Here is a 144,179-nt window from a genome sequence, read left to right as displayed (position 1 = left end):
GCTATGAAGTGTGAAAAATTCACCTGAAGCACACAGTCATGCCAAAAGAACTCTAATGTAGATATAATTATATCAGCAAAAATATCCTTCAGCTAGTGTAGTTTATTTACGTCAATAAAAATTATAGTTGCTTATAGCTATATTTAATATGCATCCTTGTGTACACAGACACTCTTTGATATATCACACATATATCAACTGCTGTGGTACAGGTAGACAGATAGCAGACTATCATTAGTGAATACAAAGACTCTGCTGGAGGAAGATTTCTGGGTATGCTTTTTGCAATGTTTGAAATGTACATTGTGCCTATGGAAAGACTGTACACTTTTCCCATTCTTTCTTAACAGGATATAGGTATAGCGTTCCCAGGGTAGATTTTTAACTTGTTGGGGGCTTTTTATACAAACTAATTTAGTTAAATTTTCCTAAATGAAGAGATGTAAGCTATTCATAGATTTCTAGTAAACTTAGAATGAAAACAAAGTATGGTTTGAGACTCAACATACAACAGTTTGAGCATTTGAGTTTATTGGTTTGCCCAAGGCTAATTAGGGCCTGATCCAAAGCCCATTTGAAGACAGTGGGAGTCTTTCCACTGGCTTTAGTAGATTTTGGATCAGACTTGGAGGGCTATAGAAAAAAAAAAAGAGAATGTTGTCACAATTCAGCCAAATAAATTAAAGCATCTGTCACTTATCATGATTTGAAACTAATTGCATGGAAAATTAGATTTATGCCCCTAGAGATCTGATGGAATCTGGATTCAAGCACTTTCTCTTGTAGTTTAAAATATTTCATTTTCACTTTGTTAGCTCATTTTCAAGAAATAATCTCAGCTCCTTCCTGTAAAAAGAATAGCTTCGTCCTATAAGAGCCAAACCCAGAACATATATTCATGGCTTTCCAGAAAAGAAATTCAGTCCAGCTTTGTTGTTGTGATAATTGCAAGCTTGTTTTTGCGTGTGAAAAGAGAGAGGGTGAGAGCAGAGTAAAGGATAAACATGGATCGGCTTTTGCTGCTTTTGCGTGCAGCGGCAAAGCGCTGGCCCTTCTGGCCGCCTGCATCTGAACCCCCTGTGCCTTCCCTGCACGGGGCTTGAGGTGCTGCAGGCAGGGACCCCTCCGGCCCTGGGACCCAGACAAGGGGAAGGACGAGATAGGACAATCTGGATAGGATCGTCCTATCCTTTGATAGGACGAGAGGAAATGGCCTCAAGTTGCGCCAGGGGAGGTTTAGTCTGGATATGAGGAAATTTTACTTCACTGAAAGGGCTATCAAGCATTGGAACAGGCTGCCCACGGAAGTGGTTGAGTCGCCATCCCTGGAGGTATTTAAAAGATGTTTGGATGAGGTGCTTAGGGACATGGTATAGTGGTGGTCTTGGTAGCGTTAGGTTTACGGTTGGACTCGATGATCTTAAAGGTCTTTTCCAACCTATACGATTCTGTGATTCTGTGATTCTGTGACCCACTGCTGCTCCCCACCGCCTGGGAGCCCCCACATCAAGCGCTGCCTACAGCCCTGCCACGCAGGGGTGCAGGGGAACGTGCCTCCTCCTTACGTCTCGGACCCCAGCGCCCCAGCTCTGCTCTTACTTACACTATTTAAATGTCTTGCTAAGTAAATAAAATACATTTTTAACCCAGCTTGGAAGTGATTTTTGAAGAAAATAAAGGGATTGCACATGGCTTTCTTAGGCAGCCTTAGGAAATGGTTTATAAAAAGCAAGAAAGTGAAAATGAGGGACTCCTTTTGATCTCGTTTTCTTGCTCAAGCAAACAAAGATCTGTTTGGTTGTTTGGGACAGATTTTCAACTTGGGCTAAGCAGATTTGCTGACTAGTCTATTCACTACCCTAAACAATTACTCCACTTAAGCAATCAACAAGACTCATCCTGCCATTTCCATGTGCTCACTATCAAAGAAGGTGAGCTTGAAAAGCCCCATATGAGATGCATGTGGGGCATCCAGGGTGTCCTTCTAACAAACCGTGTTATAACAGGCTTTTTGGTACACGGCCACATTCCAGCGTTTCCCTTATGAAAGGGAGACATGCAGCAGCACATCCTCCTGCACACTAACCCAGGAGCTGCAGCAAGCTGTTCGTCAGGGCCCTAAACAAGGGATGGGTGAAATTGTTTTGTCTGATTTCCAACCCACTTGAATGTCATGGGTTTTAAAGTTCATCAGCCTTGAATGGTTATTTGGTTTGCATTCTTCTGAGGTGAGGCTGCAAGGGTGGGGTGAAGCAGAGGGAGGTTCTGGATGAAAATGGGGCAGAGGAGACAAACAAAAACAGACAGACAATGAAAACAGGAGCAGAGAGGAGGAAGGAAAACAGTTAAAAAACCAAAGCATGGCCTATAGGTATCCTCTGTAGGGCACCTTATTGTATGGGACTGACATGTGCTTCAAAGCTCAATGCAATCGTATTTATAAGACTCAGCGCCTTAGGGCCAGTTAGGGGGTGAGAGATGGAAAGAAAAAAGGGGAAAGAGACTTTGCAGAAATGTGGAATAATGGGCTTTCCCCACCTCAACAGATTTTTTTTTTTAGTGTATGTAAACAAACTAGAGATGGGGTAAGGGAAAATTAAAACATTAAAAGCAGGGAGAGTAGTGATTAACTGAGATGGGAGTTTGGTTCTTCGGATGGGATTTAATTAGGAGGAGATTAGTTACAAGGAAAGACAAGGAAGGGAGAGCAATCACAGGAGAAACTCCAATGGCAAGGGAAAGCAGGGGAGGGAAGAAAGAGGGAAGGTAAAAATAGTGAGGGTACTGGCTGGAAGAAGCTGCAGTGAATTGCCTGCCAGTCATTACAGCGTCCCCATTTCTCCTGCAAATTCTGCTCTCATGTAAAAGTGTTGCCAGCTCGGGGGCATCGTAAGGACTCTTCCGTGGAAGCTCTTTTCCTCTAAATCCCTGTTTTCCTCAGGAGGAACAAAAGCTTGTGCTTAACTAGATGAACAAACAAGGTCAATCTGTGCTTGCAGAAAGGCATTTTCAAATTCTAGAAAAGGAAAGCTCTAACTCAGTCTCTTGAACGAGCCCCGAAAACTAGCTCCCGGTGGCTCTTGTTCCCCCTCCGCTGTGGCCTGGATTCTCCAGGGAGCATCCCTTGGAGAGCAGGGCAATGGCTTACTCCTGTTCTCGGGGGACTCCCGGAGCCCCCACCGGAAGAGGGCAGAGACGGGGAGACGGCAGAGCCATCCTTCCGTCTTCTTCCCCTTTGACTTTCCCACTAGGGAAGCCCAGCGTGGCGGGAGGCAAGGGACATAGCTGCAGACCCTGCCGGGTCACCCTCCGCCCCCTCCTGCATCCCGGGAGCCGTGGGAGGATCTCCACCTCTCCTGCTTCCCTTCCCCAAGCTGCCCCAGGGCCAGTGTAGCTCTGCACCACCCTCGTTGCCAGCCTGTATTTAGCGAGTACATTGAGTTCCTAGTTATTAAAGAAGGGCCTGGAGGTGGTGTGTGTGCTGTGGGACACGTGCATCGTGCTAGATCACTTTGCAATGGAAGGAGTGCCATTAGCAGCTGAACGGATGGTGTGAGGTAATGAAACACTGAAAGAGTCTACGCTCTTTTGGCAGGCTCCGAGCAGAGCTCTTGCATCACCGACAGCGTTTGGCTTTGCGGAGAAGGGCGGATCAGGCACCTTGCTGCTCCCTGTAGCCTCACCCGCAGCTTGCACTTTTCCTCAGCATATTACTGCCCTGACTGACATCCGCCATCAGCACCTTCCTTCGCTTCGGGCGTGGCAGGCTACGCTTTTTGTGCTATAGTTTGTGCTATAGTTACCAGCTAGTCTATAGCTTTCTGGTAGGACGCTAATGAGAAATAACAGCAAAGTGGGTGCACTAACAGAACAAATGTTAATGGGATAATATCCTACTTTCATTATCTCCACCTGCCTTCTGTATTCACCTACCTTCAGAGATAATCCCTAGCGTTTAATTCAATGAGCTGTTGTGTAGGCTTGCCAGCAGAATGCTTTCGATTGTATTTTTAAAGCAGAAAAGCAGGCTTATTGGGCAGGATTTTTCAGTCTCTTGCAGCTGCAATTAAAATGTTTGCAGAAAAAAAGAGTAACTGTGTGGTAAGTTTCTGATGACATGCTTGTGGTCTGCATTGTTTTCTGGATTCCAGAAAACCACCACTCTCACCTCACATGATAAAACCTGACAGACAAGAGGATCTACACATGATGACTTCCACAAATTCTCCAGAGCAGAGGTTTGAAAGCACTTCATTGTTTTTTATTTAGCCTTTTGAATGAAAGTTTTTAAATTACCTTCACTTACTAGAAACTTTTTGGGAGGGCAGAAAAAATGCAGAGAAACTCTCCCTTTTCTTTGTCCTGCTTGATTAATGTATATTTGCGTAATATATCTGTTGGGCTCTTGGTGCTTTCCATTTTTGACATTTCTGTGCCTTCAACAAAGGAAGAACAACTTTTTTTTTTTTAAGCACTAACATTTAGTTAGAAATCAGAGAGCCTGGCTCATGTCCTTCATTAAAAATGAAATGATTATTGTACAGCTCTATAGTTTGATAGATAAATTCATTAACTAGCAGTAAGGCAGATGGACTCAGGAGTCTCTCCTCATTATTGTTATGGCAGCCTGAAACCTGGCATTGCTGTTCCATGCTCAGCACCTACAACCGGTGTGAGACAGTCCCTGCCACAAACCCCGTGCAGCTGAAATGTGTCATTCAAAGGACGAGGAGAAAGGAAGCAATGCTCAGGCGGGACGCTGAGACATCCAAGGATGCAGTGTAAGCCTGTGTCAGCACAAAACCCAGGACAAGTCCTCTGAGTTCCCTGTCAGTGTATTTCACTAAGGTTGTGTCTTTTTTTTCCCATCAGTTAATATCACTTTAACGATTTGAGGTATGGCAGCAGATATACTCCCAAACACTTTGACACCTTAAAAGCAGACCTGAGAAATCGTGAACGTTATCTGATGATGCTTTCTGCAGCCCATGATACCTCCTGGCGTTATGTTTTGACCGAAGGCATTGCCTCAGACAGCTCAGGGCGACGAAAGTACTCGCTGCTCGGCTCCTCAAACGAGCAGACGTCGCTTACTGCTGCCCTCTCTGCCCGCTTCCTATTTCTCACAGCAATCGCCGAGGATCGCTCCTAACCTACCAGGATGTGTCTGTGGCGTCGTTCCAGGCAAGTAAACAACACTGGACAGTTTGGGAATACCAGACCGGGAAGGGTTTAGAAGCACCATCGTGGGCTGTCTCCTTCATTGTGTTAGCGACTGAACCACCCAGTGCTTGTTTCCTCCAAATAGCAGCCCTGTAATTGTTTCCTCTTGTCTAGTTCATTTTTAGAACTGTTTTAATTTTGCCTATTGTTGACCCAGCTAGTTTAGTCTATTAAGCTTTACATACACATGGAAAAAAATAACAGCACCTAACTTCCTGCCTTCCATTAGCCTCAAGAGTAACTCTCAGGGCAACGCACAGAAGGAACCAGGAAAGATATATTTTAAGCTGTGATACTACCACAGTGGCAATTTAGAAGGTTAAGCTGGGCAGGATTTAAGGTACGAAAGGGCAGCTCATCCCGTGCGTTGTTCACTCATGTCGCGCACTCTGGGCAATGAGTCTGGGCTCGCTAGCTGCAGTTTGAGATGCTGCCCAAGGACTGGCTTGTTGTGGGATTATGTTACAGATGTATTCATTTGCTCTGGTTTTATTTCACACTTCCTTTTTCCCCCAGACAAAAAATCCAGGCTCTTGGTGAAATTCCTGGGAGATGCTGCCTATTTTAAGATGTTATAATACTTAATATTTTCACCTAAGCTGTCTGATAATTTCCCTTAATACGTGTTCTTATCTCTATGTTTAGTGTAGTGTAGTGTCTCCACCCCAAGCCATTTCAACAGAACTTCACCTGATTTCCCAACAATCTTCATGTTAGTCTGTTATAAAGTTTTAACAGTGTAGTGGCTTAATGCTGCTTTCTAATAGCTGGCCTGCGCTGGAAAGAAGAGCTTATCTTTTTAATGCAGCTAATAGAGTAGCTCCTTCACGTGGAAAGACAGCAATTTCTGTTTGACTCCTATAGGCTTTGGATTGGGTCCCGGTTACTGAAGATCTGAGGTAGGTACTGAAGGTCTCTCGCTGTGGCCACCTGCATCTATGCCTGGACTCATCCATACCCAAATGCCCTCCTAGGTGGCCTCCTGGTGACCTTCAGCGCTTGATGGCATGTATTGTCCAAGACAGAACAAGAATGTACTGAAGCAGCTGGCTCACACCAATGCTTAAGTGTCTATTGCTTAAGCAGAACAGTGTTAAGGCCAAGGTGCCAGAAGGAATTTCAGCCTTGCAATAACCCAAACAACAGGCTGGAGCACCTGGCTGTGGAGAGGGACTTCACGATGCTGGGTGAGGTACCTAGGAGGCTGAATGGAGAGAGGTGAGCACCCAGAAATGAATTCCCAGCTGAGTGCTCGACTCAGCATGACAGGACTTGCGAATCAGACTATAATAAGCACTGAAAAAAGAGGAGAAAGGAATGTTTTTCTCTTGCTTGGCTTTGGCACCCTTGTGAAACTGGGCTTCAGAGCCTCAAATGCTTTTCTGTGCTCAGGGAAGCAATGTTATGCCCTGTATTTCCTTAAGCTTGGATGAAGAAGAAAATACCCGTGCTCCCCTTGTGCATGATGCCATAGTCCCCTTATCCAGGAAGCAGGAAATCTGGCTTGTATCCTCAGACTCCAGAATTCCGACATCCCAGAAGAGCCCTGTAACCACCAGATCAGTTCTCCAAACCTCCACCCTTCCTGCTGGAGGTGAGTCAGGGTGAGCTACAACAGGTCAAGCCAAAGGTCCAAAAGGAGAGTAAATAAGCAAACACCTGATGCTGTGCTCTCCTGAGGAGGACATACAGCAGGGGAGAGGGGGTATTCCCATCTGCCAAAGAGCCTTGGGTACAGGGTCCCGCAGCAGAGAGCCCCAGCAGCAGTGGTTCACTGAGAACCGTCCCTCCCCGTTCAGAGAACTGACTCCAAAGCTGAAGCATTTCGGTTGCAAACATTGTAGTGGGTTTTGTTTTCTTTTTCCAAGTAAAATCTGTTTTCAGTTAACTTTACATAAAAATCCTGGAAGAAGCTGTAAATTTTAGGGGTTTATTATACTTAGACGAGCAAGCATGTAACATATAGACAGAAAGAGCAGGAGATGATATATGATACATTTATATACTCAGCCGTTTTGTTGACAAAGCAATTTTATCATCAAGAAGAACTGTCATGGCTTGTAACCTTAATGACTTTCCCTTGTATACAGTAGGGTGACAAGAAATACACACAAGCCCCTGTCTTTGGTGTTCTATACATATTTCTCTTTTTATCTTTTCATGTCTTGTTGCTTTCCCAAAACCAGAAAGTGAACTGAAGTCTCCAGTTCTTTTCAACCACATTTTCCTGATTCCAATTTAATTTCTATTTTTGTATTTAAAAAGCAAGACAAAAAAGGGCCATGAATGTATAAAAATAATCAAGGTCAAACTGAGGTGCTCTCTGTGAGCAAAGGCATGGATGGAAAAGCGGGACCCGTGTCTCTCTTCCATCTAATGCACCTACTGCTGGAAGCGTGGTTCAGTTGCAGTGGGAAGGAGGCTTAGCACCATTAGTTGGCAATGGGAACAGAGAAAAGATTGTGTCACTGCTTTGATTAGGAAATGCAGCACGTTTCATTCATGGCTATGTCAGCTACCTAGCACTCTTTGGTTTGCTGCAGCTACAAGCTGCACAGTATTTTCAAAACACAGTTCCAGAAATATCCCCGAAGACAAAAGGACACTTCTTTCATGTGTGCCAGTGGTACTGTTGCCAAGCTCTGATTCAACAGTAATGCATGCACATTTCTGAGAACCGGAGACTTACTTATTTCTATTTCAGGGTGCTGCATTAATTTATCATAAAGTATGAATCATATGACACCAATATTTACTTGAAGTAGAAGACTAAGTCTAATAGTTCCCAAATGCATTGAGCTTTCTTCTCTTCTTTTTTCAGTGTTTATCTCACAAAATACTTCTAAATAGTACTGTGTGCTTCTTCTAGTATTTATACTTGAATGAAACATAGTACTCAAGATAGCAATGAATTCTAAGTCAACTCTGAAGATAGATTTTGCTGTTATCAAACAATATGTTAGGACCAAAAGCAGAGCGTCCCAACAATGAAATAAAAATCTGGAAGCTTTCAAGTATTTTGAAACCAAATTCATGAGGCCTCATATTAAAATAGGGACATATGGTTTCTCTGCTCACCAGGCATACTTTTACCTTCCTTGTAACTACATAGCTCTTAAGAAAACAAGGCCTCTTGAGCTCTTCGTAAAGACAATTGATAATAGGTAGAAATTTCAGCTGTTTGAAAAAGTGCAAGCATTAGCTGAACTGCAACTCTTTAAGCACTCCTGAAACTCCGGTGCTTTATCTATTATCCTGAACAATGTGAGTGATGTATCATGTAGAGCAGAGTCACAGTGTTTGCTAACATTCCCATTTGTAGAAAGCAAGAGGAAACCTAATCCTAAAAGGATCCTGACAATGCTGGTTGCCAGACTTCTTAATTTTCAAGGAAGGGAGAGCTGCTGGGTGTTAAATTGCATATGCCTGCATGCTGCTTCTTGAGAGAAAATCCGTTTATCAAGACGCTGGCTGCATGTTAGTGTGCCCTAAAAGTAAATACGTGACAGCTTCTCCCTGCTCTCTGTGCCAGCTGGTATGACTACAATACCGTTTACCCATCTGCACGTGCCTCAGGATGCTATATAGCCTATGCCATGATATCATAGCTAGTGCTGTGTCACTTGAATGCCTTTCAGTGCATTAAATGACACAACGAAATGAAGCAGAAAGACTGATGTGACATTTCTCAATAGGAAGTGTTTATCTCTGTTCCATCGGTGTTTAATTGACTTGCAAACCACTCAGGACTCTACAAACATTAAGTGAAGAGATCTTTAGCAGACAGTAACACTTTACACTAAGTGTCTTTAAGTACACTCGTTCATAGTATAAATGTTCAATAAATAACACATTTTAGATATACACACTGTGAATATTAACCATGACATCTACCTTTGGGTTCCCCTATCTATATAATTGAAGGAAATTTATGCTTAGCATGCTAAAAATATTTATGGTGTTACACAGTGAAATCTCTACTTGCCTGTATTACTTTACTTACTTTACTTCGGCTTACTTTATTCCAGTCTGTGCTTTGGAGTCTTACAGCTCGATCATCAGAGGTTTGCAAGTAGCTGTCATTAATGCATTAAGTGGCACAGTTAGTGTCTATCATATGCTGTTTGTTTTCTCGTCCTCTCCCCAAGAGGAGAGGCACGCAGTGAATTGTTTGGTTTTGGTACAGAGTTCTGGCCTTTTTTTGCCTTCCATTTGTTTTTTTAATATACACGTTACTATGTGGAATCTAAGACTATCCCACAGGCTGGGATACAGAAAACAGGCCTAAAAGGATGCCGAGCACATGTATTCCGCATGTCTCCATCTACCACAAGCCATATATTTGCCAGCATAGCACAGAAAAAAGATTTGTGAAGATTCTTGTGGGAAAGAAGGGAGCAAGAGAAATCAAGATCACTGACAATGTCCTGTTTATGTTTGCTGTTTGGCTTGCTCACAGGGTCTCAAGAAATGATTTATTTGCCCCTCTGTAAAGAAGCCCCCACTGCCTCCCAAACACCCATGGGCCTCACCAGTTTGGCTTGAGGGAAAATGTGTTCCTGATCCCAAATCTGGTCATTACTTTATGCACCCAAAACATCAGGTTGGAGCCCCAGTACATCCTGCATGATATACTTGGTCTTACTGTAGACGATGTTTATTGCTGCAGAAGGAAGCAAGAAGAAATTATTTTTAAAACAAAACAAATTGGGAGCCAAGTTTAATATCAAAGAAGAGAAAAAAAATCTTTGGTCTCTGCAGGTGGCCAGCAGAAACATGAAGCCTTACGTTAATGTGACACAACTCATCTCATGAACAACAGAAATCACATCTACTTTCAGTACTGATCAGAAGGTCCAAATATGAAACAGCCAAAGACTGATGGCTCAAACATTAATCTGTACGCTGTGTTCATTGTACAGATGAACATCAATTGTTCTTCCCACAATTCTGTTAGGAAGGCTATTTCAGAATCCACTGTTTCAATGGTTGAAAAATGTTTTCTGATTTCTGTTCTAAATCTAAGTGATTACTGTAGGGCAGGTAAGGTCCAAGAAATGGGCCCCGATGTGCCAGGCCCTTGGAAGGGAAGTAGGTGGAATTTATGATTTTCCTCAGACCCCACAGGAGTTCATTCATGAGTCTGACTATTTGTCTTCTGCAAAGATCATTATCCTTACTACACTTAGTTTCACTACAGCAGAGGAAAGCTTTTGGTGACCATGGTCTTCACCCAAGAGCATGGGGAGCCCTTGGTTTGAGCATGCAATGGTTTGCAGAAGCTGGAAAAGAAAAGGTTTTCAATAGCTTCAGATAACCTATGTGCTGTAGTGTCCTGTGCCTTTTGAAGTTTCTTCAGCATCAAAAGCCTGTGTACATCACATTGCTGTACCCCAGCAAAAGGACATAAATAAGCAAAGCCAGGTCATCATCTGCTGAGACTTGATGGAAAGTCTTCACTGGCCAGAGATGACAGAAAAGTGGCTATGTTGTCATTTAGGATGAGCAGGACTTCAACAATATTTCTAGATCGCAGTCCAAATCAACCTGTTAAAACCAAGGAAATTATTCACTATAGCTACAAAGTCATCAAATTACTTTCCACCATCCTCTCACAGAATTTCTGTCATGGCTTTATTTCAGATCAATCACTCTTTACTCATGATTTGACCTGTCCAATAAATGGGCTATTCTGGTAGTAATAGTGTAAAAGAAAGGTGGAAGAGATGCAAATATTAGGACCTCCTGCAGTGAGATATCAGTTTAATTCATTGACTTGAAATCATACCACTTCTCTCAGTGGAGACAACAATGTCTTGGTCATCATTTTTAAATGCTAAACACAGGATGTGGGGGACAGAAATGCATGCATATCCCTATAAGCACACCTATTCACTGGAATTATGGAATAATCCATAATTTTAACAAATTACCATTTGAAAAAGTAGGTTTTTCTGGATCTAGAATATTACTTTCAAGTAGATGCGCTTGTAAATGGCATATAACTCCTCCAGATTTACAAGTGGGGTGTTTATCCAATGTTATTTGACCACGGTATAGTCAGATTTCTATGCGTTTGTTAAGGGCAAAGAATACTTGTTCTCTGAGTGAAATATTGGCAATTTCAGTTCAGAGGTCCCTCAGTGGAACTTTCTTTCACAAGTCAGGAAGGACACACCACGTCTGTAAGTCTTGAGCTGAGATTTGCCTTGGGTGTTAGGAGCTTCAAAAGTAAATTAAAGAACAAGCAATGCAAATGAACTGCTGATTAATAGGTACCATGCTGTTTGAGAAGGCAACTTGTATATGTGCAGTATTTTTTACCAAGGTGCTTAATGTGTGTTCAGAGCACTCCTTAAATGCTCAGTCCTGAAGTAGGCTGCAGGTACTCAAGGTTGAAGAAGACGCTTGGATAAGATTTGTTATCTTCTGTAGAGTGGATATAAGGATAATTGTAATGTAGCTTCAGCATAGATTTTGGGGAGTTTATTGTGATTCATCTGTCTGTACAAGCTTACATATCTTTTTGGATCCATGAACAGCATTGTGGCAAATTGCACGGAAGTTTTTAGAAATAATCTGTCAGTCCTAGAAACATTTTCCAGCTATGTTACTACAAATATCTTCCTTTTAAATAGGCCCTACTGTCATCTTTATTTAAACGAATCGTAACTGAATTTTCTTCGAGACCCTGGTCAAATATTTCAGCAGGCACTGGGGAACAGTTAATGACAAAGTCTGTAAAATTCTGTGCACTGCTCATCATATTTCTATTATGTTAATAATCCTCACCTGGTTTGCTTGCTTGCTTTTTTTCAAATGTGGAATATTCTTTGGGTAGGCACATGATTTGGATGCCGCAGATTTTTCCCCGTGTTTGTGCCGTATTACAGCAAAACGATTTAGCAAAGCAAGGGAGAGAAGAGGTTGTTATTACACCCCAACGACGTCAGTGTGGTGGTGTGACAGCGCACATGGCACGCACTGCTACATGCACAGTTGAGACAAGGAACTCAGGTTTTTACCCCAACGCATGCACCTCTCTGCAGACATGTGAACAGCAAAGCCTGTCTCCCCCCCACCTGCCAGTTACCAGGCTGGTGCCCCACCTGAGTGGGTGTCAAGGAGGCCCTGCTCGCGGCAAGCACTCCCAGCAGCAAAAACCCCACTGCTGGCACATCTGTGAGAAAACCTGGGGGAAAAGGAGCCGCACGTGGCCCTGCAGCCCCAGGCAGAGCTCTTGCAGCCAGGACAGTTTCCTCATTTGGGAAGGGAATTTGAGCAGGACTTTATATGTCCTAAAAGCATGTAGCAAATTGCTTTTCTACTCTAAGTTCCAGTTCCGGGTTAGTGAAGTTTCTTAGTACATACATATTTTTTATCACCTGATATAACACATAATAGCATGTTATAGCAGCAACGCGAACTCTCATTCTATCAGCTACGCAGGTCCTTCTGAAATAATTTGCACTGCAAACATAAACGGCTACTTTTTTATTACTTAAAACACCCCTTTCAACGTTCATTGTCACCAAGACAAAATGGCTTCAAACAAAAAAATCCCTCTAAAACAAACAAACGAATGAAGGGTCACAAATCCTCAAAAATAACAATGCTGCAGGTCTATTTTGGTAATTCTCTTGGCAGAGTAATATGGAAGCTTCTCTCAAATGAACTGCTTCCAAGTTTCAAGGGAACAAGTCATAAATAGATTGTTCAGGAAATTCACAAAGTTTGGGTATGATAATGAGAAAGTAGTTGATTAAAGGCAAATTTTGAATTTACCTATCTAAGTTACAGCGGCAGTGGACTTGTCCCCAAACAGGGCACAAGTGTTTCTTTTTCTTAACCCTTTATGGTTTTTTTTTCTAAATTAAATCTCCATCCTTTTCTTAGCGGAGACTTTATCTCCGGACCCAGAGATAGCCTTTGAGCCAGGCAAGGAGAGGACACGGTACAATAAAGGACATAGAGGTCTTTGTGATGACAACAGGAAAAGCTCAAGGAAGAAAAGAGAGTGGCGCTGAAGGATGTGTGCCAGAGAGGGACGGGGAGGGAGGGGATGCCGGGGCCAGAGAGGGAAGAAGGTGAAGGAGTCCTGGAAGTCGCTGTTATTTCAAGAGATGGCACAGATAGGCAGAGAGCAGACTACAGAGCACGGCCGCTGACCTTTCGCGAGCTTCACGTTACAGCAGCCGTCGGCTGCAAGCACTGACAGAGCTGGTCTGTCTTCAGCGATACTCCGAGACACCCCATCGCTGTGACTCTTCTCTCCCTTACGGACAACACTCGCTTTCCTCAGCTTCCTATTTTAAAACCCTGTGAACCTCCCGACTGTTCAAGCAGGCTGCGTTCGCTCAGTGTAGAGCTGGCAAAAATTTGACACTGCAGGATAGCAGGAGGAAAGGACGTTTTGATTTCTTCACCAAAACACGCCAGTTTATCTTTAATCACTGTGAAAGAAATCAAAATGGAAGTCTGAAGCATTTCCAACTTTCCTTTTCTTATCAAGGGGAAAATACATATAGGAATGATTCCATCATCGGGAAATAACTTAAAAGGGACAGAAATTATTTGGGAAGACTTCCTCTTCCTTTTCAAAACCTTTTTTTCTCCTGAAGAATATAAGTCAACAGATTTTATACTCTTTTTTGTAAAAATATGGAAAAATAGGCATTTCTCAGTTATTTTTCTATTTCAAATTTTATCTGAGTAAGAAAGATTAACTTTCTTCTGGCCACCTCTCCCTATATATGTATATTAAACTGGGAAAAGACACAAAATGATGGGCATTGTAAAGGTTTTTACATTAGTCATAAAAAGAAAACGGCACATTCAAACTTGCCATGTTATTAATAGCAAAAAATTTACATTAACTGGGATGCTTTCTCCCAAAGGATCCTAAAGCATTTTAGAAAAAACCTCTAAAGGATACAGTGATGTATTATTGACAGTCAGTCATTCTTCTGTTGAAACTCAGCACCTTGTTGGCAGCAGCACTACCTGGTTATTTAACACAGGAAGTGAAATAAATTTCATTTAATTGCAGGAATAATGGATGTGGCTAGAGCAATACTTTGATAAGGCATTTGGTCACGTCACACATTTAATAGCTGTGTTATTGTGACAAATACTATGCAGTCCTCCACAGCCCAAGTGGTCAACATAATTTCATCTGAATGATGGCATCTTCAATAGTATAGCACTACCCTAAACATCAGCTGGGACACTGATTCAGTGCTGACTCAGAGGGGATATGCTAACATGCTAAATTACAAACATCGTTCTCTACAGCATGTGTTACCTGGACATTTTCTCCTCAAAGCAGGATCCTTGTTAAATGTATTAGTTTTGAGAACTGAAGAAGAGATAGTACGTAGGGTGTGAAAGCCTCCTTCTGAGAACTGGAGTTACCGTTCATTCTTAGTTTGCTATTCTGGTCTGGGTAGGCTGCAAAACAAAAACTAAATAGAAAAATGGTGCATTTCATCACATATTTTATTGTAGTCTGGATAGATCTTCAAAACAACTTTCACGGAAAACCACCCCGTTTTCCAGAAAATTTTAACAGAGTTTGCTTTCTTTAGAAGTGGGATAAATAGCAAGTTAAATCTTGCAGCTAGACTTGTTCAAACTTGTATGCGACTGATCATCCCCAGTGAATACACACACAGGCACCGCAGAAGGTATCACATCAAGAAGGTGCAGCACAGCTTCTTGTGATCTCAATAAAAAGCCCCTTGTGTTTGTTGTTTGGAAGCTTTTTGTATCTTTTGGCTGTCCCCTTGTCCCGGAACTGTTTTCTGAGGTATGTGAAGAAGTATGGCCTCTTAGTTACCTCCCCCGGCCCGTTTTGTGAGAGTAAGACAAGTTAATTGTGCCTGACGATATGGATGACCCTTTCAAGTCACGTAAAATGATACTGCTCTGCTTATCACAGGTAGATAACCATTAATATTACGTGTACTGTCTATGGGAAGAGAAAGGGTCTTGTTTGTTTTGAATGTTTTCAAAGGTAGGAAACAAAGGGTCCTGTGGGGACACCAGCACACAGCAGACAGTGCAGCCATACAAATGGAAGTTAAAAGACAGGAATCTGCAATAAAAATGGGTGAAAGACAAAAACCTGGCTGTTTCTTTACAATAAGGCTAAGTCATTTCACTGAGGTGTACAGCAATACAGAAGGAGAATAATGTCACATTTAACTCAAGCAGAGCTCGTGGCTGGAGCTCCCTCTTGGTCAGTCACTATGTTTACTGAATGAAATCCTCAGTTCTTACTCATTTTTAACCAGGCTCATGTGTAATAAAATCAGCAACTCTCAGAACCTGGGTCAGAAATATTTTGTCCAGATAAGACCCAAAGAAAAGGGGGTCTAGAGACTGAAACCTTTGCATTGTTGTAACATTAATCATTACAGCTTAGGAGCACAGATCGCAGTCCTTAAATCTAACTATAAACAACACATCTCAGTACAAGGGTCTGTCTTTGCAACCACGGGCACCACTCTGTTTATATTCACTAGAGGGGCAAGGCAGGATGAGGAAGAAACTAGTCAGCTGGGTAAGTGATGGGAGGATTTATGAGTTTAATTTCACCTTGGTGAAATACTTTATAGCCACAGAACAGAATTTTCAGCTTGATTCAGCCTTCTGAGACCAGCGGACTTTGGATCTAGCCTTTAAACTGCTTGTTTAGAAAAAAATACCAAACAACACAGCTCCCTAAAAAGCCTGAAAGTGAAATGCACCTATTTCTTTGTAACATGCAACATGTATTGCACTCTGAGGAATGACATTTTTAAGTCAGTGGAAAATGTCTCATTAGCTTGAGCTGGCTTTGGATCAAGCTCCGCAAGGTTTTGGAAAGACATTGCCAGTGTCTGAGGGCTTCAGACAGGCTCATTTTTGGAAGCGGAATATAATAGCTTCTAGTGTTATTTTAAAATTGTATAATGTGCACTATGTCATTTGTGGTAAAACAATACGATAACAAATACCAACTTTATATTTCATTTGACAGATTTTGTGCTATCTGTAGAACAAGAATGTAAAGTATAGAATTGCTGGGCAGGCAAAGAGCTGGTTGAGGAAAGGGATCTCTCAACAGAGCTCAGTGAAAACACCGTGTTTCAGAGAATAATGAAGATCCCAGATCCCCAGTGCCTCAGTCGTTCGGAATAATTAGGGGTTTACTTACTAAGGGTCAGATGATCTCGTTGACCTCTAAACTTTCTGATCTTTAGGAACCTCCTCAAAACAGGCAAAAATCAAACAAGAAGGTACTATCTGCCTTTTTAAGTGACTTTGCAGGAAATCAAAAAGATATGATTTCTCTGAAGCTAATTAAAACATTCTAAAGGTTTCTTTTTTGAAACCTTTCAAAAAGGCAACTGTTGCCTCAGTTGAGTGAAAACGTAATACATTTCTTACATCTTACAGAGAAGAAATACACTTTTAAAATTACTCTAAAGGAAAATTATCGTTGCTAGTTGTAAAATAACGCTTTTTTAGGGCAAATATTTTTACATTTTGAAATTTGGTTTTCATTGTGGAAAAGCTGTCAATTTGAAATTTCTTGGAAAAACAGAAATTTGGGGGGAAGCGATCAGTCATGGGGCTGATCTATTTGGAAAATACTGTTGAAATATCACAGTATTAGTTATTAGGTAGATTTGAAACAGTAGGAACATATAAATGTAAAATGTATGGTTAATAAAATATGCAATGTAATTAAAATTAATTAGGATGGTGAAGTGGGAACAAATGGGTGAGTCAAAAGATTCAGTACAACATTTGTCTTGCAAATACAGTCATTGAAGTGCTTTGAATCCTTTTGATTTCAACAAAAGACCTATCATTCTTTTTTACCAATAATAGAAAATCTCAACATCATGGTGTTTGAAACACTTTCATAGCATGTCTGTGAACAAAGAGACATAAAAAATGAAGTTGAAAATTAATGTTTTGTTAATGCTACAAATGCAGAAATAAAATTAAACACTTGTTAATGAATAGTATGTCTTCATTTGCTTTACATAAGGTTGCAAAAAACCTATCACAAAGGATTTACAGGGCAATAGAATTCAATATTGATACTGCAGTGTTGCATTTGAGCAATAACTTATTATAACGGCTACATGATTTTAGTTCACTTGTAGCATGAGACACTAGAGATTTTAACTTGAAAGAAAATTATACCATTGTATGCCTATATTTTTCCTGTGTTTTACAGAACAAGTGGATATTCCGACTTTCATTGGACACTGCTGATACTGCCATGAAACATCTCTTTAAAATGTTGCATGAAAGCTTCCTTCTTTTCAAAAAAATCTTACCATTATAAGAATCGCTCTAACAATGTGCTTACCTTCTTCTGCTAATAAAATAGAATATTAAACTAGCAACTTCAGAGAAATTAACAATTTCTCTGCTACTCTGAGAAAGTATGTCTCAAAAAGGAGAAGTGCCAGAAACATCATGAAATCCCCTTGACCTTGCTACTGCTCTTGATTTTATTCTTAGGCAGACAGCAGTGCTCTTCCAAATTAATTTTGCAACAGTAATAGGAATACTTGATCACTTTGGTATTCTGAAGTAAAACTCTTCTTTAAAGTGGTTTTCATGTAAGGCTTCGTTTTATCTACATGAAAATCCTCAGATATTTTGTTGAATCCTTTAGGAAAGGCTCTATTGACCTACATGGAAAATAATTTGCAAGAAAACACTGTGAGCATAAATTTTAGAGCTCTTGTAAAACATTATGCACGGAACAAGAGAGGCCATATTACGTAGAAAAATGGACTCTGTCCATAGAGTTATCAGTTAGGTTAGTGGTTAATATGTAATCTTCAATCTACAAACCCTGAAAAATGAACTCTCGGCACTCCATATCACCTCAAAAAATGTGGGGGTATAGTCACTTTCCATGATCTCATAACTTTATCACTGATTTTGTTAACTTCACACTATTAAGCTGAACAAAAATTCTCCTTCCATCTATTTTTCTGCCACACAGAAACTTTTCATGCTAAAAACCTACTTTAATAGTTCTCCTGCTACATGCAGTTTTTATTATAGCATTTTTACCTAGATAGAGCACTGAAACTATTTTATGTTTTCCTAAATTATATGATCCAAAACTGTAACAGAGAAATATATGAACATCTAGAAGATGTATTCTACTCAGCTTATTCAAGGATCTAATATACCATTTTATATAAGATCCTTACCATTTGAACAAAATTGATCAAGCAAGGTGTCACTAATTTTAAATTTTAATTTGGTATTGGTTTTTTTGTTAATAACTTTTTAAAAGGCTAAGCTGTATTACACCAGCCAAGCCTGATTTAAATGCTGACTGCATTCCCTTCTCCTCTTCTCTCCCCCACAAACCAGGGGATAGATACACGTAGTGCAGAGTTATGCAGGTACCTTTATAACTATTTTGTTTCTTGCTACTGCACACTAGAACTAGAAGTCCCACAGAAATACTATTTGTGCTAGGCAAGAATGGATTTGGCTACGCTACTTTCCTTTAGTATCATCCGTACCCAGAGGAAACTGTTACTTAAATAGAAATGAGAACACATACTACAAACTTCAGGGGGACATTGCGTTCCCTAAAAACCCTAAATAAAGACCTTTTCCCTAAATCAAGACCCTATTCCCTAAATAAAGACCCAAAAAATCCTGCCTAAGAAACTACGGAAGGGACTGAACTTTTATTGAACCTCAAAGTTTTGGCTTATCTCTTGGGCAATGGCTGGGCTGGTTCTTATTTATATCCCTATTTAAAACAAGCAGATTAATTCTTGGGTTTGGTTTCAAATTTAGTCACACATGGAATGTCTTAATTGTTTGTTAAAGGAACAGCAGGTTGTGGTCAGGGTCAAATGCCCTTGTGCTCAACAGATTTTAACTTTGCATAGTACTAACTCTTGAGACTATGATAAGCAAGCAAAGCAAACCTAGAGGAAGATCTTCATGCTGTAGGTGAGGGAAGCGCTGAGTGTGCAGGTATGCAAGGGCAGGGGAAAGGGAGGAGGGGACCTGAGTCCACAGGACTGGACATTTTTTACCATATTGGACAGCATCGTATGTACTGGTAAATGGGCTTTTGGTGCATGCACGTCGGGGAGTACAGGATTTTGCAAGATTAGTAGTAAAACACTGCAAGATGTCTCTGCTGCAGAGTTAAATTGAGTGCTGGCAGAAGGATTTAGGTATATGGGCTGGAAACCTGGTTCTGTGTTCACTGCTACTAGTAACTCATCACCTGCTTTGTAGGGGAGGCACAAGCTGGACCAAGGACCTGCTGATGGTCCTCCAGCGGTGCCATTCCAGAATTTCCTGTTTTCCTAGAACAGGGGGGCTCCTCCCTGAGTCACTGTGGAAGGATCTTCAAGTGGTTCACTCTAACAGAGCATATGGTATCATGAGATTTCTGCTCACATATGGTGAAGATGTCTTTCAGATCTACGTGAGGAAAGGCAAGGGCCTGGTGGAATGACAGAACCATGAGGTACCACAGCAGAGCTGCCCGTAGGCATGAGCCCACTGGTTGGACTAGTGCAGTTGTGAGAGCCATGGGCTGGCTGGGTGGTTTCTAAGGCAGAGCCCCAGGGAGCTGGGGGGTGAAGGCTCTCCTCCTCGTTTCCTCGCTGTCTTTCCAAACCTGATCCTGCCCGTTCAGGGACAGATTATGAAGGGGACTGAAGTGGTTAGATGGCAACGGGAAAGATGTGGATAAACCTCTTTTTATGTGACCTATGAAGCGTCAGTCTCAGATGTAGTGCTCCCTGTGATCACCAAGTCCCTCTCCCCACTGGTGAGGATATCGTCCCAAAAAGGAGAAGTTAGCAGGAGTAAATAAGAGGGGCTCAACCTCCCCCGGCTGTGCTGGGCTGGAGGGAGTGGATGGCTCAGCAGGCAAACTGCCTGTTCCAGCCTGGTTCTTGGCCCAGCATCTTACTTGCACATCAGGCAGCCTCCAGGGAAGAAAAAAGGGTTATTTTAGCTCAGTCAAACACGGTTTCAGCTCTGTGCTTTTCTGCAAGGAGAAAAGGGAGGGCTCTCCTGTGTTTGAGACCAAGGGACTGGTTCTGTTTGTTTTCCCTTGGAGAAGACTGATTGCCAACTTTTCCACTCCCTGGAACGAGGGGGGCTGGCTTCATTTATTTTCAGCACCCTCCAGGAAATGAGGCTGTTATGTTTATTACCCTGAAGCTAGAAGGCCAGTTCAGTTTCTTTAGTAGGTGTAGGGGCACGGTTACTAAATTTACTGCGCTTTTTCCAAAGGGCTGAGCCTTGGAGCAAGTCTGTTATTCCCACTAATTACCTGATGCCCCGATGTGTCTTCGGCCGAAACCTGCCAGCTTGAATCGTGACCTGCCAGCGCGAGCAAAGACCTTACGTAGGCAGCAACTTTCAGTTAGCTCTGGTAAAAGAGAAATCTTAAGAGCTGCGTAGAAATGTGTCTACTTCTACATGCCTGTGGTTGTGTCTGTATGATACCAGGCGCAGTGGTGGTATCAGTTAAGGGCAGTGAGTGCACAAGTGACTAAGAAGGCTGGTTTACAGAAACATGCCAGTCTCCTACAAGACAAAAAGAAAATCCAGGTAGCATTACACAAGAGAAAGGTACATTTCTTTCTCTGATCTCTTTAGTGCTTACAAGATTTAGATAACGTGCTTATCGTGAAGCAAATGGAGATATTTTGCAAGTTTTACTTGGTGTGGTAACGACTATTACCCTTTATACCTTTGTAAATACCCTGATGTTCGCTAGAGTAAGGGCATAAATAAAGCGAATAAACACAGCCTAACTCCAAATACCTCTTGGCTTTTCACATACATTTCTAATTAAATGATGAGGATGAATTTTTGTGAGGTTGTAATAAAATACAATTATTTAAATAAATATCTGAACAAAATAGTCATACGGCCAGAATAAATTACCATCATATTTTTAATTACTGAAGTAAGTTTTGGTAGGAGGGAATGAATAATATTAAAAGATTTAATTAGTGAATTCAGAGAGGGGTGATTTACAGCACTAACATCAACAACATAACATCTAACATAATTAGGGATCAAAAAAAGCCTACTACAACACTAACATCTAACATAATTAGAGATCAAAGAAAGTGTACCAGGCAAGCAAGACCCTTCTTGCAGAAGAAGATGTGGTCTCCCAGTCTTTAATTCTTGAATTTCTCTCCTTTAAGTTTCTTTCCCAAGTACTTTTATTTCCTCTAGAATATTTAACCATGGATAATTAAATAATTCTTGTAAGGGATCAAATAACCCGCAGCAGTAGCCTGTTGGTTCTACAGAAGCTAGACAGCAGAAATGGCTGCTGAATATTGACTTCACAGTACCACTACGTATGAGAGGAACGGGGCAAGGGGAAGCAGGACACGTCACTGTTATTTAGCACAAATGCTGATTTAAATATTTTTCCCAAGATGAGTAAAGGGCCCTTCTGACCTGGGTAATTTCAGCAGTGCTTTGGAACAGTAGGTCTATAAAGTTATAGGGCAGAGGCCTTGTTCTACTTTGGCCTTGTCCTGTGCCTTTTGATGACTCTCAGGCATGTGCAGGGTTTAGAATAGGACTCCCACCAGGAGGTAAAAATGAATTAGATGAATTGGATTAAATGAATTAGAGGAAAGTGTGTGAGGATTTTTTTGCGGAATTTTTCTTCCACCCAAATGTGTCATACTTATTTCTGCAATTTCTTTGACTTGCTCCATGTTTCCTGGCTCTGCTCAGAAACCTGTTCCAGTCAGTGAAAAGGATGCCCCCTCTGCCTAGACTGAAGGCAAAGGAAGAACATCTAATAAAAATGTTCAGAAGAGGAACTGATTTTCACTAAATTTGTCTCAATTTCTCCTTCCCCTCATTTTCTGTCAGAATTCGAAACCCTATGGATAGAAAAATTAAAAAAAAAAAAAAACAAAGCTTGCAAAAATTTCATGAAAATTACCAGGTGAAGAAAAATGTTAAACTTGTTCTAATAGCTATTGGATCGTTGAAATTTCTGTTCCTTTGAAATTCCTGCACACTCCTCCAGGAGAAGGAAATAACAGAATACATAAAAGACATAGTTTTCAGTAATATTGTTGTAACTTGAGAAACTTAAAATTAATCTCCAAAAGTGACTATTTACTCAGTAACCCATGTAGGGTTTCTGCACCAGCTCCACGCTACATTAGAATCTGTGTCTTTAAAAGTTTTGGTAGCAGGATTTAAAATCAGTTATTAAAAGCTTTTATTGTCAACAAATCACATGCTGGAACAGGAGAATAACATGCCCTTGTTTTTCTCCAGCTTTTTGTGGGCTCCAAAGGGCTTTGCCCTTGGTCGCCTTCCCTCCTCCCTCTGGAGAGGGCACCTCCTCTCCGGGGAAACTCGTCCGTAAACACAAGCCCAATTGCTCGCGCTGATGACTCAAATCCACCCGTATGCTCTCTTCTGTCCAAGCCCAAAGCTCAGCCTGCTTCTCTCTGAATGTCTCGCCATCGGCTCAAGCTCAGTATGGCTCACCATAGCTCTTAATCTGTCTTCTAAGCTCTCTCTGCTGCTGCTTTTTCCAGTCACTGTGTCTAACATCACTGACCTGTCTGCTGCTTGGGCCTTGAACTTGTCAGCACCTTCAGACTGGGGCTTTCTCTGCCTCGGCTTCCCATATCAAGGCTCTGTGTAAGTCTTGATACATAAAACTTCAAAGCTATGACCTTCCTGATACTTCCATACAGCTAAAATTACCAGTCCGGCTTTCATCCTTTCGCCACAAGATGCTTCTCCCTGGTTTTGACAGAGCGCGTTTCCCACTCTTTCCTCTGTGCCCACAGCTGTAAGCAGGCTTCCTCCCTCCTCCCATCTTCCCACCAGCTCCCCCGTCATCAAGCACAACATAATTCTACTCTCTGCAGATTGTAGCCCTCCTGCCATCTCTGATAACCCACGACGCCAGCTGTCATCGCACATTTGTAAACCTTTCACACCAGTAACATCCTCTTCCTGCACTGCCCTTCCAGCCTGGGAGGAGCTCTCTGTAAAAATATACAGCACTCTGCCATTATGCATCTTCAAAACTTCCCTGGGACTTTTCCTTTTTCACACTGTCTGCAAAAACCAGGTTGCTGGCACGTTGCAAGCCTGGTACACACAATGACCAGTAACGTCGTACTGTTTTCCTCCATGTCCCTGAATGTAGCTAGCTGTTGTTTTGTGTTTTCTACTTTGATCCTAAACCTTAGATCATAAATGCATTGAGCATCTTTACCACTTGGGCATGTGTGGAATAGGGCACAGCGAAGCCCTGGCCCATGTCTGAATTGCACAGATGCTGCAATACTAGAAATACAGAGATTTCACATTCAGCTATACAAATGTTGGGAATGTGCTATTCGGTTACAGGACTAGGTTTCACTCATACTCCTTTAGAGAAGAGGCTAAAGTTACCCCTGAATGTTAAAAAAAAAAAAAAAAGGATTCTTTACAAATATAATTATTCAGTGTCTAACAAAATTCGGTGCCTTTCTGGCACCGAAAGGCAGTTCTGGAATTGAATTTTTTTCTTTCTTCTTATTTTTGTCTCTATTATGGAATTGTAGTAGCAATATTTTAAATTCATTGTTATACAGGGTGGCTAGAGCACTACTGTGTGTGATAACCTAGCACATTGTCCAACATAGTTTGCATTTCAGGTTCGGTGGGCACTGAATTGCATACAGTTTTCTTTCTTTCTTTTTCCCATGTATCGAGGGGTTCTTCTCAAAGACTTGCATGTGCAAGTCTCGCTTAGAATCACATTTCTGGTGCTCTAACTCGGAAGTTTATTTTTTCTGCAGGGATCTATAATTTCTATAGTGTTATAACCCAAACCAAATGTTTTCTGAGGCACAATAGAAAGCTCTATTTCTAAGCCATTTGAACACATATATTCAAAATGTATTAAACATGGGTAGATGATGACTGCAGAAGAAGATAGTTCTAGATGTGGAGTCTTTTAAAAGGAGCTAAAACTGTTTTCCTTTCCAAGAAAAGTATATCAGTTTCCTTACATTTAGTGTATTTCAAATTCTGTCAACAAGTCATAAGCTGTTAACAGGAAGCTGCCTTCTGTTTTGCTCGCTGCCAAGATTAGGGGTGACATTCCAACCCTCTTGAAATCAGTGACAAAACTTCCTTTGACTTCAATAGGCAGAAGATTTCATCCAAAGCAAGAAAATTATCCTTACATTTTCAGAACCAAAAACAACAAAAAGCCTCCTTCCAATTCATACTTATCTCTATTTTCAGATACTGGCCTGTAAGAATTATTTATACTGTCATCCTTTTCAGTATAAAGGTTATCTTAGTTGGTTTTGATGCCTGAAGACAGGAGTTAGCTTATAAAGTATTTTTGCAACATACAACAAAAAAAGAGTAGTTCAGAAAGGCAAAAGCAAACACATAAAAATAAGCACTTCTCTTTCCATTTTATTAATGTGGATTTGCTATCTTTCCACATAAAAGAATGAATATCATTTCACTAGACAGAAAATGATGCGTATAGAGATAGTTCTTTTTGCAGAGTGATGTTTGGTGGGAGGAGATGGAGGAAGGGTTGATTCAAAGATCAGTGAAATAGGTGGGGAGAAGAGTAGATAGAAAAGCTTCTATTGACTGTGTTGGGCTTTATGTCACACCCTTCTCCCCTGTTAAATGCTGTATAGCAATGAAAGTTCAAAGCCTTCTAATTTTGCTGCAAGAGCCTTCTTCAGAAGAACAGCGAAATACATGAGCCATGGAGTCCCAGCTGAATTGTACAAGATTAGGATACAATTCCAGAAATGCTGAAGTATGTATAATCTATGTGTCAGGAATACACAGCAATCTGGTGCATAAGTAGCCAGTAGCTAACCTTGCAAACTCTGGAGGTCTCCCTGATAACTTATTAAAAGACCCAAACACACCGAATTCAGTGAAAGCTGAGTATTGACTATCTACCCAGGGACACAAGGGCCCAGATTTTCCTACGTGATCTCTGGTGTTTGGCAAATCCTTCTTTTAATGGCCAATTGTTATCAGTTAAAAATTGAAGAATAAAAACAAAGCGCCAGTTAAAAAAAAATTGGTCATCCATCTCTTTTAGGATTAGAATTTTGTTCATTCTTCACTTCACAAGGAAGGTCACTGCAGAAGGACAAGATGAGCCTAAAACACCTTAACTTTCATCGGTCTGAAAAAATTCCTTCAAAGAAAAGTTATTTTTAATTGGGTGTAGTTACACTATGATCTGCGTGTTGATACTCGTACGTCAGTTTAGATATGTTTATCATACCATAATAATGGTTTAGATTGCCTACCTGATGAAATACTTTGAAATACCACTTTATAATTGCCATTCCATACTAACTCCCCATGTGGACATCCCTACATCGCTTAATTGACTTCACAGCAGCAGGAGTGCAAGCATACCAATGCACAATGCCAGGTCAAGCTAGAGTATGATCCCGCAGCATGCCACTGACTTCAATGCACCCATCCTGTCCCACAGTGCACAGAGCAGTTTACCACAATGAAATATTGCTTTGCTTGATTGTACTTTCAAATATTGACCAGACCTACATCATGTAGAAGTTTCTGTAACTGAGATAATAAAACCATATTTTATGTTACATAAGCTACTTCATAATTCAGCTCAAAAACCAAGCAACCCTTCAATTATCCATAAACAATACACAATTTTCATAATTAACATGTACAGTAGATGAACATAATTTAGGAATCAAAGATTAACTGCAAATCAACAGGACTTAGGCTCTTGAGTCAGTGCTTCCAAAATAGAAATCCAGCAGGGCAGACACTTTCAGTCACATTCTTCTGAAATTCGAATTATTTGTACACTTCGGCACATGCTCATGACAGTGAAAGACTGAGGTTCTGCTGACACCTGTTGATAAATGTCTGAACAGCAGAACTGGTGTCTTATAATCAGGTAAATGAAATTTAAAAATACATAAGATAACAGGAGTAAAAGTACAGACCTGCCTGCTTTCTATATCAGAAAAGTTTGCAGTCATTGCTAAGTCATAATGCTGGAGTGAGGTTGGGGAAAGGACTAAAAGGAAAGGTAAAACCAAAATTTTTGTCAAAAATCTTTTGTCAGATTGTCCCTGACAAAGACGATGAGGTCACTTCCTACTGAGTCAATACACTACTTGCAGTGAGTCATTGTGGAGATGCTGACTAAGCTGAAAGAGATTTGCTAATGACTGGATGATCAGCAGAAGTATAATTAATATCAGCAGAGACCAGTAGTTGTTTTTCAAATTATCAGATTCATGCTAACATGGGAGTGCAATAAGATTATAAAGATTACTGAGAGATTTTAAAGCTTTTTTTTTTAAATATAGGAAGAGAATTTTTTGCTCACTCAGCAGCTTATCCTCAAAACTCAGCAAATATCATATCTGAACTCTGCTGGGGTTGGTTAGGCCCAAGAAAAGGGAAAATTTTAATAGAATTTTACTTGCTGCTGCAACACTAAACAATTAAGATAGGCTTTGAATTTTCAGTTACGGTACAGTCCTAACACTAATCACTTTTAACTTTGTGTTAAGCAAACATACTGAAAAAGGGAGAAGATTCCTACACCTTCCGTAATAAGTATTTCTGTTAACAGACTGCACACTGCACTCCTTTTCATTTGTACAGGGGGTGCGTGGGCCCTGCTAAGAAAAACATGCCTTGGGCAGGGTTTTCGACACTACGTAACCTGTATTAACTGCTTTTCTGATAAGGAAAGTTCAGACAGTGCAGATGTGCGGCTTTTGCTGTTGTTTACATGTGAGCCTTCCCTGCCCCTCCCCCCCCCCCAAGAAACAAGGAAGAAATTTACAGTAAAGAGAAAATTCACTTTCTGTCCCTGGTGCTCACCTTTGAAAGAAAATTACTGCTTGTAAAATACAGGCCCAAAGATCTTATCTCGGACAACCATGTACTTGGGTTTCTTTGTATATTCCCGCCTTCTCTGTATCCAGGATGAATTGGAAGGTATTGTAATGGATAATTACTGTGATTACTGGATGCTTGCCAGCCCATTCAGGAATTACCCTGCCCTGGATTGAAAGGGTTGCTGAAGGCTGAAGAATACGGGCGCTGCGCGGTGGTGTGCAGCCAGGCTGCCCTCTCCCGGCAGGTCAGGCTTCCTCATGTGCGTAAAGCACATCGGCCCGAAACTTCCAGTACACCTCTGCTTGGCCGCTTTTGCAGCATAAACCTCACCTAGGGAGACGTTGTGGAAATGCCCAGGATATTTGGATGTACGGCTGCTCAGTCAGAGCTACGTGCAAGTCTGACCGTGCTGCTAAACACCCAGAAATTCTGGACAAATGTAAAATAACATTCATCCCGGACAACACCTTCAGGCTGAAAAAGAAGAGGTTTGCTTAGGCAACTGCAGCTTTGAATCAGATGCAAGGCCTTTGCTGCGTACGAAGTGAATTTGCAGCTGAGACTGCTCAAAACTCTCAGATATACTGTGCCCATACAGCATGTTTGTGTAGCACACAGGCGAGCCGAATGCCTTACAAAAATATTGAGCTAACAATTCTCCGTAAGATACCAGTTCACGTATGTATGTACTTCTGTCCGGGAAGCTCTAGACAGAAACGTGGCAGCCTTTGCCTGCCAGTATTTACCTGAGCAAGTTGCTCAGACAATTAGCAAGCTTTTATCAGCATTGGGCATGTCAAGGCATTGCCATTAACCACCTTGCTGGTTGCATGTTCTTGAGTGCTGTAACAAAAGTGTAGTTGGCAGCTGTGCTCCAGCTTTGCAAAGGGAGATGAATAGAGAAACAAGGTAAGAAGGAAGAATGACCAAAAGAGAAGGGACGAGACACAAGGAGCCACGTAGGCTTTGTTTAGGCTGTAAATGAAGCTGATGAATGCAGTTATGTCACTTAGTAACAGTGATCGTTATGGGGTTGGCTTATTTCCTCATACGCACACAACCCTCAACCTCCTCACAGGATGCTCAAGTAGAGACGGTAACTTTTCATTAAGAGTAAGCAAGCAAGGCACATTTCTGAGCTGGTAACTGTAAACATTTGATGCCATTTCTGAAATGTTTTAGATCATTGTCATTCCAGGCGGTTATTTTATTTGCAACTGTGAACACCCTTTGGGCTGATCGAACCTTTAAACACCATCATGTGCAAACCTCCTTGTCTCTCGCTGGTGCCACGCACCGCACGTACACACGAGTTTACCCTGGATGAGCTGCGGTGGAGTCCTCCCCAGGCTGACAGGATGACTTGGTGAGGGCTGCTGCTGGTAACGCTGAAACAAGAACTGTTTGGAAGAAAAGCAGTTCAGCCATACTGCTAGCCAAAGGACAACCCCTCCCTTGCATGTTTCCAGTGTTTTCATGACACGAGGGTCCGCTGGGCCTCTACCTGGAAGGAAAAATGTTTGTAAGTTTTCTGGGCCAGGAAACCCTATTGCAAAATAAACGCCTGGCTGATGAGGCCGAGGTCACCCACCCAAAACACCTTTAGTGGGTGCACATTCATCCGTACCAGCTGCGCAGGCCAGAGCCTGTGCCGCTGCAGGACTGGAGCCCCTCGCACCAGGGGTGAGTGGCACGAGCACCAGCGAGCCAGGCCAGCGCGCTGGGGTGGCCATCCTCAGCGGGACTCAGCGGCCAGCTTGGCCTTCGCTTTTAGGGTGGAGGGGAGTCTCCGGCAGCTCGCGGAGAAGCGTGTTTGACGGAAACACACTCAAGGTTTGGGTGGGCCCGGCCTCGAGCTGCCCCAAGCCCCCACCCACACAACAGCCGCTGTTTTCTGGGCAGCGCAGAGGGGAGCTCTCTGGGTTGGGCCTGAGCCTCTCCCCACACCCTGGGTCAAGGTGGGGGAGCTGAGAGGAAAAAAACCCAACACAATCAAAACCCACTAATTATGGGGTTTTTAAAGCCTTCACTATAAGGAAGAGGAAACCTGTTGGCCGGGTGGTGAGGGGGAAACACGCCGCCGCCGGAGCACGCTGCGCCAGGAGGGGCGCGCAGAGCGCAAGGGCGGCACCGATTCCCGCCGCTGCCGCCTCACCCGCCCGGCCCCGGCGCCGCCTGCGCGGCTCGCCGCGGCCAGCCGCTGCCTGTGCGGCGGCTCCCTGCAGGGGGCGCTGTGCGACCCGGCCCGCCGGCGGCGGCGCTCTCTTGGCTGGGGCGGGGGGCGGGCCGTATGGCGGCGCTGCTCCGCCTGGGTCGCGCTGCACGCCTGCTGTCGGCTGCCGCCGCCGCTACGGCCCGGGCCCGAGCCCCAGCCCCAGCCCCGCGGCCGCCTCCGCGCCTCGCTTCATCTTCCTCCTTCTCCTCCTCCTCGTCGTCTTCTTCTTCGCCGCCGCCGCCCGCCATGCAGGCCTTCCAGTACCCCGAGGTGTACCGCGACGAGACCGCCGTGAGTACGGCCCTCGCTGGGGCAGCCCGCCGGCGTGTGGCGGCTGCCGGGCCCGGCCGCGAGGGCAGCCTCTCTCGCCAGGCCCCTCGGTGCTGCGGGGCCCGCGGGTCGCCTCGAGGGGGTTAGCGGCTTCTCAGCTTCAAGGGCTTTGTTCGGCTTCGGCCGTTAAAAGTCCAACGTGCTCTGTTTGAAGGGTCTCGGGTTTTAACGTCTGTGGGCCGTGGCGGCTGCTGAGGGCTTGTTACAAGCAGAATTTGTGGCCGTTGTGCCGGTGCCTGCGGGCACATCCCGCGTGTGCGGGGCCAACGCCGCCGCCAAGGGCGCGCTGCTGCCCGGCTGAGACGGGGGGTGGCCGGGGGGAGCCGCTCTCAGGGCCGTGCCGAGTCGGGAGTGCAAATCCCGGAGCTTGTAGTACCGCTGCGTGTTTCTGGGAAATCCAGGCCTCCACCTGGGCTGGAGCAGCATGCAGAGGAACAAGTGGTCTATTTTTATATGATGGCACATCTGCAAGATAGTCTGTCTGCTTGTGTTCCAGCCGTAACTTGATACGCAAGGATCGCTGTGTAAGTCTGGCTAAAATGGGTTCAGTTTTCTTCTCCTTCTGCAAAGGACTGTGCTTTAGGCACCAGCCCAGGAATTATTTACAAAACTAGCATCGCTTTTAAACCAACATGTTTGCCGACATGAGCCAACACTGGAAAAACTTAAATATTTACTTTCATAGTTGAGTGAAAGGCTGAACTGTGCAACTTCTAACAGCAGGTATCTAGTCTTATTTTGTATACAGGAGGGAGGAAGTAAACAGATAAATTCAGCCACGTGGGTTGGTCTTTTGTGTTGGTTTTTTTTTTTTAATTTATATATGTACTGTACTCACGTGTTTGTGAGCAGCAATAGTAGGGAGGGCTAAACCAGAGACAGTTAGTTGCATAAGCAGACCTACACTTGGGAGCAAGATGTTGCATTTCTCTTCCTTTGCTTCTTAGCACTCCACGCTTTTGTCAAATTCCAAATACCCTTTATTTTGATGATTATCGTTCCTTGATGAATAGAGTTTGCTTGTGTGCATGTCTTTTTTAAAGTATTGTCTTTTATAAATTCAGGTGTTGGATTACCATGGGTGTAAAATAAGCGACCCATACTGCTGGCTTGAAGATCCCGATAGTGAACAGACAAAGGTAATCTTTCTTTGTATGGGTACGGCTGGTTTGATATAGTTCTCTTTTATAGGCTAGGTGCATGGGTACTCTGTTTTTGAAGGACCTGCCAATACTTTTTGAAAACTTAGATAGTGAATGTAGATTGTAGTTCATGTGGTATCTTATGGTGCTAACAGCAATGCCATTGTTTTGTACCTTTGTGTTAATGGAGGAAGGCTGGAACACTTGGTATAACCTAGATCACAGAATTTGGAAAACTAAGGCCCTGTTTATCTTGCACCCATTTTTCTTAGACAATTTGAATGCTCAAGGTCGTGTTGTCAAGCTGAAGCGAAACACTCTGATTTTAGAGCGCTTTATCCACTGTCCTAAGTACATCAAAAATTGCCATAATAAAATAGTTAAGAAAGGGTAGAAAGAAAACTCCTTGGGCTTACTTTCTTCATACAGTGACAAAGTGTATGAATACTTTTTTTTTTGACCCCTTTTTTTAAAAAAAAAAAAAAAATTTCTTCCTGAAGTTATGCTTGTTAGTGGCTTTTATTACAGATTGCAGATGTTGCGGTGTTTTCAGTGTGCAGTCTGGTATAGCTAGACCATGCTGCTGGAACTGGTCTTTTGCTGAGAAAGAATCCTGAAAAATAATAAAGTATGACTGTGAGCCAGTTCCTCTTATATTCATGGCATAGGGAGTTGCAGAGGTGATGGCCAGAAAGTGGTAGGTGGCAGTGTGGAGGGGGTTTCCTCTGTAATGCCTTATAACTGTAGTTCCAGATCTAAAACACTGGCGTCTATCTAGGATACATGATTGTGTCAGAAAGATGATGGAGGGCAGAATCTCCATTTAAAAATATCCTGCAGGGTGTCTTTCCATTAGTGAGATTCCTTCTAGGTTCTCTCATGTATGTGCTTACATAATACGTCTTGATGAGCTAGAAGATGGTCGAATAGAACTTACGGTAACTGTCAAGAGCAAGATAAAATGTGTACAGTTGGGTTCCCATTCCCTGCTTACAAATCTATCAGCATATATAAAGACTCATGTGGATTAAAAAGGTTCTTTTGGGATCAGGTTTTAGTGGAAAAACTCTGCCATGGACGTTAACATTGAAAATTAGGTATTTGGTAAGTTGAGAGTGTTTTGATTTTTTGATTCTGGCATCCTTAAGAAACGGTACACATAGGATAGTGTTGTGCCAAATTCCTAGGAATATATGTGTGGGGAGGTATAGTTATGTCTTTCTTTTATAGAGGCCTTACAAATACCTGTAAAGTGGTTTTCAGGATCCTATGGAAGAGTTGGGATTGAGAAAATGCCAAGATCTGACTTTTTGTGTCCCTGTGTTCAATAGTGTCACCACATACTGTGAACAGGTTGGGTGAGAACAGTTGGAGGAGGGTGAATCTCATTCTCCAGAGGTGGTTGTTTGTATAGGAGGCAAAACAAGGAATGTGGGATTATAACATCCTCATAAAAATGCAGCAGCCCAGACACAAGATGTCGAATTGGTGGAATGAAAATATTGTTAAATCTTACTTGCCTACACTCTAAAAAACACATGCTTTGGCAGAATTTTGCAATGCAGCAGTAGTATGATGCAAAAAGTGGAGAGAGTTCCTGTGTGTATAACTATGTGAGTATGTAATCTTTTTCCGAAGTTCCAGGAGTTACTGAACAAAGGGAATTAAAGTATTTTGCTGTTCTACCTCTTTCATAGAAGAGGTCAGAAAAAAATAATCCTGAAATGCTAAACTTGTTTCATCTGCTTTATCACTCACTTCTTTGTGCTCAGCAGCAGAGCACATGCTGATGCTACTCTTTCTTGCTAGCTTTTCTTAATAGTTTTATCTCCAATTTCTTGAGATCGTTTCCAGGACTTCTGCAGAATAGCCATTCTGCACCTACCAGATCAAAGAATAACCAGACACTGGTATAGAGGCAATTGAATGACTGTGCAGGCTTCAGAGAGAATTTGGAGCACGATTTGTAGACTTTTCAAGCCTTTAAGTCACTGACCTTGAGACCTGTATCCTTCCCATTCTTCCTCCAAGTTGCTCGCTCTCTTTATGCACTCCTTAATATCCCAAACCTCCATTTGTTTTGGGGAAAAGTAAAAATATCCTGTGTATACCTCCAACAATAGGCTACCTTTAATTTTCTACATATTAAGTACAGAACTAGTAGAAAAATTCCTTGGGCATCCATGCTCATCTGTAGTGAAAGAGCCCCTATTCGGTTCCTGTTTACAACAGGCTTGCTTGATTTGAGTACGTGTAACAGTGAAAAGTTTGGTTTATGCCAAGAGTGAAGACTGAACATCATTCATTTATTAAGTTAAGAATCTTTTCTTACACGCAAACAGTCAAAATTATTTGGTGTGTGCTGTTGAATAGATACACAAATATTTTGGAGTTCTACTTTTCTAGACTTAGCAGAAATAGTCATGTCAAGCATTGGTGTGGTCATAGAAAATAAATAGGTAGGCCTCACTTTGTTTCTGTGTTTATGTGAGTCAGTGAAACATCAAGTTTACTATTTCTTGAAGCATAGAGAAAGAAGCACAGGCAAGTGAGATTGGTTTTAACTCTGGAATTTTCATGGTAATTTCACCTGATGTCCACTGTAGGGTTAACAGGACTGGGACTGAAAGAAATTATCCACAACAGCTATGAGTATAAAGAATCATACTCATTTTTCCTGTCGCTAGTCCAAATAATCATGGTATCTGCTAGTTAGCAGCTAAAAACAGTGAAGATAGAAGGGTGGGATTTTTTGTAATTGGTTTAATTGGGTATTTTTGCAGTGAGAGTAGAGTGCAGATGTACCTGATCCACTGTAGTTTGCAGTTTTCCATTAAGTCAGGTGGTTCTGTGGTTTCTCTCTGCCCTCCCTCCTCCTTCTTCCATTGACCTGAATGTTTCTGTCTCTCCCTTGCATGGGTATAACCATAACAAGGTGGTGTTCTGGAGGGGAAGCCTTTGGTGGATTAGTTTTCAGTTGGCACACATGCTTAATCTAGGTCACCCCAAGACCACATGATAGTTGGATCTAAGATGGTTCAAGAATGGGATCTTTCCTTTTCTAGCAGCCCACAGCCTACTTTTAATTAGGTGAAAGTCAAGTAGGTCTAGAAGCTTTTCAGCTAGGTCTCCAAAATGATCTTATTCCATATGCAGTGTATATATCTGCTATAAAAAGGAGGTTATTGAAATCTGTGGGTGGCTAAGCAGGACTGTTTTCTGTCAGATGCACAGTCTTAGAGCTGATTAAGCCAATCATCAAGCTACATCCTCAATCTCTTCTGGAAAAGATGTTGTTCAAGAAGTATGTGCTTCCATGTTCATGATCTATGCTTTACTATATCACCTTTTTCCCTGTGTGTGCTTGGTTGGAGTAGTTGCGTGCACCTATAAGCAAACAAAACTCCCTTCTCCAGATAAGTAAATAAAAACTGAGCCCCTGGTCAGATGAGGAAGTTCCTACCTCACTTTGGAGAGAGGACGTGCGGAAGCTGGATTCATGCTCTGCTACTGTTTGGCCGTTGACCTTTAAAGACAGACTGAGCATCCCCGGCATACCTGAAATGTTGTGCTACGATGGTAAAATAGTTCTGGTGATGAGATAGGCCACAACTGCAAAACCACACTTTTACTGTTGTCTTGGGTTTGGCTTGGTTGGACTTTTCAACTTCTTGGTTTGTTTTTACACTTTGTGGGAAATAAGCTCTTTTTTTAGACTACAGCAAAGTCTTTTGCTACCGTAAGTATGTCAGTCATACAGTACCTTAACTCACTCACGGTGTAGGCAGTAATGCATAGCTTGTTTCAGGCATGAGGGATGGGCAAGGGATGAAAGAGCAGGGATCATGCAGCATACACAGTTGAGTTGTGGTATTATGAACAGGTGTCTGTTTGGATTAAGACTAGAACTGAAACTCTCAAAACTACAATTAAATGGATTTGTAGTTATAATTAACCAGTGTTTCATTCACGTTTTGATAAGTTTCCCTTTGCACTTTGAATTTTTCTTTGCTAAATACTAAAGTAAATGCTAAGAGGCAAGCCACAAGAAATCTGCTTAGTTTTATTTTGTAATACTTAAAAAAAGGTATCTGCCCTCTTGTAGGAGTTGCACTGGACTGCCTTTTACTGAGAAGATATATATGAAGATTTTGGGGGTAACTATTAAACAAACTGTAAATACTTTACAGATTAATAACAAAGACTGGTAATGTTAAAACAATTTCTATCCTAAGACTTCTTAGGAAGTATACTGTGAGTGGAAATCATTATCTTGTTGAGAGAGTAGCTTAGTGGCATGTAGAAAGCTGATAGGTTGTAACAAAGCACGGTGAAAAATTGTATGGCATGTGTTTTTTAGATGAAATTTAGTTATACTTTTTTAAAAAGTAACAGTTGGCCTGCTCAAGTAATGGCCAAACACTTCAGCCTGGAGTAGAACATCTCTACTCTTAGTACAACACTTTAGAAACTCTTTTGCTTTTCAAATTACCCTATTTTCTGAGACATCCATAAGCATATACTTTCTTGGACCCTTATTCTGTCCTTTCTTCTGCTAGCAATTTCTGTCCTGGTTCAAGGCTTATGATAGATTTTCAGATGCGGATTTCTACAGATAAAATAGGAATCTTTCTCTATAGGCTCATGAAGATGGACAGAGAGTTACTGTTAGCACTGTAGCCTGGGTGGCATCTGTTTAGCCCAGCATGGTGGATGGAGTTGTTTACTGTGAGAGTTTCTGCTGACAACATCTGTTCCTGTACTTTACCTAGAGCAATATTTCAATTATGTTTCTTGAACGTGAGTGCAACCTTGTGCTCAAAAGCGTAAGAATAGAGAGTTTCCAAACTGGACTGGATTCTCCTTGGTGGAACTCTTTCAAAAACCTGTAACTCCTACCTCCTCTTTTACATAGCAATGGCATTCCCTTTTACAAATAGTCTTGGAAGTCTTCGGTGCGTACTAAGTGGAAACAGGAAAAAATATGTTAAGTCCTTGTAAAAGCAAAATTCCTAGTGATTCGGTTGTGAGTGCAATAGTATGTACGCATGCTCTTGTGCAACGAATGCTTGTAAAGAAAAGTGTGTCTCTTCTTTGAATACCAGTAATGAAAGCAGACGGGGTAAGATATGATTGTGCAGTTAAAATGAGTACCACACAGTTCCAGTATAGCCTTGCAGCAATGTTACCATTTTGATTGCGTTATTGATAGATGAAACAAAGATGTGTGCCAGTTTTCTGTCCACTAAATGCAACTGAAAAGTGCTTTTGCCCATCCTGTACAATGGATGGTTTTCTACATGTTTTTATAAGACATCTTTTCTTTGAAAATGTCACAGCACTTGGAGTAGTTAGTTTATTTGTGTAGCATGTGCTGTCTAGATTTTTGTGTATGCAGTCTTTGAAATACATGTGTTTCCACTTAGAGAAAACAAATTCAGGTACACATAATTCTTGGGTAGATTTGATCAGATGGTGCGGCGGGGGATGGGAACTGTTACAGTGGTACTACATGGAGGCTACCACTGGGATGTGCTGTGCTGCCATGCTGGGTGTTAAAGCTGTCTATGCCAGTAAGATCCTCAAAGGGAGAACAGAAGCAAAAATTGGCTTTCCCTTAGTGATGTATTCACCTCTTTCCTTCCTTTTTCTCAGGGGATCATTTCCTGACTCGATTCTCGCTGATGCATAGAGTCTAATTTTGAGTAAAGGTCCAGAAGTCAGCATTGTTAGCCTTCTGTATCTGTTCCTTTTCAATGCTGTAGTGCTTGCTTTCTTGTGTCATTCTTGAGTGGTGACTTGCGTGTAAGCAGCCCACGTGTTTTTAAACTAGTACGTTTCAGCATTTAGCCAAGTGCTCTTAGGGCATTACTAATTCTGCACTCAGATGTTTAAAGCTTATCAGTTTCTGTATGCTTTGTTAGACATGAACAAATACGTCTGAAGTGGAGACTGACCATAATTAATGCACTTTCTCCTTTACCTTTTGGCCTGACAAGTCTCTGAAAACACAGCTTGTCATGTAATGCAGCTCTTGGCTGTGTACTGCTATGGCAGTGAGGCAAATGGGAGGGAGAATGTCTCTGCTTGCCCTATGTGCTTACTTTTCACCATGTGAAATGTCTGTAAAATGCTACTGAAAGAGTTTCATGTTCTATTCTTTCCTTTTTTTCACCTGAATAATTAATAAATGAGTAAACATTGAGAGCAATTGGTAAATGTATGCCAGGTACTCTGTACAGCAGCTGGCTTTTCTGAAGAACTGTGAAACACGAGTTGTGGAATGTGGATTGTAGCCCTGTGGGCTATGCCTGTAGCTCCTGTGGGCTATGCCCTGCAGTGAAGTGTAGCTCATATGTTATCACACATTGATCTGCTTGCTGTGTGACAGGTTCAGGACAGGTAGAAACAATAGCTTCTTTCAAAGGAACTGGGGAAGAGACCTGTGTAAGCAAGAGACGAGTGGACATCTGGAGGCTCAGGCTGGAGGCAAGAGGCTGAGGTCCAAGTGTCATACTGCAGCCATCATTGTGACATCTGGCTGTCAATTACAGACATTCACAGTGTCCTGTCCTTCCTACTCCATGTTAGAGACAGAAAAGCCTGCATGTCTGCTTCTTAGCAGCTGTGGTTCACCTTAAGACACTTAGGTATTAATTTTGTGTTAATGTACTGTGCTTATAAGTAGGGGTGGTGAAACACCAACAGCGCACCAGTTTTTCTATGCATGCCGCGGGAGTGGCAGCCTCTAACAAACAGCTTGAGTGGTAATGGTTTTGGCCATTGTCGTTAAGTGGTTGTGACTGGGAGGTGGAGTTTTTTGAAGAAACCACACTGCTCAAAGTTCTCTTCTCAGAGATTAGGTATTCTTGTATTCTTGCCTTTTGTAACTAAGAACTGATCTTTGGACAGTACTGTAGTCTTTCCAAGAAATAGTGGCTGGGACTAATACTGTGTGTTATGTGAATAGGGTGAACAGATGGTGCATGTGACATTTTGTATCATCTTCCAGCCCTTCACAGCTCCTGAAATGATAGTTCTGTCTGTGGGCAAAAGGGTCTCTGCTCTTTATCCATTTCCTAATTTATTTATCTCAGAGTACTGGAGTATCATCTATTTGTGGTGAAGTAAGGGAAGATGGTGTTTCCTAGGTATATACTGTAAGTTAGCTTTTCCGTGCCATTTAGGCAAATATAAGGAGGGTTTTTAAAAGCACAAGGTTTGGGTGTGTTTTTTTAAAATGGGAATGGCAGGCATCTGGCTTGTCTTTGGCTGAACCACTGGTTACCCCAGTGCATGCCCTGGAGAGACATTGTTCAAGATATAAGATCAGTCTTACTACAGTATTGTGGCATAATGCAAATAAGTATGTGAGACTCTTCAGGTGTGACTCTACACAACCTATATGGGGGGAAAGATGTCTGTGATGCGTTGCTTCAGAAAATAGTGTTTTCCGTAGGAAATACGCATTTCTGCTTGAGTTAATGTATTTTGGGGGGGGAATTGTTTTCTTTCAGGCATTTGTGGAGGCTCAGAACAAGCTTACAGTACCCTTTCTCGAGCAGTGTCCTGTCAGAGGACTGTTCAAAGAACGAATGACTGAACTCTACGATTATCCTAAGTACAGTTGCCACTTCAAGAAAGGAAAAAGGTATGTGAGGAATGTCTTTGTAGGTGGTGATGAATGTGAAGCAAGTCAAAAGCAACTACTAGTTAGGAAAACAAATTATAAAATATATTTGTATTTATTCCTTTATAATTGGGAAGTAGGAAAAGTAAGCCAATGTTAATACATATGGTTGCATGATGCAGAGCACAAGGGGCTTGACTGTCTCCAATTCTCAGTCATATTATCTTCTTGTGCTTTTGTCATCTTTTCTTTTTATAGGAAGAACTGTGAGTTTCTGAAAACTCAGACAACTTTGTAGACTAACTGTTGTAAAAGTAAATCTTTGAGGAGTTCCTTTCAGGGTTGGTCACTGTCAGTATAGTTAAAGGCCTGAAAACATCCTGCAAACAGCACAAGTCTGTAATGCACATGTTCTAAATATTTACTAAAATACTGCTCTTATGTTGGACATACTTTGAGAGCTGGAAGGATTTTTGTTTAGTCATAGCCAGTGAAAAGCAATGGGAATTCCCTTGTGAAGAATGGCTCCTGTATCTGCAGGGGATAGGGGAAGAATCATTTGGAGGACTTAAGGCAACTGATGCAAAAAGATCTGTCTTCTAAGAAACAAAGAAATCCTCCTATATTCCAATACCTAGTCTACTTATATCCCTGTTTTAATTCTGTGGCTATGTAAAGAGATGGTGCTTCTGTGGCTTACCTAAGGTCTGGAGACTGCAGCTGCTACTTAGTTTTACGCGACCCGTTTCAGAAACACTAGCAATTTCCTAGAGAAAGGGAGTAAAAGGATGAAACTGCTGATTAACTTAGTAACATCTAAAGATTGTTTTAGCAGTTGAAACAGAGGTAGTGCAAACAACCAGCCATTCTTAATCATGGGAAACAAATAGTCTTTTTCAGTATTTTCAATTTGTTTGATCCTTGTTGAGTGAGCACCCAGATATGCCAGGTATGTTTTCACTGTCATCCACAGGAAAGAGCAGAAGATGTCTCATTGCCTTAAGATTTCTGCCAGGTATTGAGGGAGATCTGCTACTCTTTAGTTATCTGTCCTATGCTGTGAGGAGAGTGTGGATACTTGTTACTAAGGGAGGGAAAGTCTGTACTGTGTGGGGTTTTTTAAAGTATATTGTGGGGAGTTAACCCAAGCTAATGGTGATTTAAGTTGTCACTGATGTGGCACAGCATGTCAATGTATAGAGGTGTGAGGTTTAAACCCAGAAGCAGTGGAGCTGTTTAGGGCAGTGTTGCATTCGGGGAAGTAAGCCTTGTTGAGCAAGTCAGGCAAAGCTTATTAGTTTGTATGTGATGCTTATGCAGATGTAGCTATGCTGAATGTGATTCTGGAGCAGGCCTGGTCAGTGACTGCTCTGGATTCTGTGACGGATTCTCCCTGTGCAGTGCAAACATGCCTGGATGTGGTTATCTTCAATGCTGATAAGGCTTGATGTTGCCGAAGGGCTCATGGCAGTGATGAATATAGTCTTCACTAGAGATAAAAAGTCTTAATTTGATGCAGCTGACTGTCCTCCAGGAAGAACATTTATGCCAAGAGCTTCATGTGCTTTAATTTATGACACTTTGATTTTAATAGATGTCTCTTTAGTTTTTCTGAGTGTTACTCTCTTTCTTGGCACGTGCTGAACTTAAATCACAGTGGTTTAAAAATCATACCAAAAAACATTTATTATGGCATTTGAGGGGATCAAGTTAAGTAACACTTAGTAAGGGGTGGGGGGAGGAACTATTCTATTTGAAGAGCTATCTAAACTTCCCATGATGCTTAGAAATTCTTAAATTTAATTACTCAAGTTTTCTGTCAAAGAATAGCTGCTAAAGGACAGTGTCTGAAGAGCTATTCTGTAGAATCTGCAGCAAGGAAGAGTGCCCAGGGAGGTGCTGTGCCTGTCACATTGTTTGACCTTTGCTTCCCAGCTTATTACCCAGCCTTGCAGAGGTGAAATTGGCTAGAAAATGCATGGTTAAATTATGGAAAATTATGTATCTCTTTCTTCTGTTCCTTTGAATCTTTCGATTTTTGTCACTCACTGAACCGTTATTGTTAGTATTTGAATGTATTACTTGTTCAGACTGTTAGCTAGGCCTTTGTGAGTATAGTTCCCCCTTCTGGGTTTACCAGGTTCCCATGCTTGTATCCAAGTACTGGATAGTCTTAGGGAATGTGTGAATTTATGTTTAGGTTTGAACATTACCCCATAAATTCCCCTGGTACCCCAGGTGAAGCTGCTATTTGATTTCTTAAGTCACAAGTTTGTGTAGTAAAACTCAGAAGTCCTATGAAGGAAGAAAAGTGTAGTACCTATGAATTGCATAGAATGCCATTACTAATTTCTTTGCGCTCTGTAATGTCTTCTGATGTGAAGAGTATCCCTCACTAAAGAGAATTCTGTAATTCTCTATTCCTACAACTTTTTCAAAACACACAGAGTTTTACGGACATTGGGAAATACAGATGAAAAAATTTCAGTTCTGTTTCATTTGAACATCTGTCTGCTACCTGACACAGACTGAAAGCAGCTATATGAATGACAAAGCTTAGAACATAGGGGATGGGAACTTGTGCCAATACTAGTAACAGAGAAGACGCTAAGGCTGACAGAGCTGTTTAACATAGACAGTTATGTAGAGTTTGTAGTATACTTAGCTTTGTTTGAAACGCACTGTGGCAAATTCAGCTTTATTTTTAAAAGATGTTTTGGATGCATCCTACAGTCTCCTCTATACAATCTGTATCACATTGGGATGAGATTCCTCTCATTTTGAGAGGCCTAGAAATTGGTGTCTGGGCTTCTCTGTACTAAGGGGGAGAGAAAGGCACCTACAAAGGATGGTTAAATCCCTGATGGCCACAGGGGAAGCTGTGATTCCTGCTCTACTGTGAAGCTTGTGTTTCCCTTGTATATTTATCTGTCTTTTATTCAATTCCTGACAATCTCATACATTTTTATTCCTTGCCTAACTGAAAATCTGAGTTCTTCCTACTTATTTTTCCCTCTTGTGTTCTTTTAGGTATTTTCACTTCTACAATACAGGACTGCAGAACCAGCGAGTTTTATATGTACAAGACTCCTTGGATGCTGATGCCAAAGTTTTTCTTGATCCAAATAAGCTTTCTGATGATGGCACTGTGGCTTTACAAGGTTAGTGAGACAGCAGTTCCTGCTGAATAAGTCTGCATCTTCAGCAGAAGTTGGAAATGGTTTCCAGCTCTTCACCTATACAAGTATGGCTAGAGCAGCTTGTTTTAATCAAAGTAGACACAATAGCCATACGTGGATTTGTATAGTGTTTCAGAAGAACACCTCTAAATCTACATTGTATTCACAATTAACTTGGTTCAGTTTCTCAACGTCTTTTTTCACAACTCTGTAACAGGTTTCCACTGAAATATGAACAGATCGTGAGGCTGTCCATGGCAAGGAAGAAATGTTTATGTATTTATATTGACTAATTCTCTTAATTATATTTTGTATCTTTAACACAAGCCAGCAAGTTGAAGTAAGAGACTGTGAAGGAACGAAGCATTAACTTTTATGAGAATCACAAAATTACTTGTGTTCACTAGGGCTTTAACTTGTGTTAGCTGTCTGTTTCCCCACTCCCTGTTGGCTTATTGTAGAAGCAAGACTCTTGGACCTAGAAGTCCTTTAAGTCTGTTCAAGACCAGTTGATAAAAACAGAGGACAGGATTAGTGGCCGCTTCTTTAAGCGTGACCTAGTTGAAAAGAATCAATATGGCTTTTTTTAGTGAGAAGTCCTGCCTTAAACTGTGGACATAAGGAATTGGGTTCATATAATCTTTCTGTATTTCTAAAAAGCTTATGACAAAGTCTCTTTCCAAATGCACTTAGAGAAACAACAGCCATAGAACAAGAGGGGAGACTCCTGGTGTTGATAAGTAATTGATGTAAAGGCAGGGACAGGAATAACTGATTGGTTGTCAGTGGAAATCACCAGTAGAGTTCTGTGAGGGATTATGCTAGGACTTGCACTGTTCAGTATGTTCATATATATTAGAAAAAGGAGTGAGCGGTGAGATGGCAGAGTTTGGCGCTGATACAGAGTTATCCCAGGTAAAGGCTGAAGAATGACTGTGAAGAGCTGCAGGAAGACCTTAGCGATAGTGAGTAGGCAATAAATTAACAGGTAAAAGTCTCTGTGCAGATAAATTAAGTGATGCACAGGGGTCAAACAATCCTAACCTCATTTGTAGATGGATGAATTTGTGAATGGATGGAATGGACTCTGAGCTGACCATGACCACTTGGGAAAAATTCTTGGGCTGTCATAGATAGTTCCATGAAAATGTCAGCCTGGTTCTTGGTAGCAGCCAAACCAGCACATCAAATGTCAGAAATTATTAAGAAGGAAATAGAGAACAAAACAGAAAACACCATTACATTAGCAGTCTAGGGGTTTATACAGTAGCATTGAATATTAAATATAGTTCCTGTCCCCTCAGCTCAAAGCGGGCTCTGAAATACGGTTCAGAGGAGGGCAGTAGGAACAATAAAGGGTATGGAGCAAAGGTCAGAAACAATTGAGTGTGCCCAGATCAATCGGCTTGGAAAAGGGACAATTTAGCAGGGATATAATAGAGGTTTATGGAATCATTTGTGGCATGCAGTAGCATGGAGAGAGTGAATAGGGATTGGTTAGTCAACATTTTTTCTGTTACAAGAATAAGGGGATATCAAATGAAGGCAGTGGGAGTCGAGTCCAAAGCAAACAAAAGAAGGTGATGGCTCATACCAGAAGAAGTAGATTTGTAGAACCCCTTACCAATGGATGTTGGTGGTGCAAAAAAACTTACTGTGGGTTTAAAGGGAAGCTGTACAAGGTCAAGGAGGAGGGAAGCATTGAGGATTATTAACCAACTACTTCATGGAAAAGAAGTCTTCCTAAGCTAAAAATGGTCAGAGGTTGTAAGAATATTTGAGGGAAATATTACATGTGCTTGCGCTGTCGTTACTCTTGTAGGCATCTCCTGTGACTACTCCTGAGGACAGCTAAGTGGAATCTTGTTCTGAATCAGAATGGCCACTCTTATGTTCTTATGGGGGAGAATATGTTAGGATGGCACAGTGGTGTGTCTCAAACCTATGATTTCTATGAAATGCAACTTTTTTGTGTGGTTTTTTTCAGTAGTTACTTTCAGGTCTGTACAGGCCTAGGATAATTCAATCTCTTCACTTGAGTTGAATTGCAAGAGTGAATTTGATCCTTATCAACTATGATGGAAGCTATTCTGAATTTTTTTCAGAATGTTTTCCTCACAGTTTGGATAGGGCAACCTATATATCAGAGGTCTTAGATGAGAATAGTAGTGATTAATCCATTTGTGTGCTAGCGGCAAATTTTTCCAGTTCCTTCAGTTTTCATGGCTTTGCAGGGTCTAGTTTTCATTGACTCCTATATTGAAGTGGTATTTGCTTTATTTCAGGATGCATTGCTTGCATCTCAATTTCTGTTGACTTCTTTGGTACTGTTTCTCGCTTAAAATCTCACTTTAAGTTCTCTACCTGTGTGCGTCTTCAGTCTCCACCTCTTCCCCCCAAACTCAGGGAAGCAGAATAATTATTACTCAAATCGTAATTCAGATGTTGGGCATAAGTGATGTTACTGAACATAGTTACTGAGTATGCATGCCTAATCTCAGATCTGTGAACTACTTGAGAAGTCCACAGAGACTGGAAAAGTGCTGCGAATCCCAAATGATAGCAGATGTAGTTGCTTGCACGGTCTTTTAGAAAATAAACCCTCTTCTTTCAGTGTTTGGTGAAGACAGTTCTTTTAACTACTTTCCCAATTTCACCTCTCTCTTGCTGGGATTTGGCTAGTGTGTAGTAAATAATAAAAAGCTGTGTGGCAAAATAACAAACACTTTTTTGATTCCTTGTGCTGGTTCATTCTTCATCTTGTTTGGTTCCAATTTCCTAGGTTATGCATTCAGTGAAGACGGTGAATACTTTGCGTATGGCCTCAGTTCTAGTGGCTCTGATTGGGTTACTATCAAGTTTATGAAAGTAGAAGGTCCTGAGGATCTTCCAGATACACTGGAGAGAGTTAAATTCAGTTGCATGGCATGGACCCATGATGGAAAAGGCATGTTCTATAACTGCTACCCAAATCAAGATGGGAAAAGTGATGGTAAGTATGGCTGTACGAATTGCATGCTATATGGAAGCAAAATGACCTTTTCAGTAAACTGGTGCAACAAATAATTAGCTCTACTAGTTTATACTGAAATAACTAGCTATACTAGTTTATACAATTAGATATCAGATTATGTCTTGTATGACCAAAGCCTACACTCAGTTAGTGTGAGTATCCTCTTGTCTGCCTGTCCCTGTCTTTCCCTTAAAAGTCTACTGCTCCTTTTCTTTTTCTCTGCAATGATTTACTTAGCTTTCATACAGGGTGTTACTGGCTGGAATTTGATGTCTGGTGACAGCTTACTTAGATCTCTTCCCCTTATGCGTTTGTGTGGGCATAGGTGAACTGGCTTGGGAGGTTGACCTGATGAATAGCAATCTGGGGCATAAGGTTTTTGTTATTCAACCAGATTAATTCATCTGTGGTTCACAGCACAGCAACATAAAATGTTTATGCTAGCAAAACTCAAGGAGCAGCACACAAAGTGGAATAAATTGCTGAGGAGCGTCAATAGGGAAGGAATTTAGCAGCTCTTATAATAAGGCAATGCTACTGAAAAGTTTCTTCTGGAGCTGTGCTCTTTGTTAAACCTTGGAGAGAGCCTGAATTTTGCCTCTGTGTTTGCTTTTGCAGCCTATCATTTTGCCAAACTCACAAGTTAGATACCCACCTTGTATTTTTTACTTTTAAACATGTTTGTAGTTCAGAAGCTGGTGTGTTGGAAAACGTTGCAAGAACAAAATTAAAAAAATAAAAATCAAGTAGCACCTCATGCAGTGCTTTAAAATACTTATTTTTTTATTTTCAGCAAATGGAAGTATGAAGGTTTCTAGGAATGTTAAATATCAATAAATCTCCCCTTAGTTGCACAGGGTGAAATGGGAGCAAAAACATCATTAGAGGGTGGCAGGGATTGTTATTTTTCTTTGCTTGCTTAGTACTTCTAGAAAGCAAAGCTTGAAATGATAAATCTTCACATTTGAAGAATGTATTATGAGCAATAAAAGGAAAGAGTAACTGTTTGAACGGGTTTGCAGTGTGGTTTGAAAATTTTTTTTGTTTTGGAGGGGGGGTGTTTGTTTGGAGGGGAATGGTTGTAGACTGGAACCATTCGTAGTTCTCTCTGCTGAATTACTCTTCGCTTTTATATGCAAAGGGATACGTAAGTTTCTAAGGGTTTTATTTGGTTGTTGATGGATTTCTTTGAGAACTAATTGATTTAAATATCTGCAATTCACTAGGCACTGAGACCTCCACTAATCTGCACCAAAAGCTGCATTATCATGTATTAGGAACTAACCAGTCAGAAGATATCCTATGTGCTGAATTTCCCGATGAACCAAAATGGATGGGTGGAGCTGAGGTATGATAAACACCATGAAACTTGTCATCATTATGTTCAATTTTTCAGATTCTAACAACTGGTAGTAGGTATAAAGTGGAAAACATTTTGTTAAAAGAGTGCTTTTTATTAGTGTTGCAGAGTTGACCATTGAACTAAGAATCAATGATTAAGAATTGTTGAAAATAAGACTGTCTAGTTTGCTTTAAATCAGTCCTCAAGCCTGTAATGACACAATCACATTGAGGACATTCTGCCTGATGTACATTCCAGGACAGAGAAGCATCGTTTGATGGACAATGTGTCACTGTTTTTGTTTCTTCTTAGTCAGTGTTGAGCCCCAGCCTTCACTTCCTGTGCAAAAAGCTTATTTCAATAATCAGCATGTCTGGATATTCCCTGCCATGTATTTATTTTGTTTATATCTATTTTCGTGATGTCTTTCCTGGAAATGAAATATGCCTATTCTACTTACTTGAAGAATGGAGACATACAGGTTAAAATCTGTTAAAAGTCTCCAACCCTGCACACAGTATTAAGTTTCCCTACAACAAGTTTTATCAGCACAAATGTGGTGTGGACTGTGTTACTGGACATGGAACAAGTGACTGCTAGAATTGATTTCTTAAGCTTGTTTTGTTGAACTACCACTATATTGTGCAAAGTCCCAGTGAACCAAAATGATGGGTAACTATGCTCTGTTCTTCCTTACATGAATGATTCAAAAGACGCTAAGTTTTGTAATTAATGTGTGTTTTATTTTTTATATTAGATTTAACAGTGCTTTATTGAGTGCACTAAGCGCTGTTGGAATGTAGTGGTGGTTATTCTGTGTATCAGGGAACTGACATTTTTCCAGTGGATAAAAACCTGTTGTAATTCTTTGTACTCTCCTAGCTACTATGTTTTATCAGTACATTTTGTTTCTATACAGGGTCTCTCTTGATCTGACACTTTTGATAAATATGAAATGTTGTTACCCTGATTTGGGGTATTCGGTTCCTAGAACTACTTTTCCCTGAGAATACCTCTTTTTAAAAATGCGATCATCAGTCTGTGCTCACTTTTCAACACATCAACCCATGAAAATGTTGGGGGTTTCTTTTCTGTGGGCTGCCAGAAAAGAAAGGTTCTTTCAAAGAATTTGAACAGTGGGATTAAAAATGGGACAGTGAGTGAGAATGTGAAAGGCTCCCCAGCAAAGTGGCCACACTGAGTTTTCTCTGTACAAATCAGACTTATCTGTAGGTTCTGTGAATAAACAGAACCTTTTTTTACATAATCTCATCTATTCATGAAACATACCTTTAACAACTGACCTGAATATAGGTGTAAATTTGCAAATAGGGCTTTGGAATTTTTTTACTGTTCAAAAAGTAGTCAGTTCTGTTGAGTTTAACTGGCAATAAAATGGAATTTGGAAATCATTATCCTTATTTTTCCCTAGTTCCGTAAATAAATGGGCTTTCTGTTGGTGACAGATGTCTTGTAGTGATGTATCCACTGATTCACGAGTGATGCATATTATTATTATTGCTTTGCAGTGTCGTGAGCTAAACTACCCATGTTGTTGTGAAGGCAAATTAATTTTCTGTGGGGGAGGGCTGTTGCAGTCTGATTCATTAGACTATACAGCTTTTTAGGGTAGTGAAAGTTTGCAGTCTCAGATGGTATTAAATCCCATGGAAACGATATTTTCTGTATTGGGTATAGAGGTACATTTGTCTTATAGGTAGCAAAGTCGTCTTTGAGGTAGTAGCACACTAACAGAGCTTTTTCTTATCTAAGTTGAAGAAGCAGGGCTGGAGCATTTCAAGATCAGAAATACAGAACTGAATATGAGGAGGACCATGGAAGAGAATTCATAGTACAGTGCTTGTAGTGAGTAGCAAAGCGTTTGCCTGGCCAGGGTGCAGAGAAGCAGCCATCCTGCATCCCCTGGCTCTTCTATTGTGAAAGAAAAGCTTGAGGCAGCCTTAAATGCAAGAGTAGTATCTTTTTTTTCTGATACCAAATGTCTCAGGTAATTTTTGTGATTAATGAGACTATATAGCCTTTATATTAAATGATCAAAAGGTCTTTGGGGTGGGAAGAAGGAACTGGTAGTAATAACTCTTGCTGCAGAATAGGAAAATAATAGAATGTAGTGCAGCTACCGGTTTGGAAGCCACTGGAATTGAAACAGCCCCATAAGTACTGGTAAAGTGGGGAGGGCGGTGAATAGAGAAACACCTCACTACTGTGGGTTCTTGTTTAATAATTCTGTGTTGCTGCTTATGACTATTTTCTTGCCCTCTAGGAGGCATAAACTTCCACAGATGTTGGTATTTAAGAAGAAATGCTATTTTAAGGAGGAGTGGTAAAGCAGAGATCCACCTTGGTAAATAATCATAAGCTTATCTAAGTGAAAGTACTTTAAAACAGCTGATATTCTGGGGTTGTGCTGTGAGCTCCAGCTGTAAAATGTGGCTCTGTCATCCTGATACTAATGAGAAATGGTCTTTAATGGTCAGGAAGAAACATTTCTGCAATTAAAAAAACCCAAAACAATGCAATTGCAAAATGTGTTTTCATCCTTGTGCAATAGGTCAAAAATCTTCTTTTCAGGCCATTCAAACAAGTTTTCTGGTCAATTTTTTTGAAGTATGTGTTTGAGAAAGTGGAAGACCACAAAGTAATGGTGGGAAAATTAAAATATCTTTAATAAAAATCAAATTATGTGGCTTATTGGAACTGTCCTGAATATTCTTTCTTGGTACTAATACACTGCTCCAGATTTTAAAATACAGCTTTGCACAGCTCAGCATTTTATGAAAGTCTGCTTTCATGCCTTCCTCTCAGATTAATAAACAAATTTTTTTATTTTACAGGGCCTTGCTGGGCCAACTAGGTAGAGACATTTGGGTTCTCTTATGTTTTACACAAGCTCCAGTAAAGACAGTTGGACTATGATGTGGGTGGTCTAGTCTCAACTACCAAATCTTTCTTGTATAAGTGTCAGCAGAACTTGAACTTCCATACTCAGGTTTAGAGCAGAATTTGCAGGTCTTGCAACCGTTGGGTCCAGGGAGAGAAATACCTTACTTGCAAGTGAAAGGCACCTGGCAAGGAGATCCTTCAGAGACTGCAAAAGTAAAAATGTTGCCATGATACTGAAAAAAAAAAAAAAGAGTAATCTCAGGTGCACTGTAGGGAGTCAGTGTGGTGTGTCTTTTCAATGGAGAAAAACTCGGTCACTGATCAGGACAAAAGAGGGTTGTGTAAAATTTTGTCAGCTTAATATATTTACAAGACAATGTGCAAGAAAATAGCTTCACTTTTTTTTTCCTCATTACACATTCCGCACCAGCCCCAAGTATGCTTGATTTAAACAAAATCTGTGGTGCTGAAAATGGTGTTGGCATAGAAATATAGATGCATTTCCAACTCCTCACTTGAATGGATTGCTTGTGAGGAAAAAAAATCTGTTGTTAGTCAGATATATAAGTTTTGAAAAAATCATTGAGTAGAATCATAGAATGGTTTGGGTTGGAAGGGACCTTTGAAGGTCATCTAGTCCAACACCCCTGCAATGAGCAGGGACATCTTCAACCAGATCAGGTTGCTCAGAGCCCCATCCAGCCTGACCTTGAATGTTTCCAGGGATGGGGCATCTACCACCTCTCTGGGCAACCTGTTCCAGTGTTTCACCACCCTCACTGTAAATAACTTCTTCCTTATATCTAGTCTAAATCTACCCTCTTTTAGTTTAAAACCATTACACCTTGTCCTATCGCAAGAGGCCTTGCTAAAAAGTTTGTCCCTGTCTTTCTTACAGGCCCCCTTTAAGTATTGAAAGGCTGCAGTAAGGTCTCCCTGAAGCCTTCTCTTCTGCAGGCTGAATAACCCCAACTCTCTCAGCCTTTCCTCACAGGAGAGGTGTTCCATCCCTCTGATCATTTTTGTGGCCCTCCTCTGGACCCGCTCCAACAGGTCCATGTCTTTCCTGTCCTGAAGGCTCCAGAGCTGGATGCAGTACTCCAGGTGGGGTCTCACCAGGGCAGAGTAGAGGGGCAGAATCACCTCCCTTGACCTGCTGGCTACGCTTCTTCTCATGCAGCCCAGGATATGGTTGGCCCTCTGGGCTGCGAGCACACATTATTGGCTCATGTCCAGCTTTTCATCCACCAGTACCCCCAAGTCCTTCCCCACAGGGCTGCTCTCAATCCCTTTATCCCCCAGTCTGTATTGATACAGGGGGTTGCCCAGACCCAGGTGCAGGACCCTGCACTTGGCCTTGTTGGACCTCATGAGGTTCACACGGGCCCGCTTCTCGAGCTTGTCCAGGTCCCTCTGGATGGCATCCCTTTCCTCAGGGGTGTCAACCACACCACTCAGCTTGGTGCCATCTGCAAACTTGCTGAGGGTGCACTCGATCCCACTGTCTATGTCATTGATGAAGATACTAAACAGTAGTGGTCCCACTACAGACCCCTGAGGGACACCACTTGTCACTGATCTCCATCTAGACATTGAACCGTTGACCACTACCCTCTGGATGGGACCATCCAACCAATTCCTCATCCACTGAACAGTCCACCCATCCAATCCATCTCTCTCCAATTTAGAGAGAAGGATGTTGTGGGGGACTGTGTGAAAGGCCTTACAGAAGTCTAGATAGACGACATCTGTAGCTCTTCCCTTGTCCACTGATGAAGTCACTCCCTCACAGAAGGTCATTTAGGTTGGTCAGGCAGGACTTGCCCTTAGTGAAGCCATGCTGGTTGTCTTGAATCGCCTCCCTGTCTTCCATGATCCTTAGCATAGTTTCTAGGAGGATCTGTTCCATGATCTTCCCAGGCACAGGGGTGAGGCCGACAGGTTGGTAGTTCCCAGGGTCCTCCTTTCTACCCTTTTTAAAAATAGGTGCCACGTTTCCTTTTTTCCAGTCACTAGGGACTTCACCTGACTGCCATGACTTTACCAATATCATGGAGAGTGGCTTGGCAACTACAGCAGCCAGTTCTTTCAGGACTCTGGGATGCATCTTGTCAGGTCCCATAGACTTATGTATGTTCAGGTTCCTCAGGTGGTCACAAACCTGATCTTCTCTTACAGTGGGAGGGACTTTGCTCCACCAGTCCACATCTTGTGGTCCATCCACTTGAGAGGGGTGGGAAGAGAGGTTGCCAGTGAAGACTGAAGCAAAGAAGTTGTTGAGTACCTCAGCCTTCTCCTCGTCTGTTGTTACTAGTTTGCCAGCCTTGCTCATCGGGGGGGGTACCCTTTCTTTGACCTTCCTTTTCTGGCTGACGTACCCGTAGAAGCTGCCCTTATTATTCTTTGCATCCCTTGCCAAGTTCAGCTCCATCTGCGCCTTGGTCTTCCTGGCCCCCATCCGTACACAACCGGGCAGTGTCCCTATACTCTTCCCAGGATGCCTATCCCTGCTTCTACTGCCTGTGCATTTCCTTCTTGCCCTTTAGTTTGACCAGCAGGTCTCGACTCAGCCATGCAGGTCTCTTGTCTTCCTTAAAAAAAAAAAAAAAAAAAAAGCTATCAAATCTTTTCATTAGTCTAGAAAAAGAATATGTATTTCTGGTACAGATTCTAGGATGGTGGGGGAGTTGAGAAGAGCAGGGATGGAGTTTATTTGGATAACATCCCAGTAGAGGGCAGTCTGGTATGAAGATTTTTAAAAACTTGGCAATGTCATAGCTCGTCTCAGAAAAGAGGAGCTTCCCATGCTTCCATGCTATTTAAGTGGCATGTTCTTGCTTCCTGTCCAGACGCATAGAGCATATCTCTCTTTCACAGCCAGACTGTTATTCTCAAAGTTAAACAATAAGTTATATAAGAGCCTTTCACAGTTGGTAGTGTTAAAAGTCCCTACAGTACTGGCAGGAAATAAAACAGGAGAGAATGGAGGGGGTGGGGGGAACCCTCTCATCCCAATTCTGCCAGCAGTAAAACAAGTACAATTTTTCATGTTGTTGTCGTCTAACAAATGCAGTGCACAGTCCCTGAATTGACAATAATTTTTTTTTTTTTTAATGTTTAGAGCTGTCAGTTAACATCAGTGCTTCTCAACCAGGGAGGTGATCTTGCGAATGAAATTCAGAGCACAGAGCAGTAAGCTGTGCCAGATGTGTGCTGGCTATGGTGTGTTTTCACTGCAGGAACGTGGAAGTGCAGCATCCACAGAGGAAGAGTGAGCACCATGAAGGGGAAGGGCTCAAAACATTGTCAGTTTGCTCAAGTGAGACTCACTGCTGGACTAAACAGGGACGTGGGAATTTTTCTAAAGCCTTATACTACCTTTGTCAAGGCTGAATCTGGAATAGAAGCCTACTATGAATATCTTTTTTTCAGCCCTGCCAATATGTCTGGAGAATTTTGCCATTAAGAAACAGGCAGACGATCTTTCTGGCTGCACATGGGGCTATGGTAGATGGTAATCTGTTACATAACCGAGTTCCTGATGCTTTGGTGCTTTCATTGCACTCAGAAGCAAGCTGAAAGACACAGGAAAAATCATGTGTGATGTTTGTCTGCCACCTCAGAAGGCTACTGATTTTACTTTGTGCTAGATTTAAGAAAGAGAATGCATGTAAATATGCACGTACATATTGCTGTGTTGTTCTTCTGAACAAGGCTGTCTCATGTCCTGTTATAATTGAAACAGGCATAAGCACAAAGAATGAAAATCAAAGAATAAAAACCTGCCTGGAATAAGAAAATTTAATTAATGCCCAAAGCTATTTTTCTAACCTGAGGAATGGATGGAGAGAGCACATCAGCATGTTGTTTACATGTAATCAGTCTGTGTCCTGCATAGGGTATGTAGGTCAGGCCTGCTCCTCACAATGTAGTAAGTGGTTTCTGTTGGACCTGATCCTGAAATTATGCATTCCTGTGATCAACCATCATTAGGTCTTCGAAATCTAGTTGATTAAACGAGTATGATGCAAATGGAAAACAAAACAAAGCATTTGTAGTGTTAGAGTACCAGCTTCAGAGGCCTTGGATTGTGCAGACAGTCCCAAGAGGTTGCTTAGTGAAGGGGAGTTCTTGCCCCAGTCCTCATCTTCTCATAAGACTGCTAAAACCTAAAATGTGATACAAGCTATATGCAAGCATCACTGAGTTTCTAGCACCACTGCAAAGATAATGTCAGAACATAGCGGTATGTTCCTTTCATTACAACCTGCCGCCTCCCCCACCAAAAAAAAAAAACCCCAAAAAAACAACCTTCAAGATTGTTTGTTCTAGGAAAGGAAACACCTTTGCTTTTTCTAATAGTTAATAAAAGCGGAATTTGAAAGGCTGGGACACTACAGTGTGGGTTCTTGACTTTGTCAACGTGCAAGCAGAACTTTGTGGCACAGGAGCACGTGCACATCTATGACATTAGAACATTTGAGGCTGTTCAGACAGCCTAATTGCTCTCACCTTTTACTGACCAAGTATTTTGGCAGTTTCTATAGGAATTTTTACTTTTTTCTCTGTAGAAGGCTTGTGTTTTGTGGTTTTTGTGTTCAGTATTTTACTTTACTCATCTGATACGAAGCTTTAAAATATTGATGTATAATGCAAGGCAGGTAATTTCTGCATCAATCTGAAATGTCTCTTCCATGTAGATTCTTGTTGGTCAAATCATGTTCAAGTTCAGTGGTGTTATGCAAAAATCTTTGTGCGGCATGTACCTAAAGTTTAGGAAGTAACCGCTGTCATCAGTCTGTTTTATTGTCATGGCTGGGTACATTCCTAAATGAATATTTAAAAAAAAATAAATTCTATTCAGTCACTCTGGGTAGTTTTAAACTGTTGTATACATAGCATATAGTGAAAATTGTAGGATCTTTAAAATGCAGCTTATTGATCCTGTGAGTTTTTAATTCCTAGTTAATTAATGCCATGCATCACATGGTTGCATCTTTGTTGCCTTCCATCTTGCCTTCTCTGGGTGGTTTGATCTTCCCCTGACTGGGTACATGGAGTCCAGTTATTAATTTGACCATTTGGCTCTATTTGAAAGCTTTGATTCTGTCTGTGATTTTGTGAGCTTTCATTTTTTTGTATTTGATTCATTTGCTCTGTTTCATTGGAAATGCATTAGATAGCAATGACAATTGCCTTGTTCCATATGCAAAGGACACTAGTGTATGAAGAGCAGTAGTTTGTAAAATAATTGCAGATGCAGATCAGCTTGTAAGTTATAATAGTGTTAATGTCTGCAGTTAAAGGAGAATTTGGTTTATCTTTTCCTCAACACAAGCATATTATCTAATAACTGAATTTTACTTATTTAATTTTTTAATATCTTGTTATGCAGAAAAAATTGTACAGTGATTAAGTTTTTTCCAATTTGATAATAAAAAGGGCAAAGGTCATAAAACTTTTAATTGGTTAGCTTAAAAAGGAATGCTGTGTGTATATAGTTGCCTTATAATAATACTCTGCACTCAAAGGGCCCTTGTTTTTGAACTAAAAATAGAGAGCTCTTCCTTATCCTGAATCTTGCAGTGGTGACTACCCAGGTAGTATTCAAGGATCTAGCATTAATATTCACTGGGGTTGCTGTCATGCACTTTTACTTGGAAGCAAAGCACTTTAATGTCTCTCCTATTGACATTTTAGTTGAGGAGTAATACGTGAAGCCAGGAAGTCTGAAAACTCGACAGTCTTCTGTTCATTCTTTTTTTGTTTAATTATGTATGAATTTTTGGTCTGAAATGTGCTGCTAGTAGGCAAAATATTTAACTTCACTTTTGCTGTGGATCCTCATAGGTGGTTACTGCTATTATAAATGCAGAACTTGCAACCCTTTGGGGTTCCTTATATGGCTTGTATGATGAATTAACTGTATTTTGTAATGAAAGAAAAAATTAAGTAGTTGGAAAGCTCCTTTTAGTAATTAGGCTTTAAATAGTTTTTCTTCTTTTGATATCCATTGATTTATTGAAGTTACAGGTAAACCATTTCATCTCTTAATGTTTTTCTAAGCAGTGATTACTTTTCATCAAAATGGAGAGAACAGGTAACATTGAAACAAAATTGCAAGTAAAAACAAAAAATACCCCACTGTAAACCAAAACTTCTCTATAAAGATTTTACTTCGAAGGGTTTGATCCTTGAAAAACTAAATAGAATAGTACTTGTGAGCACAGCTATTGTAATGATACTTCTGATGTTTGTATGGTGTAAAGATGGTCACAGCAAATATTTCAGAAATAACAGATCTAATAAATTCAAAATTGCCAGGCAACTGAATGGCAGCAATTAAACTACAAACTATATACCAACATCAGCTCTTTGAAATAATCCTTCCTTTACTAGTGCTGAGTTGGGGATTAGTGCTGTGTTACGCCAATAAAATAATTGTTATGCTGAAGGTTTTTAAAAGCTCCAGTCGAAAGGCTACAGGATTTCTTCTGTCGTATTTTGACAGGACCTAAATGTCATTTTAAGATGTTCAATTGCTTTATAACCTCCTTACCTTTTACCAGTGGGTGTTGTTTGAAATGATAGAAAGTCTTTTAATGAGAGAAATGTGCACTGACTAGCATTCCAAGTATCTCAGAAATTCTTGAGATGTGTTTCCTTTTCAGCGTGGATGTGGGAAACCAGTTCTGACATTACAACTGTCTCCCTTATGCTGAACCATGAATGCATTCTAAGATTTGAGTGAAGTGCTGGTATGAAATTTCAGTTGATAAGTTTGTGGGCCAAGAGCAAGCATTGTAGTTCAGCTCATGAAGATGATGTAGCAGTGTAAGAATAACCCAAATGATAGCTGGGAAATCCTATTGTCTTTGGCCATTCTGAAACTCGGACTCTTGTCTGTTTACAATATAGAAGAGTCAGTGGCATTCAGGCAGTGATTACATAGTCGCCAGTACTGCCATCTGAGCTGCCTTAAGCAATCTCTGCCCCTGTTATTCATGTTTCCAGCTGCTTGGTGCAATGTGTTAGCTCAGCCATTTGTGCAACTGCACAGTGAACTGACTGAGATACTAATCTAGCAGAGGGACTTTTTCTTTTATTCTTTTTCTTTTTTGTTGTGTTTTTTTCTTTTTTTTCCCTCCAGGATTCTTCTTTGTTTTGTTCTCTTTTTTCCTGGATTCTTCTTTTTTTTCTTTTCCTTATTTTTACTTTTTGTTGGATTTTTTTTTTTAACATACTATTTTTTCAGTTGGATCAGCTCCCCAGTCTGGTTTACCACACAAATGGTAAATGCTTGTATTGGCGTGACTAGGGGAATGAACTTGCATGGATCAAGCAATCATAGCAGTAGGAAGAGCTAGAGGTGGAGACCGCATAAGTTGGTATTGCTGCCAATATTTGCTCATCAAACTGTAACTTTGCAATATGGATGTCTAAATCTGCAGTATAATACTAAACATTTTAGCATGCTGCAGTGAACAGTGTCTTGTCCTGTTTCTGTCAAACTCCTTTGGGTATAGAACTCACTGATGTAAGAACAGCTTTAGTGATAGAGACAGACCTAATTGGCATCCCACCAGCAATGTGCTTTGGGAATTCCTGCTTCAAATTAAACATAAACTGCTATCAACTCTTCAGTAGTCCAGCTGGGAATGTGGAAGGAAAAACTCATTAGATGTACTCAGATGTGCTGTCATCAGAGGTTCCGAATTGCCCTTGCAACAACATTATCAGAAATTTGCAAATAAGTTTTCTTTCTTGGGTAAAGTGAGCAGTCTTCTGTTAACCATTAACTCACAGCATCAAATAACAAATTTGTGTGGGTTCTGACTGTGACTGAATTAATTTTGTGTGTCATACTCTTGAGTTTAACTGAAATTTATATTTGTGTATACCACTTGCAATTATTTAACATGTTTTATGAGTTGGTGAGGAAAAGAAGGAAACTTGGTGCTTTTACAAGTATGAACAGTTGTTTAAGCAGCATATTGCAGTCACTAGTTTAACTAAAACTGATACCTGCACTTAATGTTTGTCTAAAAACACTGAAGATGCTTCTTTCAAAAAAGGTCACCTAATCTTGGTTTCCATTTCTGGATATACTCCCGCCTTGGAAAGAGCAGGCAGAATGTCTCAATTTTGCACGCTGCCCTGTTGAAGCTATCTTAGCTGTTTCATATAATGGGGGATTTTTTTGGTGTAGTGGGAGCCCTAGGTGTTCTTTTCTATTTGCCTTGTGAGCTTTCAGCTGTATGGACTTTTTTTAGTGGTATAATTAGTTGTTGACAAAATGCTTGTAAAAAATACAACTTGGAAACACTCATTTGGGGATTTTTTGTTTTTTCAGGAGTGTTTGGTCATTGAGGGGTTTTTTTTGTTAGCTTTCATATACTGAGATTTGGCTCTGTATTCCACTTAGTTCCCTTCTTGTGTCTTCAAAACTGTGGATCTGTTTGAATAGCAGTATAGTTAAGGACTAATTCTTCTGAAATTTATTTTGCATAACTACTTCTACAGATATTTTGCACAATTTATGTTATGAATATTAACCAAAGTAAATCTAAGAAGTAATTATAATATATGAATAAGAATTTTTTGAACATGTGTTTAGGGCCAAATGGAAAGTTTGCAGAACTCAGATTCATATTTTGTGACTAGAGATTTAAATTTCCATGAGAAATTGTCATATAAGAATGTGGACAGGAAGCAGCCTTCTGTATCAGCTGTTAATAAAACATCTGAATCTGATAATTTTGGAATATGCTCAAAACAGCTCAGTCAGGAGAGGGAAACTTTAAGTTGATGACTTCCTGTTACTTCCTGCCTTTCCTTGATGGACTTGCACTTTCAAAAGCTTTGCCAGGAAACAGGGCCTGTTTGCAAAGCCTGAGCAGAAAGAAGGATTCATTGATGACTTCATGTACCAGTAGACACCATTTTGGAAATTTTATCCTGTGTGTACATGCATGTGCAAAGGCAAACCAAGAAGCTTCATTGGAAAATTTGTAGTGTGGTTGTAGCTTATAATGTTCATTTAATAGCAGTATTAGATTTTTGTGTGTGTAAACCTAATGTAAATGGCAAAAATGAAAAGTGTCATTTAGTTTGCCACAGTAAGCAGAAGTACCCTTAAAATTACCAGCTTGGATGGTTTCTAAAGAAATTTCATACTACTTTGTGACAGAAAACACACCTTATTAATTCCATCACTTGAGAACTTGAGGGAAAACCTGCTGTGAAGACTGTCATTCAGACTGACTTAAGCTGCCAGCCTTTTTTCACCTCTGAGATGGACTTTTAGCAGATAGCTTTGGAAGCTCACTGGAGTAAGGCAGCCAGAAATCCAAAGCTAAATTACCACTTGGGTCATTTTCTCTGTTGTATGTCATACTGTGAATAACAGTATTAAATAGGTGAGCATTCAGCTTTTTCTTTTAAAAAATAGATTGACAGAGCAGCTATGCAGAGCAAGCATGTTTGCCGTATGCCAAGTGCCAACTTGATGGTTTTCAGTGTCCTGCTGTTTTGAGCAACTAAATTTTGGTTTTCCCATTCAAACAAAAGGTATTGTTCTGATTAAACTCTACCGCTCTGTACATAGTACTGTGATGGCCTGTGTAGAGGTGTGCATGCATCAGCAAAATGATCCTACAGGGTTTAATTCACCAAGAGTGTGATCTGGAGTTGTTTGATAAACCTGGGTTTTGGCATATCTAGGGTATTCACAGACTCAAACACTGACCACGTTGGGATTGCTGGAGAGAGGAAGCATGGTGAGGAGACCTCCTCGTGTAGAGGAGGAAGCAGTCAGTTTATGTAGACCTGTAAGATGCACTGAGGGCCCATTTTCAGAAGTTAGTGACAAACTCTTTTCTATAGGTTCAGTTTAGCTGACAGGTTACACAGTAAAAAAAGGAGTGCTTACACAGGGATCAAAATAAAGACTTGACTGAGATAAATGCCTCTTTCACTTAAGTATTAGCAGTTTCAGCAACACAGTTTTTCCTTTGATTGATGAGCAAGTGCAGTCCTGGTACATCTCTGCATCTCTTAAAATACCTGAATTAATATGTCTATCCCAAATTGCTGATTTTCAATGAGATACATGTCGCTAGTCCTTCTCATGTCACTGCTGGGCTACATTTATTTCCATAGGATTTGGGGAAGGGGAGGTAAATTTCCTTTTGCATGGAATTGATACCTTGATAAAGGAGTTTGGAAGTTCAAGTTCAGAAGTTTTGACTTCATCTTCACAAGAAACTCTTAAGGTTTTTTTGGACGAAAGCCACTGGTTGCTCTGTTGTGTCTTTACAAAGATGGCTAAGTTAGCAAATACTCTTGCACAATTTAACATTGGATTTGAATGCTGACATTGTAATCATTGACTAGAGAGAAACTGGGCACTGCATCACCAGAGGTGGCTGCCTTGTAGTTTTCTACTGAGCTACCTAAAGCTATGTTTTAATCGATGTAGGAGAGTTCTTTTTGAGTACTGTATTTCAGTAGGACCCTGGCAATCCAGTTGATCACAGGACTAAACAGTGCTTTATATTCAACATAAGGGATTCAATTAAACTTCTCCATGTTGAAGGCATTGACTGTGAGGTACTTTTAATGTGGTGTGGGGTTTTGGTTTTTTGGTTTTCTTTTGTTTTTTTTTTTCTTCTTGACAGCAGGTTGTAGTTTTAGACCGTTTATACTGAGTCCATTCTTAGTTACTGAAATGTCAGGTTAGTGCTGTACATTAGTTGTTCTGTTGGGCTTGTGTGGCAAAGTTTTGGTACCTGGGAGGCTGCAGGGGTGGCTTCTGTGAGAAGAGGCCAGGGCTGCCCCCATGTGAGACAGAGCCAATGCCAGCTGGCTCCAAGATGGACCCGCCGCTGCCCAAAGCTGAGTCCATCAGCGATGCTGGTAGTGCCTCTGTGATAACATACTTAAGAAAGGGCAAAAAATGCTGCACAACAGCTGTGAGAGAAGAGTGAGAATATGTGAGAGAAACAACCCTGCAGACACCATGATCAGTGAAGAAGGAGGGGGAGGAGGTGCTCCAGACACCGGAGCAGAGATTCCCCTGCAGCCCATGGAGAAGACCATGCTGAAGCACGTTGTTGTCCTGCAGCCCACGGAGGTCCACGGTGGAGCAGATATCCACCCTGACTCATTTAGACACCTTTTTAGCTGGAATACTTTTAATAATCATAAACTTTCTTTTTTTAATTCATGGTAGGAATAAACAGATAATGCTGTTCGGTTTTGATCTCCTGAAATGTCAGCACATTATACTTATGTTATTTGTTGATGTAAGCTATGAGTGCGGGTTCTTGGTGAGTTCTCATATTCCATACATGTCTGTTCACTCTGCTAACTGTAGCATCAATTTATTTTTTGCTAGGGGTTTAGGGACTAACTTTTCAAGTTGGATTTTTTTTTTTTCCCAGGGGATGAATTGTCTTTGATATTTCTGTAACTTCTTACAGGTATCGGATGATGGTCGATATGTTTTGCTGTCTATCCGAGAAGGGTGTGATCCAGTGAACAGACTGTGGTACTGTGATCTACAGACAGAGTCTCAGGGTATATCAGGTATGTGTTTTCTTGCTTTGTAAGTTTTGCTTCATTTTAGACAATGTAAGACTTGAAATACTTATGTTCAAATATATATATTTAAATATGTGCATTACTTAGCCTCTTCTCTTCTTTTATAATGCAGAGATTATGAGAAAATATGCACTGCTTCTGCTAACATTCCCTTTTCTGTTATGTATCAGTAGATGGAAAACTCCATTCTTAGTTCTGTAGTTTGTTTAAAAGGTCACAAGGAAAAACTAAGATAATATAAGGAGCCTTACCAGTGTGTGTTCCATTTCTTTCTACACTTCTAGTACTTTTCAATGTTTAATTTTTTTTTTACATTTTAAAAATTCATGTGTCTCCCTTTAAGCTCTGATCCTCCCTGTTTTTTTAAAAATGTACCTGGTTTATAGGTAACATTTTTTTTCTCCATATAGTACTAAGAAATGAACAAAAATCCTCTGATATTTTAGTAATATAACTTTGCTTTGTAGCATCATTATGATTACAGTAGAAGTATCTACTCATATTTCAAATACATGTTCATGAACTGCTCCTTCCTTGCCTTCTTGTTGGATTAGCCTTTGGCTTTTGTGTATTTGGCTTTTTAGCCTCAGTGGTATGGGCTTGAAAGTATGGTACTTTACTCCATATGGCTATTGTTGATGGTTGGCATAGTTAGTTGTTTTACTGATTAGTGGTTTTGTATTTCCAGAGTATTGGATTATTGAAATCTGTTCCTCAATATGTGCTTTGCGTAGAACACAACTTAGCTCTTTTTGATTCTTTGCAGCTTCTGTCTTCAAAAACTTCGGAAACAGAATAAATACTGCAGTAGCTCCTTGTTAGGTATTGGATCTCAAGAAACTTGTTCTCTTGCCCATAAACAGAATATTCAAGGCTTATGAGTGTGATTAGAACTGATAGGAGCTCTGCAATATGGGGCGTATAGCTTTGTTTCTCCTTACCTTTATTATACTACATGGTTGTGTGGTCTTCCCTTAGTTCAGCAACAAGTCTTAGTACAATATTTTGAATTTTGGTGAGTTAAGTGTTAGTGATGATAGTTAACAGTTTTATACGCCTTTCTGGGGGATTATTAATTTTGTTCTGTGGGCATGTCACTCTCTCCTTTTATGAAGGATATTTCTTAATTACTTCTAAACTTGTCTTGGACAACTGAGTAGTTGTGTAATGTCCTCTTGAATGTAGAAAATGGCAGGCCTAAGCAAAATTATTACAGATGCTTTCCATACAACATTATTACAAACATAAAACTGTTTAGTACAGTGAAGCATTTTCATAAATGATAAATTGCATTCAAGTTGACACTTTTCAGCTAGAGATAGAATACATAAAAAGCAGAGCTCTCCTCCCATATTCACGCTCCCATTTATAGATACACTGGACAATCTTGAAGAGAATACTAGCATGGAGCCTTGAAAGACCATAGATGAGATAATGAAGCTTCTATTTTGTATTACCTGGTGTAAGGTAAACCTACAGCTTAACCTTTTCCGAGCTTGGAAATGCTTCTTCAAAAAAGTTTTTTTCTCTGGCCCAGTCTTTGACTTCCCTTCCTATTTGTTGATGGATGGGAGTTGTTCCATCTCTTCAAATTCTCCCTTTTTGCATATGAAAGGAAAGATCTATCTATAACCATTTGCTTGCACAAATTCTCTATTTATAAACTTAGGAACTCTCCATATCTGTCTCACTAAGTTGCCAAATGCATTTTCAGTACAAAGACTCTTATCTTCACCTGTCTTTCTGCCTCTATGGAAGTAAGCACAGACCTAACAGTAAACATCTGGGATGTTTCCTAGAGTTGATCTTCCGTTCAAATGTAAACACCCTGAACCAATGGTCCTTCAGCCTTTGATGGCCAGAGGCAATAAAGTTGAGCAAGCAGTGATATATGTAAGCTTAATTCTTGGCTCTATCAATCTAGACCACAAGAGGTGTAAGTTCAGTTCAGTTTGTAATTTTCTGGGACACCAAGTGTAGAAGAGTTTGCTTATGAAGTTAGGAGAAATGAATGCCAAACTTCATTATTTAAGCTGTTTTAGACAAGTAAATAAGCAGCTCTAGAATAATGGAGTTTAATGGCAAGTCTGTTTCTTGACTTAAGACTTGCAATTAACTGCCAATTTGTACAGACTGCTCAATAATATCTCAAGGTATGTTCAGATGGGTTAAGATTAAGCAATGCTTAGAGAATTCTTAACAAAACCATGAGATACAAAAATACTGTCTCTCATTATGCTGTCTACAGAATGCAGTGTTCAGAACAAGGGTCTATGTAAGTAGCAAATTTGTTATGAAGTGTTATGAGAATCAAGTGTCTTAGAAAAGTATCTGTACTTTTAAAACATATGACATTATCCTTCTATCTTTTAGAACAGACTTTATTTATGAGTAGACCTCATACTTTTGGTGACATCTGAGATACTTCTTGCCATTTTCCTCCTTCAGAACTATTAAATGTTTAATCTGAGCCTTTTTACGTGACCTGTTTACCATGATTTGTTTGTTCAAAAATCCATTCTAGTGTTCAGAATACCTCATCTTAGTTCTGAAAAAAATACAAAGGAAAGAAAAGTTGGATAGCTAGTGTTTTTCCAGTGTCCTACATGGTACTTCATATAGATAAATAATTAGATTTTCAGATGCATTTTTTTCTTCTCTACTTGCTCTTTTAGTCCAGGTTGTCCAAGAATACACTAGTTCTTTAGAAAATTTTATTTTTATGCTTTAGATCTTTCAAGTCTCAACCTTCTTTAGACTTATTCAGAGGCCATCAAACACAAAAGGCAATGAGACCTTTTTGAAAGGTAACAGGCAGTAATATTTTACATGGCATCCATTACATATGCCATGTATTTCTCTGTGAGGAAGTAAAAGCAACTTCTAAGCAAAAGGTAATGGATGAGATTCTAATTTTTATGAAGTTTATGGCAAAACCCTAATTATAGAATGACACTTTAACAGATTGTTTTTAAAGCTGCTCTGTAGCATATATTGTTTATAAAATGTTGCAATCATGTAATTGTGAATTTCTCTTTTTTTAAAATACTTTGTGTCCCAAGGTAAACATACCACTGCATAGTTTGAAATGTTACATGTAAAACCGTGAGTTAAGGAATTTTCTGTTAGTTAAAATTGCACAAAAATGCAAAGAACTGATGCTCATCTGTGACTTGCTACCTGAAAACCCTATTTCAAAATGTCATGTTAACTAACTTAGGGGCACCTTTCTTGATTTTGGTTGCTAGTAGTGCATTCTTTTCCTTTGACAGGTGGTAATCAGATTTCTTAGTTGCTTAAACAGTTTTCTTTAAAAAGAACATGTTCTCATAGTCAAAGACGACCACTGAAGAGTAAATTTCTTTTCCTTCTGATGTAGTGAGGCCCTTGTGGAGTTAACTGTAGTTCTGTTACTATTTCTTAGAGGTGATGGTTGCAGTGATAAAAGCTGCTTATTTGGCCCACTTGCTAACAAATGGCTATGAAGAAGTCATACAAGTTCAGTCTTGCAACCTCAGTACTGACTGCCAAAATGACAGGTGGTTCTCTGTAGGAAAACTGCAGGGACGTCTGTGAAATGCAGTTCATTATAGTTATAGATCAATAGTTTATTCCCAAGATAGAGAAACTTACCTTTTTACTGGGAGATAAATATTCGTATTTCATGATTTAAGAAAAGTAACGTGAGATAATGTGATTTTTTTTAAAAATTAGCACTGTTATTTGTTTACGCCTGTGTATATTTTTGGTGGTTCAGAAGCAAAGAAAATGAGTTCTGAAAACTAAAAATAAATGCTGTTATTAACACTTTCTGCTTCTGAAAAAGCAGAAATAACTTCTTGGGGGATGGGAGGTGGGAAAGTGTCTCTCATGTTAGGAACTAAAATGGCCAAAAACTAGAAGAAGAGGAGAAATCTCCTCTATCTGTAGGTTAGATGTAATTTGTAGAGGAAGGGGTGAAAAAGGCAGGGTGTTTTGAATGACTGAGTGTGTCTTACCTAAACAGTCTTCTTTTCTTTTATAACCCATGCAAAGTTTGCATTAGAAGATTCTGCATGTCTCTTTCAGTGGGAAGGATATCAGGACAAGATAATAAAATATAACCAAAAAGGTGCGTCAGACCTAATAACCAAAAAGTTGCAACAGACCTAGATCCAGTGTGTCCTGATCTACTATATTGAAAAACTGGTGGTTTATTTCTTACCTAAGACGCATCAGATTTTTTTGTTATTAATCTTTTTGCAGTGCTGATAGTAATTTCTATGTTAGTTTCCTTCAGACTAATATTATTGAAACCACAAAGGGACAACTTCTTGCCTGTTTGTTTATTATGGTGTGAGGTATGTTTCACAGCTTTTAAGTTGACTTATTTAGTGTCACACTTTAGCATTTAACTGTTACTGTACTGGTGATGGTCTAGACAGAGTTAATATGGCAGTGATAGTTTTGTTTGTTTGTTAGTTTTTTAACTTTGGTTGTCTTAGGCCTCAGTCCTCAAGATTAAAACTTGCTTTAGAGGTACTGAATAAATACTCCAGAGAGTTCACAATTCAGGATCTGCTGAAGCCTTAAATGAGTCAATAGGAATGTGACAAATTGAAAAATGTAATTTCTTGAAAGCAGTCCAGCCTTACCCAAAAAGAAGCACTAAGTTGCTCTATTCAGTGAAGACTGTACGAAGAAATTTCTCTTAGCAGCAACGTCTGTCATCAACACCATTCCCTGAATGAAATGAGAATTTTTTTTCCTTCTCCTAAGCCTGAATGATTATTAATTCTGTAAGGCAGATGAGTATCTTAAATTGATTTTATCCACATTGAGTTTGATTAGTTAAGAGAAGTCTTCATTGCATTACTGTGTACAGTGGTAGAATTTATTAACATTTGTTATTTCATACTTTATCTAATAGTCTGGTTCATTAAAACAGTGAAAAAACAATAATTGTAGTCTCTTCCAAAATCAGACACAAATTATCTGCTTTTTCAGTATTTAATGTGTTTTGAAAGTTCATAATTATAATTTGATCTTGTCTAATCCCAAAGTGTCTTCATTCTTATTTTATAGAAAATGAAAATGGAAGCTGGAAAACACCACATGTTAAGGAACAGCGAGAGAACAGAAGAAATTATATTTGGCCTCTTCAAAGTATAGCATGGTACATTTTCATAGTGTGCCTCTTAATCAGTAATGATCTCCCAAACTGACAAAAATCCGATTTCCAGGGCAGTTGAGTTCCAATTATCCTAATAAGACTTCTAAATGCAATTAATAAAGAGATTATCTGGATAAAGTCTTACAAACAAGCAGCATTATTAATTACTGCTATCCTCACAGGTTAAAACATAAACTGAAGGCAGCTCCCATCTTACATCAGTGTAGAATCTATACCTTTTATATTGTATTTCCTGGAAAGGAGAAAATGAGTCTGAGATAATTTGACACTCCTCTGCAAAGGTTCCAGTTAACATACCCTCTACTACCTTTTGCTGTTGCTGAAACAGAGACCTAGCACAGAATTTGCAACCAATGTGGCCATAGTTTGTATTTGCGTTCTTCTCGGTACCATCCTCCTGCTAGAAGTCTCGAGCCCTTCAGATCTTCTGGCTGATGGAAGCATGTGTTCAGGCTTCCCACTGCTTCATTGTAGGGACGGGGTACGCTACCTGTATAACTCAGGGGCTACGTCTATACAGTAGCAGGTTAGGCACAGCCTGTACTCTGACACTGAAGCCAAGAGGTACATGCCAGCTCACCTCCATGTGTCAAAGCTCTCTTCCTCCAAGACATCATAACTATGTCCAAGTTGCCTGTTGGAAATTATTTTGGCATATACTGTCCCCCAGACTGTGACCACATACTGTCTGCTAATAGGTACAGACTAAAAATGCGACTGGGGATGTGCTAGCGGTTAAATAGTCCAGAAGTCATGGAGCAGTGCTTCAGGCTTGTGCCCCACCTCTCTTTAATATACTTATGTATGTATATAACCAGGTTGATTTCACACAGCAGCCTGTTTTGTGTCAATTATTCTGCAGCTGGGGATGTGAATTACCTGGCATCGAGTATAGACTTCTTGTCTTGACGTCTTTGCCATCTCCTCAGCTCTTGAACAGTTCAGCTGGAATGTTGGGTGATGGACAGAAGTGAGGAAAGGAAGCGAAGCAATACAGCTGCAGTTTGCCTGAATGAAAGTTATGTTCCTTTAAGGACCAGTGGTTACAAAACAGAATGGTAGAAATATTAGTATGATGGTAATGACTGTAATAATTTCAATCAAAAAGTTGTCTTCAGGAAACAAAGAGGTAAACTTTAAAAGATGGTCTCCATCTCTCCTTCTTTCTCTATATGCATGTCTTATATCTTTGACCAAGCACTAATTTGTGAGGTACAGAATTGTTTAGGTTGGAAGGGACCTCTTGAGATCATCTAGTGCACCTCCTTTGCTCAATCAGGGTCAGCCAGAACAGGTTGCCCAGGACCATATCTGATTGGGTTTTGAATATCTCTACAGTTATTCTTCACAAGCTCTCTGAGCAACCTGGTGCCAGTGTTTGACGACCCCACATTAAAAAGTGTTTTCTTGTCTTCAGATTGAATTTCCTATTTTTTTGGGCCCATTACCTCTTGTCCTGTCAGTGTGCACTTCTGAGAAGAGTCTGGCTCCCTCTTCTTTATTCCCTCCCATCAGGTATTTACACACATGGATAAGATCCCCCTGAGTCTTCTCTTGTCCAGACTGAAAAGTTGAAGCTCCCCCCTCTCATATATGCTCTAGTCCCTTAATCATCTTTGTGGCCCTGTGCTGGGCTTGCTCCAGGAAGTCCATATCTCTATTGTACTGGGGAGACTGGAACTGGATACTGCACTCAAGATGTGGCCTCATCAGTGCTGAGTAGAGAGAAGGAATCACCTCCCTTGACCTGCTGGTAACATTCTTCTTAGTACAGCACAGGATGCTGTTGGCCTTCTTTGATACAAGGGCACATTGGTGGCTCATGGTCAGCCTGTTGTCCAGCAGGACTCCAAGATCGTTTTCTGCAGAGCTGCTTTCCAGCTACTCAGCTCCCAGTGTGTACTTGTGCCTGGGGTTATTCTTCCCTAGATGCAGGACTTTGTTTTTCCTCTTGTTGATCTGCATGAGATTCCTTTCAGCCCAATTCACCAGCCTGTCCTGGTCACTCTGAATGGTACCACAACAATCTGGCTTATCAGCTCCTCCCCCCAGTTTTCTATCATCTGTAAACTTGCTGAAGGCGCACACTTTCCCAGCATCCAGGTCATTAATGAAGGTCTTAAGAGTATTGGCCCCAGTATCAACCCCTGGGGTACACCACTAGTGACTTATCTCCAGCCAAACTTCAGCCAAGGCTGCCAGGAACTTCCACATGCACAACCAGTTCTTCTTTGTTTGTAAGTATGAGGTCAAGCAGAACACCTTTCTTTCCTTTGGCTTCTTGATCACCTTGGGAAGTTATCATCAAGGCACTCTAGAATTCTCCTAGATTGCTTGAGCCCTGCTGCATTGTCCTTCCAGCAGATGTCACAGTGGTTAAAATTTCCACCATAAGGAGCAGGGCCTGTGAACATAAGGCTTCGTCCGGTTGTCTGAATAAGGCATCATCTACTTATTCTTCCTGATCAGGTCTATAGCATATACCCACTACAGTAGTACCCATGTTGATCTTGACTGCTAATCTTGACCCCTAAGCTCTTGACTGGCTCCTGACCTGTCCTAAGGCAGAGCTCCACAAATTCCAGCTGCTCTTTCACATAAAGGGCAACTCACCTCCTTGCCTTCCCAGCCTGTCCTTTCTAAAAAGCCTTCATCCATTGCAACACTCCAGTCCTGTGAGCAATCCCACCATGTCTCTGTGATTCCAATGAGGTCATAGCCCAGAAACTGCACACAGACTTCTAACTCTTCCTTCCCCATGTTGTGTGCATCAGTGTAGAGGCGGTTCAGGCAGCCACCCAAGCATGTTGATTCCCCAGTACAGGTTTGAGAGCTTTCTCCATGAGGCTGTTCTGCAGGCACTTCCTTCCTTACATTCCTACACTTGGAGAGATTCCACTTCAGCTCTGTTCTGTCAATTGCTGTGTCCCTTCTGTTCCTACCTATTACTGAGGCCCTTGGCTTGCCTACCCCATCCACAACTTCCTTACTCGTTTGTGGAAGAGTCTCTTTCTTCTCTGTCATTTCTAGTTTAAAGCTCTGCTTACTAGGTTGGTCAGCCTGCAAGGATACTTTTGACCTGCTTAGTCAGGTGGATAACAGTACAGCAGTAGCAAAGGATGAGATAAACTAGAGTAGCTGCTGACTCAGTTTCTCTAATGGATCTGTATGGGTGGATGTCTTCTGTTCCTTATTTGCAGCCTGTTTTCTATGGAAATAAGAGATGCTTAATCCCACTTTGGGTTTTGAACCATTGGCTCCCAAATTCAAACAACTGTGATGGAGAGGTAGGAGTCCCAGTGGTGCAACCCTGGGAGAGGAATGCATGGGAAGTCAAGTGGCCAGGGAGAGGTGAGAACCTGTTAAGTAAGGGCTGTGGCATAAGTTTGATCTTGTTATATCTTGAAGATTCACTCAAATGAGCAATATTATGGATGCCTGAGCTGTGGAGAAGGCTTCAGAAGAAATTTTTGCCTTATTAGACTTAAGACACTTTCAGTCAAGGTTCTCTCCCCTGTGGATGATCCAAGGCATGAAAGTCAATGGAAATTTGTCCTTCAGTTGTGACATTCATAACAGCTCTCTTCTCTGAATTCTCTGATAAATAATAAGATGACACCCTGCTTATGCTGAATCTTAATGTAAATTGAGTTAAAATGTCAGCCAACTTTATACACATCTGTACATCACACTCCATTAGTTCCAGTACTCAGAGACTTAAGTGTCTCTTCATTGCATACAAGATTCTGATTATGCTTTGTAGTCTTTTAAGAGGACTCTTAAGAGGCACCCTTCCTGTGCATTTGTTTACTCAGATTTTTACCATGTTCAGCAGGGCTTTGTCATCACGAGGGATTGTGGTGACCTGAGATGGCAGTTTCAGAACTAATCCATGGATTAGAAGGAGCAGTAATAAACACAGCTAGGTTTCTAGAGAGCTCCTTAAACAACCTGTTTTCTATTCTGACTTTTCCCAGAGGTGACAACTGTAAGTCATAGATCAATTCAGTGTGTGTTAGACAAGTGTGTTCTCAGAGTTGAAATAAAGTCTAACTGCTATAACTGGGAAAATGCACTGGTATATCATAATAAAGAAGTATTAGCTGAGGTGGTGGTGTATGATTTAAAGGACGTATAGGGTGGACAAATAGGGTAGTTCTGTTTGGTTTTAAATTTGTATGCCCATTTAGTTGAACGGGCTATTAACTGAGATGTAGGTTGGGTATGTAATAACAAGGCTAAGTTCCTCTTAAGTCACATGTTCATTAAGCTCATCCGGCAGCTAGTTGCATCATTGACTGCTGTGAGATCCAAAGTGTGGATGAGATGGTTAATGAATTTTCTTACGTTATGCTGTACTGCAGGAATTTGGTCACTGCCAAATTCTGTGTTGGAGGTAAAGAGAGAATCACTTCCAGACCCTAGATGTGTTAGAGGAGATGATGGACTGAATTTACCTGTTTAGACCATTAGTTGAGACTCCTGCATTCCTGTGCTCCCCCTGTAGCTATTATGCAGAAAGAGTCTGTGTGAAATGAGAGTCCTCAGGATGATTCAGTCCATGTGGAATACAAGTAGCCCTCTGGACGGGTCTGGACCTCTGCTGATTGCAGAGGGTTCCCATGGCTGTTAGCTCACATGCTCCTAAAATTAAAGGGAGGGAAAGAAAAGGGAAAGACCACAAAACTGAAAGCCACTTTCAAAAATTAAAACAGGAACATTCCTCCCATGGCATTTGAAAAAAGTACAAAGCTGAGGTGAGAAAGAAAATGATCTGATGAAGACACAGGTGTTCGTGAAAGATCTCCAAAAAGAGAACCAGTTGCAAGACTATTTAAGTGAGTATTAGTTATTTCAGAAATTGTACTGACTGGCAAAGAGGGAATGAGGGAAATTGAAAAATGAGAGAAAATGTTAGGATATTACAAGTAGCTTAGGATCTAGCAGATAGCACATCTGATATAGATGCTTCTTGTATGTTTTAAGGACAGAGTGCTTTGACAGTGAAACTCCAGTTTAGTGACCTTAAAGAAGAAGTGAAATAACATTAGATTAGAAAGAAGAGGGGCTTTGATTATTTCAGTCAAAATGCCTTGATATCCTGGAGATGCTCACTGAGGAAAGACATGTACGAATAGTCTGAATTTGCAACTGAAAGCTGACAAGTTGTCCATTGTTTTTTGTTTGGTTTTTTTTTTTTAAACACCATTTTACAGTGATATTCACTAAACTGGTTACTGGATTGTTGAAGATGTTTGACCAGAGAAAGCTTCTGTCAAATATGGCAGAGACAGGACTACGATTTTGTAATGAGGAAAGAACAAATAACAGAGCTGGTAATTAAGGGAAAGGACTTAATATATGGAATGCACCTCAAAATTGAAGGGGCACAACTGGTTTTCTGGTGTTATAAAAGGTCTTGTAGTAATTCTGTACTTGGGTTGTGTGTCCCCCCCTCATCCCCCCCCGGTTTTTTTCTGCTTCTTTTGTAATAAACCCCTGCCACCCCTGTTCCCTGTGGCACTTCCAGTCTTTGGACCTGTCTTTTAAAATCCGACAGAGGCAAAATTCTCTGGTTATAGGAGTCTCCTTTATCCTGTTAAATTTCTTTGAGATGCATCAGAACTTAAATACTGTTTGAGCAGTGGGACAAAATAATAAGTGCATGTGCATGTACTTAAGGACTAAAGTTACACTACCACTGTAGAAGTTCACATGCTCAGTGTACTGAGTATGTCACTATACAGCAGCATCCTGGAGGTAGCAGCAAGGATGAATAGGCAGATCTGACTTCTCTTGTCTTGATGGAGCAAAACAAAAGGTAGGGCTTCCCTTAACTACAGAGGGATCAGGGTAATAAACTGTTCCTATCCCAGACATTTTATAGACGTTACATGTTGCTAGCTCTTCTCATACTGAATAGTAATGTTCTGGTTTCTAGGTTGAGGCCCTTGTATTAGGTGAAAGACATTTGTGTTTCTATGAAATGATTCATAGTTTGGATCCCTTTGATCATGTGCTGTACTGGTTATTTAGAAATAGTAATTGCTTTTATAATTTTTCTCATTTTAAGGAGGCCTTAAGAAAAAAAATTTGGAAAATTCCATGCAACCTGGCAATATTACACTGGATATACTTGGAGGTTGGGAGGTGGCAGATTTCATATGAGCGTATACAACTTGGAAGCCTTCTGTCATGTATAGAGATTATGATGTAGTTTTTCTTTATATTCACTGATGGGGGTTTGTTTGTTTTAGCTGAACTAGTCTAATTCAGCACACAGATGGGCATATAGGAGGGGGTTATACTCTTGTGGAATATTTCAAGTCTGGTATCAACTTATTTCCCATAGTTCTGAATTTATTTATATTGTAAAGTCATAGTTTAGAAAGTTACATTGCAGCTTCTCATTGCAATAGAGTAAACATGCTGTACTTAGGGAGGGTTGTTAGAGTTAAGGTTGGCTAGCTCATTTGTGGGATTTGTTTCTAACTTAGTGTATATTAGAAATGTCGTACAATTTTTTTGAAATTTTTTTTTACCTATATGTTAAGAGACCTGCTGGTTCAAAGTAAAGTTTTATTTTGTTGGGCTGAAAGACCAAAAAAAAAAATAATTTTCCCTCAAACAACACAGTATCCGGTTGAATTATTTTGCTTAAATTTGCAGGACAGAGTGGAGAAGCAGAGCAGGGGTGGGGAGGGGGGATTCATCTTAGGAAAAGAAGGAAGAAACAGGAATGCAAAATGAAACAGTATGTTTCGTGTGTGGAAATGAAAAACACTTATCTGCCTGACAGAACTCAGAAGATGACTGTGAATTCAGGGATGAGTCAACTACTGTGGGAATTACTGAGCAACATAATATAGACCATAACAGGCTTACAGGAGTTCAGATATGTCCTCCCTCAGCAGATGGAAGGAATGCGTAGTCTTCCCTTTTTACTTTTATTTACATGTAGCATGTTTTTATAGCAATAAAAAGATTTTCTTTTTAATTTCAAATTAAATTAATTAGTTTCTGACTGTTTTGAAAATATTAATGCAACAGGATAAGCATATCCAATTGGAAAAACAAAGCTGTAAAACCTTTCTTGCCTCCTTAAATTGTGAACTTTTTCCATATTTATGCTCAATTACATGCCTATCCTATATCTAGACAATACAAATATATAAGTAAATCTGCAGCTTTTCCATCTTAGAGGCTGAAAGGGAAGATCCAGATTGTCCCACAAGAATCAGCAAGAACTGGAACAAAATGAAATTAAAAGTTCAGCCCTTTTTGCTAACAATCTATAAGTAGTAGGAACAATACCTTACTTTCCAAAGCAGAATAATAATACTATAGCTGTTCCTCTGTCTCTCATCCCAGATGGCATTGGGTTTTTTTGCAGCTCCTTTAATCTTTTCTTTACCCCACTGGTCTTGTTTTCTGACTAAGAGTCTGGCAGGCAGTGATGGTAAAACAAAATGCCTTGTTGTTTCGAGGTGCCTGACTTAGGTTTTAGCTCACGTTTAGTTATCTTTGTTGTTTTAAATAATTTCCATTTTTTCACAGAATGTAATGCAAGAATGCATTTCATTTGCAAGAATGGAAGTCATCTTCAGTCACCTTGCTAGTGAAGAAGGATTACTGTATTGGGCCTTACAAATAAGGAACATAATGTATATTTCCATGTTTTGTCCCATATTGGATATATCTGTAACATGATCTGGACATTACAACACTGAAATATTTCAACATTTATCTTTCAGATTCTCTGCTACCCCATGGAACCTGCAGTCCATTCTATAAAATTCCTTTCTATAAAATTCAGAGACAGGGACCACAGAAAAGGATGCATGATAACCTGCCAACTGAGCTACTGAAATTAGGAAATAGGCAGTGTTGAGGTGAGAGGGACAAGGTCGAAACTACATGGGATGTAGGCACTCCATGTTCAATAGGTAGCTACCTCTCTGAGGTATCACAAAATATGCAAGGAGGTGGTGGTGTTCCCATAATGGCATAGCGTGGAGAACACGTACTATGTCTTTGCTTTGACTGTGGATGCTCTCTTGGGGTGAGACTCTGTATTCACTCCGTACTTTGCCTTCACCTGAGCTTCTTATCTTAGTTATTATATATATTTTAATCAAGTCCGAATCAAAAAAGTGACATTTTAAGTACTTGGGGAGAACATGTTCCTTGTGGAAATCATCTGCTGGAACCTCTGTCACTTCTGTGCATTTCAATACAGTATTCTAGGTGTCAACCAATCCAAAGTAAATTGCTTTGATGTAGAAGGAACCTCTGGCTTAACTTTCTCACAAGTTATCTTTTTATGAAATGTGGTTTGCCCAATATTTGCCACTTCATTATTGCTTTAGTAATCTTGAGTTAATGCATTTCATTAACTTCCTGCACAGCATGAGTTGTGGCTTCTCTTTGCATGTACTCCCTTTAAATTATAAGTGAGGAGATGACGATATCATTAAAGACTCTATGCAAGCATGACATTTTATTAGTTCTGCTGTACTGAGGGCAGTTGTAACGTGTGCATTCATTGATTCTTAATATGTTTCAGTGGCTGTGGACAAGTGGAAGTTAACTTGCCCTGTGTTGGGCAGGAAATGATCTTGACTCTGAGTGGAGATCACATTTAATAAATGGAAGCAGACTATTTCTAAATGTTTAAGAAATTTAAAGGATTTGACTTGCTTATTTCTACACTTGAAACTTTAACTGTGTCAGCTCTTCCCCCTTTACTATATGTGGTTACTCCTATTTTGTCAACAGCCATAGGTTAATTGAATTTGCAGTGCAATCTTCTGTAAAAATCCTTGTCAGTTTGTTTTCCCCGGAAGATAATCTACACAGCAGTGTTTCAGTTTCTTTCCACGAACATTACAGGGAGCATCTGAGCATCTTTTCTGCTTCCCAGGTTGGCTAAAATGTTCTTCATGCTTCCCTCCCCCCCTTCACAATCTTTCTACTGTATACAGACTGAGTCATTTTCCTCTTCAAATATTCAGGTTGTTTGCTAAGTTTTTAAGTGGGCCATTGTGAGCTATTTGTGCCAAGAATGCTCCTTTTTAGAATAGAAAATTGCTGTGATAAGTAACTTATGACAAATAAATAGCTATTTTTTTGAGAATTTTAAATTAATCTGAAAAGATAAGAGGTTTGGGGGATATTGTTACCCCTACTACCACATGCATCTTGTGAATCCCACCAGGTTAACCCAGTTTGCAGCTTAGTTTTTACCACAAAGCTCTTCGTGTTAGAAATGACCAGATTTACCAATTGGAATTTTATGTTTACAACTAACTTAACCAAATACACTTTAAAAAAAGCTTTTATTATCTCATATCGAAGTGTTTTGCAAATACTCCATTCCTCATGACTAGATACCTGTGGTCATAATTCGCAATATTATGGCAAGACAATACTGGGAGAAGACACCACTGGGAGAAGATAGCTGGGCTGTTCTTTAAGCTTTTGGGGGAAACTCCCTTGCTATACTCTGCTTCAAGTAGCTGTGGATATGGGGGCTTTTCCCTTCATGCTTGCTTCTGGTTGCTTATGGGGTGGAGTTGAGAGAGATTAGGGAAAATTAAAATGATGGGATTCTTGTCAGGATTTCACCACTCTTTGTCAGCCACTGAACCAACTAATACAGTTCAATTTTGCTTTATGAAATTTCAGTGGCAGAGGCATAACGGCTGTACATTGTAACGGCTGTACATCAGGAAGGACAGCACTGTGGGTTCATGTCCAGAAGGTTTCAATTCAGGACTCCAGATTTCCCTACTTGTCCCGCCAAACTGCAAGTAGGATTTTTCAAGCCTTGACTCTTATAACAAACATTTAAAAGTGATCTAATGCTAAGTATTTCTTTACAAAACAAACACATTTTCCCAGTAGCTGAGCATTATAAGGCATAATGTTTTAGTAGCTATTTTATCAAACTTGTCTTCCAGAATACAGACAGCACTCAAGTGTGCTTGTATGTTGAACCAGTCAAACAAGAAAACGTATCTCATTAATCACTTTAACTGTTGTTCTTGGTATACCTGAAATGCCTCATATTAGCCAAACAGCTGGATACACAGTAATCAAGCAGTTGTGTATTAGCAAACCTTGTTGTATACCTTACAAAAAAACCCCAACCAACCAAACAAAAAACCCAAAACCAAACAAAAAAACAGTAGTGCTTTTTCTGTAGCATGTCTCTTACTGTTTCTGTGCCTGGTAATAATTTTGTTTTTCCCTTATCTTGAGAAATGAGATTGTTTCTTTTTGATTAGATTGTCAGCCTTGACTATTTATTCTTTTGAATCTGTGGTTTGGTGCAGGGAAGAGGGGGTTTAGCACAAGTCTGTTGGTGTGCAACAAGAAATAAATGAAAGCTCTTTAATCAGCCTTGGCTATAAACTTAAACCAACATGACATGGCCGATTGGTCTTGTTGAAGTTGTTCGTAATATTGACCTTTTTATTTTGTATTATGGTAGCAGCTAGGAAGCCTAATAAAAAAAATCAGGATCCTCTTGTTGTGAGCACTGTAGAGCTAATTTATGAGTCACTCAGAGCTCTGGGCAGAGCCCCACTTTCCTCTTCCTGTGGGAGCTGAAGCATGAGAACAGAGGGGAAAAAGGAGGGGGATATAAGGCAGCATGGGGAGCAGAAGGGCTAGCTCTTGCTATAACCTCTGGGCACATAGAAACTGTGAAAGGCTGCTGTGACTTCTGGAATGCAAAAAGTTGAGAGGGTTGGCTAGTTTGAAAGCAGAACCTGGGTTGTTGGGTTGGAAAGGATTGCACTGGCTAGAATCTAAACACAGGTTTGTAGAAGTTGGAGGTACAAGGAGTTTGGGGAGAGAGGACAGTGGTAGGGGCTCTTATGCTTCGGTACTGGGCTGCTTGGAGGTTGGTAGTTTGTGTCTGGTGGGAACAGTGGGAGGTGGTGGGAGGACATGTATATGGGAAGAGGAGCTAGTGTAAAATATTTGAGAACCACTGGCTTGGAAAGATGCAATAAAAATTGAGCAAAAACTGAAGTTCATAGCTTGCTGGTTGCTTAGTCATTGTCAGCTGCAACTGCTTTGTACTAGACTGGCAGAGACAGGTTGCAAGAAGGAATTTAAGAGCAGGGTTATCAACCATAAGAATTTTTATTTTGTTCCTTTGTTTAGAAGGTGGTTCTTTTTTTCCCCACGCTGAAGAAAGCATGTATGTGGCTTGAGGGCAGGTGGAAAAACAAAGGTGATATTTGTCCACTTCCTGTGGAAAATAGGATTATCAGGCCTTTTGTATTTTAGTTTAGTCTTGCAATTTATAAGGCTCTCTTTAAAAAAAAAAAAATAAAAAGCAATGAACAGTGCTATATACAGTAACATCAAAGGGATGAGTCAGTATGTGCTGGGTAGCCTGAAAAAGTGGATCAAAACCTTTGTAGTGAAAATGAACAAGAGAAAAAGGATAATGAGGAGACAGTAGACATCAGCTAGAAAGTGGAATGTGGTGGGAGGGATAGTACTCCTCTTTTTTTGAAAGACTTTTCTGTAATTGAAGTAACTTTTAAAAAAAAACTTTCAAAAATCAATATTGAAACAAGGCCATTATATCCTAGTTCCCTAACAAATAGGGAGAAAAAAATCAGTTGAATCTTGGAAAATATGTGGAAGCCTCAACAATAGAGTGTTTATTTTAAGAAAACAGTTTCATATCCCTTAAATGGCAATTCCAAAGAGTTTTGCTTTCAACGTCATTTTTTTTAATTGGAGGCAAATCATTAGCAGTAAAATTAAATAGCTTGCTATTAATTTGAGCAAGGAGATCTTTGTGCTGCTGCTGTCTGACTGGACATTACATTTATAAGTAGTATCCACAATGAAGTTATTTTTTAGATTATGTATTTGTGCTTTTCTTTGTGTATATTAGCAAAAGTGTGGCATGAGAGAGAGATCACCTTTGGTTCCTGTTTTTCTGTTGCTGTGTTCTGGTGCATGAGGACATAAGCTATAACTCTCTCAAAACAAATCATATATATTCTCTTCTCCTGTCTTTTGAGTGATCATCCAAATGGAAGTAAAATAGAAGCCTTGAAACTGATGGCAAAATCTCTGCTCATAAAAGTGCTTGATTTCTTTCTTCTGGGCTAATCTTTGATCTATCTTGACATGTCTGAACTTTTTAACTCAAAGGAAGAAATATTGCCTCCTTCCATTTATTTATTTTTTTTTAAATTGCGAAGACATTAACTTTCCATGATCATTCAGTAGCCATCATCTGTCATCTGCAGGATGAGTGGTACTGAGAGCCCTCTCAGTACAAGCACAACAAAGTTGCAGTCCTTTCAGGGACATCTTAATATCTCCTCTCCAGTATTCTCTCCCTCAGACATTCACAGGTGAAGTCAGCTCCCAAGAGACTAAGACATCTTACTTTCAAAGAGAGTCCAAATTGTTTGAAAATCTCTCTTGCCTTTGGAGACCAGAGTGAGACACTTAATTAAATATTTGTGGCTATGAAGAAGAAAGAGGCAAAAAACCCCTGAGTTCTTTCGCGTAGCTGCCTGGCTCAGAGCAAGAGCTTGAGAGCAAGCTGAGTATTGCATGACTCAAAAATAAATTAGATTCTGATGTGGAAGTAGATGTCTGAGTGAAGGGCTGTGCTATGCCATTCATTTCCCAGGACATGTTATGAACATGTCACTGGGGCCCTGAAAGAGTCCCTTCCAATTTGAAGCACACTGTGTATCATGAGATTATCTGTCTTCTATTGAACGTAAAAACTATTGTGGATTAGTACTGTGACAAACTCCAGAGTAAATGCCCAGTTTTCAAAATCTCCTCTCGTAGAGGATGCTTGAAATTTGGAAGCCTTTGAGTGTATGAATTTTCAGGGTCTGAGGAGTCTCTTAAATAAAAGTCTGATGGATCTGACTTGCTTTAGTGAGCCAGTATTCAGCAATTAAAATGTGCTTCTGTGTGAAAACTCAGATACTTTTTATGTGGTGACTGCACTCCCAACCAGCAATCTTGTGCAGTTAAGCTGATGACTGGTATGAGTAGCAGTGGTGAAAATTAAAAGATTAACCTTCATCTGCCTGTCAACATAATTGTTACTTTTGCGGTTATAAACTTCTGTCAGTCAGCGTATTCAACCACTACCACCTTTGTTTGTTTGTTTTTGTTAGTATTCTGGGACACCAGAAAAGGATGATGACTATATAAATTGTTGTCATCCTAAACATCTTGTGGTTCCTGTCCTCATAGGTCTCTTCTCTGGTGACAAATGATGTGAAATTTTATAGTAGGGATAAAACTTTTCATTTTATTTTAAAAAAAGAAATTCAGCTTTCTTTGGTATCCACAGTAACAAGTACAGAAATTGAAGTTAAAAAAAAAAAAAAGAAAAAGTTTTTTGACATTGGAAACACCAGGAACAGCTTTGTGTTTTTCCTTAAAAATACTTTTTTTGTGTCCAGCTGTGTGGTATGTTACTGAATTAGTTAATGGTTAGACTAAGTAATTCTTCACTAGATACCAAATACAGAGAATAAAACGTAGGGAGCAATAGCTAGCTATTTACACACAAGCATCATCTGTCAGCTTCTTATGTTTTGCAGTTGGTTGGCTGTAGGGGTTTTTTTATTTGTTTTGTTTGCTTCTTTTTTAAGAAAGCTGCCGGTGGAGCAAAATCAGAGGTCTCGGAAGGAGCAATATGTCTGTAGAACGGGGTAGCTGACTCATAATTACAGAGTATTTCTGAAGAAAAGTCTTCAGCAGTTGGAAGGTGCAAATCAAGTGAATATGCACAGTTGATGCAGCTGCTGACAGGGGAAGTAGGAAGCAAGAGATTAACATCAGTGTGGTGGCTTGAGGTTTGCAGGTGAAGTAAAACTATTTCAGTTAAAGGTACTCTAGCTGGTAGAAATCTCCTAAGCACTGAGGTTCTTGGGTACGTTTGTGCTTTCAGGATAGAGCTGCTAAGACAGACTGGAGGGATGGGCACAATGCATCAATGTATAGCCGTGCTCTGCTCTGCTCTGCTCTCATTTCACATAGGAAGGTGCTGTACACCACTATTTGAAAGCTGTGTACTGTAGCTATCCTAAAGCAAACTCAAATTGTTCCAACGCACTCTGAAAGATGGCAGCAGCCTAATACTGGATTCTCTGTTATATCTAAATATCCAGCAGTCATCAGTGTGAGATACAGGATGCTCTCTGATATGATGAGAAATATAGGGAGAATACATTCAATAAGTACTTGTAGGGAATTACAGCCATGTGACATGCAGTAGTTGAACGTTGCCTGTTACAGTGTATAGGGTAAATCCAAGAAAGGAAAAGAGAAGATATGAATGGGAGAATACTAAAAGGAGATATGACTACTAGACAAAGTTTAAGTTGCACCGTGAGATTTGGGTTGGCTTTTTTCCCCTGTGATGAAAGACTTTATGTATCCTGTGATTAAGGTTTGTGGAGATGAAAAGAGGTTGCCAGGTAGCACTAGCAAGTGAAACAAATTTTCAGTTAGTGATTGACAGTCCAAGGGCAAAAGATATTTCTCTGCTATAGCAAAGGTGTTCAAAACTTGACATGTATATATGTGTCTGTACACATATGTATAGGTATAAATATATGTACACCCATGTATTATAAAATTTAAGCCATTTTAAATGTGCTACAGGCTATGTAGATAAATTAGTATTGGAAAATGGAATCTATAAAGGATGCAGATGATTCTTTACAAAAATAAAATTTGAGGAGTAAGAGCCTTTTCTTCAGTGGGAAACATATAAAAACCAGAAATTGAGGGAACAAGTGATTTTAATCCATTTTCCTGAGACTGAAAAAGAAAAAATAATCCACTAAGAGTCCTAAATTGTAGAGTTTAACTATTGATTTCCTTCTAGAAATAAAAATGGAAAAAAAATCCAGAGTTCAAAGAGTAGATACAGAGACTTTGTAAAATTTACCTTAAAAATACAATAAGGTAAGAAGGAAATAGTATGATGACTTAACTAAAAATAAGATTTTTATCTTCACAGGATTTAAGACCTAACACAGAGACACACTCTGTTTATAAAATTTTCAGTAAAATGTGTACTTTAACTCTTGAATGAATGGAGAAAACATAGAAAATGAAAGTAAGTAAGTTGAAAATGCTTAATAATGCATGTACTTTTGTGAGTTCTGCTTTTATAAGGCTTTTTGGCAGTGTCCAGTTTTTTGGAATTGAAAGTGTTAAGGCTGTGAAGTTACTGTCCTCTTACGTCTTACTAGGATGTGCTGTTGTATAGATGCCTATATTGATGAATCTGTCAGTAGCAAAGTATTGAACTAAACCAGCATGTTTCTCTCTCTTCTGTCTCCCATGCTGGTAGTACTGAATGCATTGATCATTCAAGTTTAGGCGGTGGTTGTGTTATAATTCTAGTGTAAAACATACATAAAAGCCATATGCTCTAAGGGTACAGTTTTGCATGTAGATACTCAAGGTGGATGTTACTATATATGTATATATGGAATCGCAAAACCAAAATTACACCATTTTTAAGGCTTTTCTGTGAGCAGATTAGATTTAAAGGCATTTTTGGTTTGATTTGTATTTTCACTATTTTCAATTTATTGAAATAATTGAGCAAATTATCATCTTTAAGATGAAAGGCAAACAGAATTCCAAATAATTGATGAACAGCTATCAAAATTAATTAAATTTAGAAAGTCATACCTGCAACTAAGTTGGATGCTCAGTTGTTAAGGCTGAAGATAACTGGCTGGGTTGGTTAGGTTGTTTTTTTCACATCTTTTTAACATTCTGGTTATGATTGAGACAAACACGTTATGTGCTTATCTTCCAGTGCCTCCCTGAAAAATCAATTCAGAATAAAATCTAAAGAGTTGAAAAATTCTCATCTTTCCTTGAGTAGAAGTTTACCTGCTTAATGCATGTACCGTAATGAAATTCGGCATGGCTCTTTCATGTAGAAAGCCTGTCCCATTGTTATAAGCCAAACCTCTTGGTTCACTTGCTGATCATTCTCCCCCATTTCCAGAAAAACTGTCTGTCTTACAAAAAATATAATTAACAAGTTAGAATGGAATAGAAATTTATGGAGGTTAACACTTATATCTTCACCTGATAATTTTGACTGCTAGAGTACATGAAAAAAAAACAAATGAGAGTGTTTACCTTGTCCGTAAAACTTTTTTCCACAACATCAGATAAAAAAACTACCATTAACTGATCACTAAGCCCTGTCTCTCCAGCCAGCACAGTCGAGAGGTTATTTGCCACAAATGGATTGTTTGGCCTTTCCATGAAACATGAAATATGGAAAGAAGTATTGAGAACACTTTGTGAACTGATGAACAGTGACTCTGAGCCACTCTATCCTTTCTGTCTGAAAGAGGGTTGATAACAGGCTTTCTGTGATCATTCTTGCTGTTATAATCAGTTTGTTCAAATTAGTTTTTCCTTCTGTAGTTGTCATCTACATGAAGCAGCTACAAACCTGCTTCATCACACAGAGAGCCCTCAGCAGACCAATGAATATTTTGCTATGTTCTGAGGCCAGTACAAGATTGAAGGCTTAATCTGTGATGCTTACTGATATAATTTCCCTTTTCTGTGGATCCAAAAATTTTGTTTAAAAATTCTGTCTGTACAATCTATGTTGCTTTTGTCCTAAACATTGCAGAAGAAGGGCCAGCTCTGTAGGATTATGATTTTCTGTTGTGTGGCATGGCTTTATTGTCCATCGAATAAAAGTTTTAAATCCTCTACCTGCAGTTCCTATTGTAATGCAATTATTTGGTGATGGATAACTGGCTGGTATAAAGTATATAGGCAAAAGCATCTATAGCTCTTCATCAATGTGTTTTAGTGGAAGCACTGGCAGAGAAAAGGATTAGGTTATAGCAGTGGTATACAGTAAACTGTCAAGATCTTCAACCTCATGATTTTCCCGTGTATAATAAATCTGTCTCATTGTATGCTTATGTGGATTAAACTGAAGTCTGCAGTGGCTCTGGTGTTAAGGATAAAGGAGCCTGGACTACAAATGCCACTTCACAATGGCTGTCCTCAAAGACAGATGTTCTCAGAGGGCTGCTGGTTAAACCTGCAAATCTCTATCAAGATCCAGTTCTTCACCTCCCCTCTCCCCTCCTTTCTTTTAAAGAGGAATGAACTGAGTGCCCATCCTTTGCCTTGTTTTTGGAGGGCTTTTTAAAGTCATAACTTATAGATGTACTGTTCTTTTTGTTACTGAGAGGCTGTTTGTTCTGTGTTTGAGACTGAAGCAAGAATCCTTCACCTGCTTCTAGATCATGGTGACCAACCTCCCATTCATGGGCCTTGGTGCCCTTTTTGCTGGAGTGCTTCAGAGGTGAGGAGGAACTGGTTTGCATGAATTGTTTGGGGGTCAACAGACCATTCCTTGTTTCTGAGACTCTGTAGTCCCTCTCCTGTTTCGATAACTGGATAGATACATGCATGCCACATGACACTGTGCACACATTCACTTTTGGTCAGGTATGTAACAAGCAAGTGAGTATCCATCCAGTCGTATGATGGGATGTGTACATAGACCTCAGGCCATTAGGTAAGAATGGATGTGCTGATCACAATGAGTTTTCAGTCATGGGATGGAGAACTGGCTGTGGTCTACAACTTGTTTAGGACCAGCATCCTTGCTCTGACGGAAGGTCTGGGCATCACAGCTCCCAATCATTCATTGTTTTATACACTTTATCATGCTCTTGTGTATTCATCTTTTCTCTAATGTAAGGCATAAGGTATTTTCATAGGTCATTTTATATGAAAACTATGTTTTAGGCCTTTTATCATTACTTCTGATCAATTTTGAACCTCTGTTTCCTGCATCTTGTCTAGCTCTTGGGAAGACTGTCAGTCATCCACCCCTGCAGAGCCCCTTCCAGATGCCTGTTGTCTTAGTGAAACCACGTAGTTCATTTCTGTATTTCCTTAGCTATATGCACTTAAGTAAGGTATCTGCTTTTTTGAGTATGGCTGTATATTTGTCGATACCTTCACTGACTTTCTCAGGTCCCTTGGGAACTGGTGCATGTGACTTAGTGTTGCAACAAGTTACTTTGGGAGGCTTTGTGTTGTCCCATCTAGATTGTGTGTAGATATCTTTATTATTCTTCCAGAAATTATAATGTGGGTCCTCCATGATCAAGCACACTTTCCCATATCTGCACTGCATGCTAAACCACTTTTTTGCTTACCTCTGATCACTGGAACATCCTCTTTTGATGCTTAGATAACAGCTCTTAGCCTGGCTCGTTCAGCTTCTGTAGGAGTATGCTCTGTTCCACATGTACAGAGAATGTGCTGTAAGGAAGTGAGCACTGCTTGAGGCCCTCAGTGCATAGTTCACCATGCGTTTGAACGTTTAACCAGTTACTGCAGAATCATCCATCCTAAATTCAGGCCAGGTGAAAGCTGCACATAGATATCTTTCCTAGTACTCAGTAGTCATGCATGTAAACAAAAGAAAGACACGAAGAAAAAGAAGAGTTATGCTTAATTTACTTGCCCAGAGTTTGAATTGGAAATGCATGTCTGTCTCTCTGTCTAGACAGACTTGTGGATATATTCCTGACACTTACAGAAAGACAGAATCTTTGACGAGGTATGCTTTAAACTTCAAATTGTGTTCATACAAGCAAACTCTCCTCCTGGTGTAATGTGCTGTCTTTAATAAAAATCTGCCTTGTCCATTCCCTTGGGCCTTTTGGGTGCTGAAGGGAGCAGTTTTATGAGACAAGCAGAGCCAGACTAAGCAGTTGCTGCCCGGGAAAGGAGAGATGTTCCATCTATCTTCTCATGTTCCTGGATTACCTAACACCATCCCCTCCTGTTGAGTCAGTCAGCATCTTTACCCATCTGACCCTGTGGTTAGGTGATTGCACTTGCTAATCTGTCACGGGGGGGGGGGGGGGGGGGGGGGGGACACACAACACACGACCTGTAAAATAGAGAGAGATTAGTTTTCTTCTAGGTTAGCTAATTTAATCAGCTTTACTATTTATTCACTCAGGCAAATGCCAAACTAAGCGTGAAGGTGGAGACATGCTGATGAACGAGGAGGGAGAAATGGGAGTGTGCAGTTTTGCTGCAGTCAGGCTTATCTTGTGGCTCATCGGTAATGAAAAATGTTGTTGCTCCTCTTCAGCCTCTCTCTCTGCCACTGCCTTGTGCACGCTGGTTGCCTTGTACATAGTGGCACTTCTCTGAGCAGTGAGCTGGTTCAGGCAGCGAAAGAGAACACTTTATGTTGTGGCACAATTTTTTTTAGTCATTTGACTCATTGAACCAGCTCGCTACTGGGGGAGATGAGCAAAACAGAAGCAGCAGGCTAGGAGTAATGTGATGAAGGACAAACACCTCTATGGCAATGATTAGGTGTTAGCTCAACCTGGCAGCAAGGCTGGAGTGCTGGGCAGAGGGGCAGTGCCATGCTAGTAAGCTGCATGAGCCGCATGAGCCTGTCCCTCCCTTGTGCTGCCACTGGCGTGACCTGGGGATAAATGGTTCACCCTTCCCACACCCCAGTCGGTTTTCAGCCATATTAGTGCCCAGTGAACTGGCCGTGCTGGTCACAAGGTTGTTATTCCTAGCCCAAAGGGGAGAGCTAAGCAGGGTGATCTAAGGCAATGCTAGAACATCCTTTTCAGTCACGGGCCACAACTGAATCAGCTGCAACCAGCCATAAAGATGCATCCTCATACGTCTGATGTCTCTCTCATTGCAAAGGGTTTATTTGTCTCACTGGAAAACTACAGCACATACTCTGTGCGGTAGTGATGTACCTGATGTACAGGTACAGCTGCTTGTAATTGCCTCCTTACTGCCTCTTAACTTAAACTAGATATTGGCATATTTAACCATTTCAGTGAGACAACGGTTTAGAGGTAATTCATGTGCAGTATTTGTCTCCTAAGGACTATATAACATCCACTTTAACAAGATGAATGCTCTTGATTTTGTAATAACAACTTAGTGTATCCCTGTAGAATATCAACCCTCTCTCTGTTTTGCTAGCTGTTCATTCGGGAGTGGATGAATGAGTTGCAAGGCAGCAATGTAAATCCCTAGTGTCACATTATTGTCCTTTTTATTCACGGAATCCAACTTGTGTTGCAGTCATGGAGACTACAGTTATTGTGCACATTTACCATTAAAAAAGTGGTTTTTTTCAACAGTCTGGGGAGTCCTTTTTATGAAGTATTGTTCTTCTTTAGTAGGATGGTTCCATTCTGTCAGATGCTAAATACAAATGTTTCAATATTGTTATGGTGTTATACTGCAGTTAAGTATTTAATAAAACGCTTGTGCATGTGACTTGAGATCTTAAAGCAGTTTCACTGATATATATCAGAGGTCACTGTAGGCTGGATTTTCTTTATTTTACTGGGCATCAAAGCAGGTTTTCTCCATAGAATGCTGAGCAACTGGAGGGACTTGGCAGGATTTTTCAACATGAAATCTCTTGAGACAAAACTTTGGACCTCAGCAAGAATCAAGATTTAACATGCAATTGGTTCACTCAGAGACAGGATACTAAGTTGACTGGATTGTCTGGAAAATTTGTATTATAGCGGTATGAAAAGTAGAATTTAATTGGCTAATCTATCACTTTGCATGAAGAGACAGGGAAGCTTTCCTTAAACCAAAACGGCAATTAAGAGATGAGCTTTATGAATGTACTAGGCCTGGCTATACTCTCTTATTACATTTAATGGGTTTAAAATGACCTTAGCCATCTCACTGCTTCCTCAATTATTCTCTTCTTTTTTTAAACTTACAGTAATTACAGCTCAGCTATGATCTACTTCCATTATTCTGCTCAGTTTTTAATATTATAAAATAAGCTGATGAGCTGTTTTATTGACACAAACATTATGTTATAGAGTTTCATGAACAGATTTATGCAGTTTATTTGTTTATACTTAAAAGCAAAGACCCAACCTTTAGTTTTAGGAAAGAGGCAGAGAATGTGCCAAATGTTATTTTAAGATATAAAAGCTTTAATTTCACGTATCAATAAGGATTGTGATTTTTCAGCATAGCTAATGCATGATGCTTATAGTAGTAAGTTTGGTTGATAGGTTTTTAGATATAGGTTGATAAGGTTGTAGATATAACAAGCGTATTACATGTCTGATCTATCCTTGCTGCTTTTTCTTCCTACTAGCCTCTAAACCTATTGCAAAACAGTAAAATGTGAATAAAAAGTAGTGGAGTCTTTCAGTTCCGACTCTGGGTTGAGTCAATGCTGTGGTACAGTATGAGTAAACTGAGGCAATTCATGTTTGAGAGAAGAGCACTTCTATTAGTGAGTGTGATATTCTAGAAGGTTGATAGGGAAAATGCAATTTCATTCTTCACAAACCCAGAAGTTAACATTTTAGCTAACTATCTGTAGTTGTCCTTTGGTGGTGACAAGCTTCTGCAGAACAACACTTCAGGAATGTTGTTTCTGAATTGAAAGGGGAATTCCCGATAGGGAAGTTTATTGTACTCATTCAAATAACATAATTTCTATTCTGTGGGAAGTTCCGGGCTTTGAAGGAGGTTGGAAAACTTTCCACTTTAAGAAAAAGTAACTTTTTTTGCAGAAAGAAAAAAAAAAAGGAAGAATAATTTATTTTATAATTAAATAGTAATTTTTAAAAAGCTATTAAAAATAAAATTGAGCTTGAAAGCTTAGTGCAGAGTCTTTTGACTCAGCTGCGACTCCCCATTCCAAGAAGTCTGTGGAAGCGGGAGCTGGTGAGCTCCACTGGCAAGAACCTGACATGCTTGGTGGCATTGGCTTCATGGCAGTCAGTGTGGTAGAAGCACCTCTGTAGCAAATATCTGAGCTTTCCAGCAGCCCCTTAGGAAAGCTGGTGAAACACTAGCCATAGTTCTGTCAGTATTCTGCATGTATTTTGCTAGAAATTCCTCAAACTCAGTATGTTAACGTGTTCATGAAATGGCATTTTTCCGCTGCAGCCTATTAATCTGGAGAATTCTTTGTAAGTTCTTAATACTTAGTACATATTCAGCCCTTTCCATAGCTGTACCTCTTCTGGTCACTGCCATTATTCAAGGAGCCTACAGCAATTGTCAGGAAGACCTTGCCTTCAGATTTTAAAAGGTTTTGTTTCAGGAGCTGAAGAATTTACATTATATGTTTGATCTTGCAGGAATTCTTCAATGGGTGAAGCTGATAGATAACTTTGAGGCCGAGTATGAGTATGTCACCAATGAAGGAACAGTGTTCACTTTCAAGACAAACCACCATTCTCCAAATTACCGATTAATCAACATTGACTTCAGTGACCCAGAGGAATCCAAATGGAAAGTTCTCGTCCCTGAACATGAAAGAGATGTTCTAGGTAAGAGTTCATGTCAAGTAAAATACTTTCTATTCTGCTTTTTTCAAATTAATTTGGTAATTAGTCTATTGAATGATCTTGTACAGACCTTACTTTTTTCCTGTGTTTAAACTTTGTTTAGGATTTGCAATTAAAAGACTTGCTGAGACTCAAGAGATCCAGGATCCATTTCTCTCTCCCTCTCTCTCTAACATCCTGCATGGCTTTAGTGAAGTTGCTTCATCTGGCCTTGTTTTAGTTCTGTGTTTGTAGGAAATGAGGGGAAAGTATTTTCCTGCTTCATGTCAGCATAGTCAACGTTTACTAGACAGTCAGGGATTACAGCAAGAGGGACTTTGTAAGCAGAAAGAAGGGCAAGAGCAAGTCTGGCAGTAGTGCAGCACACTATGAACAGAGTTGGTCAGAGTTTGAGACAGGATTTTCTGTTGTTCCTGGGATAAGAGGAGTAGACAACAGTTAAAGGCCTCAGGAAAATTGAAGGGTATGGAATTCTCCAAGTATGAAAGCAAGTTCAAAACATAAATCTTTGGGTTTGATATAATTAAAATAAAGGTGTATTTTTTTTAATCCCATAATTTTGTGAAAATTCCACTAAAACTTAGAATTAGTTTCAGATAATACAGAAAAACCTCTGAGCTGTTTTTGACAGATGCATTGTGTACATTTATGTAGTCTGTTCTCCATACAGTGCAAAATACAATTGTGATTTATCTGACTAGCATAACTATAGGTATTCAAAAATACTCTAAATTTTTTTTTTATTAATCTGTCTTTATACAAATTCATTCACGTTTGCTACTTTTCCGGTGAAGAGCTGCTTTGTAGAAGGAGTAGAATTCTCTGTGTGTGTGTGTGATTGATTTGTGTATATTCAGTAACTTCTGTCTTTCCACACTAAAACAAACCTATTTGACTACTCTTTCAAATTCCTCTTAAGATCTTGCTTTTCAAGACACCTAAAAAAAACCAAAAAAAACCTTAATTTCTGTCTGCATTTCACAATGTGTCCTGCATGATTTCTGCCACAGCCTAGACAAGGCGTCCCCCCAGTGTGATATAGAAGGTGACTAAACATGCCCAGAATTGTAGTGACATTGCAAATGACTGGAGGTCTAGAGCATTGCAAGAATTTTGGTAAACGCAAAAGCAGCAAAATAGAACTTGGTGAGACACACTTTTTTTCTTAAGATTGTGAACTCTGAATCAGGAACCACCTGCATCTTAAATGAAGTACCTTTACCTTGTCCCTGCTCATTGCAGGGGGGGTTGGACTAGATGACCTTTAAAGGTTGCTTCCAACCCAAACCATTCTATGATTCAAGTCGTAAGCAGAGAATAAAAAATAGGTGTAAGTGAGAAATTGCTTCCAAGTCTGATTTCTGATTGTTTGTGAATTTGCTGACAGTCTGTGAAGCCATGCTTAAGTTACAAGAAACAGCAATTTATGAAGTGGGACCAAGTTGAAGAATTGACTTAGAGATGGCAGGTGTCCAAACAGAATGGGGCAGAAACATGTGATTGACATGAAATGTAGTTACAATGTGTGGATTTACCTGAGATGTGGTCTAGGCAGCCAAAGGAGCTTTGACCAGTGGCTGTATAAGCACTGACTATATATTCCTTCCCAGTAAGATAAAGACCACATCTGCTCTTCACTGCGCTGCAGTATTTAGCTCAACTCTGTTTTGTTTTCATTCTAAAGGCAAAGTTGTGCTGAGTTCATGTTTGTGCACATGCAAAAAAAATTTTAGTGCATGCAACACCCCTGTAATGGATTATACATGACAGCCTTGACTATGCAAACATAACAAGAACCGCATTTAGAAAACAAAGTGCGGATAAATGGGTTTGCTGAGGGCGCTGGCCTTCAGACTGTAAACGCAACAGGCATTCAGCTCTTAAACACTCAAAGGCAAACATAATCTGTCATATAAAACCATCAGAGTGACTTTCAGGAGTCTATTGTGTGTTATTAAGCTTCTACTGTATTTGAATGTGAAGCCAGAGTAGGCAATCATGTGTCCACTTCTCTCTAACTTTTTGGAGTGGTACATAAAAGAATTGGATTAAATTAACAAATGAAAGTGTCTTCATAAGAAGATGAGTTAGAAGTAGATCTTAGCACTACAGTAAAGTAAGTTTGAATTGTTCAGTTGCTTCTTTGTGGCAGACTCTTGCAAATTAGTGTTGTATCCTCAGCACCAAGATAAGGGAGTTTTATCATGTTCAGGAGGTTGTAGCCCTGAATAAATAAAAAAACTCACTCATTCACTTGATGAAGTCAGCAAGCAAGCCAGTCTCTGTGTCATGTTGTTTTAATCATTCCAAGATTTGGTTTAGAAAGACATAATTATAGCAGAAGGCAGTTAATAATTCATTGTCTTGAAAACCTTGCAGTCAGGTGAATTTGATTTTGAGTGATCCAGAGATGACAATATAATGAAACGCCTTCTGCAAAAGCTAGGACAGCAGTGATTCAAAGGGTAAATGAGTATTGCTGCTTGTCCAATTTTACATATGTGTGGGAGTGACTCTTTACCGAGATATAATTAGCTGTATTAGAATTTCATTATAAACATTATAGTTAGTGACACTCTAGATCACAACTGTTTTTTACTGGAATATATAGATACTCAGCTCAAAACTCTCCTACTCTGGTGTGATCTGCCTGGTAGCCATAGCCTTCTTCATTTCTATGTGTTAACTTAGATTCAGTTTTATAAAAGCTGCACCATGCAGATACAGAAATAGATTTATTGATGAATAATAAATTCAGGATTAAGAATTATGATGCTCTTCCAGTGTCCATCAATGGTAAAAAGAGAAATTCCACAAAGTATCATAATGCATTCTTAGGGAAGATGCTATAGCTAATACAATCTAACCAAGAAAACACACACATGCCTACAAGGCGGTGTGAATGTCACTTGGTTTCTCCAACATATTCTTCATGATAGACTTTTTTATTGGCTTTGACTTTTTTGTTTTCAGAACTGTTTATAAATGAGCTAATTTGGGAAATACAGGGAAAAAAACGAGGCATATTCCTGCAATGAGGTTGTACACACACCTCATTTTACAACTCTCAGCAGGGATTTCACACAGAGTTGAGATAAATTTAGATCTCTACTCTGTGAGCTGAGGGGAAGAAATAAATGACAGCTATTTTAAAATAAAATTCAAGGGGGGCCTCAAACATATTGGGGTGTGATGAGACTCATTTCCCCTCCCTTTGGAGTTTGTTTATAAAGTGTTACTTTTAATTTTCAGGGAGTCTAAAATAGAACCATAGGAGAGATTCGCATCTGACATTGAACGAGTGGTTTAAGTGACCACATAGCTGCAAGTGGGCGTGCTGAATTAGTTAAAAGGCAGCTATGAAACCGTAAACGCAGACTGATCATTACAGACACTTTGACAATAGTTCTAAGGCATGGGATAAATCTGCTGCCTTTAGAAGGTTAAGTAATTAATTCTGAGAACTGTGACACCTTCCCCCCCCCCCCCCCAAAAAAAAAAAAAAAAAAAAAAAGTGCCCAGTACCGGTGGAACAGGGCAACTTGAGAGTAACAGTTATATCCAGGCCTGTACTTGTGACAGTGAAAAGAAAAACAGAATAAAACAGAATAGATCTCCTGAGTAAGGAGAGCTGAGAAATAAGACGTATTCCTGAATGTGTCATAGATGAGGTGAGTGATCTTGAACAATTCCTTGGATCTCAGTTGGCCATTTAACAAGCAGGGGCAAAGCTAGCAATTCTCCTGTACCTTGTACACATCTGGACACCTAAACTCAGAGCATGTAAAATGCTTCCCTTCCCTCAGCTAGAATGTGCACTCCAAGTGAAAAACAGTATTTTTCTTCGTACCTTTAACCTGCTAGCTACTTCATAAACGCGTAAACCCACAATCTTAAAAGCTTCCAGGAAGCAGAGGCATGCAGGATGTGTTCTGCAAAGCACGAGCAAAGCCAAGGAGGCTGACTGCTAATGCAACAAACTCGACAGTATATGCAGTTCTCAGTGCCGAGGATGGGAGTAACAGAGAGTCAGCTTGTAGCTTGCAGTCAAAAAATAGCTCTTGTTAATAATTCAGCATTGCTTTAGCTTGCTATGTATATAAGTGTTGGTTCTTAGTGTCTTTTTTTCTTCTGCTCTTTCAAGTCTGCTTTAATGTTTTGCTCTGTTTTGATTTTTGCATTTCTTTGTAGCTTACATTACTGTAAGTTTTGGAGGCAGTTAGCAATGCACCAAAACCAGTCATAATACAGGTATTAACACAAAAGCTGTGTTCCTAAATCTCATGGAATGTTTTAAAAACATTTTGCATTGTCTTCCCATCTGTTATCTTCACTTTACTGAGAGCATCTAATTTGTAAACCAAAGGGGTGATGGAGAGTTAATATTGCTGCTTCCTAGGCAAGTTCTTCAATAGCTGGAATCCCCACATAAGCCAGCAGCCTTACCCCTGGGCAATTGAATATTTTTAATAAAAGAGTAATATTTCTTCTTAATATGTGAGTTGAAGTAATAATGTACCTTGACTTTTAATGAAAACATCCATTCAACTGCAATGCTTCATCAAATGATTAGTGAGGAATCAAGGGTTATCACAATTTAATTTTAAAATAAAGGTTGCTTAAGTAGTATTTTTGCTGAAGCAAAACTACATATTATACATATTTGAATTTGATCTGAGAGTGTCTATAATCCATTTTGTGAAACTTTGTCAGGACATTTCACGAGTAAAACTGGACATTTTAGTTACAGATGTTACTGAGAATACCAATGGAGTTCGTGGTATCTCATACTTACTGCAGAGCAGTTAATTCTGCAGGCAAAAATGGTGTGTCACTGTAGGGGTGCTATTTTTTAAATTCATATTTTGTGTTAATAAACCAGTTATATATGTCATTGCACAAATCTGCCAATATTCACAATAAATGTTTTAATGTTTGTTGTAATGTTTTAATGTTTAATGTTGTAATAAATGTTTTAAATGACTGCATATTCTCCTTGTTCATACAGACAAGAATGATTCTATATTTCAAAATATGTAATTGCATATAACAATTAAACTTACAAAGTTTATTCTGTTCTCTAGCCTCACTTAAGAAATTTAAGTCACTCCAGAGCTAAAATTACACATCAATTACTAATTTATAAACAGTGTTATGTTGTGCTGTATCTTATTATTTCAGGTCATGGCTTCATGGTTGAAATTTCAATTAGTGTTGTACTCTGGGGCTTTGGTTCGAAAATTCCCAGATTTAGGCTAGAAGCTCATGAAGGAGTTAGAAAGTCGGGGGGGGGGGGGGGAATCAGTGGTGGTCTTTGGGAAGAGGGGAGTAGTAAAGCTTTATTTTGGTGTTTATGTAGCGTAAATTCATATGGCTAGAAAGTCAGACTAGCGTTAAATTTCACTGGTCCTTCAGGAACAAGCTAAAAGGAAAGTAGACTCTATCAAGCTATTAGGATTTGAAGGTCTTTGAGCTCTAGGGGGTCGTGACAGACCTGAACTGTATATGAAAGCAGGGGCTGTTAAAGAAGCTAAGTGTTACAGAATAATGAGTTTTGACCTTCAATTCAGAAAGAGCTTGTTACCCTTAATGGAAGGGGCACATGATACAACTTTGAACTTTTGTTCTGGAACCTGAATGTGCACAGATGCATTTATAAGACTGTCTTCAGTACAAGTCTGCAAATTCAAATTATTTGGTTTTATAGGGCTTTGGGGAAACTGGAAAGAACTGTTAAAATGTGAACAACGTAAAATAGCGTAAAACTGAAATTCGGTCAATTTTGCCTTGCTTCTGTTTTGTTTTCTATGTTTTTTCCTCTGATGTTGGTATTTTAAACTCTCCATCTCAGTGCTGCTTTGACATTACAACATGCCCCAGTCAGTCCTACCTGACTTCTCTTGCTCCTTTGAGTCCATCTTTTTCAGTTTTTGCTTTCAGCTAATAAGAGAAGGCATTGTCCAATGCTGGTACCTTGCCCATGATTTAGGTTTCCAGTCTGACTTGTCAGGGGAGAAGTTGCACATACATACTTCAAAGAGGTCAAGAATCACCACCTCACCTAGTCGTACAAACAAAAAAAAAAATCCCTCATTCCCTCCTTCCAGATATCTTTTATTGACTTTTAACCTTGTTTGTATTTTGTCTAGTCTGTATTTGATTTGTGAATTAATGAGAAATTGAAATACTTTTGTTGCAAAGTAGGGTAGCCTGTTTCTTAAATGACAGAAATACGAAGAGAGATTAGAAGGTTTCAGTCTTTTTCCTGTCTGCATGAGTAAATAAATAGATTTGTCACTAAAGATCTAAAGCTAATGGCACAGGAGACAGGAGAGAATATGTTACGTGATATATTCTGGGTGAACTGGAGCTCTGAAGAGTTTCTACACTTCACAGGATATATAGATGGGGACTGAAATGAGATGGTCAGTAGAACTGCAGGGATTTTTGTAGAAATTGCCAGCCCAGCCCATTCTTTTTTTAAATCACTTTGGATGTTCCAAAGTCCAATTAAAAAGAAATAGCATTCCATTTAAAAGTTCACATATTTCTGGTGTTTTTTTCTTTAATTCTTCCGAGGAGCAAACTTAGAATGTGAAAGGTTGTGTGGAGCAGAAGCTCTCATTCCTGCCCAGCTGCACAGCCGAGGTGGGCAGCTCTGCAGGGGCCCAGGACTGTCAGGAGAGGCATGAAGGAAATGAACCTTAGCAGAGCACTTTGTTCCAAGATCCTTTTGCCAGACTGAGTTCACTGTACTGTATGTATCCTGTTCCTACTACCTTAGAGTCTCAAGGATGCTGTTTAAGAACACTAGCTTCTTGAATAAACGTGGTTTTTCTGAAATGGTGTGTTGAGGAGATCACCTCAGAATAGCCCTTTTCTTACACCCGGTAGAGCTTGCTTATGAGAATAGCCTCCTGAATACTTAGGCAATAAAACCAAGATGAACAGTAACCTCTAGATTCTATACTTTAATGTGCAATACAGGATCACATGTCTTTGTTCTTACTAGTTTAGCTTGAGTCTAAATCATGATTGTTTTGATTTTCATGCATTTCCATAAGTATTGCTGGCAAAGATCAATGTTTTGCTTGGGTTTTGCATTGAAATATGTGATATTTAAGAGCAGTATTGATCTATAAGCACAATGCATAAGCATCTTGGTTAAGCAATTCTTTATTCCTGTGTCTGCATAAATTAACTTCAAGTGGAACGGTTAGTGTGTTTCCAAAGAATGTCAGCCTTTACTTTTGGGTTCATTTTTTTGTTTCAGAAGGCAGGTAGCTTCTAAAGATTTAAGAGTTAAATTCAATGCATGTCAGAAATTTTGGTGCATGTATTTAGGTATGCTAAAGAATTTTAGAATCAGATTATGTCTGATTGTTCTTTTGTACAATTTTTTTACTGCATTTTCTGTGGCTTTGTTTTTCTTTTCCACGCTCTGCAGAATGGGTTGCTTGTGTGAGGTCCAACTTCCTGGTTTTGTGCTATCTGCACGATGTGAAGAATATCCTGCAACTTCATGATCTAGCTACTGGTGCACATCTCAAGACTTTCCCCCTAGAGGTTGGCAGTATTGTGGGATATAGTGGCCAAAAGAAGGACACCGAAATATTCTATCAGTTTACTTCCTTTTTATCTCCAGGTAAGATTGTGTTTTCCCTTAGTTATTGTTCCTTTTCCTGGGAACAATATCGTTCTCGTTTTCTGTTGTTTGGTAGTTATTAGGTATGTCTAGGATGCAGCTAAAACTGCTTCCCCCCATGTAGTAAGTAGTGGTTGTGCACTTCTAAGCGTACCAGTCCTTGATCCATGAAGCCTCAATAATATGCCTACTAATATTTGGGACACCTGCATTGAGAAATTACTCAAGACTGTCTTGTACTAGAGATGAAATTGTAGCATTCTCACAGCTCTTGCTTCGTACAGCAAGATATAAGTTCACAAATTCTGCTGAAGACAATTGTTAATGTATTTCATGTGATTTTCATCACAATTTTGAAGAACAGTAATAAAAGTCACAAAAATTCTTTCTTTGACAGCTTTGATTCGTTTATGCATAGCCTCATTAGACCGTCCTTACTATGTGTCCTTATAACACTTGGTGTTGTTGGATTGCTGTAGGAGTCCTCTTTGTACAATCCTGCAAAGCCAGAGCTGTCCAAAGCGTTATGTAATATGTGTGTGGCACACCAATAAGTATTCCGGGATTTTGAATAGGAAGGGAGTTTCTACACAACTGTCAAGCTAGTATATGACAAGAAAATGTATTTACTGTTCTCTTCTTTTTCTTTCTTTCTTTCTTTCTTTCTTTGTCTTTCTTTCTTTCTTTGTCTTTCTTTCTTTCTTTGTCTTTCTTTCTTTCTTTGTCTTTCTTTCTTTCTTTGTCTTTCTTTCTTTCTTTCTGGTCCAAACAATCAATAGCTAATACAGGACAGGATTCAAATATGGAGAGGGGAGACAGGCTCAAGAATCTTCATCTTCTTCCAGGGTTGTGAGTGATCATGAATCATAAGATGATCAAAAATGTTCTTACAGCGTCTGACATATTTTTGCTCTGTTTCAGTTAGAGCACAGCCACATTGCAAAATGGCTGTATAATAGTTTTGATAGGTTTGCTGGTTTTGCTAGAAAGGAATATGTCAAATTATTAAAATTATGTTTCAAGCTTAGCACATAAGAAGTATGATGAATTTCCTATTATTATCTTATTGTTTACATAACCAGAAATAAGATATATTATGTTTCCAGTTTCTTTTTTAAACAAACTTTTAAACAATATTCAGATCATTGCATCTGGGGAGGAGCTTGAGGACACTCTTGCTTTTACCTCTAACTTAATCCCAGCGACACGGTTCAGATAGTTCACTTGTGCACATCCCACCTTATGGGCCAGAAGTTGCCAGTCTTATAAGCCTGCACCCTTCATCTCAGCTGAGCCAGTAGAGTCTCTGCAGCTGCTAAACGTGTGGAGGGGAAGAGCTTTGAGATCTGTTTTAGCCCCTGGCTTGCCAGCCAGCCATCAATGGCTGCTCTCACTGCCTGCTCGTTGCTTAGGCAGATTTTTTTTCTTCTTTTCATCCATGTGCTTAGCATCTACAGAGAATTCACCATAGTGTAGCTCTGTTAACTGGGATAGAGCGACCTAGAATCTAGAAGAAAGAGGAGGGGAAGAAATGGACGTAGAATGTATGGGAGTAAGGAAAGGGTGAGGAAAGCAGACCAGAGAGGTAATTTTTAGGTAGGTTTGTGGATATTTTTAAATCTGCATGCAACCTCCATTCACTCTATTAGTAAAATAACGAGACAAAAGGTATAGGGATGGTCCTTGGTTAACCTAGATCTTCCTACTTTAGTATTAGAAATCAGTACAATTTGCATTTAAGAAGTTGCATTATATTTTTTTCTAATGAGAAACAAATTAATATAGTGGCGTTCAATACCTACAACAAAAGTGATAGTAAACATATATATGAAATAATGAATAAAGCACTTCTAAAAACATAGATGCCAACACCATAAAAATCATTTTTGCTATTCCCTGAAAAATATGGTTATCCCTGCTGCCCACTCCAATCAGACACTTAAGTGAGCACTCTAGTGTTTCGCATTTATTTAGCACCCAGCAAAAGAGTGCAGGCCCCAACATTACTATGTTTTTGGATATTAACTGCCGTGCTACTAAAAATATAATAGAACAAGAGTTGCAGTACCAGGGGTTCAATTGTATGTTACTGTAGTAGTAGGTTGATTGACTCCTGAAATGCAGTCTATGACTGTGCTTATGCTTCATCATGTGGTTTCCTAATATGCAGCTATTCTGCCTGCTCTGGGTGTAATGTTTGCCAATACATTATCCAGCTTGGGCAGCTGTATATATATCAAATGACTGCCCTGCCTGTGGCTGCCTGGTGTGCTTTCCTTTGTGCTTTTGCATCACTTTCTGGATCCTAATCTTTAAGGGAAATGCTGCTTTAATGCTTGTTTGTACCTGTCACCCTGCATTAGGCTTGCTAGTCACTTTGTGACAAATGAAGAAAAAAAATTCCCAGCAGATTAGAGTAGTCCCACTTTTATTCCCCTGTTAATTCACCGTTGTGGGAAGAGGCTTTATCAGTTATTAGAAATGTTGGTTTTCATATGTGTTCCTTTGCCAATCTGTATCTTTGACTTTCCACAGTCTATAAAAGTGATTTAATGAGGTAATTCCCTTGTATCAGATATGTTTCCTCATTATTTCATGTTTCAATATAATTTTTTATAGCTATAACCTCTGTAATAATTACATCTGGTTTCCTGAAAGTATCTAAAATATACACAATACAGCAGCATTTCAATCAAGTCCTGTCCACCTTGGTTAGCTTTATTACATTGAGGATCCCTGTGGGAAGGCTTGTTGCCTTAACTTTTAGTGTTCTTTCCCTGATATACGTTTAAAATTCTACAGAGACCAGCTTGTTGTAAAGCAGAAAAACAAAGAATAATTAACACTGAGGTTAGTTTTATGTGTCATATGTATCTGTAGTATATCCATGAATATTAGTATTTTATAGTACGTTAACCAGTGTGCAGACACGACAATAGTCACACTGTATGGCACATGCTTTAAATGTTATTAGGGTTGAATGACAGGAAATGTGATTTATAGTATAATGCAAAATTCTTCTTGGCCAATTACACATCTGTGTAGTGTCTAGATTGCTACAGTCTCTGTGATTCTGCCTCTGCTGCAACCTAGAAGTTTTATACTGCTTATAGACATAAATTCTCTCATGTGCACAATCCTCTGGAAATCATAGGTGCAACTCAAGCAACTGAAGTTGCCTTCAACCCTGCAGGATCAGGATATAAAATAAATTATACAAGACCAAATTCTGTTCAGTTACATAGGTAACCTGTGCTAGTCTGCCACAATTTCAAGTGGATGCTCAGCTCTTTCTGTTATCTGGGGGTCTGTTTGAATTGTACTTTCAAAATATTTTATCATAAAGAGAAAAATGTTGATCTGAGTGAAATTCTTGATATATTTATTCTCAATCTGGTGGTTCTAGAGGAGATGTTTTAAAATTGACTTTATATTTCTTTCTTCCAACTTTATCATTCTTGATAAGTGCTATGTAACTTTATGAAAATAAATATTTTTTTCCATTTTGTTTAATCCGCTTTGGATACCTGGCTTTGTATGGGCAGTGAGTATTCTTTCTGTACAGAAAGCCTTTGCACTCTTCCTAGATGAAGTGCATATATGTATATGTTAAATTATATATTAACTGAAATAATGTGTCTGGAGCTACTGTTTTTCACCCTGCTGAGTTACATTTGCCATTCATTACTCCATCACAGTGCCTAGACCGGCATCCTTTTAATGATGGACATACCGTAAGCTGACAAACTTGCACTCTGTTTTAGGTATTATATATCACTGTGATCTGACCAAAGAGGAACTGGAGCCAAGAGTTTTCCGGGAGGTGACTGTGAAAGGATTTGATCCTTCGGTTTACCAGACAATTCAGGTAATAAACATGAATTCTGCTGTCATGCTGTAATCACTTACGCAAGAGTTTAACAAAATTGCACTTGGCTAAAGGTGAGAGCGCTTTGATTAGCTCCTGGGTTGCAAGTCTGTGTGCGCTCTGAAGGAATTCCACCAAGTCTTGTTAAAGAGATTGGAAGATGCCACTGCAATCCTCAGTCATCTTACGTTATGATGCAATATGTTCTCTGATTTTTTTCCATGTTATGGTATTCTTTGATACTTGTTTTAACATCAAGTTGCTACTTTTCCATGTTTATGTATTTCTTCCACCAGGGCAACTTGGCATGGCTCCAGTAAGCAAGTGTGTGATAAGGCAAGGTTTACAAGGCAGTGAAGAAATAGAGGAAACTTGGAATAGCTAGTCATCTTCCCGGCACTTCCACAGCATGCTGGGGCCCACCGTGGGAAGTGCCAACGATAGATAAAAAATCCTGTCCCCACCACTCTTGTATAGAAATAGTGATTATTTTTGCCACAAGTTTATACTGTGGATCTCTATTAAGACCTCAAGAATAAATTGGGAGGAAAGAAGGAAATGCATTGATTCATTTGTAGCTGACATCAATTGTGAAATCTACCATAGAACTATGAAAGGTCTTAACTGTGATTATTTGGAAGGAAAGCAGGAAAATACCTAGTGATGTGAACAGAAAAATCATGTTCATTCAGGCTGTGTAAGAGTTTCCCATTCTGTCCACCTTTCCAAGAAGTGCCATAGTATATTGTGTTCATTAATGCATCAGTGCAGTTACACCTGGAGCAACTCACTTTGATTTTTCACAGGAGCAGGATTAGACGCTTTGCTTGCAGTGCTGGAACAATTAGAACAAGGAGCAAAAGATAAAAGCAATTTAAAATACATACATATATGTAATTAACATTTCTAATGTAAAACCCCACGAAGCAATTATTGTACACGGCTAACAGTTTTTAGTATTAGATGTTTAAACGGTTTGGGACAGGGACCCTTCCATTCTATCTGTACACTACCTCGTACCATAGGATCTGCATCCATGGTATATTGCTTCAGTACTTAATAAATAGTAGGTTAGCGCTGCATTAATACTCTGTTTTAACTGTTTCCCAAGGTTCTAATGATTCATTGGGACTCCATGAATAAAGAATTAATAGACAAACGTATTTGTCCTATTTTGGTTTCATGAAAAACAGGTGGTGTCAAATATGCCTGCTGCCCTCTTGGGAGGGCAAGATTGCATGGATGGTTTATAAAGTCATCAAAGGCTCAAATTTCCTAAGAGCCTTTTTGCCTTGATAAAACAAAGGCCCCTGCATTTACAAGTTTGCACAAGTGGAGTTAAAATTACAGACATGGATGATCTACAGACTGGTTCTGTGAGACATGAACATGGAGAGAAATGCATGAGGTCTTTCCTAGCAAGGTCTAATGCTGTTCAGTAAATTCCTCAGGAATCTAGAGAATAAAATCTTTGCTAATAAAGTATTTGGAGTCAACAAAGATTGGCAGATAACAGAGTAAGAAGGACAGCAGGTTACTGACTTACAACGATGTAAACTGCTTGTTAAATGGTCCCATTATGAAAATCTGCATTTCAGTATAGCCAAGTGAGGGTAAGACATCTGGGAACCAGGGAGGGATTTATCCCACTTCAAAATCTGAAATCAGGTAGGTTGTGTCAGCTGGTCTCCCAGAGCTCCCTTTGCAATCCTTGGAAGGCCATAAGCTGCATGTACAGTAACAAGCAGTGTGGCATAATAATCGCAGGAGTGAAATGGCTTGTGCTGAGGATCCACTGTCCGTTTTGAGAGTTTTACTTTGGACTAGCTGTCATCCTGTCCTGTGAATTGAATTTCCATTATCAGTTGAAGTACTTTTGGTGCACTCCTGGACTGTATCTGCTACTTGAGTTTCATCCAGAAGGGATCCAGTCTGCATACACTGAAACCTCTCTGCTGTGGGAGGTGAGAGTGCTGAGGAGACTTGCTTTAGAACCACACTTTTGTTTTGAACTGAAACACTATTCTATGTGCACCAAAGGTTCAGACAGGTACCTCAGATTAGTAGCATGGAGACTCCTTTGGAGGTGCCTATTCCTCAGACATAAGTGAAGGCATATAGAATTAGCTAAGTTTAAAACTGTTGTGGTTTAGCCCCAGTCGGCAATTAAGTACCATGCAGCCGCTCGCTCACCCTCCAGGGACAAAGGCTTATAAAGTTAAGAGAAATTACTCCTATGGAAAACAGTGTAAGCTACAGGTGATCTGGAACAGGTTCAGGAAAATACAAGGTTCTTCGCAGACAACTGCTTTGACCTCATAACAAGTATTGTGATTAAAAAGATTGTGCAAAATACACATTTTAAGTAGTAAGTGATCTTTCCACTAAACACAGCTTTGGTAAGCCCCTGATAAAATACTATGCCCTGGTCAGGACTTTAAGGAAGATATAGAAATTCTAGAGAGAGTTCATAGAAATTTGTTGAAATCATAGAATCATTTAGGTTGGAAAAGACCTTCAAGATCATCAAGTCCAACCATAAACCTAACACTGTCAAGTCCACCACTAAACCATGTCCCTAAGTGCCACATCTACACGACTTTTAAATACCTCCAGGGATGGTGATTCAACCAAAATAATTAGGGGTCTAGAAAAACAGTCATTATATTGTGATGCTTAGCATATTTAATACCTGCAATTTACAGAGGAAATGTTGGAGGGTAGATTAATTGTTTTATATGTAGGATTTTGCATCTGTAGAGTAAGAGTGGAATAGAGGATTTTTCTTTCTATAGACAAAGGTATAACAAGATCCAGTGCCTAAAGTGGAACTTAAATAAGCTTAGCCTGGAAAAAGGTGAAACGACCTAGGAGATAAAGTTAAGCAACAGTGTGACAGCATGGCTTGGAGTCTTTGAAAGGAGATTAGATATTTTTCTTAATCTCTTACTTTTAGTTTTGTCTCTGGCACATACATAGGGCAGATTCTCTAAAAGCATAAAGACAGTAGTGTGTGTGCATGAGATGGTTGTAAACAGCCCCATCTGTTTGTCTCTGCATCTCCAGACAGAAATGAGAGTGTTGTAGAGGACAGTTTGCTGGAAATGTTCTCACAGAGAATGTGTTTTTACTGCTTCACTCAAAGTCATTAAGGGACTTCCACAGCATAACTTCAGGGCATAGTGAGCTGAAAAAGAGAAGGAAAACAGCATTCTCTTTAAGGAAAGAACTCGGTACAATTATAATACTGCCATCAAACTCAGAAGGATAATAATGGAACACAAATACCCATGTAATTAAAAAGGGTTTAGAAGGGGTTGCCATGAATTAGAAATAATGTATTTTTCTAGTAAATCAAATTTTATGAAATAAATGTCTGGAAAAACAAAAATCTCATTTTACATTTAAATCAATTACATGCTAAATTAAGTTAAAGTAGAACAGTAATACAAATAATTTCAAGGAGGAAGCATGCTGTTGCTATGCCCTTGGAAGCCTTCACTTTGTAAATCACTGGTAGAGCTTCACCACTAGGCTGTAGTGGGGTGGAAGTCAATATCACTGTTCCTGGTTTTCTCCTTACTCACTCCTGCTCAGTACCAGCTCTAGGGAAATGTGACCTGTGTAGTTACACTGGGATCAGTGCTTATATAGAGCACTTCTGGCTCATCGCTCATCCAGCTTTGCCTTTTATGAACTAATTATCTCAGTGTGGCAACATCTTGGAAATTAGTTTCCCATATCATTCAGATGCATGGAGAAATCTCAGCTGAGCTGTGAAAGAGGCTGTTTGTCAGGGCCAGGGCTGGGACTGCCTGGTCACCTTTTGTAGTAACTCAGCCTGCCCAGTGCTACACACTTCTGCCAGACTCCAGTCCTTGTTTTCACTTGTGGGGTCCCACTTGGACCCTTGATGATGCTTCTGCTTGGAGGAGGGAAAGGGAGATGGCAGCTTATCAAAGCAGTTTATAAATGGCTGTCAACCTAGATGAAAGCCTTACATAGCCATTGCAAAACTCAGGCAACATTGCAGGGAATTGTGAAAGAAACTCAAAATTAAGAATGCAAGGAATACACTGAGAATAGGCAAAGATTGCTGATTACAGGAGAATGAACAACACTGTGGAATTTATTTCATAGTTTTATTTTCCATCAGAATGACTAAGTAGTAAAGAAAAATGTTGCTGGCTCTGTCCCAACCCATGTCCTTAATGAAAGGCAGGTCTCCTGCCAAGATTCTTCCTTTATTCTCATATACCTGAAGAAATAACCTGCTAAGACTAGCAATCTTCCTAGCTTTGTCTGTGTAGCATATATGAAACTTTAATGAGTTGTTGTTCTTTAGCAGTCATTAAACATAACTGAGTTAAGAAGACTTGAACTGAAGTGTAAGGTGTCATGTGTATATGAAACCTGAATTAATGGCAATTGGAAAATGCCCCAGTGCCTGTTTTTTGCTCTTTTGGAACCACTTTACAGTATTTCATAGATGCTGTGCAGTGCAAGTGTGGACCAGTGATAAAGTTTACGACACTAAGTAAATTTATGGTAGAGCAGCTGCTTTGTAGTACCTGAGGTTAAGTTCTTACCCTTTGGCAGCCCAAAGTAAGAGCAAATTAGCAACTTATCTTGCACTGAAGGGAGAGCTGTTTCAACGTACCTGACATTTATACCAGGGTAAGAGCATGCCTGTAGGTCGCTGGCTCTATGTGACACCCTGCAAGTACGTAGTCTAACTTACTGTGCAGTAGCTTGTGCATATGCCCTTACCTTGAAAAAGTCTGTGTGACCTTCACGAAAAAGTCAGACTGATTAAAATACTTGCCAGACATCGAAAACTTATCCTGGCTACTTTTGTTAAATGATATATTAATTTGCGTTAATAACTCTTCCTCTGCCAAATGCTTCTTGAAATTTGTCTTTGCTTCCTTGCACGCTTCCATCCATCACAATGACAGACTTTTTCAGGAAATAGCCCGGGGTGGGTTTTGCAGGAGGAAAAAACACTTCTGCAGGAACTTACAAACAGCACTTGCCGTAAGCTGTTTACTGCATAACTAACTCAACTGCTGCTTTAAATAAAAAGCCTTTATTTTATCTTTACAAAGTTGCCAACTAAGTTCTTATATGCCTCTCCATATTAACACGTCACAGTGACACTTAGTCATGGATAAACGTTCTTCTGGCCTGGCTCACAACTCACCTACTTTTAGGCTGATATGCAGGATTATAAGTGTTGAAATTGCAACCATAAAAATGTTGTTTGGCTCCTTTTGCCATTCTTTGAATACCTTCCAGTACTGTCCTTAAAATAGTTTGAGATGAACCAAAATAGATGTTGCTATTGACAGATGCACTTTGGATTAGCTCTTGCAGAAGAAAGGTGAAATTCATAACACAAGTTAGTTTTACAACTTAGTTTGCTTTAAAAGCAGCTGCTGTTTAGGTATTGTTGCAGAGATGAAAGAAGGACAAGTCTTAAAAAGGATATTTCTTTTCTTGGGGCTGGGATGAATTTCCTCCTCTTTCTTTTGCAGAAATTATTTTTATAAGTGAAGTAATTTTCACGTGAAGTTTATTGTTTTATTGTTCAGTCTTTCACCCCCATCTTCAAGCCCTTACAGCACTGATTTCAAGTTATGAGTCATTGATAGGCAAAATTTGTCTACAGTCATTCTAATTCCTAGCGGAACTTGACACCGTACAGTTTGGCACAGCAGTTAATCTCTGTTTCAGGAAAATACAACGTTGAGAGAAGATGAGTCAGGCTTGAGGTTGATTGGCAGAGTTGTGGGAGAAACTTGTGCACAGCACCTGCCCACACTCTTTCTGGATCTTGCCATTGCTGGTGGTATCATTCTGTGAGCATTAGATTCCCTCGTTGAAATAAAAAAGTAGCAGGAAGGAAAGCAGCATCCAGTGAAAGCTGTAGTAAGCTCAACCTACTTAGCAATGCAAGAGCTGATATTATCACTGTTTTTTCACTGTGGATATAGAGATGGTCTTACTGTTGTTTCTTTCCCTTATCTAAGTATATATGGATAGATTGCTGGAGTTTGGAGAGAAATTCAGTAGCTCTGAATTTATCTCTGTTGAGAAAAAGCACTCTCATACTAGAGAAGAGAGGCATGTACTTTTTACATTGATTCTGAGCAGAGACAAAGAATTCTCCCCTTTTCTTCAGGGGAGTAAGTTGTTTTGGCAACCTTTTCTTCCCCCTCCTGAGAATCCAGCACAGCCAAAAGGGGATTGATTTTTGAGGAGCTGGACTTTCTTGCTTCTGACAGTATTTGGGGTTTGAATCCTGCCTCGATCTTGCGGGATGGGAGAGTAGAATTAATACTTGGGGGAAACAAGTTGCTTATTGTTTTCTGTTTCAATTTTATTCCTTTTATTTCCTTCTGGTTCCATATTGAAGTGAGGAAGAAATTGAAGAAATATGAGGGCTGGGGGATGTGAAGAAATGCACCAGTTTTAGTGCTTGCCACAGCGTGGCAGACACCTGCCCTCTTGCAGGGGGGAAATGAGCTTTGAGCTGCTTCCATCAGTTCCCAGAAGACGACTGAAGTCTTTAGCTCTCATCTCTGCCGGTGTTTTGGCAATGGCTGTAGTTTTGGCACCAAGATGACAGTCTCACTCTGGAGGACATCAACAAAATCACAGTGACAACTGTGTCAGTATTGGCTGTTTGCCGATTTGAATTTAGCATCTTACACCCTTGGCATGTGGTTGTTACAAACACCACCTTAATCTGCCATTAACTCTTCTAATTGTAGGTCAGTGAAGAAACACTAACTGAAAATGTAGTCCTCTAGTTTTAAGGCCCTGTGTTTCTTGAAAGCCAAGAGATTGTATGTTAAATGTGTTACATATTTGCAGCCAAGTACACTCCATTTTAAGGGGGGAAATTGTTGGTGTGAAGGACTTTGTCTAGAAGAGTACCAAGTGAAGGATTTCCCATAATGACCTTACATGCTCTGGAACTTTGAAAGCCTTATGCCTGAGCAGAGGAGTAGCAGTTGGCTCTACACTCATTGTATTTAAGCAGCCCCATCCAATGCACTTCAGATAATTCACACCAGTAATTCTGGCAGACCATGATATTCCCTAAGTGTCTGGAGTGGGAACCAGATCTCCATATTCCAAGTAAGAGGATGAAGTGATAGGATTTTGCATTGCTTTCTTCCCTGATCCAGTTCAAATCCTGCTTTAAGGTCTAAACATCTGGGGTTGCTTTATCCCCTTCTTACATACCACAGAGGATTGCTGCACAGTTTAGGATGTGGGGAGCTTTTGTTCAGCAGAATGCAGAACAATGGAAATGTGGTTTGGGATGGAGGAGCGCAGAGCTGCTCTTAGGAAGAATTAGCACAATACCAGACCACATAGTGTGGGGGATAATACTAAAATACCAGTTCATTTGGATTGTCATATAGGCTTTGTGATTCACTAGTTCCAAGCTTTTAATATTAGATTGTTTATTTTTCTGCTAAGTGTGCAGGGAATTGAAGAGCTGCTTAAAATGTTAGAGTCTGTAGAACCTTCATACTCAAAATATTGTAAAAACATTCGTTTTAAGCCTACGAGAGAAGTGATTGCTTAGTAGTTTAACTAAAACTCATTGTGAAATATTCTTTTTATGTCTTACTCAGTAGAACTTTTGTTGGAATTTGCAGTGGTTTGTTTTCCACTTTTCTAGTGAGTGGAGCTGTTAGTTGGCATACTTGATCCCAAGCTGCATTCGGTGCTCCGTTTCTTTCTCAAAATTCCTTAAAATTAAAGGTGAAAACACAAGGTGAAAACATGGTGTGTTTCACAAGGTGAAATAACATGGATTAGAACAGAGCTGTAACCATTGAACATAGTGTAGAGAATCCCTTTTTATACACAGGAGTTTTAAACAAGAGCTTAAGTAATTGTAATGGAGCTTAAAGGATTGTTTTACAGCCTCCCATCTCTTAAATGATTGTATTGTTAATTGTCAATAAAAAATAGTTTTGATTTTTGCAATAACTGATGAAATACATTTTGCGATCAGGAAAAAGATTTTAAAAGTCCATTAACTTGGACACATTAAATGAACATGTGTGTTTAAGCCTTCAGGAATCTCAGTAGTAGCTGATATAGAGATTAAAATGAGAATGTTGTTGCAGTGAAAATGCTCGTTTCTTGTCCTCTTTCTAAACAAATCACTGAAGATTTCTTCCCTTCTCTTTTTTTCTCTAGCTTTCATATTCACTCCTGTGACTGATCTCACCTCCAGTAATTAACCATGAACATATTACTATTTTAATTAACTCCCTTACTCACAAGATAAGTAAGAATTCTATTTAATGATTCTCAGTGGGAATCTTCTTTCAACTTTTCTTCTCCCTTTTGTATAAGCATATCAGTATTATTTCTCAAAGGTAGTGAGTATTATTAGCTTCATTCTACAGGAGCAGAAACATTCAGAATGAAATTTGTCCGTGGTTGCACATTGATGAGGTGTTGCACTGGGGATATGTTTTGATGGTTTCCTGTTCTAATGGCAGTGGTTTGCTACTCCTCTTTTTGCTGATCCGCAGAGTTGAGTCTTCAGATGTGGTTTGAAAACTTAATCAAGCCAGTTATTAGTCTTACACACGTAACAGTTCATAGAACTTCAACGTCAATAAAAAGCCCCCACTCCCGATATCTCTAATAGTATTAAATGCTGACAAAACACTGTCTTTTGATCAGCGTAGTGTTTGTGTGTATTGTATAGTGCAGACTGAACAACCAATTCCATCAGTGGTAGAGGATCAAACACACTGGATGCTTCCACAGAAAAACTGCTCCAAAGCTTCTTTGTGGCTGTTCAATTCTTGCTCAGACTAAGCAGTCATAAAAATGGAAAATTTCAGCACACTATGGACTGCATGTATAGTCCTGTACTGAAAGAAAGAAGTGGTAGCTACCACTTTTCTTTTCTCTGTCCCTTTTTTGAGGCTAAATGTCAAATATTGGCATGCCAGCATTGCTCAGAATGAGAGCGCTCCTCTGCAAGTGTGGGAATTTTTCTAACCATGTGCCCACCCATTACTTTGCCTCATAGAGCCTACCCAGAAGGGTGTTCAATTGTGATGATAATGCTGCATTGAGGACAGATCGCTCTGGGACCGCAGTCATTGGTTTTATTCACACAGCTGGCAAAAGATCATTAGATGATTGCAGTTGTCAGTCATCACTGGTGTGGGCCAGCATTCGAGCCATTGATCTAGCAGAGAAACATGTTGAATTCCTTTACCAGGCCACTGAGACAAACAGACTCTTCTGGTTGTCTTTTTCAGTATTGTGCTAGCAGTGTCATGTAAGTCTCTTGAGTAGTCACTAGGTTTCCAAAGAAGGGGACTTACATTTAGTAAGAGTTGCATACACAGGTATATATCTGTGTCTGTCATGGGATGTTTTTTAAATTTGAGCAGATTTGCAAGAACAATAGTAATTACAGTTGTTTACTTGTTAGTGAAGCCTACGCTACTTGAGAATAAAATATTGTGCACTCTGTTTATAGGTTTACACATCTGTAATATATATATGGGCAAGCTTTAAAAGATTTTGGGTTTAATTTTAACACTTACATTTTTAATATTTAAAAATTTAAACCATTTTCTGAAATTTAACTAGTACAAATTCTCAATGCAAGTGGTGGATTTTTGAATGTATCTCTATTCTCACTAGTTGTTCCTGTAAATGTTGTTATATATGTAAGCTCCCTGGATGGCCTTCACATCTCTCAAACAATCATGGTTTTGTGAAAGGTAGAAGGCAGGGAGAAGGGAGGCACTTGTTCTTTTTCAGTCCCTTTGTCTTCTCCACTTCTACTTTTGAAGCCTCTCTTCTTGAAATCATGTAAAACATGGATAAAAGCAATCTCAGAAGATCATCTAATCCATTGCAGTCTAAGAGGTAGGGTACTGGCTTTTCCTGCAAGAAGAGAGGAACCAGCCGTTACTGCCCAGCAGGTGATGTTGCAGTTGTGAACAGAAAAACCCATGGCAGAGCTGCTGTAATAACCAAGGGACAGAAAAACCAGGAAAGGAAAGAAACTACAGTGCTGAATGTGGTTGAAGGTGGTGGCGACATGGGCATGTACCCATGTCCCAAAGCTGGCCATTGTGGCTACCAAATCTAGAGCATGCTGATCTGTCTTGGGTTCTGTGGCAAGTCACTTCTGCCTGTACCATTCCCGCTGGCTTTTGTCTGCCTTGTGCTTAAAAGCCTTCAGTCTCCCTAGGCAATCTGTCCCAATGTCTCACTGTATTTACTCTTCAAAAGCTTTTGCAGGGAGCAGGGGTTCCCCCACAAGGTCTCACCTAAATTCCCTTGCCGTGATTGAAATGCATTGCTTTGTGTCCCTCACAGACATGGAAGACGGGTAGTTCTCTTTCTAGTTACAGAAAAAAAAAAACAACCCACAAACCAAAACAAACCACAAAAACTGCACTTTGTTCAGTTTTTCTAGCGGATTGTATTTTCTGTGCCTCCTGTTACTCTTCTTTCTTTCCCCAGAATCTCTTTAGATGGCCAGCATATAATGTGCCATGTTTTAAACTGAACACAGCACTCTAGCTGAGGCTTTGCAAATGTTGAATACAGCAGAAAGCATTACTTCATTTGTCTTGCGGGTAAGACTTTGGCTTATATGTCCCAGGATAGGGTTTGCCTTTTCCCTAACGATTCATTGTTTGTTCAAATTCAGTTTGGTGTGTACTGTAACTCCACGATACTTTTCTGAATCTTTTTTTTTTTTTTTTGTCAGTTGTTCCCTATCCTGTAGGTGACTGTACCTGTCAGAGTATAGTATGTTGCATTTCTGGCCTTATTGGATTGCATTTTACTTTTTCAGGTAGTTTTGCCTTCTGTTTGTTACTCCTTCCAAAAAGCACTCCCTTGTCCCCTCTTTTCTGCAGCGTCTCAGTGTTTCCTGTTAGCAATTAAGCTTCCCTGCAGCTCCTATTCCATTTAAATACTTTACAGTGGATGCATCTCTCATTCTGAATGGTGTCCCTGTAGGCTACCAGGGAACTGGGGTGTTTTCAGAATAGAAACAGCTCTGGCAGAGCTGGGAGGTTTGTGTTTCAGAGCTGCAGGCCTCCAAGCACACACAAGTTGGTAACTAGTTTTTGCAGTCATTTGTTAGGCTTGGCATACAACTGATACCGAGAGGTTTAAGGTAGTCCAGCAGCCTGCAGAGAACAAAATAGAAGGTTGTTGCTCCTTTATTTACTTGCATTATCGCAGCACTTTGGAGTCTTAGTTACAGACCGCATTCACCAGTGTGCTGAATAGCACACAAATGCAGGCCATCGCAGGGCCCTTACCGACCACAGCTTGAAAGCAGGACAGAGAAATAAATTATACGTTTGGAAGATTAATAATGATAACTATGTATTAACTACATACGGGAGACAAAAACAAATTATAATTGGTAATATTTAAAACTAATGAAAAATGCAGATAAACTTCTAATATATATCACAGCAGCCCAATAAAATTCTACTTGCTCTCTTCACCCAGGGCCAAAACTGCTTGGTGGATTAGATTGGGGTTTTTTTTTGTTGTTGTTAATTAACATTCATCACCGCGGTGGAAAACAGATTAATAGAGTTGAGAGTGGAAAACAGCCATTTCAAACATTGGTGAGATCTTACATAGACTTGATTCAGACTTAGTGTGACTAAATTGCTCATAACCTGGGAGCCTCTGCAAAGTAGATGAGGCCGTGTGGCCACTGCTTGGAGAGGACTCTAATTTAAAGGAAAAAAGGGAAGCAAATGATAACATATCTTGTAAAATAAAGCTACGACTCTTGCTTTCACTGTTGAACATGATTACCTTAGAAAAGGATGCATATTAACCAAGATTGTCATATAATAGTTATGTGCAGTTCAGTTTGTACTGAGCAAATAATTTTTACTAAATAGAAATTAGGAGGTTTTAGAGAACCTCTCAGAGGTTTATCTTTTATCAGTGTTCGGTGGCACAGTCAAACCTCTTAATAATATGCTGGTGTTGCTGGATGCTTTCAAACGGCATAGTCTCCATTTATACCGAACGCAGAAAAAAATTGCCCTAATAACATGTAAGGCAGAGCTAAAAAAGCTTCTTAGTCAATAGCTATCTAGACAGGTTTAGTGTCGTTTTTGGGGTTTTTTTTTTCTGAAATTGTCATTCACTCGTGAAGAGATAGGACAAATTAAACACAAAGTGCTTCAATAAGTATCCAGGGATGCAGTTGTCAACTTGTGTACATGGAACACTCATATGAGTGGGATTGTTCAGGAGACTTCTCTCTTGTCCCTCAGCACAAGATCAGAAGTAGTAAAAATTTAAAAATTATGAAATCTTGGGGCATTCTAAAATAATGTTTTTTCCAAGGAAAAGCAAGGGAGGTAGCAGTTCAATTTCCACCCAGAAACAGTTCACTCACTAATTATGTGAGGTTTTTTCTGTGGGCTTTTGTCTGTCTATGATCCAGTACAAATTCATCAGTGTGCAATTTTATTAAGGGTAATCTAGTTTGCATCTTCATTTAGTGGTGGATTTGATTTTATCAACACTGCCCAGAGGTACTGATAGAATATCATCTTTCCTTAGATTAATTATTTCTGCTCTGTCCTTGAGACATCTCCCAGGAAATTTATGGGACAAGGGAAGCCTCCTAGAAATATCATTATTAATCATAATAACTACTTTTTCAACTCTGTAGATGAATGATATCAAGAAATAGATGATTTCCTTAGTTCTGGCTTTGCTGTACTCACAGACAGGGAAAAATTGATACATAAATTCTCCCTGACAGCTCCCTGAACTGCTTGCTTTTCAGCCACTTTGTCAATTATTTTTGAAAGTAATAGTGCACAGTGATCACTGCTAACAGCTGAAAACAGACAAGATGCAGAAAAGCTTCAAAGCATAATGGTAGAATGCCTTAAAATAAAGGAATCTTTTACCAATAGGAACATCCCTGACTTTTTCCTTTTATTTACTGGTGTTTTTTGAACTGGTAGCACTCACTGAAGTTGACTTGACATCATTATACATTTGATCTGTTGATTTTTTTAGTAGTTGTTTATTAGTAGTTGAATTCCTTATGACTGATACAAGTTCAGTGAATTTTGCTGTCTTGTTCACATTTTACCCAAGAAAGAAAAGATTGATGCAAGCTGTCCTTCGTCTATGGCTTTAAAAAAAAAAAAAAGGTGTTCCTCTTTTTTGTTCCTTTGTCTCCTCCTTGTTCCGACAGTATTATAGGGATGCGTCAGTACACTTCTGGGTGCTCCTGTTATGCAGTACCTTGAAGTCTTGGTTATGACATCTGTCTGGAAATCATGCCATCAAGTGAAATTTTTGCTGGATTGCTTTATACTAGTTTTGGTTTATTTTTTTCCCTAAGTATTGCTACAACAGTGTCACAAGAACTCATTGTCATAATTCTTTTCTACTTCTTGATACTCACTAGGTGATTTTTCATCATTGTACAATGAGTACTGCAAATCTGAAAACAACAGATGAGCCTGAAGTACTGTCTCCACAGCAAGGAGGTGGTCACCAAGACACAACTGTTGAAATCAATAGCATCTGATCCTTAGAATTACTTTCTTCTAAGCCTAGCATCCCAGATATTTTCTAGGACTTTAGTTTATCCTTGACCATTCCCGAGATTTTTTTTTTTTTTTTCTGCTGCTGCCATTTTGGTTTTTTTAATCGTGTAGGGGCACAAATGGGTAACTTTGAATTTAAGCTTAAATCTCAGAAATTAAATTATGTGTAGCTATAATTTGACTGAGAAACCACGCATGGAAGTGCTTTACAATGCTTCTAAGTGACCTGTTTATTTCAGTAAGTTCTTCAGAATAAATATTCACAGGATAAGTGATCTGGGACTCATTTTGAAGCATGCATTGTCCAGTGTAGATTATCTCGGTTTCTTTTCAAACCAGAAAGTAGGAATGAAGAGTATCAACTATTTTTTCAATATTGTACTAGCCACATGCAGAATTTTTCTAGGTGTTTAGTGATTTATAGCACCTCTGGTTTTGGGTAGCCAACTTGACATCTATAAACAGGATATGATTCTCTAAGGAAGAGAGAGCAGAGTGCTCTGAAATTGTCCAGCTATTGAAAGTCATAAATAAAGCTTCTTGGCAATATGAGTGGAATATGTGGGTCCTGTTGGGGCTTTGATACAACTGGGAGCTTGACATCACCAGTGTCAGGATTGAATTTGTTCTGTGCAAGAATTTTTGGATACTGGTTTACAGGTGAAATTTGAGCACCCTGAACAGTGTAGATGCCCTTGTGTTAGGGAGAAAAAACAACAGGGGTTGTGTCATCTTTCTGAAGCTTGTAAAAGCTCAACACCAGGAGTGTGTTGAGATAACCCAGCAAGTTTTGAGCAAGATGGAGTCAGAAACAGAAAAGCTGAATTAGCCAGTTACTGTTTGAATGAATATATCTCTTTCTCAGCATGTTGAATTCGATGTGTGCACCTACCACAGAGTAAAAGCATAAATAAGAATAGTTATTGTGGAGTAGCTCGGATAAGGTAAATTCTCGCCCTTGCTTACCCCATGGTAAGTTTCCTCTACATTTTTATTCTTACAGTGTTTATCATTACAACTTGAACTGATTTCCAGCATAGTAAAGATGAGTAGTGTTTGCTTTCTAATGCCTACGCACTATTACAGTGAGTTGTCTCCTGTCAGAGCAGTTTTCTCAATGAAGTAAAGCTTGATTTAATGAAAGAAATCGCACTAGCCAGCAGCTGTTACTTATGTTTTTATTTATAACAGTGTGCTACTTCCATTGAGACAGCCTTTTGCTTATCTCATGCTATACTACTTCAGAGTAATCTTATTTCTTGAATGTGTAGGCACAGAGGTAATTCAAGAAAGAGACTGTAACTTTGTCCCTGGGACTTTCTTCTGTTTAACATGACTACGATGTATATTTAATTCAAAAGGTAAATTTTACCTATCTGATATCTATCTGTCTCTACACTGTACACTAAGTTTTCTTTAAGGCAAATTGATGAAAGAAAAGGAATAACTGTACATGGCAGATGCTAATTACTCTGCTGCAGGAAGCTCTGAGGTCACACTGAAAGGGGCAGAGGATAAACGTTCAGAGAAGAGACAAGAAGTCTTTCAGGTTGCAGAAGTGGAGTAGAGGGGTCTCACTGGATCCCATTTACCACTAAGGCTTTATGTAAAGGGAATGCTGCCTTTTAATTAATCTAGAAAAGTGTGATTTAAGAGCAATTTCTGCCATGCCAGTCCTGCAGGATTTCTGAACTTTCAGCCATATTTTTCTCTGCGTTCACCTCCGTCCTCCCACCACCCTGTGAGATACCTCCCTGTAGTCATTTGCAGCTAGGCAGCTGAACTTGGTAAGGAGGCATTTCTTCTAAAAGACCATGTCCTGGCACTTTGCCTCTGTCAGCATAAGGCTGCTTTTTGTCCCAGTGGGTGGGTGGTAAAACAATTTCTTCTAAAAGGTTCCTTGATTGTTTTCATAGTGCTTTTGCAAATGTCTGTAGTGGGTGTTCTTCTTTCTGGGTTTTACCTGCATGAATTTTTACTGTACTGAGTTACTTTGGCCCCTGTCCAGTTCCGCATTAAGCAAGCTTTGCAACCCGCACAGAATTGCTTTGAAGCTAATTTAAGAGGCTTAAAGAAGATTGATGAGGATTCCCCTCTGAAGAAAGGAAACCTCAGATCCTGTGGATTTGCTGTGTAGTGGTAATAGTTCTCTATTACTTCTCCTGACTTCTCGTTCATCCTGTATGTAGGAATACAAAAACTGGTGGTTAGTAAGAGCTGCTTACTAACAGCTTACAAACAGGTGGCCATTGGCTGGCTGCCAGAGCTGTCCGTGGGGCCACTGGTGGTCTTATACTTGGGTCCATGCCGCTGCTGCAATAAATAAGGCATTTTGCTTGTGATGTGTTATATAGTCTTTAGCCCCAGACTAGTGTCAGGTTTTTGTAAGGTCAGAGGCAGTGAGGGATTGAATGTGCTGTGGGGAGGTGGTGTGCACAGCAGCGCATGATTCTGTTTGAATCGATGAGATTTCTGCCCTGGCACCTCAAGGAGAGGATTTCTCCCTGCCTGCCAGTGCTGAGGTGTTCAGACTTGCTGGTGTGAAGGCAGGGTCTTTGTGACTTGCCTTGCTGAAGCACTGAGTAGCAGCTATTAGGACTTGTCAGTGGGAGGTGTTGCTGTGTAGTATTGTTCAGCCTCAGGTGCCATTATCTCTGTACCTAAATACAGGTTTGAACACCCTGATGTCACCGTCTGTGTAAGAAAACTTTCTCCAGGGACTACTCCCGTACTCTTCCAGTCATCTTTCAAAGATAGTTGTGTGGCATTTTTAAACTGGTGAGCCTTTTACAAAACATTTGTGATGTTTGGGAAAACATGAGCGACGTTAAGTAATTTACTGTGAATTCTTTATGCTTTTCTTCCCCAAATCTCAAAACACAAATGTTGGTGTAAGCGTGATGAGAAATCTTCACTTCACACTCAATGAAGGAAATACTTTATGTGAAACTGCATGCTTGAAACACAGTTCCGGGAAATAAAAACTGAAGTAGTCGTTCCCTTTGATCGACTGCTCAACAGAGCCATGCGTGCTTCACTCATACCTGTGTCTGGTGGGACTCAGCGGGATACTGTGCTTCTCTAGCACTGCCTGTAACTTTGTGGTGGCCGCTCGTGGAATCACAGCAGCCATGTGTGAGGGCAGCCCAAGACTGCTACATCCTGTATGTGTTTCAAATGAAAATGAATTATCTCAGTAAAACTAATATAGAAGACATTGGAACAAAACTCATTTTAAAGGCATTGTCTTGGTGTTCTTAAACCTAAATCATTGAACACGCATTTTTAATATGGAGTATTCTAGCATGACTTACATGCCTTTTTAGTTGATCTTTGTAAAATTCTTCGGCATTTCGCACAATGGATGTCAGTCTCATGACAAGTGTAACTCTTACCTGGTTTTGATCAAGCACACAAAGACATGGAAAGAATTGATATCTCTGGTATGTAGTACCTAATCTTGAAAGAGGTTGAGAGAGATATTTTTAGAATCACTAGTGGCTTTCTAAGAGTAATTACCCTTCTGTGACTTAGGAGGTGTTTTCAAGTCCCAGAAGTCAAAGTTTCTTTTCATATGTAAAATTCATGTATTATCTGCAGGAAATAATTCTTTCTGAAAAGCCAAACTAAATACTTTTTAATTGGATTTTAATTCTCTTTGCCATTAATGAGCAAGTCAGAAAAATTATAAAAGGTTTCTAGACATTCAGATATTGTTCACAGCTTAAAAATACACGCATTAGATCTCTTTGGATAAGATTATTTTTTCTTTTGTGTTTTACAGCAGTATTTCAAAACCTGTGTTGAATCTTACCTTTATAAGGTTAATTTTAAATCTGTACAAGTTTAGGGTTGTTTTTTGCTTAGACTGATTTTTGGTTTTGTAAAAGTAAGATTATTTCAGGTGTACATGCACTTTTTTCCCTGAACAATTGTAATTACATACATTTTTTAATGTCTCCATATGTAAACAGAAAACATTTCTGACAGGGAGAAAAGGTGAAATGGAATACTCACAAATTGCTGAGTTTTTTAATTTTTAAAAATGGAAGTTTCTATTCAATTTCAGTAGTTTTAAGTATTTTTGATAATGTGGCACAATGTGAGTATTCAGGCAGATTAGTTTTATTTCTTTATTTGTTTTGATGATTGTATCACTTCCTTTAATATTGAAAGATACTGATTTCGTATTTACTCACAAGAGAAGTACATAGTGGGTGATTGCCAAAATTATTTTTAGTTCTGTGTGTAAGTCTCAATGTCTGGTTATATTATCTGTATGGACAAATGAAAGAAAAACTTTGTCTTCAACCTCTCTCTTTCAAATCCTCTTAGCTTTTCAAAAGCTAAAATACTTAGTTTTGCCTCCTGGTGACTTGAGGTAGTGAGGATGCTTCTTGTCACTGCAGAGGCAGAAGTGGATAAACTTAGTCTCTTTCTGAATTTAGGTGTGTATCTACAATGCTGGCAGATTGTTCCCCTCTTCCCCAAGTGAAGATTCACCTAACATAAATACTGTACATTTGAAGCAAATAATAATTAGGAGGACAAAGACCTCCCCAGGAGTGAATATACAGAACTTTTTTATCCTACTTAACTCCTAAGTAAATTTACAAATCCTATCACACAGCCATTAACTGTATTTAATTGTAAAACTTACTCTGTAAACTGTCTTGGAAGTAAACTTCCATTGTCTTTTTTAGGTGAAAATGGAGTGTAAATTGCTTTCAAATGCTAAGTTAAAAAAAAAAAAAAACCAAACAAAACAAACAAAAAACCCCAACAAAAACCCAAAACCAACCCAACACTGCATAAATATATATACGTATGCACTAAAGAAGAATGACTAAGACTGTATAGTTTATACAGCTTAATCTTCACGTAGTTTATAGTAATGAGTAATTGTGTGAACAGTGTTGCGTTCTCCTTGGGTCATAATAAGAAGAATAGGGGCTAGAAATTTATACCTCGGGTTCCGGCATCTGAATTGAAAGGGATTCTTTCTGGCACTGAGACCCCTCTGCCGTGTGACAGATAGGGACATCAGTGTGAGCTGAAGTTAGCTACAGCTATTTCAGGGCTGCTGTACTGCTCCAGCGGTATGGTCCTAGAATAGTACGAAGGGTTGCATGCAGCAGGAGTACCCTGTTAACCACACAGCATTGCTGGTGCATTCCTAGAGGCTGAAAATATTTATTTTTAGCATGTCCCTCTTTGAATGATGAGTTTCATCATTCATGACAATATGGCTGAAGCATTGTCCCCAGTCCTTTTCCCTCCAGAATCACTTTGCTAATTTGTCCTCTTCTTATGTGTGCTAATGGTTGTAGTGACATGAGAGTCTTTATTTGAAAATGTATGAGCAATGAGTAATATAATGTGGCCGGTACAAGCTGATCACTCCTAGCTGGGATAAAGCAGAAAACAGTAGTACCCTTTTATGAGCATTTACTCACATAAAAGCTGACAGCTTCTAAAATTAGGCATGAAATACCATCATGGGAAATTCTTCTTTTTAGGGCTTGCCCTTTCCAGTTTACCTTAATCTTTGAGATAAAAGCATGTCCCTTTATTGGTTAAGTGAATAAACCATTTGACTTGCTTCAGAGATAACACCTAATTTAAAGGTGAGATTGAATCAGTTGTTGAAAATAGTCTGTTTGGAGAAGCTTAAATAGCTTCACGTATCTCTGTGTTTCACTGAATTGATTTCCACCACCCCCTCCTGTTTGTTCATCTTGGAGGGAGAGGTAATCATTATTTTAGCAAAGATAGGAGTGAAAACTTAAATTGCAAATGTCACCTTGACATGCATCTTTTTTTGTTGAGTTTTCATTTAATGGTATGTTATTTAATCTTAACTGATGATGATAAAAGCCCTACTGAAGACAGTTTTCAGAGAAGTGTTTAAAAAAAAAAAATCCCCTTGTTTAGAAAGAAGCAGGAAAATTAGTGGCATCCTTTAGTCATCAGGAAAGGACTGGCCAACAGCAGTAAGTGATGGGAAACATAGGAGGGCCAGGTGCTCACCTTGTGTGAATTGCCAGCAGCCACTGGAGTTGATGGATAGCATTTTAGAGAGGAGTCTCTCTGTAACTCCTCATCACCAGCCTCAGCAGTTCTTCTGTCCATCAGATATTTCTTTATAGTATTTAGCTAAATACTAAAGATGAAAATCCTTTGTATTCTGCTGCAGTGAGTTCTGATGAGCACTTTGTCAGTAAAGATACAGTTGTGGCAGTAGTTGGAAACAGTGATTTCATCTGTGTAAAAATGCCTTCAGGCTTTTGTTCTCAGTTTTTCCATCTGCTGGGAACTGTGAAATACTGAATTTTATCTGGAATATGTCTACAGGTTTTGGTGAACCCTTCAGAAACAGATGCGTTTCATTTGAAATTTCTTACATTTCCATAGCAATGATTAAACTAAAATTAAATGTGATTATTTTGTTTTCAATATGCCATGTGGATTTACATGTTTCACATTACAGGCAATGCTCAGAATAAATGTGTTGCACAGGTTCATATTACTGTTGGGGTTCATGTGTTGTAAAAATAGATCCTGTTGATCGTGTGCTTTATAAAGCATGGTAGGTCTATTTCCTTTAAAAGCACAGAGGTTGCAAACATGCAACAAAATAAGAATGTCATTCTTCATTTACTACTTCTTTCTTCTAATTAGACTAGAAGCTGCAAATAACGATGCTAAAACCAAAGCAATGAAAAGAACCACCAGAACTTCATGACAAGCAGTATAGAATCATAGAATCATTAAGGTTGGAAAAGACCTCTAAGATCATCTAGTGCAACCATGAATACAGTAAACTGCATTCACACCCACGTGTTTTGCTTGACTGGCAAAATAAGACATGCTGGATCCTAGCTTAGACCATGCAGGCAGATACATGCATCAAAACAAGAAGATACAGGAACTGTGTTAAGTAATTGCAGTCTATGTTTGTGTACATGGAATTTAGCTTTTAAGTTCACACAGTGCTGTAGCAGTAATGGAAAAACATATGAAAGCACGTGCTGTGTGGATACTTGGTGTTTTGGGAGCCGATTTCCTGAAAGTCAGGGGGTAGTTCAGTTGTCTTGTTGGATGGCTTGAGGGTTTTACAGCGTTAGGGCTCCTGGTTCCAGCTGCTAGGTAATGCCTGAAAATGCACCGAGCGCTACGAAAGTTTCTGTCATGGCTTATGTTACCACCCTGATGAGGTGCAGTGGTTGTCGAGACAACCTGGAAAGACTGGCCAATGCTTAGTCCACTTCTGCTGGATACAGACTTGCTTTGGTGAATTCATGCTGCATGTGCAAGTGTTGAGTAGTCAGCTTTTTGCTGTTTTCACAAGGCTTAGTAAGAAACAGTGTCTTCAGCTATTCAAAGTTTACTCTTTTGACTTGAATCTGGTGTGTGGAGTGACTCCATTAAGAAATGTTGTTAATGCTAATGTATTAATACTAAAGCCAAAATACTGTGACTTTTTAAATCTCTTTGGCCTTCCGCTTCTGATTAAATTTATGTTTTTAAGCAGAGACTGCTGCATCAACTGATACAAAGGAATTCTCTGTGATTTCAGCAGTACGAGAGAGGTACCAGATTTTCAGAGAGGTTTACATATTTATTTGGTAGTAACATAGCTCGCTGTTACCCAAAACAATGTAATGTTTAGTGGGGTCTCACTAAATCACCACCCTACCATGAGTTTGTTTCTTCTCTGTCCATTGTTCTCTAGTGTCTGAAATTTTGAATTTTTAAAAAGGAGACATTTTTAGAAATTAGTTTTAGCTTGGAAATCTAGTTTTAATTCTGTTCATTCTCCTTGCCAGCTCAGTCTTTGCTGCTTTCATGTATGATGGACCATGCATTTCTTGTGTTTTCACGACGCCAGTCTTCCCTTGCAGAGAATTGTGTTGTTTTTGTAGCATTCTCTTAAACCCTCTGGTATGTAGAATTGATGGATAAGATGAGTAAAAATGACTGTCATACCTTTTGTATTGTCTCATTTTGATACGTTTTCCAGAGCTGTTAAGCAACCAAGTGGGTGATGGTCATTACTGAACCTGGCCTGAGCAATTGGTGCAGATTGCTCGGAAAGTTTTACCCATTGGACACCGTGGAAGTGATCGCCTCCAATTCTTGTTAACAGCAGTTGTGGAGAGTTACGACAGTAACAGCATTTCAGATTTCTTTTTCTCTTGTGTTAGGTTTTCTACCCTAGCAAAGATGGTACTAAGATCCCGATGTTTATTATTCACAAGAAAGGAATTAAATTGGATGGTTCTCATCCTGCCTTCTTGTATGGATATGGAGGCTTCAACATATCAATTACACCAAGCTACAGGTAAGCGGGATAATTTATACCTTCTTCTGAAGTATCTGGTATTAACAACTGTCACAAACTGGGGGCAGGGTGGACTATGGATCTGACAGAGTAATGCATTTCAGGTCCCTGAGACGCAAGATGGGAGCCATAAAGACTGCACATCAGCGTGCAGGCATCATTTGTCTGCTTTGTTAGTTCTGAATTCAAGGGTTTTGCCCAGGGTCGCAGAAGAAATCTATGTCAGAGCAGAGAAGTGCTGTGCTCTTCCGAGGTTTACAGCAGGCGCCCTGCCCTTTGGATTACACCTTAACCTCTTCCTGCTTTGTCACTGAGCTCAACAGAAAAGCATATGGACATAATACATTAAGCAAGTATGAGAGCCCTTTGCTGAACTAATAACATAGGAAGTTTTCTTTTTTCCAAGTTATACAATTACCTATGTCTAAATATTATGAAAAATTGAGTGTTTGTTTAAATTAATGTAAATAATTAAAATTTAGCTGTACTTTTGTATTATACTTTTGAGGAGATTACATCAGAAGCAAAATCCTACTGTGTTCTCATATAATCAGGAAAGAGGAAAGATGATTCTGTCTTGAGATGCACAAGATATGGGCTCTGCATATGCAAAGCAATGCATTGTAAATGAAAAATGCTGTGTGCAAAACAGGATTTGTAGCCCTCAAAAGCCATAAGCTTTATTGAATAGATGATCTCTTTAAGGAAAAGGCTTATTTCCTCAGCAAGGGAATTTGAATAGACTTACCAAGAGGCAGTTATTCTCTGTAATATGTAAGAAATGCTCCTAGTTGAGGCAGGGGAAAACAGAAATGTAAAGGACTGAATGGAGAGCAGTTTTTCAAGTAGTAAAAGAGCAGCTCACCAACACAAAAATAATGTATTATGAAACCATCCTATTAAGTTTAGGTGCTACCAGTTTTGCTTTAGAGTCAGCACACTTCAAGAAATCTTTTGTAGTGCTCGCTTTTCCAGGTCACTGTGATTGTATTTCTAAATAGCATTTACAGTTTCTTGTCCTTTCTAGCAAATACCTTGTCTAACAACAGACCTCCCATCTTGTGTTCTATGATTATTTGAATGTTTTTTATCTGCCTTGTAAAGCTACATTTTTAATTTCCTGTGGTTTTTGAGAGACACAATTATATAACCAGAACAGTTTTTAAATTCCTTTTTAGATTAGGCTCAAGCACTGATTTATTACAGTTTATTGTAGATGCTGAAAACTGTGATAAAACTTATAATGTTTTCTTTTTTAAAGTAAATATTATGTATCTATTGATTTAAGAAAACATTTCATGTACTGCAGAGCTGACACGAGCTGGCTGCTGGCAAAAGGAGAAGGTATCTCACGGTGCCTCCTTCCACCGCCCATTCATTGGCCCTGGTGCTTGCTGGAACCTTTGCTAAGCTGATTTACCTCGCAAGAATGGCAGAAAACTATCCCAGCAAAAAGGGGTGGGTGGTTTTCTGCCATTTTGGCAAGTTAAAAATTGACTCTTGTAGGAGTCCAGCAGCAGGAGGGTGCGGCCGACAGTCAGAAGAGAGGAAGATGGGAGGTGGGAGCAGTGACCTATGTCTTCCTGAACCCTATGAAACCTTTATTATACAGCTCATAAAATCAGAATATGAATCTATAACAGTCCCATAGAAGTAAATGCACAGACAACTATCAGTCACCTCCAGATCAAAACACATTATCCCACTGACAATGTAAATAAAACATGATTGGCCACACCTCTCTCCTCATTCTCTCCCTATGTAATATCAGCATGTCCCTTCTCAGCCTTTTTCTTTCTAAAAGAAAAATAAGAAAAGCCAAAGCCTTCAAATGCATCTTCATGGTTAATAACCTGAGAATTGAGTACTCGGTGAGGAAGTGTATTCCAAAAGTAGGCTGGTAAGATAAGGGCAAGGAAATTGTAATAGGGAATTTACGCCAGAAAGGCAGGTTGTCCAGTTCCCCCTTTACCTGGCAGATTCAGGTAATGTTTGACTACGTCCTTGTTACTATGTACTGCAATATTCCACGAGTAGTTCCCAGGTCCAAGTGCTGCTCCAGCCACAGCCCAACACCACGATTCGGTCCTTTTTTTGTAGATGACCACAGGCACGAGTGCTGCTAGAAGGCAGCCACAGGTTGGTCAAGGCTAAGGCTTGCCACATAGTTTACCTGATCCTGAGCCGAGGCATGGCTATGGAAATGCAACCGGGTAGTAGCCTGCTTACCTTTAAAACAAACAAAGAAAGAAAGAAGTTCCTGGGTAAATATTCCTGATTTTTTATTTTAACTTAAGGCTCTTATAACTTTTCATAAAGCACTCCACCTTTTCCTTTCCAGTGGTTAGTTTCTGTCCTGTATTTCTTCAAGCCAGTACAATGTTTTCTCACTGGTATTTCTCACCTGTTAACACGAGCCAACTCTCTGGCTTGGGGACCTTATTTGTGCTCATCAGAAACTGATGTTGCTTTTCATTTATTCTCCAACACAAAAAAATGAAAATGAAATCTTTTGCACCGAAAGCAATAGAAACAAACCAACAGGTTAGAGGATCCAGAATTAACTATGAGAATGATAGGCCAAAGTCATTAAGTCAGTTACAGTAGTGGTTTATTTTTGAATGCAAGCATGCATCTTTTATATGGTCCTCTGGACTGAAGAGCTGCATTTGGTAGCACTTTGAGTATGGTGCCCGCCAGAGCACTGTCATGAATTATACAGCCTGCATAGCGAGTGCAAGTTAAGGCTGATGGAACTGACACCGGTGGGTTGGCAGGTGTCAACCTGCCACCTGGGGAAACGCCGCCACAAACCCACCACTAATGCCTCAGGTTCGGCTAATTACCCTGCAGGAACCAACGTGTTTCCCTTCACTGTTCTGTATGTGCCTGTGCGGGTACAGGAGAAGTAATTTTTGCTTCATCCTGGAATACAGCTGATTGTGAAGCAGACTCTGAAATTGCATTTTGCTGCTACAGGGCCAGGTTGTGCCAAGCCTTTCAGCAAAGAGCTGGTGCGGGGAGAGACTGTAAGCCCACAGAAAGGTCAGGCAACATAGCAGCCACGGGTGCAGAGTGCAAGATTACTCTTTTTGGGTACTTTGTTACCACTGCCTCCTGCTCCACAAAAGCCAAGCAAGCAACCAAGTCCAGCGACTCGGGATTTTTTCCCCATCACCAGTGCACTAGCCTGCATTTCTCTGGCAGCTGTAATACCTGACAGCAGATCAGTGATTCTGGGAAAGCATTCTTGCTCCTTCAAGCACAGCTACTCATGTTCTATACTGTAAAAAACAATATCTGTTTTCTGATTTTTTTGTGTTATGCTCCTTGAGAGTGATAGGGTCTGGAAGGAGTTCTCCAGGGAAGGAATTATTTTCTGCTCCCTCCACTGGCTTCTTCCTGACCCTGTTGCCCTTTCCTTTACTCTTTTTCTTTACCCTGCTCCCAGGAGAGAAGGAAAAACAGGGATAATGAGCAAAAGACTATAGACACTGTTGGGAAGAGCAGGGAGCCAGACTTTCCTCTGCAGAATGAGATATTTTGTAGGCATCCAGGGCGACTGGCCAGTTTGCTGTGACTCAGACACCAAGTTGACTTGAAATCAAATCTGGAAGCAAGAACCCGCCTGGAAGAACACAGGAGGCAGTAGCAGGGTTGTGTATGAAACTTGAATTTTGAGCCGTCTGATCACTTGGAATTTTCACTGTTTTTAAAAGTTAATGAGTCCTGATTATATACTTATAAAATCTGGTTCCTTGAACTTAAAAGTCACTTTGAGAAAGCTTGTTACAAGCTCTAGGCACATCTACCTCAAAGTATCGGTCAAGTTAGGGTCCTGACTCACTTTACTATTGACCATACCGGAGTGGGTATTAATTAATTGTCATTGGCAGTGACATTGCTAGATGTATATGTTGGGGTATATGAGGTAATGTTTTCTGCAGTGTCTAAATCCCAGTACTATTGCTGAGAGTGAGCACAGATATGCTAAACCATACTTATAATTTGGGCAACATGATTGTTACCAAACTCTGGACTTTATCCCATTGAGGGTCTGTGTGACGGAAAATTTGTTTGCCTGTGGAAATGGGGACTAGCTTCCTATAATAAGAGTACTGCATATCCTGTGACATCCTAAGTCACTTAGACCCCTCCAAAAATTATCATCAAGGTACCATCTCTGTTAGAGGAGTCCATGGACAGGATAGGATGCATTCAATACTTTGGTTTTGCATTGCTCACAGATTCTTTGCTGGTTAAATACGCTGATCCCTCAGACGGGCACAGTTTCTTTCAGCAGATGGAAGAGGACGGACTGTGTTCTGGAATTTTTTATTTTTTAAATATTCTCAGGCAGTATATTTGGGTAGCAAGCTCTTACCTTACCTGCAATTCCTATACTTGCTGCCTTTGATTACTAGGAGATCAAGGAAGTTTGGACCAAAAAGTTTCTATTGATTTTGATTGGGACAGAGGCAGGGAAAAGAAGTGCAGAATATTCTGGGAGGTTTTGTGGCTCTAACATACCAAAAATTAAGAAGCCACAATCTCATGATGCAACCTACTGTCAGGCTACTCTACATTAGCTGTGTAGCAACCTGTCAAAATTAGGCATCCTGGAGTGTGACAGAATAATGCTCTCTGACCTTTGCACACTGTGCTTATAGAATATCAATGTTGTATCTGATCAGCATGTCACAGCAATCTAAGGAAAATACCATTGACAGCGATGGACTTCAGAATTGATTTTACAGAAGCAGAGATAATTCATGCCTCCTGAGCCATCTGATTGCCACAGATAACCAGCCTAGGTGGAAAGTTTTTCCTTTGATGGGTTATGAAAATACAGAAATCTCTTTATCGGACATCCTCCTGCTTTTCTTTTGGTTTCCTTAATCCTTGGTACATACTCTCAAGAAAAAGTGCCAGTACCTGGATAACTGCTTTGGGAAGTACGAAGAATTTACCTGTTTTGATACTACATCCACATGAGACGCACTGTAGGACTACTGTCTTTCAAGACATTTCTGATAAGCAGTAGGGGGACTTAAAAGGTAAAAAGGCCCAATCCTTGCTCTTGTGGTTGAATAGGATTAGTTTCTGCAGGCAGTGGTTTCTTGCGTGAGCAAAGATTTCAAGTAAATAAGGAATTTAAACCTACTAGAGGGAAAAAAAAAGGACTCGCTGGGATTAAATTTTAATATTTTACTGGTCTCCTTGGCATATGTGTGGTTTGCCATCTGGAGCTTCTGCTATGTTAAGCTACTGCCTCAACAGATCAGAGATCTATTTCTCTTCTTAGTTGTTAAATATATTTTAAATTACTGCAGTCCCTTTTAAAAAGATAGCAATAGCTTTGATACTTTTGCAATTTGACATTTAAAAAAAAAATTATGCTACTTTAGCTTTCAGCAGTGTTCTAGAGATACTAGGGAAGGCAGAACTTGTAATTTTATTTTTTACTTTTTGTTTTGTATTTAGCAATGCAAGTGGAAAATAAATAAGGGGATTGGCCAGAACTTGACTGCAGAGCCTGGCACAAAACAGTGGTAGAAGCAGAGTTTTTCTTTGCAAAGAAAAGTTTTATAAAGGTCCAAAACAAGTACATTAAGCAGAAGTTGAAAATACCTGCTCATAAACAAAGATTAGTATCTGTTTAATATCTTTATCAATGATCTGAACGAGGGGATCGAGTGCACCCTCAGTAAGTTTGCAGATGACACCAAGTAGTGCGGGAGCGTTGATCTGCTTGAGGGTAAGAACGCTCTGCAGAGGGACCTGGACAGGCTGGATCGATGGGCTGAGGCCAATTGTATGGGGTTCAACAAGGCCAAGTGCCAGGTCCTGCACTTGGGTCACAGCAGCCCCATGCAACGCTACAGGCTTGGGGCAGAGTGGCTGGAAAGCTGCCCAGCAGAAAGGGACCTGGGGGTGTTGGTTGACAGCTGGCTGAATATGAGCCAGCAGTGTGCCCAGGTGGTCAAGAAAGCTAATGGCATCCTGGCTTGTATCAGAAACAGTGTGGCCAGCAGGATTAGGGAAGCGATTGTGCCCCTGTAGTCAGCACTGGTGAGGCCGCACCTCGAATACTGTGTTCAGTTTTGGGCCCCTCACTACAAGAGAGACATGGAGGTGCTGGAGCGTGTCCAGAGAAGGGCAACGAAGCTGGTGAAGGGTCTGGAGAACAAGTCTGATGAGGAGCGGCTGAGGGAACTGGGGTTGTTTAGCCTGGAGAAAAGGACGCTGAGGGGAGACCTTATCACTCTCTACAGCTTCCTGACAGGAGGTTGTAGAGAGGTGGGGGTCGGTCTCTTCTCCCAAGTAACAAGTGATAGGACAAGAGGAAATGGCCTCAAGTTGCACCAGGGGAGGTTTAGACTGGATATTAGGAAAAATTTCTTCACTGAAAGGGTTGTCAAGCATTGGAACAGGCTGCCCAGGGAAGTGGTTGAGTCACCATCCCTGGAGGTATTTAAAAGCTGTGTAGATGTGGTGCTTAGGGACATGGTTTAGTGGTGGACTTGGCAGTGCTAGGTTAACGGTTGGACTCGATAATCTTAAAGGTCTTTTCTAACCTAAACAATTCTATGATTCTATGAAAGATCAAGTGCTGGTCTTAAGTCTTAATTCTTTGCTTTCTTCATTTGCACTAAGCCTTCCTTTCCTCTCTGAAAAAGCAGAGGACCCATGGAAGAGGAACAGTTCAGAAAGCTATGGGGGTCCAGTGGTACTGCATAGCTCTAGTCCCCACACTGAAGGCTTTGAAGGCGATTTAAAAAAATGGTGATATGTCCTGGAGTGTCTTGTCTTAAGCAGAACCACTGGCCACTCTCCTCCAAAGTGCAGAACTAAAGGAGGAAGACTGGACCAGCGCCAGTTCCTTCCTCTCCCAAGGCTGCAGAGGGTTTAATTTCCATGGATAACCATTGAAAAATGCCTGGCTACTCAGGTTTACCATCAAGAGGAACTTCATTCACAATTTCATCATTGATTTTGGGAGAGATCTTCCCCTCAAAGTATTTTTGTAAAAGTGGTAGGGATATAAAAATTGGAAGTTAAAAATAATCCTCTATCTGTTTGCTTTTTCAGTGTGTCAAGACTTATTTTTGTGCAACACCTAGGGGGTGTTCTAGCAGTGGCGAACATCAGGGGCGGTGGTGAATATGGAGAGAACTGGCACAAAGGTAAATAAGTCCAAGTAGAGGAACAAAACTGCAGGCTTAGCAATGAAAATGACAACATTTGCTCTTCACTCCCTCTTCCATACTTATATCTTCTTTTGCCTTTTACTTATTCTGTAGAAAGTAAATTTTTTCCTTACTCATATGTTAGATCTGTATGTTGTCCAGTGTTATCTGATGGTTTTTGTTAGATGGTTTTTGTTCTAATTTTTGCAACCTACTTAAAAATAGTTTTGCACAAACACAATATTTTCCAAGAAAATTACGCGGTTTTTTTTTAAGCAAGATCAAGTTCCCTAGACTTAAGGATTTGAAAAAGCAGCTATTTATTCTGAAATTATTTTCCAAAAAATGTCCGTCTATACTGCAGGAGACCTAGCTTGCTTTCACACACCTTTTTCATTATTTGCAGGTGCACATGGCCCCACAATTCTAGAACTCCAAGACAACAGCACTGACTCTTGAGACTGTTTTGATATCACACACAAAAAATAAACCATTTGCAGAACCTTACAGAAGGTGTGAACTTTCGAGTTCAGAATGTATCTCTTCCAGATTGTTTTTGCACAGTTTATGAATAGACCCGTTTTTTATATTTAGTGAATGTGACTGAAGTTCATATGAAAACAATCCGCTCCACAACTGCAGTGACATGTCATCCCCTCCACACTCTCTTAGGGGGTCCAACTTCTTGTAGGCAGGCATTTGACCTTTTGGGGTTTTTTAAGCTGACACTTATGCTGCAGGTAAACAAAGTCACTCACTACAAAACTCTGTCAATCTCTTTTCCCCTTTTCTTAATACCTTTGATGTATTTCTCTCCATGTTTTTCCCATCCAATCCTTGTCTTAATCCTTTGATTGTCTTTGTTCACTTGCCTTACTGTTGACAATTTTCTGCATCTCTTCACCAGAGGAAAAAGCTGGAAAAAGTCCTACTCATCTCTGTAACGTACCCATCATTATTTAATGGTGACGCCTTATTCATATCCCAGCAATCTGATGCATAAATAGCTGGAGGTGTTGTCAGCAAGGCAAATGCACTGAGACAGTGGTGTTTATGATGCAGCAATTTGCCATGGGAGTAATTCATAATAACTTTTTATCAAACAAAACAGTATTCCCAGATCATTACATCTTGGTTTTACTATTTCATCTGAAGTAACTTTTTGTCTGGGTCATTTCCTCACAATTGAGTTAAATATGTAAGTTTCATAAATAGAAGCTATATATGCTTGCAGATACAGGATATTATTGCTAAAGATGATGTATCCTTCATTAATTTTAATTTGCCGATTGGTTTGTAATAGGTTTTAATAAAATTTATCTTAATATGATAATGCTTCTTTGGTCCACCTATTTCCTGTTTAATTTTGACCCAAGTCTTTTATTGCAGTTGTATAATAAGATATGTATCTGTTCTTTGTTAATTCCAGAACCAATTACAGAAATCTGTTTACTTAGGTTTAATTGTATAAATAGGATTCTGACTTTACACCAGACCAGAACTTTGAGCAAAGAGTAAGATTTATTTCTCCTTTATTGCCACACATTTGAAGACTTTTTCATTGTCCCAGTATGTGTCTGTTCAATGGTCTTGTTAATGTGAGAATGATGTGTATTTGTTAAAAAATTAAAAATTTACTGGTCCCAGTTCTACAAGATCTGTATGACTAAATGTCAGAGTTAATCTTACCAAACTTTTGCAACGTAGAAATTAAGCATCCAGTGTAAACTGGGTGTCTACAATCACTGGATGAACAATGGAGATAGAGACACCTCCAGATTATAGGTCATCTCACTTATTTTAGGGTAGAATTAATTGTCCTGGAGGTTCCTGGACCATAGTGGGAACCTTAGGCAATTAGCTTAGAATAAACATCCAGCTTTTAAACAAAGTAGAAGGAACTAGAGTTCCAATTCTGCATCCACTGAGCCCCTCTCACCTGGCTGGACCACAGCCTTTGCTACAGGAATATGAGGATTTTCTTCGTAGTTCCCATCTCTTACTAGCATTTAATTGCCTGAGAAAGAACATACCAGGTCTTAAGGTAGGATAACCTTCGAGGAGAAGCCAGTTTTAGTCTCTTCGCAAACAAGCATCTAAAGCAGGAAGATTACGAGATTTGGTAAACTGTGAGTTCTCTAGGTTGATATTCTTCTGCTCAAATAGTCGAAAGATTGTAGGGCAAAACCATCCTTTTCCTTCCCTAACCCACCTTGCAAATTTTTTTTATTTTGAGAACTGGAAGTCTTACCAATGATGTCATCTGGACCTACGTTTTCACTCATTATTTATTCCTCATACATCTGATCACGTTTGGAATTCTGTTCAACAGGATGGCAGCATCTTAAGCATTTCCATATTGCTAGTTAATTAGTAAAATTTCAAACCAAGATGCAACTCCGAAGTCCCTTTTTGACCATAGCTATATGTCATTTGATTTGAAAACAACTAATAGAAAAAAAAATAAATTACCAGCCACATAGTCTATGTCCAGGAAATCAGAAGTGCTTATTTTATATAGCTTATTTTATAAGTTGAAGCTTTATTGCCTTAAGAAACTGTCACTGAGTTTAATGCTGTTAAAGCCCCATTAGATCAAACCTCAAGTGGATTGTATGCGGTCATTTTGTATATATTTTGCAATGCAAAGCTTTTAGCTTTAATTTTACTGGTTAGGAACATTACCTGGCACTCACTCCACAGTATAGGTATGTATTATTCAGAGTTTCTGAAAGCATTAGAGTTATTGCCAGAACCATCTTATACCCTCTCTGTGTTGAAAGAATCTTTCATTTTTGCTGTCTTTCTGAGCTGCATCAATTATTAAAATGTTCATGAAACTGGAATTGTTCCCAGGTATTTTTGCACACGTGTTTTTCTGAAGAGATGGTATCGAATGGATTTTATGGCATCAACTGATTTGTTTTATTTGTGTGCTAGGTGGTATCTTGGCCAACAAACAAAATTGCTTTGATGACTTTCAGTGTGCTGCCAAATACCTCATCAAGGAAGGCTACACATCCCCAAAGAAGTTGACTATTAATGGAGGCTCAAATGGGGGCCTCTTAGTTGGTAAGAACTGCTTGTATATTTCCTGGGTTTGGTGCTTATCAAAGTAACCAGACAAAAAATTATGAGATCGTCTTTTCCAAAGTTGCCAGAGTGTCAATGCATTCATATATACTAGGTGTTAAATATATACAATTGTACTTCGTTTGCTGTTTGCATAGGACATTGGGATTCTGCAGTCTCTAGCAAAGGCTGACTGTTAATAGCCATACTTACAATTACTGTCTTGTGTGGTAGAGCTAACCCTGTGGTAGAATCACACAGTAAGTAAGAAAGCTTTAAATAACATTTGGGTTTTGATTTTTCTTTCTTAAGGCTAACCATTACAAAATAATTACTGAATAACCAGAAATCTGTTATGTAGCATCGAGAAACTTTGTGTGGTCTGTAGTGTAAGCCAGAATCCCACATCCTACAATCCTTCATCACAGTTTCTCGTTCACTCTTTCTGAGTCATGCATTTCTGTTCTTAGAGGGCAAATGAAAACATGACAGTTCTGCATTTGAAGCCTTTGTACAGGGGCACGTAACAATTTGACTCTACTTTCATTGTGTAGTTAAAACATGACTACAAATAAAATCATGAATGTCTCTAAGAAATGTAAAATAGAAGTACAGCTACTTGAAAAAGTCATGAGCTTTTGAGGGACTGTGTAAATGTAGCACTTTGTTACAAATGCATCTTGCTCACATATAATTCACTGCTGTGTTCTTAAATTCAAGGAAATTAATAGCCTCCTCTTAAACAGAAAAGCTTGTCACAAAAATGTCTCATAGTCTAAGCAGTATTTAAAGAGCTACAAAATTTATTTCTCATTAAATCCCTGTATCTGAAAGTAGTAGAAGAAAAAGGGAGGGGATTTTGTTCACTTTTGAAAGGAGAAGGAAACACAAATAATATTGGGGTTTGTTTGTATTTTTTTTAAACAGCATGAAAGGCATGTGACAGAGCTGAGCTACTCATGTGAGAAGAAAAAAAAAAAGGCATTTCAAGTTCATAAACCACTGATTTATAGAAAATGAGCAGTTTTACTAGGCCCACTCTTTGCTTGCTCTTCTTTTTATACTCCTCCCTATTTATCTGCTGCTGAATACTGGCTCTATTGATTTTATTTTTCAGTGAACTAGCATCCAGCATAAGAAACAGGATTTAGAGTTATATAGATCTTTGGTCTAAGCCATGTTGGCTATTCCTGCATTCTTATTTTTAAAAAGCAATTGTTTTAAAGATATGTAACAAGTACATGTAAAGTTGTATTTTTGCTTTCTGCTTATATGCTTCTTGGTAACAGGTGGCAGGAGGTATTTGTGCATTGTAAATAAGAGCACCAATACAAATGGATGAATATGGTAAAGGATTAAAGGGTTTGCACACCATTAGGAGTGCAAGCATTGCACAAGTCGGTTTTACATGAGCGTAAATATATATTTGGAAATGCAGTTAGACTTTCAACGTGTTAACATAGCTTCTGAAAATACTATTTTATGGTTACATGGACTTCAGTTCCAGTCAGGATGAGAGTTGTCCTACCCACCTTTAGTCATCAAAAAAACTGTGTTTCTGGCTCAACAAGTCAGCTGGGCTCCTTGTTTCGGTAAGGGGAAGCAAGTGACATCTGCAGAGTGTACGTCATTCCAGTAGGAGACAGGTGTTAGGAATCTAGACCTCCCTGTTCTGAAAAATCTGTTGCTAGAAACTTTCCCTTGCACTTGCACGTGGATTACAATCCAGCTGGATTTCCATGCTCTCAATGAGCCAGACACGGATTTTCCTTGACTGGATAGAATTAGGTGAATTTAGGAAATTCTTGTAAGTGCTTTTTCATCAAAGCAGAACTAAATTTTGCAATAGTTGTTCATGCAACACCAGAGAGCATAACTCATACTTTAGGTGCAAGGACCCACTGCCAGATTTTCTCAGTTCTCATTTATTGAAGAAAAAACTGACAAGGAAGAGTATTGTCACTCTTCCAAAATACTGTTTCCTTCTAGCCTGACTAACAGGAGGTGTCTCCGAGGAGTGCAGAGCCCTGAGCTCTTGCCTCATTCAACTGCAAAACAAGACTCCCTTGTCCTGCAGTGTGATCCCAAAGCTGCGTAGGGCAGTGCAGCTGTGAGCTGAAAACCTCCTTCCTGCAAACGCAGTGTTTAACCTCTCGTGTTTGCTTAGACAAACAGTTCTGACATTTTGAAATCTTACTTTTGTACTGAATTTTAAAGCTCAAAGTATGTGTAGAGGAGTAAAATTCATTAATAAATTGTTGTTCCAGGTTACAGTTTAGTAACGCATATAATTAATTATTATGGCTAATTAAAGGGGTGCAGTGGGAATGGATGAGTGTCTCCATAAGTGATTTCTTACTGAAGTAACTATTTAGGGAACTAGGAACAGCAATTTTTTATAAAATCCTGAGCAACACACAGTTCAAGAGACACTCTGCAATAAAGAGTACTAAAATTAAATGTTATGATAATTTTTTTGGCTTTTTTTCCTACCAGAATATGATTTATGTTTATAAAAGGAAATAACATGAAGGGGAGGGATCTGATCAGAAGCTTCAGTTAAAAGGATAAAGAGCTTTTACGTGGCAGCAGTTTAAGGCACTATATATACATTATGAAAATGGCTCAGAAAGGACCCAGGAAGAGTTAGCATAGTTACATATCAGAGATGACCAGAAGTAAAAAAATCGCATCCTTTGGAAAACATAAATCGCGTTCAAATGAAGAAAATAGGGTAGAGCGTAAACTCTGACAGGGACTGAGGGACCACAGGAGACTGATGAGCAACTTGCTTTCAATATAAAGATTAGCAATGAAAGCTTTCTGTGCACATCAGGCGCAGGAAGCTGGCCAGAGAATCTGTGGGACTTAGAGGTTAGTGAGGTGTAAAAGGAGCACTAAAGAAAAATAATGGCAGAGCAGAACAACTAAATGGTCTGTTTGTATTGGTGGGGCCTCCTGAGGAGCGTGGGGAGTTCCCTGCACCAGCGTCTCTCTTCATGGGGAATACTCTGAGGAGCTGACTCAAGCTGAAGCATCAGCGGAGGACGTTTTGGAATAAATCAATCAAATGAAACGTAGTTTGTTGCCAGGACCAGATGGTGCACACGCAAGATCCTAAGTGAACGCCGATATGAAATTGCAGGCTACTAAGCCTGAATATCTGAGGAACAGAAGGGGGCAAGTGTAATGCCAGTTTTTAAATGGTTCATGGTGATCCACAAGCTGCAGATGAGTAAATCTGACTTCTCTAATCAAACTAACTGAAACGAATAAATAATAGCTGACATGTAACTTCAGCCTGCAAAATTCTTACTTATATCTTGCAAATCTATTAGAGCTATTTGAAGGAGTCAGGCAGCGTATGGTGCTTCTAACAGTGATCTAGGTGAGGAGTTGTTCTTGGATTTTCAAAAGCTTTTGACAAGGTCCCTCGCATACGTCTATGCAAGAAAGTTCTTGCTAAGCCGGAAGCCAGGTCGTGTCATAGCAATATCCTGGTTAGCAGGAGGCAAATAATGGGAATAAATGATCCATTTTCACAAATGGACAAAAATGAGGAGATAAAAGAATTTAGGAAGGAGTATACCTATGTGTGGATGCACAGTGATTAGCTCTGAATTAAGAAAGGGATTCTGGGATCCATTGTAGTAGTAATGTGAAAACCTCAGTGCTCTTATTTCTTAGAATTCAAAAAAAGCAGGGGAATTTGTAAAATCACCAGGCAACAGATTTAAATCAAGCAACAGAAATTGGAATTGAAGAACTTGTTGCTGCAGGATATGATGAACACTAGATGAATAAACATTAAGGAAATATATGTGTTTACAGAGGATATGTGTTGTGATGGGTGTTTAACAGGATGGCTGGAGATAACTCCAACTCGGCGAAAACCTAAACAACTAGTTCAAAAGCTGATAATGTACAGGAAATCTCTCCCAGTATTTGCTTAACGCCTTTTCCCAGAGCATCTGCCAGTTGCCACTCTTATAAATTGAGCACTGAGCAAGATGGGCCCCCTGTGGTTATTTTTAAAATATATGAGGCAAGCATTATTCTTAAATAAATTGTCCCTTCCAGTAGTAGGAAGATGGAAGTAATAAAAAAAAGAAAATACAGCAGTAATTTGCTTTATTAAAATTTGCTTTATTCCTCTGATTTTGTAGTAGTCTGCTTTTATCAAAACTTTTCATATGGGTTTACATAATTATGGAAGAAAACTTTTATCAGCTTTTGCTGATGAAGCTTTCAGCTTTTGCTCCTTTATGCCCTTTTCTTTGTTGATAATAATATTAAAAGTTTAGACAGTGAATGGTTTAGGAAACTTCAGTAGTACAAAAGCTCACATACTGTATAAGTCAATTTATCCTTTAAACCCAGTTTGCTAGTTTGGAAGTCAGTTTTCAAAGAACAGCATGTTTCGTGCCTGAAGAACAGGGAAATAGCTCTTAAGCTCTTTTGAACATACCAGCTTTGGGAGTTATAATTTTTATCCATTTGTGTATTTGCTTTCAGTTTTGCTTAAAAGTCTGTTTGACTTCATATTTGCTTGCAGTCTTCTCCCAGTGCAATTTGGTTTATATCAGATATTTTATACTGAAGTTTTTTGGCTCCAGGTATTAGATGGTAATCTCTGTTTCTTCTCACATTGTTTTAACTTAAGTTTTACTTTTTTTTTTTTTTAAGAAACTTTGAGTTTATAAAAGACAGCTTTTTGGAAGTTGGTCTTTCATGAACTTGGCAGTGGACCTTTCAATGCTGAGCTTAATTCTTTAAGATATGAATACTAATAGAGTTGTTTTCTTGTTGAAGCTGCCTGTGCTAATCAGCGCCCCGACCTATTTGGTTGTGCTATTGCCCAAGTGGGAGTGATGGACATGCTCAAGTTCCACAAGTACACCATTGGCCATGCTTGGACTACTGACTACGGTTGTTCTGACTGTAAAGAGCAGTTTGAATGGCTGTGCAAGTAAGTGCCTTTAAATACTTCTGTGGTTGTTAAAATGCATAGTCTGCTCAAGAGTTTCAGGTTGTCATGATCAATATCTATTCTAAGAATTATTTCATCCTTTCCCACGCTGGATTTGGGGAGTTCAGCATTTCCTTAGAAGTCAGTTTTGCATGAAAGACTATCTTCAAAGCCCTGTTGAGTCAACTGGTCATGTTTTGAAAGACCTTGTTCTACTAGCAGCTTTAACAACTCGTAAGGTTTTCTTTCTGAATAATGACTCCTTTAGGCTGTCACGACAGAATATTCTCAAGTGAACCACTACATAAATTGTATTTTTTATGATGGGGGAGAGACAATCACCATTGTGAATTATATTATACAATATAGATGGGATTTATTTGTAGGAATTGAATGGCAGTAGACCATAACAGGATATTAATTCATTTCTTAACTCCTTGCCGAGAGGTCTGGTAAGATTAAAGAGACAAGAGAGACAGGTGTGTGAGAACAGAAATGATCTGCACATTGGATATGGCTAATAATGAGTGTGTTAGAATAAGTGCCATCATTTTAAAATATTTTTCTGGAACCTCGTCTTCTGTTACTGCATTTGTATGCCTTTAATAATGAAGATTGACATTCCAGGAGAATGCTTCAGACACACTAAATGATTTGGCTGGTCTGAAATTTAATAGAGTATTTAGATATTAAAAAGTGCATGTGCTACAAGTACACTGAGATCTAGCTTGGTCTAAAGCATTTATTAAAAAAAAATCAATGTCAAATCGAAATACTAGATGATCAGTTGGGCCGATTGTAATTAGATTGTTTCAAAACCTCCAGCTGTCTAATTTAAGCTTTCAGTGGTAAACATGTTTTTGTAAATACAGTGCACAAAACCATTAACAAATTTCATAATTCATCTTTAATCAATAGATAACTTAGATCTTAGGTAATAGATAAAAGATTAACTGTTATAAAAATGATCCAAATAATCTTTGTGATTTTGGACACTGAAACTTGCTTGCACATCTGTGAATTCAGATATTCTGAAGAGGTAAAGTAGAAGCAAAGTTTTAAATTCATTCTGTGATTAGGAGAAATGCATCTGTAGGAAGGAGTCGCTCCATACCTACTTACACACATGCTTACTCACAAAGTCTCAATGCATAATTTTAGAAACATCTTATATGGCGATACCTGAAATACTTCTTTGCCTCCTTTTCAACAGCTGGCAATTGCTAATCAAATGTAGGAAGACATATATGTAATGTTGCTTAGATGTTGCCTTTACAGATATCAAAAAAATACATAAGGCAAATAGAGTGGCATGTAGTGACTATCATTTAACTTCTTTTCAAAAGAAATCATAGTCTGCAAATTCACTTACATTGTTCCTTAGATGAAAATGAGGAAGCCAGGAATCTGTTAGGTTAGACATTCAAATATTGTCACATGTTCTTAAAAATAATTTGGACTTACTTGGAGGAGTACCCATTAAGTGGGAAATTCATTCAAAAATAAAGCAAGATTTCCTTCTGTATTTCCTGCCATGAAACAGGGGGAGGAAATAGTATCCTACTCTTGATTTAAGGAATGTAACATTCTTCCTAGGTGTAGCTTTGTCTAAATGAAGTATGAAATGGTTAGATGGTATTCTTTGTGACTTACCATTACTTTAATTTCTAATGCTAGAGAGTGCTTTGTGTTTAGATATGTAGATACACCTTTTATGTTATGTTACAGCAGCTAAAAGATGTAAATTCTCCTGAAAAAAAAGCAAATGTTAAAAGATTATTAATTGCTCAAAACATAGGAATCCAGGTCATCTGTCAAAAGCAGGAAAACTTACAGTTCTCCTTTCAGTTTCCTGCATGGCATTCCCTCAGAGTACGTGCATGTTCAAAGGTGGCCTAAATATTGAAGGGAGCAAATTTAATAACTGTACAGCACTTGTGGCTTACCATCAGAGACTGTTTCCAAATTTGCATGGGAAGAAGCCATGGGAAAAAGTCTCGGTTTCCCTGTTTCCCAGCAGGGTGGATCCTGCTATGGACTTGACAGCTTTTGCTGCAGTTTCCCTGTTGCCCATTCCAGATATTTTTGGCATTTCTGTGAGATGCATGCATAAGCCTCTCTGAAATTGAAGAAATTTTCTCGCTTCACATTTGAGAGCCAGAGATCTGTGGCCACTACCTCATATCAGTTGCCAGTAGTGCAATTCTGATGTATGCAACTGAGAACTGTAGTATTCTGAGTGCTATCAAATGCCACTGTGATGATTTCAGTATGAGAGGACCGTCTTGTTGGGTCTTGAGGAAGAAATGTGTAAACATTTGTATGCTCTTCTCAGGTACTCTCCACTTCACAATGTCAAACTACCAGAAGAAGATGGCATCCAGTATCCCTCTACGCTGCTTCTCACAGCAGACCATGATGATCGTGTGGTCCCTCTACATTCACTGAAGTTTATCGCTACTCTGCAATATGTTGTGGGCCAAAGCCGTAAACAAACCAATCCACTTCTCATCCATGTTGACACCAAGGCTGGGCACGGAGCAGGAAAGCCAACTGCTAAAGTTATAGAAGAAGTGTCAGATATGTTTGCTTTTATAGCACGATGCCTAAATCTTGATTGGATTGAATAGGCAAAATGCTTATTACTGTCTCCTTTAGAAAACAAGGGCTTTAACATCATTTAAGACCAACCAGACTACTAGTTGGTGTAGTACTTACATTTAAGAACTGCAGTTTAATATTTTATTGATCCAACCTACTATGGAGTTTTGATCTTCTGTGCTTCCCTCTATTTTGGCGTTTCTTTGAATTTATTTTCTACTGTGTTCCAAAGTACATTTTGAAAAGCATGTTCAAATAAATAGCTGAGCTACTGTCGGTGCTGTTGTGAACATTTAGGTTCCAGAGTTAGTGCTAGTTGAGCTTACTTCCTGTAAACAATTGTAATGTATTTTGCACCTATAAACGTATCCAGATCGTCTGTAATTAAATGTAAGTACTGTCCACACACAAGAACTCTGAGCATACTTTATTTACAGAGTAACTTATTTAAGAATGTAAATTGAAGGTGTTCAGTAATAACCCTGAAATACTGAAGACACAGTAATCTGGGTAATTAAGTCAAAAATTATTAAAAAGCTTATATTACATGCTGTTCATAAGTGTGTTACAGTCTATAATAATGACGTTGCTGAATTGTTCTTTCTTTCCGAAAAGACTTCAAAATGTCACGTTTTCTCTTCTGTCATTTATTTCCACACAAAAGAGAAAATCGGAGGCCGGAAAACTTGAAGAATTCTTAGATTCTTACTGTAATCTCAGTCAAGCTATACAGATACTCTTCAACAACCCATCTGCTGTTAGCTCTTTAACTATTTCTGAAGAGTAGACCAGACACTGGGTTAAAAAAAAAACGAAACCAAACCCACAGCTTTGTCCAGATTGTTCAAGTTCAGTTTTTCCTGATGCCTTTGACAGAATGTTCTCTAACAAGCCAAAATCTGAACATACGTATATAACCTAGTTCTGGCTGCAGAACAACAAGAGCTCATAGTCAGACTAATGATTTGACGCAGGCACAGTAGTTGAACTGCCATTTCATATCTTTCCCATCTAGGCTGTAGAGCTATAAAGTAGATGTGAGTATTTGCCTACTAGCTGTCTAAACTCTGATGCACTGCAGCAATTAGGGTTTGGTTTCACAGAGCAAAAAAGTATTCTACCAATTATTATTAGTCTTGTTGCCCCTCTGCTGCTTCTCAGTTTTGGATAAACTGCTATATTCTTCCGGAATCATGCTCGTCATTATATTCCTACTTAGACCCTAAGGCCTGTATTTTAAGTCTGGGCGCAGGAGTTTCATCTCTAAGCAAACAGCCCAGGAAGAGGAGGGAGTGGTATTTAAAAGAGGAGTAGGCTGCTGTAAACAGCAGCAAAATTAAAAATAAATTGCACCAGATTCACTCTGTGTTTCTCTCATGCACTGGGGCTTCTGCTCATTCCCTCTGCAATCCAGGAAGGATCATCCCTCCCAGGCCCTTATTATGCATAATTTGATTTTAGGAAGGGAAAAAAAAGGATTTCTGTTTTCCTAGGAAATACCACACCTAAAACCTGTATGTGATCTGGGGTTTATTTGTGATCCATGGGCATTACAGTTTTACCAGATACTTTATGGACTGATGCATTCTGATCACAGCATTGAATTAAAGAATCAGAATAGGGAGTTGAGGGAGGGTTGAGGTTTTTTTGCCTCCAGGCTGTGAAAACAGGGTTCAGGTTCAGCACCCCCCTTTTCCCAGAGGTATGTGAACTGCTTTTCTATGATCATCTGTGAATTTTCAACAGCTTCCCTGCATGGCAGAAGCAAAGCACATAAAGCAGCAGTGTCTCTACTTGTAAGACCTCACAGTTGCGGCATCTGGCCTTTTATTGAATGTTACAGTATCATCAGGAGGGCAGAGCTTCACCTCTGAGACCAGAGCTTTGCAGGATAGCGTATGTGGAAAACATGGTCTTCAGGCGTTCATGAAATAGAGCTGAACTGTGTCCGTGCATTGAATTGCAAAGGCTTGGGCACAGCCATCTCAATCATCTCTTCAGGTCTTTGTTCCTAAGAATGCTTTTCCTTATTCTCCAGCTGCTCAAACACAAAACTTCTGGCATAGGTTAAAAATCATTCATTTTCCTCCTGAAGCTTTCTGCTGAAGCTGAGTTCCCTGAATGGCTCAGTATCGGGGCAGATGACCCATAATGTGGGGAGTTGGGAAACAAACATTTCTCTTTGAGTGGCAGTCAATAGTATTGAAGGTGGAGCTGGCTTGCTGGAGACATCACTCACAAAATAAGAAGTGTTCAAGAGTATCCCTTGTAGAATGCTGGTATCTCTATTGGGAAGGCATTGTGTTTCTGTAATAGAGTCTTAAGGTCAACATTTTAGTTGATTTTAATCAGGTATGCCAAGTCCAGGATTCAGGTGCCAAAAAACTGATGTTGCAGAGCTGTCCTATTAGCTGAGCTGCTCCTTTTGGTGCAGAAAGGGTCACGCTCCAACTGGAATCTGTAATTAACTCTGAGCGAGTAATGCTCTTGTAATATAGTGGGATTTAAACGTTCCGGGTTTGGATTAAATAGACCTGGAGCCAAACCGTTCCTGCTGTATAAAACCTAATGAAATCTCTGTTAGTCTGGTTTCAAGGTTAACTTTTCTCTGCAGTGGAAATGCTGTTTTATGAGAGGCTCTGTATTTTGTGCCTTTTATTTCCAGTATGTGAAGCAAAATTGACTAGCTGGGCAAGGTAACCTCCTCACAACTATCTGCTTTTTCAAAATCATGTTTCTTAGAAAAATAGATACCAATGTTTTGTGCCAAGATCAAAACCAGAAAAATCTTTGAAGTCCTGTAAGAGGCTTATGCTACATGAACCAAAATCTGTTTTTAAGTGGAAATAAATTAACTTTTTGCATATTGTTCCTTCTGATACTCTTCACAACTAATGTAAAGATATCTTAGTTGTCTTTGCTCCTTTGAGAATATATTCGCATCAGAGTTGATTTATGTGAAAAAGGTCAGAAGTATTTTTAAAAGCTGAGAGTCTTCATATTCTTCACAGAAAGAGATACTTTAATTTCTTTGCATTGGAGTTAATTTACATTTTGGTAGCTGGGGAAAAAAAAAAAAAGATACTGACTTTAGATAGGTGCGGCACCCTCCCCAGGAATATAGGCACCAAGATCTAAGGGTGGAAGAAGGACAGCTGGCCTGTGGATATGTAAGAATAAAGGATGCTCAAGACAGAGTTTGGAGACACCTCTTCCTGGCACCTAGGACTTCTCCTGTTTCACCAGGATTGTCTTGACTTGACTCTACTTTGCCATCTGTCTGTAGGAAGGCAGAAACATCCAGCAGTACTTCTGGATTCGATACGGCAAGCAACAGCTTTCAAACATCTATGTTGTCAGGTCATTTATTTATTTTTAGCCTGAGGTAGCCCCTCCGGATTGCCTAAAGATCTGCTTATATACTCTTGCTGACAGCCTCTCCTGTGAAAGCGGTTTTCCAAGCTGAGTAGGATTTAGGGGGGAGGGCCAAGAGAAGGACTTGGAAGCCAAGCTAATAAACAACCACCCAATTTTCTGCCAAGCTCTTCTACTTTGAAAATCTTCAGTAGACAGCTTTTGTGCAATTGCCCCTTTGTGCAGACCTCTCAGGATTTTGATAGTCCATGCTGTTTGAACAGCCAGGTTTGGCAACTTTGTTCATTTCTCCATATGTTCTTTTAATTACTTCTGCCTTACCGTCCTGCATGCCAGCAAAAGAAAAAGCATTCCTCTGGCCTTTTTTTCCCTTGCCCTTGCGGGAGGGGGAGGTGGGGTAGCCTTCCAATTCTCATGTCTCTGAAGAAAACCAAGGTGTGTCCTCAAGATTACATTATTCCTGAATAGCCATTTCTGAATAAGCTCATGTCTTCAGTTTATTCGTGGCAGAGAAATCCCAGTGATGGAGTCCCTCAGTGGAAGCTGGACTAGCTACTGGCATCTGCAGAAACAAACTGAAATTCTGGACTAGGAGGACTGTGATTTGGCCACTTCTCCTAATTTTCCATAAGAATATTAACTGAAAATCCAACATTTAAAACAGAAGCTGAGCAGTAACATGTCAGTGAGAATCTCTGTTCTGTAGACATCCCTCTGCCTTGCTAGCAGGAGTAACAGAGGCAAGGAACAAACTTGGTGCTCACGTCCTTACCCATAGCAGGGAAAGTTTAATGCTGAAAGTCTGAACGGCGAGAGTCAGTTCGTGGTGATTTTCACTAAACGTTTCTAGCTTCTGCAGCAGATGCAGCACGAGAGCTGGAGTCAATGGATGGATGATGTCTCTGCAAATGTGACATTTCTAGCCTGCCGCGTGCTGTTCAGAAGACTACAATTTGTGAATGTGCACTACTTTCAATGCCTCTTAGGCCTTCTGTGTGCAAAAAGGAAGGAGACATTATTCTTGAACCTCTTAAAGTGGGGGGGGCACATGCATTTTAAATAACATGCGTATTAGGTAAGTACCTGATAGTGCTAACTGAAGCATTAAGTTAGATATTTGTCTATAACATAAACAGGGCAATATTAGGCCCAAAATATTATCTATAATTTTCATCCTAGCATCACTGTTCAAATACTGGGAGAATAATCAGAAGAAAAGCAATAGAAAGGGCTTGATTTTGTAGTATTCATATTGATTTGACCCTTTCAGTACTTCAGGAGACTGGATGAACACTCACTGTGTGGATTTCAAAATAAGCGTTCCCCCAAACATGCAGGGGGTGGAATTCCCAGG

The 144,179-nt window shown here is 39.6% G+C and overlaps 1 protein-coding gene across 1 annotated transcript; it reads left to right on the top strand.

The window, feature by feature from the left end:
* Window positions 1-29,443: 29,443 nt before the first annotated feature.
* PREP (prolyl endopeptidase) lies at window positions 29,444-139,998 on the top strand. Its single transcript, XM_072855588.1, has 15 exons — window positions 29,444-29,680; window positions 30,784-30,858; window positions 38,379-38,512; window positions 41,522-41,652; window positions 44,453-44,662; window positions 45,910-46,031; window positions 60,413-60,518; window positions 87,924-88,115; window positions 95,581-95,778; window positions 99,543-99,646; window positions 121,482-121,618; window positions 128,711-128,805; window positions 131,749-131,880; window positions 136,693-136,849; window positions 139,185-139,998. Exons 1-15 carry the CDS (start codon window positions 29,465-29,467, stop codon window positions 139,477-139,479), a joined length of 2,304 nt encoding a protein of 767 aa, XP_072711689.1. The 5' UTR covers window positions 29,444-29,464; the 3' UTR covers window positions 139,480-139,998.
* The last annotated feature ends 4,181 nt before the right edge of the window (window positions 139,999-144,179 follow it).

Source organism: Ciconia boyciana, chromosome 3 (assembly GCF_034638445.1).
Source record: "Ciconia boyciana chromosome 3, ASM3463844v1, whole genome shotgun sequence".
Classification (NCBI taxonomy): domain Eukaryota; kingdom Metazoa; phylum Chordata; class Aves; order Ciconiiformes; family Ciconiidae; genus Ciconia; species Ciconia boyciana.
The sequence above is the reverse complement of the archived record's forward strand: the minus strand, read 5'-3'. Positions and strand labels throughout refer to the sequence as shown.

Excerpts from the sequence above, each read along its gene's own strand:
- PREP (XM_072855588.1), top strand. The coding sequence starts at position 29,465 with ATGGCGGCGCTGCTCCGCCTGGGTCGCGCTGCACGCCTGCTGTCGGCT. Across the intron at positions 38,513-41,521 it reads CACTTCAAGAAAGGAAAAAG|GTATTTTCACTTCTACAATA; the intron begins GTATGTGAGGAA and ends GTGTTCTTTTAG. Across the intron at positions 60,519-87,923 it reads AGAGTCTCAGGGTATATCAG|GAATTCTTCAATGGGTGAAG; the intron begins GTATGTGTTTTC and ends TTGATCTTGCAG.